Source organism: Micromys minutus, assembly GCF_963924665.1.
Source record: "Micromys minutus genome assembly, chromosome: X".
Classification (NCBI taxonomy): Eukaryota; Metazoa; Chordata; class Mammalia; order Rodentia; family Muridae; genus Micromys; species Micromys minutus.
This window is the reverse complement of record NC_137970.1, coordinates 13,196,508-13,340,686: the sequence shown is the minus strand read 5'-3', so window position 1 is coordinate 13,340,686 and position 144,179 is coordinate 13,196,508. Positions and strand designations below refer to the sequence as shown.

Below are 144,179 nucleotides of genomic sequence, written 5' to 3'. Positions count from 1 at the left end.
AGCCATTCGATATTCCTCAATTGAGAAATTTTGTTTAAGTCTGTACCCCATTTTTTAATCGGGTTGTTTGATTCTCTTGTATCTTGCTTTTTGAGTTCTTTGTATACCTTGGATATTAGGCCTCTGATGTGGGGTTGGTAAAAATCTTTTCCCAATCTGTTGGCTGCCGTTTTGTTTTCTTGACAGTGTCCTTAGCCTTACAGAAACTTTGCAATCTCATTAAGTCCCATTTGTCTATATTTGACCTTAGAGCACAAGCCACTGGTGTTCTGTTCATGAAAATTTCTCCTGTGCCTATGTGTTCTAAGGTTTTTCCCTACTTTCTCTTCTGATAATTTCAGTGTACCTGGTTTAATGTGGAGATCTTTGATCCACTTGCACTTGAGCTTTGTACAAGGAGATAAGAAAGGTCTATTTTCATTCTTCTGCATGCTGAGTGCCAGTTGGACCAACACCATTTGTGGAAGAGGCTGTCCTTTTTTCACTGAATATTTACAGCTCCTTTGTCAAAAATCAAGTGACAATGTATGTGAGGGCTCATTTCTGGATCTTCTATTCTATTTCATTGATCCATGCACCTATCTCTATACCAGTACCATGCAGTTTTTAACACATTTGCCTTGTAATATAGCTTGAGGTCAGGGATGGTGATTGCTGAAGATATTTTCTTGTTGTTGAGGATGGATTTTGGTATTCTAGGTCTTTTGTTATTCCAAATGAAATTGCACATTGCTCTTTCCAACTCTATGAAAAATTGGGTTGGAATTTTGATGGGGATTGCATTGAATCTGTAGATTTCTTTTGGTAAGATGGCCGTTTTTACAATGTTGATCCTTCCAATCCATGATCATGGGAGATCTTTTTATTTTCTGAGATCTTCCTCGATTTCCTTCTTTAGAGGTTTGAAGTTCTTGTCATACAGGTCCTTTACTTGCTTAGTTAGAGACAGAACAAGGTATTTCATATTTTTTGTGACTATTGTGAAGGGTATCTTTTTCCTAATTTTTTTCTCCACATGTTTGTTCTTTGAGTAGAGGAAGGCTACTTATTTGTTTGAGTTAATTTTATATCCAGCCACTTTGCTGAACTTGTTTATCAGCTGTAAGAGTTCTCTGGTAGAATTTTTGGGGTCATTTAAGTACACTATCATGTCATCTGCAAATAGTGATGTTTTTACTTCTTCCTTTCCAATTTGTATCCCTTTGATTTCCTTTTGCTGTCTAATTGCTCTGGCCAGGACTTCCAGTACTATGTTGAATAGGTAAGGCAAGAGTGGGCAGCTTTGTCTACTCCTTGATTTTAGTGGGATTGCTTCAAGTTTCTCACTGTTAAGTTTGATGTTGGCTATTGGTTTGCTGTCTATTGCTTTTATTATGTTTAGGTATTGGCCTTGGATTCCTGTTCTTTCCAAGATTTTTAACGTGAAGGGGTGTTGAATTTTGTCAAATGCTTTCTCAGCATCTAGTGAGATGACAATGTGGTTTTTTTCTTTGAGTTTGTTTATATGGTGGATTACGTTGATGGATTTCCACATATTAAACCATCCCAGCATCCCAGGGATGAAGTCTACATGATCATGGTGAATGATCATTTTTATGTGTTCTTGGATTCGGTTTGCAAGGATTTTGTTGAGTATTTTTTACATCAATGTTCATAAGTGAGATTGGTCTGAAGTTCTCTTTCCTTGTAGTGTCTTTGTGTGGTTTAGGAATGAGGGATATTTTGGCCTCGAAAAATGAGTTAAGTAGTTTTCCATCTGACTCTATTTTGTGGAACAGTTTGGAAAGTATTGGTATAAGGTCGTCAATAAATGTCCGATAAAATTCTGTACTGAACCCATCTGGACCTGGGCTTTTTTTGGTTGGGAGGCTTTTGATGACTGCTTCTATTTCTTTAGGTGTTCTGGGATTATTTAGATGGTTTACCTGGTCCTGGTTTAATTTTAGTGTCTGGTATCTGTCTAGGAATTCATCCATTTCCTCCAGATTTTCTAGCCTTGTTGAGTATAACCTTTTTGTTGTAGGATCTGATGATTTCTTGAATTTTCTGAATTTCAGTTGTTATGTCTCCACTTTCCTTTCTGATTTTGTTCACTTGGATACTCTCTCTTTGCTCTCTAGTTAGTCTGGCTAAGGGTTTATCAATATTGTTATTTTTCTCAAAGAACCACCTCTTGGTTTTGTTGATTCTTTCAATGGTTCTTTTTGTTTCTATTTGGTCAATTTCTGCTCTGAGTTTGAGTATTTCTTGCTCCTCTTGTGTGTATCTGCTTCCTTTTGTTCTAGAGCTTTCAACTGTGCTGTCAAGTTGCTATTGTATGCTCTCTACAGTTTCTTTTTGGAAGCACTCAGAGCTATGAGTTTTCCTCTCAGTGCTGCTTTCATTGCATCCCTAAGGTTTAGGTATGTTGTGTTATTCATTTTCATTAAATTCTAGAAAATCCTTAATTTCTTTCTTTATTTCTTCTTTTTCCATGCTATCGTTTAATAAAGCATTGTTTAGTTTGCATGTGTATATGGTCTTTTTGTTGTCTTTGTTGTTATTAAAGACCAGCCTTAGACCATGGTGATGTGATATGATGTAGGGGAGTATTTCAATCTTCTTATATCTATTGAGGCTTGTTTTGTGACTGGTTATATGGTCAATTTTGGAGAAGGTACCATAAGATGCTGAGAAGTAAGTGTATTCTTTTGTTTTAGGATGAAATGTACTGTAGATGTCCATTAATTCTAATCGGTTCATAACCTCTGCTACTTTCACTGTTTCTTTGTTCAGTTTCTGTTTCCATGATCTGTCCATCGATGTGAGTGGGGTGTTGAGGTCTCCGACTATTATTGTATGGGGGTGTAATGTATTTTTTGAGCTTTAGTAGGGTTTCTTTTATAAAAATGGGTGCTCTTGTATTTGGAGCATACATATTAAAGATTGAGAGTTTCTCCTAACAAATTTTCCCTGTAAAGAGTAAAAAGTGTCCTTCCTTATCTTTTTTGATAACTTTAGGTTGAAAATCTACTTTATTCAATATTACAATGGCTACTCCAGCTTGTTTCTTGGGGACATTTGCTTGGAACGTTTTTTCCCAAACTTTTACTCTTAGATTGTGTTTGTCTTTGTCTCTGAGATGAGTTTCCTCCATGCAGCAAATAAAAAAAATGCTGGATTTTGTTTATGTATCCAGTCTGATAGCCTATTTCTTTTTATTGGGGAATTGAGTCCATTTATGTTAATAGATATTAAGGAATTGTGGTTGCTATTTCCTGCTGTTTTTGCTTTTCGAGGTAGAATTGTGCCTGTGTGTCTTTCTTCTTTTGGTTTTCTTGCTTATATATTTTCTTTCTTTTTTTTTTTTTAATTAGGATGTAGTTTTCCTCCTTGTATTGGGTTTTCCACCTATAGTTCATTGTAGTCCTGGGTTTTGGGTCAGATATTGTGTAAATTTAGTTTCGTCCAGGAATATCTTGGTCTCCTCATCTATGGTGATTGAGTTTTGCTGGGTATAGCAGCTTGAGCTGACACTTGTGTTCTCTTAGGGTCTGCATGATGTCTGTCCAGGATCTTCCAGCTTTCATAGTCTCTGTTGAGAAGTCGGGTGTGATTCTGATTGGTCTGCCTTTATATGTTACATGACCTTTTTCCCTTACTGCTTTTAGTATTCTTTCTTTGCTTTGGGCACTTGGTGTTTTGACTATTTTGTGTCGGGAGGAATTTCTTTTCTGTTCCACTCTATTTGGAGTTCTGAAGGCTTCTTTTATCCTCATGGTCATATCATTCTTAAGTGTAGGGAAGTTTTCTTCTACGATTTTGTTGAAGATATTTATGGTGCCTCTTAGTTGATATTCTTCACCCTCTTCTATTCCTGTTATCCTTATGCTTGGTCTTCTCATTGTGTCCTGGATCTCCTGGACATTTTGTGTTAAGAGATTTTTAGCTTTTGCATCTTCTCTAACTATTTAGTCTACGTTTTCAATGTTGTCTTCAGCCCCTGAGATTATCTCTTCCATTACTTGTAGTCTGTTGGAGATGCTTGCATCTGTGACTTCTGATTTCTTTTTTAGCTTTTCTACCTCCAGGGTTGTCTATTTTAGTGTTTTCTTTATTGTTTCCATTTCCATTTTAAATTCAATCTTCATTTCCTTCATCTCTTTGGTTCTGTTTTACTCTAGTTCTTTGATTTCTTAGAGTATTTTTCTTGTTTCCTCTTTAAAAGCTCCTATTTCTTTATGCTTTTTTCTCCCATTTTTGTTTAAAGATCTCCATCATCATCTTGATGTATGATTTCAGGTCTGAGTCTTCTTTTTCTGGAGTGTTTGGCATTCTGCTGTTTGCTGTGATAGGAGAGCTTGGTTTTGATGTTGCCAGGTTGTCTTGGTTTCCATTGGGTAAGTTCCTTTGCTTTCCTCTTGCTGTCTTGTTGTCTGTGATTATACCTGTTCTTGTTGTCAGTGATTGGTTCCCATCTCTCCTGTGTACCTGGCTTGCATCCCTGGATCTTCACTGTTCCCAGGTGGCAAATGGCCTGAGCATTTGGTCCACAAGCAAGGGCCTTCCAGGTGGAAACTGAATCCCTATGGCAGAGTTCCTGCTCCCCTGAACCAACAGGGGGTGGGGGCACTCTTTCCGAGTGACAGGCCTAGCCCTCTTTGTGCCCTGGCTACTGGCAGCGCAGTCTCACCAGGCCTGTGTCCCTTGTGGTGAAATTTTTTAATCCAATGTGTACCATCTCAGGAAGGTTACCTGCTAGTTATTAACTTATCTTATGATGGCTCCTGATATAAAATAAGTTTTATACAAATTTTGTACTATATTTTCACCCTTCATAACATTATACATTTATACTGTTGACCTAGCTTTTTATGTAAATGAAGGTTTCTGTTTGGACCAATTTGATCATCAAGTTTTGTATGAGGTACAAGCTTCTCATGCATATGAAGACTTATGTTTTCAGCAATCAAGGCCATTATCTTTATACTTGTAAGAAAAATCTCCTATGCAAATAAAGGATGGTGTTTTTACCAATCATAATATCATTTTTAACAGCAGTAGTTAGTAAGATTTTCCCCCCCTAGTTCCAAACACCAAGGAAAGTAAAAACAAACTGGTCATGGAATCACAGAAGGTCTTAGGATTGCATTGCTGACAAGTAATTTAAAAAGGTGAGGGTATATATAGCACACCAGAGGACCCATGGGGAGGCAAAGGAAAGAGCTAGCAGCCTCTGAAGTTTCAATCAAAATAGCTAGGACTATACCAATAAATAAGGAAGTGTGTGTCAAAATACACACACAAAGATTCTTAAAATGGACAACTGGGGATCCTAACTTGTTTGATAATTTGTTTTTTTTTTTGTTGTTGTTGTTGTTTCTGTTTTTGTTTGCATTGTTTGTTTGGGTTTTTTTTTTTTTTTTGCCTTTTTTTCTGGAAACTAACAAAAAAGATTACAGGACTTCTAGTTGTTTTACCTGAAGAAAATATTAAAAGATGATAGAGTTAATAATACCATTTCTTAAGAGACTATTCCAAAGCAAATGCTTCCAATATGACTGTACTTTCACTTTTTTTATCTTTGCAACATTAGGCGGAACTGTGTAGAGACCTGAGAAATCCTTGTGTACATTGATATGGCTGTTTGATATGTTGGTTTTATTTCCTTTGGCTATATAACCAAAAGGAGGATTGTTGAATCATATAATAGTACCTATTTTTACATTTATGATAAGCACTCATGCTACCTGTATCACAGCTGTATTAATTTGCATTTGTATGAACAACTTGCAATTATTCCCTTTTCTGTACATCTCCTTTAACGGCTGCATGTCATCTTTATATGAGAGCTATTCCAACAGTTATGAGAATTAACTTCATGTGAATTTAATTCGTTTTTACCTAAAACTGATAATTTTGAATACTATTCATAAGCCTGTTGAAAATTTGCAGGTCTTTAGAAAATGTTGCCAATGGTTAACAAGGTTATCTGCTTTACCAGTGAGTTGAGTTTCCTGTGTGTCTTGGTTACTTTAACTCTTATTAAATGGAGATATTTTCTCCCATAACCTAGATTGTCACCTTACTTTGCTGATTGTTCCTTTGTCTGGGCAGAGTATTGAAACTTTTGTGATACCAGCTTATAATATCTGGTTCCATTTGTCTATTTTGGCTTTTGTTCCCTTCACTCTTGAGGTCATATTCCCTCCCTGTAAAATGTGGTTAATAAAATCAACACCATTGAACCATTCCTCTATATTTACCAAATTATTCACTAGTTATCTTACCATTTTAAGACTTTACAGTTAAGTATATAATACACTTTGTGTTTTATTTTATATATTTTATATGATGTTTATATAGGTTCAGTATTTAATTTTATTCTTCTGTCTGTAAACATCCAATCTTTTCAACACTACTTATGGAAGATATTGTCCTTTGTCCATGTTTGTTATTTGTACCTGTCTTAGTCACTGTCCTTTTTGCTGTGAAAAGACACTATGACCAAGTCAACTTTTATAAGTCAATACATTGAACTGAGGGCTTGCTTATAGTTTCATAGGTTTAGTCCACTCTCATCAAAGCAGGGAACATGGTAACACACTGACAAACATGGTGCTAGAGAGCTAGAGAAGTAGTTGAGACTGAGCCTGAAGTGGACATTCAAATCCTCAAAGCCAGTGACACATCCAACAAGAACACATCTACTCCAACAAGGTCATATCTCCTAATCCTTCAGAAATAGTGCTACTCCTGATGATTAAGGTTTCAAATATGTGAACCTTTGGGCTATTTATTATTATTATTATTATTATTATTATTATTATTATTATTATTATTATTATTATTATTATTTTCTCATACATTACATCCTGACCTCAGTTTCCCCCCCCCACTCCTCTCTCCCAGATCTATTTCTCCTCCATTTTCTGTCAGTCAAACAGAGAAGACTTCCCAGGGATATCAACTGAACATAGCATACAATTTTATATTAAGACTAGGCACAAATGTTCATATCAAAGCTGAATAAAGCAACACATTAGGTGTCCCAAACTCCAGCAAATGAGTCAAACTGTATTCACCCCTCATCACATTGTTGGGAGTCCCACAAGAAAAACAAGGTATACAATAATACATATATGCAGAGGACCTAGGTCAGTCAGTCCCACACAGACCATATGTCTATGGCTGCAGTGTCTGTGTGAAGCTTTCTGAGTCCTTTATACTTGATTCTGTGAGCTGTTTTCCCCATGCTGTCTTTGAACCCTCTGGCTCCTATAATTCTTTCTCCTCTTCTGCAGGGTTCTCCTGGATCCACCTAGTGCTTAGCTATGGGTTTCTGTATCTGCTCACATCAGTTGCTGGATGACGTGATATCTCTGATGACAATTGGGCTAGACACTGATCTACGAGTATGGAAGAATATCATTAGAAATAATTTCATTGATAGATTTTCCTAATTATCAACATTTTAATTAAAATAAGCAGATAAATTTGATTGGTGATTTAAAACCTTGACTATTCATTTTATGTAAAAATTGTTCTTTTTTGGTTCCATGTTCAAATTTTGCTTATATAATTTTAGCTTTTGGACTATAATTATTGTATTTTTTTTCCTCAGCTAGCATTGAGTGATTTGCAATTTAAAAGTCTGTTCTAGCATAATATTAGTATAATAGATTGTCAATATTTTACCTTTCCCAGTACTGGCCCTTATTTTTATGATATCACATATTTTATATTTACCAATAATCCTCAAATTTTATCATAAGTTAGAATCATTACTGGTCACCCTCCACATTCCCACCTCACACAGTCCCTCCCTAATTTCCACATCTTCTCCTCTGAGAGTGGAGCCTGCACTGGGCATCCCTCTACCGTGACACATCACATCTCTGCAGGCCTGCACATCCTCTTCCACTGAGGCCAGAATAGGGGAACACATTCCACAGTTATACAACAGCTTTATAGACAGCCCCTACTCCAGTTATTGGGGAACCCACCTGGAGATTGAGCTGCTTATCTGCTACAGATGTGTGTATAGGGGTGCAGGTCTGGCCCATGTAAGCTCTTTGGTTGGTAATGCACTCTCTGAGAGTGTCATGGGCCCAACTCAGTTGACTCTGTTTATTTTCCTATGGAATTTCTATCCCATTAGGGGCCCTCAATACTTCCCCCAACTCTTCTGTAATAGTCCCTAAGTTCCATTCAATGTTAGGCTGTGGGTTTCTGCATCTGTTTCCGTCAGTTGCTGGGTGGAGCCTCTCAGAGAACAAAATGCTAATCTCCTGCCTGCTAGCATAACAGAGAATCATTATAGTGTCAGAAATTGGTACTGACCCATGAAATGGGTTTCAAGGTGGCTGGCTGATGCTTGGCTATTCCTTTAGTCTCTGTTTTGTTCCTGCATTTCTTTTAGACAGAATAAATCTGGGGTCAAAATTTTATGAGTGGGATGCTATTCTTATCCCTCCATTGAGTTTACTGCCTGGCTACAGGAAATGGTGTTTTCGGGTTCAATATTCCAACCACAGTGAGTCTCAACTAACTTCAACTCTATTTACCCCTGTGAGCCTCTCTGATCCAAGATCTCTGGCACATCCTTGATATCTCCCACCACCACTTGACACCCCAAACATCTGCAGATTTCCAATCATTCGTCTGGCCCTCTGGCTGAAGTTTGTTTTTGTACCAATCCAAGAGGGCTTTGTACCAGTTAAAATAAAGGATCATGTGCAATGAAGGCTTATGTGTAAACAAATCAAAGCACCTTTTTTTTAGTGCTTTGCCTTACTATGCAAATGAAGAACTATGTTTGCACCAGTCAGAGCATTCTCCATTTTATCTCTAACAAAAGTGAGCAATTTATGCAAAGTCCAATCACAGCACTTACTTTTAATGCACTCAAAGATCCCTACTATGCAAATGTAGTACTGAGATTGCACAAACCACAGCATTGCCCATTATACCACTATCTGAAGTATGCATTTTTACAAATGGAGGCTTGTGTTTGGATCATTAACACTACTCATTTTTTAAATTGGATATTCTCTGTATTTACATTTCAGGTGTTACTGCCTTCCACCAATCCTATCCCCCTCCCCCTCCCATTTCCCCCATGAATTAGATCACTCTCCCAACCACCCTCTCCCACCTCAGCACCTTGGCATTCCCCTACACTGGGAAAATGAGCCTTCAGTGTACCAAAGGCCTCTCCTCCCACTGATGCCAAAAATGCTATCCTCTGCTGCATGTGTACCTGGGGCCATGGGTCTATCCATGCAAACTCATTGGTTGGTGTTTTAGTCCCTGGGAGCTGTGATGGGTTTAGTTACTTGATCATTTTGTTCTTCCCATGGGGTTGCAGACTCTTTCAGCTCTTTCAGTCCTTTCTCTAGCTCTTTTATTGGGGTCCCCGTGTTCAGTCTGATCATTAGCTGCAAGAATACTCCTCTGTATCAGTGTGGCTATGGCAGAGCCTCTGAGGAGGCATCCATACCAGGTTCTTGCCAGTAACCATTTCTTAGCATCAGCAATAGGTCTTGGGTTTATTGGGCACATATGGGGTGTATACCCAGAAGAGGCGGGCTCTGGATGATTATTTTTTCCTATTCCTGCTCCTCTATTTGTCCTTTTATTTCTTGTGAACATTTGATTCTCCCTTCTAAAAAGGACCGAGGCATCCACCTTTGGTCCTTCCTTCTCTTTGAGTTTCATAAGTTCTATGAATTGCTTCTTGTGTAATCTGAGCTTTTTGGGCTAGTATCCGATTATCAGTGAGTACATACCATGAGTGTTCTTTTGTGATTGAGTTAACTCACTCAGGATAAAAACTTCAAGTTCCATCCATTTGTCTAGGAATTTCATGAAGTCATTGTTTTTAATAGCTGAGTAGTACTCCACTGTGTATATGTACCACAATTTCTGTATCTATTCCTCTGTTGAAGGACACCTGAGTTCTTTCCAGCTTCTTGGTATTATAAATAAGGCTTCTATGAACATGGCGAAGCATGTGTCCTTGTTAGATGTTGGACCTTCTTTTGTGTATATGCCTAGGAGTGGTATAGCTGGGTCTTCAGGAAGTACTATGTCCAATTTTCTAAAGAAATGCCAGACTGATTTCCAGAGGGATTGTACCAGTTTACAATCTCACCAACAACGGAGGAGTGTCCCTCTCTCTTTACATCCTCTGCAGCATCTGCTGTCACTTGAGTTTTTATCTTAGCCATTCTGATTGGTGTAAGGTAGAATTTAGGGTTGTTTTGATTTGCATTTCCCTGATGACTGGGGATATTGAACATTTCTTTAGGTGCTTCTAGACAAGGGATATTTCTCAGTTGAGAATTCTTTGTTTAGCTCTTGTGAAGGTTTGCATTTGCTTAGCCCAGGGAGTGGCACTATTAGAATATGTGGCCTTGTTGGAGGAAGTGTGTCACTCTTGGGGTGGGCTTGGAGACACTCCTCCTAGCTGCCTGAGGTTGCTCAGTCTGCTCCTGGCTTACTTTGGATGAAGATGTAGAACTCTCAGCTCCTCCAGCACCATGCCTGCCTGGATGCTGCCATGCTCCCACCTTGATGATAATGGACTAAACCTCTGAACCTGTAAGCCAGCCTCAATTAAATGTTTTTACTTATAAGACTTGCCTTGGTCATGGTGTCTGTTCACAGCAATAAAACCCAAACATTTCAATGGAATTATTTGATTCTCTGGAGTCTAATTTCTTGAGTTCTATGGATACCAGAGCCTCTATCAGATATAGGATTGGTAAAGATCTTTTCCCAATCTGTTGGATGCCGTTTTGTCTTCTTCAATTTCCTTCTTCAGAGACTTGAAGTTCTTGTCATAAAGATTCTTCACTTGCTTGTGATCACCTCAAGGTAGATTCTTTGTGACTATTGTGATGGGTGTCGAATCTCTAATTTCTTTCTCAGCCTGTTTATCATTTCAGTAGAGGAAGGCTACTGATTTGTTTGAGTTATTTTATATCCAGCCACTTTGTTGAAGTTTTTTACTTTGCTGAAGTTCTCTGGTGGAATTTTTGAGGTCACTTAACTATACTATGATATCATCTGCAAATGGTGATATTTTGACTATTTCCTCTTCAATTTGAATCCTTTTCACCCCATTTTGCTCTGATTGTTCTGGCTAGTATTTCCAGTACTATATTTCATAGAAAGAGGGAAAGTCAGTAGCTTTGTCTAGTCCCTGATTTTTGTGGGATTGCTTCAAGTTTCTTATCATTTAATTTGATGTTGGCCACTGGTTTGTTGTATATTGCTTTTACTATGTTTAAGTATGAGCCTTGAATTCCTGATCTTTCTAAGACTTTTAGCCTGAAGGGGTGTTGAATTTTTTCAAATGCTTTCTCAGCATCTAAAGAGAAGATCATGTGTTTTTTTTTTCCTTTGAATTTGTTGATATAGTGGATGACATTGATGGATTTCTGTATATTGAACTATCCTTGAATCACTCGGATGAAGCTTATGCGATCATTAGATTGATAGTTTTAATGTGTTCTTGGATTCAGTTTGCAAGAAGTTTATTGAGTATTTTTGCATCAGTGTTCATGAGGGAAATTGGTCTAAAGTTCTATTTCTTTGTAGTATCATTATGTGGTTTAGGTATGAGTGCAATTGTGGCTTCAAAGAATGAGTTGGGTACTGTTCCCTCTGTTTCTATCTTGTGGAATAATTTGGAGACTGTTGGTATTAGGTCTTCTGTGAAGGTCTGATAGAATTCTGCACTAAACCCATCACGTCCTGGGCTTTTTTTTTGGGGGGGGGGAGTCTTTTGATGACTGCATCTATTTCTTTGGGTATTATTGGACTGTTTAGTTGATATATCTGATCCTGATTTAACTTTGGTACCTGTCTAGAAAATTGCCCATTTCTTCTAGATTTTTTAGTTTTGTTGAGTACAGGTTTCGGTAGTAGGATCTGATGACTTCTGGAATTTCCTAAGTTTCTCTTGTTATTTCTCCCATTTCTTTCCCGATTTTGTTAATTTGGATACTCTCTCTGTGCACTCTAGTTAGTCTAGCTAAGGGTTTATTAATCTTGTTGATTTTCTCAAAGCACCACCTCTTGATTTTGTTGATTCCTGGCATAGTTCTTTTTGTTTCTATTTGGTTGATTTCTCCTCTGAGTTTGATTATTTCCTGCGGTCTACTCCTCTTGGGTGTATCTGCTTCTTTTTGTTCTAGAGCTTCCAGCTGTGCTGTCAAGCTGCTGGTGTATGCTCTCTCCAGTTTCTTTTTGGAGGCGATCAGAGCTATGAGTTTTCCTCTTAGCACTGCTTTCATTTTATCCCATAAGTTTGGCTATGTTGTTCCTTCATTTTTATTAAATTCTGCAAAGTCTTTCATTTCTTTCTTTCTTTCTTTCTTCCTTGACTAAGCTATCATTGAGTAGAGCATTATTTAGATTCCATGTGTATGTGAACTTTTGTTGTTTTTGTTGTTATTGAAGACCAGCCTTAGTCCATAGTGATCTGATCAGATGGAGGAGATTATTTTGATGCTCTTTGATGATCTGTTGAAATCTGTTTTATGACTAACTATATAGTTAATTTTGGAGAACGTGCTGTGAGGTGCTGAGAAGAAGGTATATTCTTTTGGTTTAGGATGAAATATTCTATAGATATCTGTTAAATCCATTTGGTTTATAACTTCTGTTAGTTTCACTGTGTCTCTGTTCAGTTTCTGCTTTCATGTTCTGTCCATTGATGACAGTGGGATGTTTATGTCTCCCACTATTATTGTGTGTGGTTCCATATATGCTTTGAGCTTTAGTAGGGTTTATTTTATGAATGTGGGTGCCTTTGTATTTGGAGCATAGATATTCAGAATTAAGAATTCCTCTTGATAGATTTTTCCTTTGATGAGTAAAAAGTGTCCTTCCTTATCTTTTTTGATGACTTTTGGTTGAAAATCTATTTTATTTGATATTAGAATGGCTACTCCAGCTTATTTTTTGGGACTTTTGCTTTGAAATTTTTTTACCAACCTTTTACTCTGAGGTAGTGCCTATCTTTGTGGCTGAGTTTCTTGTATGCAGCCAGATGCTGGATCCTGTTTAAGTATTTTCCATTTGATCACTGTCAGAAGTAAACATTTTATACAAATGAAGGTTTTTTTTGGGGGGAGGGGACCAATCATGGCACTTATTTGAAGCAATCACAGAGTTCCTTTTGTGCAAATGAGATATCCTATGTTTACCAATCATAGAACTCTTGGATTTTAACAAGGAGACAGGCATCTTATGCAAAAGAAGAATTGTGACTGTACCAATCAAAAAAATGTAATTTGTACTACCTGCAACTACCAAGCTCTCATGTTAATGGATAGTATTTGCAGTGGTCATGATAATCACTTTTTTTTCTGTCCCAAAATACCTACTATGCAAAGTCACAATTGTCTTACTATATCAATGAGAGACTGTGTATGAGTAATCAAACTAGTCTTGATTTAATAACTGTCACAATTGGACATTTTATGAAGACAAATACTTGTATTGGGACCACTTATAGTTCTTACTTTTAAACTATTCATAAAAAAACCCTTTATGCAAATGAAGGACTGTGTTTAGCACTAACATAAGATCTTATCCAAATGAGGTTTGTGTTTGGATCAAAGAGAAGAGTATAAGTTTTATACCAATTGCAAACAAACTTCTTATGAAAATTAAGGCTTTTGTTTGAACCAATTCAAGCACTATCTTTTAGAGCAGCTGCAATAACCTAGTATGCAAATGAAGAACTGCATTTGTACCAATCACTACATTTTCCTTGAAGTGTCTGGCTGAGTGAGCATTATATGCAAATGAAGTCTTGAGTGTGGTCCAATCATAACACTCACTATTATACCACTCACAAAGAACTACTATGTAGATGAAGTAACATGTTTTCACCAACCATTGTATTATCTGCTTTCTATTGTTGACATAAACATCTAATGCAAATGAAAGTTTCTGTTTGTAAAAATCAGAAGAGTGTGAGTTTTGAATCAGTTACAGTAAGCCTCTCCTGCATGTGAAGGCTTATGTCTGAACCCATCAGAACCATTACCTTTATACTAGTAACAATAGTATTTTTATACAAATAAAGAACTGTGTTTGTAACAATCACAGCATTACACAATTTGCACCTGTAACAATCACAGCATTACACAATTTGCACCTGTTATATGCACCTTAGACAAATTTAATTTCTGTTTGGAACAATGACAGCACTGTATCTTTTTTTAAACAGTCTTATTTAGATCTATTACAGCATATATTTGGTGCCAATGAAGATTTGTATTTTAAAAAGTTACAGCACTATCACTTTCTTTGCCACTTTTCTATCAATTGTTGAAAATTCTTATGTAAATAAGAGCTTCTGTTCTAACCAATAATATCAATTTCTATGATAGCAATCACAACAGCTCTCCTATGCATAAAATGTACTGCATTTATACTGATTATAGTATTATTCATTTTTAAAACTAACTTAGGAAACTCATCCAAATGAAAATTTGTGTTTGTACAAAGCACAACATTGAAAGTTTTGAATTATCTGTTTTGCACCATTGGTATAAACTTCTTATACAAATGAAGATTTGTACTTGTACCAGTCCCAATAGTTTCCCTTCTCTACCAGTCAAAGAAATCCTTTTATGTAAATGAAGGTTATCTTTTCTACACAAATATATGCGTTTTCCTTTTTGAGTTAATCACAGAAAATCATTCATGTACAGGAAGGTTTCTGTTTGTACAAATTATGGCATTTTCCATTTTGGTCAGCCATATGAGTCCTTTTTCTAAGCATACAGGAGATGTGTTCTCCCTCTGTTACCTAAGCAGAAGTACTCTAAGCTTACATAGAATTTGCTGGGTCTTGAGATAATACAGATTCCAGTACTGACTGGGCTGCATGATCACCATCTGAGCCCTGCAAGACTGGAGTGGCTGGTTCAAGCTGGATGGACATATAAGCTACCTTGGCATCAATTAACTTTGGTTCTGCCTCCTCAAGATCCTGTGTGTATATCTTAACCCGTCAGAGACAGTGAACTATAAGTGGTCATTTCCATCAGAGGCAACTGAAAGTTTCCTGTCAAAAGAAATATGATTGGTAACACCACATTTATACCAAGTTAAAAGACTTGAAATCATCTCCTCTCCTCCCTGCTTTTGTTCAGACTTTGTTCAGATTGTGCATTGAAAGGATCTAGGAAATAGCAGCCAATGATATTTTTAACTGTGATTGTTCTTCTACCAGGAGATAGCTTGTACTGGACAGATTCCTACTTCTCAGATGAGCATATGTCTACTGATAAAAAGATCAGAGAAAGCAAGGTATGTCACCAAATAGAGATCCATAAGCCCACATTTTACAATATCCACAAAAAAGAATAATGTAATAAGGGAGGACTATGCTGGCTACTTGTAAGTTGGTCACTTATGTCATAATAATAAAGAGTGAGGGTCAACTAAACTTGTCTAAAACCTAAGAGACTTTGTGTCTGTAACAATACAATGAGGTGTTTGCAATGTCACATATATTGTTAAGTCCTCTACCATCATCCAACCTGCATGACCTAACATGCCACAAGTATAGAATGTGTGAATTATTAGCAAGTAGTAACAAGCATCTCGTTACTAAGATAAATGGTTTCATAATGAATCTCACTTGTGCATTGTTTTAATAGCTGGAGGATTCAAAGAAGGGATTTTTCTGCCATCTTGTAACTGCTCCATGTGCTAGAAGGTCTCCTAATGTGCAGTGAAGGCTGAGCCCTGAATCTCTCCAACTTTCAGCAGGAACTAATATAAGGGTACCTGGTCAGCTGTTGTTATGGCTTGAAGGTCCTCCACTTGGTTTTCAGCTGGTGGGTGATTATGAAACCAGGAGGTAGGGCTCAATGTGAAAAAAAGGTTGGCCTGAGTGGAGGAATCTCTGGATGACCTTTCCTCCAACCTCTGCTCCAAAGTTTGTCTCTGTATTTCCTCCTGTGGATATTTTGTTCCCCCTTTTGAGAAGTACTGAAGCATCCCCTCTTTTGTCTTCCAACTTCTTGAGCTGCTTTCACCAAACCCAGACAATACTGTGGATGCCAAAAAGTGCATGCTGACAGGTGCCTGATATACTTGTCTCCTGAGAGGCTCTGCCAAAACCTGAGAAATACAGAGTCAGATGCTGTCAACAAATCATTGGACTGAGAATGGGGTCCCCAATGGAGGAGCTAGAAAAAGGACTGAATGAGCTGAAAGGGTTTTCAATTCCATAGGAAGAACAACAATATCAATCCACCAGCCCCCCCAGAGCTCCCAGAGACTAAACCACCAACCAGAGAGTATACATGTAAGGACCCATGGCTCCAGCAACATATGTAGCAGAGGATGGCTTATCAGGTATTAATGAGAAGTCCTTGATCCTGTGAAGGCTCAATACCCCCATCGAAGAGGACAGCCAGGGCAGGGAGATGGAATAAATTGGGTGGGTGGGGGAACATTCTAATAGAGACAGGGGAAAGGGGATGGGATGGAGGGCTCCAGAAGGGAAACCGGGAAAGGGAATAACATTTGAAATGTAAGTAAAGAAAATGTCCAATTAAAAAAAATTAACATGTAACCAATATATCCTATAAAGTGACAAAATTACAACTTTGGGGGAGTGCCTCATGCTATTAGTAGTGCTCTTTATATGGTTACTAAGTAGGAGAAAACTTCGGTTCTTAATTTCAGAGCAACATGTCTAAAATTTTATTCTAGTCCTCTTCACTTTGGGTTTGACATGCAAGGGTGCAACAGTTTCTTCGATGCTGACCCACTGTAAACATTTGTCAATTTTTAGAATGGTTTGAAATTGTCATCAGTATAACAAAATCATCATGAAGGGAGAAAAATGGAGAAGAGACTGAGGGGAAGGAAGTCCAGTGACCAACACACATTGTGACCTATCTCAAAAGGGGGCTCCAAGGCCTGACACTATCACTGATGCTCTGATGTACTTACAGACAGGAGCCTAGCATGGCTGCCCTTTGAGAGGCCCAACAAGCAGCTGACTGACACAAAAGCAGGTACTTACAACCAACCAATGGTTGGAAGTTGGGGACCCCTGTGGTTGAATTAGAGAAAAGCTGGAAGAAACTGAGGAAGAGGGAAACCTCATGGGAAGACCAGCAGTCTTAACAAACCTGGACCGCTGAGATCTCTCAGACACTGAGCCACCAACCAGGTAGCATACACCAGATAATATGAGGCCCCAAACACATATACAGCAGAGGACTGCCTGGTCTGGCCTCAATGACAAAAGACACAGCGAACCCTTGAGAGACTTGAGGCTCCAGGGAATAGGGAGGCCAGGCAGGATGTGGGGGTATGGTAACATCCTCTTGGAGTTAGGGACAGAAGAATGGGATGAGGATCTATTGGAGGGCAGAATGAGAAGAGGATAACTGGACTGTAAAAATAATATTAAAGATAATTTAAAATTTGAAACAAAAGAAAAATAGGTTGTTATGAGGTTGATGTTTGAGGGCTATAGTCTCACTTCAGTTTGATCAAAATTCTCTCTCTCTGCTTCCTTACATAAGGAGATATATGAAGTCTGCTTCTTCTGCCTCTATGAAAATAGCTGAAGTAAATTTCTCTCCTACATTGTTTATATCAGGCATTTGGTCACAGTAAGACAAGAGACAATGCAAATGAACAACAACAGCAATGACATCACTTAAGGGGTGATGCCAACTTCTTGCTATGCATATAACTTAAAAATTAAGGAACAATATTTGTTTTAAAATCAAATGCATTAGTGTTGACATTCCCTAAATTTTATTTTTTCATTACATGTTTGTGTGTGTGTGTGTGTGTGTGTGTGTGTGTGAGTGAGTGAGTGTGTGCGTGTACATGAGTGCCTGTACAGAGCATGTGTGAAGAACAGAGAACAACTAACAAGACTCTACACTTTCCCGCTATATGGATGCTGGGAATCAAGCTGAGGTACCCATGCTTGCGGGCAAGCTCTTATGCACTAAGCCATCTTGCTGATCTCATAGTTCCCACATTTTAAAGATGCAGGAAGCTGTATGAAACACTAGCTGGTGAGATGGCTCATTTGGTAAAGGCACTTACAATGTGGGTCTGGTAACTTGAGTTTGATCCCTAGAACTGAGGAAAGGTGTAAAAAGAGAATCTACTCTACAGTGTTACCATGACATGTGTGCTGTAAACAGATACAAACACAGACACAAACATACACACACACACACCATATACATGCACCACAGAATTCATCAACCTTTATATATTTAGGAAGTAGTAGTTGATAAATGCAAAGGAGTTAGAGGTATAAAATGTTAAATATCTGTAGTTTTAATATGTCTAATGTAATCTCTGTTTAAGGCAAAAAAGTACGAGTGATTAAATGTGAGAAATGGCAGTTGAGACGCTGATCATTTTTATTTCTCTCGGCTATTGTTTTTGAGAATGTGTCTTTCTATATAGCACTGGCTGCCCTGTAAATCACAGATCAGGTTGGTTTCAAATTCACAGAAAACTGCTTGTCCTTCAAACCTTAATTCTGGGATTAGAGGCATGTACCACCATACCCAAAAGGCACTACTAATTAATTCTGTTTATAAATCTTTCTCTTATGTATTGTACAGTCTATTTCATTTTTATACTTTTCCTGCAAATAAAATAAAGGCAATAAAATACCTCAAGAAAAATTCCAATGCAAACTGTTTGAAACAGTCTCCTTTATCAGTCATTTCAGCACAGTTGATTAGCTGTTTCTAGCTTCCTGCAAACAAGCCTGGGGACATGTCATTTTTAATCTATTACCCAGCTCAGTTGGAGTGTGAGCTATCAGGACTGATTACAAACAAAAGCTCAGAATTAGTATTCCATAATATTTCAGAAATACCAACTTCCTTCTGCACTGGAAATAACGGAGCAGTATTGATTGTGTTCTTAACAATCTCTCAGTACTGAGAGATTTGTTTGGGTTAGGTATTACAACAGAAGCCAGTGAGGAGACTGGTGCCAAGAGAAAAAGGATTCAAGATGTCATCTTGAATAAGTAGCTTCACAGTGTAACTTCCATTCTACTCTATGACATGGGAAACTTTATTGCCTAGAACTCATTATTCCTCTGTATGTCATATTCTCCAGTTAGACAAGAAGTGTTTGTCAGTATAAATTGCCATTCAAATCTTCCCAGGAGGACTGTTATAAAAACAAGAACCTCTGAAATCCAAGAGCAAGCTTAAGTGGTTTTCCAAGGAAACTTTCTCTTATTTTGCCTTCAAGCAGAGAGTAAATGTTCACTTTTTTGGTGGCGTTATTACCTAGCTAAAAGCTGCTCTTTACTTGGCAATATTTCCACTTTAGTCTGTAATATATTTCCCCACATCTCACCTGAAAATACACTGGGAAGTCTGTTTTTTTTAATCCTGCACAAAGAGTGAATCTATCTTTTCAGACAACAAAAAATAGTGTCATTATTTCCCACACCTACTCTGGGGTTTCAATCATTTCTAACTGCTTCATGGTATAGTTTTAATCAATGCAGCCTCTTTTCCTGGCAATACATTGCTTACGTGATATGCCCCAGTTTTGTTTGCAGCCCAGCATGCCATACCTTTATTTCCAAGTAAATATAGCTCCTCATAGTTTTCACACCTACCTTCCATGACCTCCAATCTTAAAGATAGAGAATCCTCATACTAATGGAGAAAGCTTTGTCTGTCAACATATAAACACATACTACCATAGCAGGGGACATTTCCTAGGGCTGTTGCAGATTCTTCAATCAGTTATTGATGAGTTATTTAACATAAACACTCCCTCTCTTGTATTTAGGACTGTCCTATGGCACATTTCCAGTGCTACCTCAAGGTTCTGGTTAAGTTCTTGCTATTGCAGTTATCCCAACAAAAAGCAACAGAAATAGGCTTACTTGGCTTACAATTCCAGGTTACTGTCCATCATTTCAGGGTAGACAAGGCAGCATACCAATTTAGGAATGTCACATTCCTAAAGTCAAGAGCAAAGTGAGAAAGAATGCATCCTGGATCTTTGACTGCGTGTCTTTATCTAGCTTTCTCAATTCTTACATGATTCAGGATCCAGTGCTTATGTAATGCAGCTGGCCATGGTAGATTAGGTCTTTCTATATAAACCAACTAGTATGCTGGTTTTGCTTTATTTTAGTTTTTTGTTATCTTTTTTGGTATTTGTTTTGATTTTGTCAAGGTAATACAAGCTGGGATGTTGGTAGAGGGAATCTCAATTAAGAAAATCCTAGCATCACTTTGACCTGTAAACAAATCTATGAGGCAGTCTCTTGATTAATTCTTGGTGTAGAAAGGTTTAATCCACTGTGGTTGATGGCACTCTGGGGTGTGCCACAGATGATGCTGGTTTGTATAGGACAGCAAGCTAAGTAAGACACAGTTTCAAACAGGAAGCAATCTTCCTTTATGGTGTCAGCTTCAGCTCCTTCCCTGGCTTCCCTTCATGCTGGACTGTGAGCTACGAGGGAAAAATGAACCCTTTCTTTTGGCTTTTGTGTTTGTAAAACAGCAGTAGAAACCAAACTAGGACAACAATCAAAACAGTTTCCTACGAACATGCAAACAGGCCAATCTAGATAATTCCTTGTTCGAAATTCTTAGATGATTCTAGATAGTATCAATTTGACAGTTCAAACCAATTATCATTCTGGGACTGAGGGAAAGTTGCCCCCCTCATTGAACCTGTTATACATTTAAAAAAAATATTTTCTCTTCCATATACTTAGGGAAGACATTTACATATTCTCTGTTATCACTTCCCTATAGAGTCATAGTTACACTTTCCTAATCAAATTCTACAGTCCCTGTCATAGTCATATTTTGGTCACACTGCTTTCTCAATCTATTTAAACACAAATAACAAAGATTTTTTCCATTGTGCATATAAAATACGTATGCACTACTCATTCACCCATTGATATACACATGGGCTGCTTAGAATTTTTAGCTATTGTGAAGAGTATAGAAATGAACATAAGAGTACAAATGTCTGTTTGACATGCTGATTTAATTTCCTTTTGCCATACAACCAATAGGAGTATTATTGGATCATGTAATAGTCTAATTTTTATATTTTTAATAAATGTCCATGCTACTTTGAATGACAGCTGTATTAATTTACATTCCTAGTAACCATGTGCAACTATTCCTTTTCTGTACATCTCCTTTAACAGCTGTATATCTCATTTTTTTGTAGAAAGAGCTATTCCAACAATTCTGAGCATTAATTTTATGTGAAATTAATTTGTTCTTACCTAAATATTAATAATAGTTAACCCTATTAAAAGGCTGGTTGAACATCTGCATGATTTCTTTGGAAAGCTTTGCCAATGATTAACAAGATTATCTTCTTTACTATTGATTTGAGTTTCTTATGTGGCTTGGTTACTTACCTCCTATTAGATAGAGATATTTTTTCTCATTACCTAGGTTGTCTTCTTACTTTGTTGTTTGTTTCCTTTGCTATACGGTTTATTGGTATTTTTATAATCCCAAGTTATAAGATATGATCCCACATGTCTGTCTTGGCTTTTGTTTCCTATACTATTGAGGTCATATTCTCTACCCCAAAATATAGTTAATAAATCAAGACCATTTAACTTTACTATGGAAATGACAGGCTAAGTATACACCAATCATTGTATTCCCCCTTTAATCACAGACAGAAATAAGCATTTTATTTAAAGGAAAGCTTGTATTTGGACCAATCAGAGCACACAATTTTAATGATTCACAATAGCATTAATTTACCAAGGAAGGATAATGTTTTCATCAGTCACAGCTATATTTACTGTTACTGATAACAAAGGCATCATGTTCAAATAAAGGTTTTTTTTTTTTTGAACCAATACAAAAAGTGTTTTGTATCAGTTTACACAAATACTCTTGTGCAAATGTTGGCTTGTGGTTAAGCCAATCACAGCACTTATTTTTAGCTAAGTCATAACTTTGCAATACTATGTAAATGAAGGACTGTATGCACCAGAGTATTCTGCATTTGATCAGTGTCAGAACTCTGCATTTTATTCAAATAAAGGCTTGTATTTGGAACAATCATACCACTCACATTTAGACCAGTCACAAGAGAGAATTCTGTACCACTAACTGCATTCTTCATTTGCTCACTGACAGATGTCAGCAATTTATGTAAACGAAGACTTATATTTGAACCAATCACATCAGTCATTTGTAAACCAGTCAGAATAGCCTAACTATGTCAATGAAGGACTAAGTTTTCACCAATGAAACAAATCTCCATTTTATCATTGACTGAAATAAGCATTTCATACAAATGAATCCTTGTGTTTGAACCAATATTACTATTCATTTATACCAATCACAAAATGCCTCCTATGCAAATGAAAGATCATATTTTCACCAGTCAACACATTGTTTATTTTTGCTGATGACATGGGCAATTTCATTTAAATGAAGTGATGGGTTTGGACCAATCCAAAGAATACCAGTTAACATCAAGCCCCTTATGCAAATTTAGGGTTGTGTTTAAGCCTATCAAAGCACTAATATTTAGCCAAGTCAGATACCTTTCTTTGCTTACTCTGGCGAATTTGACTGTATTTTATTTCTCTAAGATACACCTGACAATTCACTGGAAAGTCTGGTTTTGTTTTTGTTTCTGGTTTTGTTTTGGTCAATGGAGAGTGGACCTGTCTTTTCAGACAGCAGAAGATGGTGTCGTCTTCTTTCCCACTCCTGTACTGAGGGCTCCACTCATTTCTTCATGCTTGGTGGCATATTTTTAATCAACGCTGCCTTGTTTCCTGGCAATAAATTGCTTCATTCAATAAATTTACCCTGCTTTGGTTGCAGCCAAGCATGGCATACCTTTATTTCCTATTAATTATGGCTCCTCATAGTTTTCACACCCACTTTCCATGACCTCCAGTCTTACAGATGGAGAACGCTCATACTAATGGGGAAAGCTTTTTCTGTGAACATAGGAAACAATAATACTATAGGACGGGAAGTTTCCTGGGGCTAATGCAGATCTTTAATCAGATATTGATTAGTACAGGAGCACAAGCATTCCCTCTCTTGTACATAGGTCCATCCTTTACTGACATGTTTCCAGTGCTATCCCTGGATTACGGTGTAGTTTCTATCGCTGTTGCAGTTATCCGAACAAAAAGAAACAGGAAAAATGTTTATGTGTCCTACAACTTCAGGTTACTGCCCATGTCACTTAGAAGGGGGAAAGAAATACTCATATGAGGCAGATGGAGGGAGGGTACTGTGTGGGAGAAAGAATGGGGAGACAAACAGGGGTAGAGATTCTGGATCATGTGTTGGGAGTGACAGGGGAGAAGAACAGAAGGCCAGAAGAATGGTTGGAAACCTGCAGCTTGTTAGGTTGGAGATGGAGGCTAGGGGTGCATCTTGAGGTTGTACCAGAAATCTAGGATGGGGAAAGACTTCCAGGAGTCAATAGGGGTGACCTTAGCTGAGACTCATTTCAGTGTGGATATTGAACCTAAGAGGCCACCTTCTGTAGCCCAGCAGGAACCCCATTGGAGAGATGAGGACAGCAACCTACCCACAATGCTTTCAAACCAAAGTTTATCTTGTCTCCAAGAAACGCAAGGGACAAAGGTAGACCAGAGACTGAGAGAATGTCCAGCCATCAACTGCCCCAACTTGAGACCCATCCCATGGGCAAGCACCAATTCTGACATGATTAATAATACTCTTTCCTACTGCAAACATAACTGTCCTCTGAGAAGCTCTATCCAGCATCTGACTGAAACAGATGCAGAGACTCATGGCCAAGTATTGGATGGATCTCAGGGACTCTTATGGGAGAGTTGGAATAAGAATTGAGGGCCCTGAAGTGGATTGGAACACAAAGGAAAATACACAGAGTGAACTTACCTGGGTCCATGGTGGCTCTCAGACAATGAACCAACAACCAAAGAGCTTACATGGGCTTGAGCAACTTATTCTCCATGTGGGTCCCCCAACAAATGGAGTGGGTGCTGTCCATAAAGCTGTTGCCTCTCTGTGGAATATCTTTCCCTAATTGGGCTGCCTTGTCTGGCCTCAGTGGGAAATGATCTGCTTAGCCATGCAGAGACTTGATGTGCCAGCGTGAGGGATACCCAGTGAGGGGAAATCCACCCTGTCAGAGGAAAAGAGGATGGGGGAATGCAGGTATGAACTGTGTGAGGTAGGAACTATTGGGGGGGATCAGCGATTAGGATATAAAGTGAATTTTTAAAATTTCCTCTGAGTTAGATTTGAGAACCATTGTTGAATGTAAAATATGTTTCATCCAGTACTGGAAAAGATAAAATATTGACAATCTATTATAGCAATGTTATGCTAGAATAGACTTTCAAATGCAAATAAAAATTTGCTAGTTGAGAAAATACTTACAGCCATTATAGTCCAAAAGCTGAAATTGTACAAGCATAATTTGAACTTAGAACCAAAACAGAACAGTTTTCACACGAAAGAAATAGACAAGCTATTAAATTATCAGGCAAACTTATCTGTTTATTTTAATTAAAATATTACTAATTAGAAAAAGCTTTCAATGAAATGGTTCCTAGTGATATTCTCCAGTACTCATAGATTAGTGTCTAGCCTAATTGACATTAGAGAGGCATCATCCAGGAACTGATGGGAGCAGATGCCAAAGCCAAGCACTAGGTGGAGCCAGGGCAACCCAGCAATACAGGGAGAGGAAGAACTATGAGAGCCAGAGGGAGAACACAACCCAAAGAGTCAAGTATGAAGGGCTCATAAGTCTTCACAGAGAGTGAAGCCCCAAACATGAGGCTTGTATGGGTCTAACCTAGGTCCGCTGTGTATATGTACGATTGTGTAACTTCATGCTTATGTGGGATTCTCAAACAGTGTGAATGTCAAATAACATCCTGACTTTTTCCTGAGCTTTGAACTCTTTTTTTCCTACTGCATTGCTTTATCCAGCTTTGATATTAGAATTTGTATCTAGTCTTATTATAGCTTATTGTGTCATATTCAGTTGATTTCCCTGGGAGGCCTTCTCAGCTTTATTGAAAGTAAATGGAGGAATCTGAGGGAAGGGAATAGAGGGAGGGGAATCTGATGTAAGGATTTAAGAGAAAATAATAATAACAATAATAAAAAATAACCCATAGGCTCTTGTACTACAATGCTTAGTCACTAGGGTGTGGCACTATTTGTGGAGGATTAGGAGGTGTCCTTTCTTTCAAATGTTAAAGCCTCTGAGTTGAAAGTTAATAGCAAGCCTGTCCCAGTTTTTCATAATCCCTTGTAATTTGTAATTCTTTTCTTGTTTATGAAAAGTCTCCCTCTATTTTGATCTCTCCACTCTGGTCATTTTCACTAGAAGAATCCACCTGTCATGCTCTGAGAATAACACACCACTTTGTAATGAAGTCACCTTGGGTAAGAACAGAGGTACCTTCCAAAAACCAGTCATGTGATAGCCACCATGAAGTTGATCCCCGAGCCCAGCCATTAAATGACTGCCATCCCAGACGAAGTGACTGCAACCTCATCAGAGACTTTGATAAGGACATGGCAAGCTAAGTCTCCCCCCCAGAACTCTAGCCCACAGAAATTGTGAGATAACCAAACAATTGTTGCTTCAGGCCACTAAATTTAGGAGTAATGTAATTGCAATAATAAAAGGCCAATATGGATGACCACACCCTTGACTTTGTCCAACATGCTTTGAATGACTTTACTGTTTTTCCTCTCCATCATCCAGCAGTCTATGTTCAAATCTAGTAGCTGAGGCTTGTAGTGGTCAAAACTATAGTTCTGTGGCAATTACTGAGTTTCTCCATCTCTTAGTTTATGGTTCACTAACTTTCTGATAAGAGTCAAGAAACTCCTTTTTAACTAATCTATAGAAAATTCTCTATATTTGGTTATATATATATATATATATATATATATATATATATATATATATATATATATATATATATACACACACACACACACACACACCTTCTTAAAAGATTAGGTATAATCAAATGATAGGCAAACTAGAAAATAGGCATCACTTTTATAAGAAATCAAATAAAATTCAGATTTGATATCTTTAGTTAAGGAAAAATTATAATGCATAGCTGCGTGGGGTCAGAGGTGAGAGGTAAATGAAAGATGAAGAAGTCAGAAAAATCATAGCAACTGAAAAGTGATGAGGTAAGTCTCAAAAAGAGCCAGACTGGGTGACCGAGATTCTGTAAATAAACTGTTTGCATTTCTAATTGTTTGCTGAAACAGGCAGGTGTGGTCTGAGAGTAATGACAGTTTCTAAGCAGGCCTACTAACTTTAAGGAATTGAACTGGGATTTCAACCGTCATCTACTGAGCACACCCTGTTTTCTCTTTGACCAGCTTGTTCAGTGGTCTAGTTCTTTCCTATATACATGCACCCAAGAGTGTATCCGTGTGTCTTTAGTTCTCTCTCTCTCTCTCTCTCTCTCTCTCTCTCTCTCTCTCTCTCTGTGTGTGTGTGTGTGTGTGTGTGCGTGTGTGTGTGTCTGTGTGTATGTGTGTGTGTATTTGTAGAATCATACTGTACATTATTGTATACATGTCTATATGTATCCTTGCATGTGGAGACCAGAGGTTAATATTTGTGACTCTCTACATGTATGCTGGAAATTTAACTCAGGTCCCAAGTTTACTGAACAAGCACTTTACCAATTGATTTGATCTAACTCCCTAGTTCTATTTCTTTTTAAGAGTTGAAGTTGTGTATTAAAAAAAAAAAAAAAAAAAAAAAAAAAAAAAAAAAAAAAAAAAAAACAACCTGTAAACTGTTCATGGGAAACTTGTATTCTAGAGATAGCAACTGATAATTTTGAAGTGTTTCCCATGCATTTTTTAAATAAAGTATTTAATTTTGAAGCATCATAGGTCACTCATGCATTCATTCATTTTCAAATAATCTGTGTTTATGGGTGGGGGTTCAAAGTGCTACAATAATTCAAAGTGACCAGAAAGAGTGCTTTGAATAAATCAGGTGAGTTCCTTTCCTGCTATCATCCCATGGGCATTATCATTTGATATTCCTCCTCTGTCTGTGCTTTTCCTTTAATCTGATACATATGAATGATGCGGTAGTTAAAGAGTAGTTGTTACTATAAAAGAGGAAAACAGTAAATTTCTCTATATAGAATTTCTCTTTCTATCACTTCACTATTTTGTTTAAGAATAGATTATGGGCCAAACTTATACCAGAAATATTTAGAAATATATATATCTAGGAGTATAATCTAATTCTTATTTTAATGCCAAGGTGTGGTTTTCTAAACTCAACCATTTACAAATACAAATGCAGGCCCCACAAGTAAAGCTGAGCTCTCTGAAAAGTGATCTGATGTACCATCGGTGAATTGCGACCTCTCTGAGTGGGTGCAGTCAGGAATTCAGCACTGCTGGCCCATCATGCTTTTTTATTTACAAACTCAGGAATGATTGGTTCCAGGGCCCCAAAGTCACTCAAGTTGTGATATAAAATGGCACAGTACTTACCTGTAATCTCTGTGCATCCCTTGTATACTTTAAACCTCTCTGAATTACCTCATATGAGGGAAGTGATTTGTGAATAGTTTTTATAACTGCATTGGTTGAAGAACAATATGGGAAAAAATGTCTACACAATTTCAGTATGGACATCATGTAGCTTTGACTGAATATTTTCAATTTCTTATTCTCCCACTTGAGAAGTAGCTCTCTCTCTCTCTCACCTTCGTTTATCCCTTGACAGGACTATAGTTTCTTTTTCTTAAGTTAAAGAATTGCAGTTTTCAAACTACTGATCGTGCCAAGCAAATAAGCCCGGTGCTTGATTATTTTTTAAAGGTGAGTTCTGGCAAGTTTGCTTCAAAACATTTTATTAACAAAAGACTTGTGTAAACAATAAAAGAAAAGGGAAATAAGTTTCACACTGAATACTATTCTGAGAGCATGGGCATGGCTGTAGCTTCTAATTTCATAAGCCACCATGGACTAAAGGGAGAGTTAGAATATATTCATATGTAGTTTTTAACATTTCAAAGTTTAAAAAAGCAATGTGCCAACGCTTAAGAGCAAAGAAAGCACATAATAAAATAGACTTTAAAAATTACAAATGAAAATCTGTACATCAAAGGTATTTTAAGGCCTTCCCATGGGCACTGTAGTATATAATAAGAGATAAAAAACCACCAAGAATGTAACAGCACGTTAGGTATTGCAAGTCTGGCCCATCTCAGCCTGCAGGATCATCTCTTCTTTTCTCAGGGGAAAAGTGTCAATGAGGTTGAAGAGAGCCATGGGTGTCACTAGGGAGACATAACGTTCTTTATCCATGCCATGTTTATCCACTAGAACCATGCTGAAGGAGTAGAGTGGGATTCGAAGCAACAGCCTGGAAGAAACAAAAATACGTGTCTGTGTTCAACCCCAAGTCCCAAGACTTTAAGGGACCAACCATAGCCCTCTGAAAATACTGTGCACAGAAATACTTGATGCCATGAAGGCTTGAGTCATTTTTATGTCCTACTACTCCAGCTAGTCAAAGTGTGAACCTTAGACCCATAGCATCACATGAGAAATTGCTCAGAAAAACACTCACTCGTGTCTGACTTCATTACATAACAAATCGGAATGTGTATTTGAGTCAGGACTTGTCTACAGAGATAGTTCTAGGACAGTTATGTATATAGAGATCCTGTCTCGAAAAACAAAGGTGGGGGAAGATAGAAAGAAAGAGAGAGAAAGAGAGGGAGGGAGGGAGGGAGGGAGGGAGGGAGAGAGAGAGAGAGAGAAAGAGAGAGAGAGAGAGAGAGAGAGAGAGAGAGAGAGAGAGAGAGAGAGAGAGAGAATAGAGTAGTGTAGAATAGAATAGAATAAAATAGAATAGAATAGAATAGAATAGAATAGGAGAAAGGAAAGAAGGAAGAAAGAAAGAAAACAGGAAAGAAGGAAAGAAAGAAGGAAGGAAAGATAAAGAAAGGAACAAGCGTGGTGAGATGGGTGGGCCAGTGAGAGACAGGGGATGAATTAGAAGAATATATAATAACATACATGTATGAAAATGCCATAATGAAACCCACTCATTTTCATGCTAACTTGAAAAACTAATAAAAATTTCATAAAATATAAACCAGCTATACATATCAAAAAGCAGTTCTGTGAAAGGAAGGAATAGTTAATACTTTTCCCAGTTGGAAAACTGACTTGTCTAGTGACCAGAAGATGGTTATACTGCCTCCACGAGGTAACCACTGCCTATGTGCTGGAGGTAAGTTCAACCTCAAGGGCCATCCTGAAAAGTAGAGGAGTGAGAAACTAAGGAGGGCAGGAAGGAGAAAGGAGGCAAGGGATGCTATGACTGGAGCTTGTAGGTAGGATAACTAGATGAGACAATGCAACATATGGATCTATAACCCTGATGAGACCAGAATGATAATACCCTGGAAGCTATTCTACACATTCTTTGTGACTGTTATACATTAGCTAACATAGGATATTAAAAAGGACAACCACCATGGGAAATGAAAAATGGTCACACCAGCAATAGCAGCCTGAATGGAGCTGAGAGTCTACAGACGTCTCAGAGACAAGTGACACGGCACCTCACAGATTGTGCTATTGACATGAGTGATAAGAGTGGCAGGATTTCTGAACTATACTATGACTGCCATCATACTGCAGTTCTTCCTCGGTCACCTTCTTGGGAAGTCTGAAAATAATATAATTATTAACGTGATGTTTCTCTTGGTCCCTGTCATCCCTAAAATGGAAAATCATTCTAAGTAGGGCATGACTTAACTTACACAGTCAAGTAGAAAAGAAGTGGGAGCAAGAAGAAGGTGGGTGGTGACCTGGCAACATTGAGGACCCAGTTTATCATTTCTGTTGGTTCTTTTCAATATCATCTCCATGGCCTAACAAGTATTCAAATTTGGTACTCTAACCAGACTAGAGAATTTTCAGACTATCCAGGCATACTGATTCCCTTTTTCTTTCTTCCTGTTTTCTATTTGTCGGATAAATCATGGCCCTTCCTTTTTGTTGTAGTTCAAACAGAAAGATAGTACAATGTCCATCTGCCAAGTTTTTTGTGCCCCTCTGGAATGTCTTATGAAGATAACTGCATCCAGATGTGAAATTCACTAGGTGATGCTTGGCAGCTGCTCAGTAAACTTTTCTTACAAAACTGACACCTTGATAAAACACTAAGCAAGTAATTTGCCAGTCATACAAATTCTTAGACCTACCAAATCCAAAACCATAGGGAGCAAGCAGAAGAACAAAATTTTCACTCTGCAGAAAATTATGATGCAGGCCAAAATTTGAGAACCACTACAAAATTCATTTAATCAACTCATTTGTAACAAATCATTATCAGGCTACAGAGTTCTGTATTAGTCCCAATGTACAGGCTATAAAATAATAGATCTTTTCCCTAATGTAAATTCCTCTGTTCTTCATTTTTAAACAGTTCAAATTTTCATCAAGATTTTATTAATATTGTATGTGTATGTATAATATGTATGTATCTGTGCCTATTATCTCTTACCTTAAGAAAGCAATTTTACAAATTCTGAAACAAGTTTTATTTTTATGTATAAGTGTGCATGTGATATATGTGTGTCTGTATTTGCATTTGCGTATATAAACTGAATTTGTTCAGGTACATGTGCGTATGTATTGATGTGGTAGCCCAAGGTTGACATAAGGATTTTGCCTCGATGACTCTCCATCTTATTCATCATATTAGAACCTCTTAATTCAACTCAGAGCTCACTGAGTCAGTTCCAAGGCTGGAGTTACAGATAGGCCCATCATGCCTTCTTAGCCTTTATTTGGATTCTGAGCATCTGCTCTTATTTTCACATTTATGAGCTGAGCGTTTTAACTACTGAACCATCTCCTCAGTCCCTTGCAATAACATTTGTCTAAGTAGTTGATCTCTCTCAATCTCTGTGTGTGTGTGTGTGGGGGGGGGGGGCTAGATCCAAGCTAGAGTCATCTTGAAAAAAGGTAACCTCAATAGAGAAAATGCATCCATCAGATTGACTCCACTATAGGTTCTACATTATTTTCGGTCTCCAGGTTTCATCTTGCCAAATGATGCCAGCTTGTAGCAAGGCACAAATCTAACTGGGGCATCACTCTCTAGAGCATCACCCTTAGAAAATTTTTGTAAACTTTTTTGAACATACTTGGTAGATTTCACCAAATACTGTTTCATTCTTTTCATAAAGATATAAGTCACTGCATTGCACAAACTCCTTTGAAATTTAATTGTAATTATGTGATTAGTTCAGGTCAGGGGACTGGGGGGTATAAGTGATATGTAACATTTCCAAGGATAAACACAAAAGATTAAGCCCTAATTTATGTGTAAACGCCCTCCATGGTCCCAGGTGCTCAAACTTACTTCTTAGGTGGCACTCCTGGGAGATGAGAAATGAGGTCTACCATGAGGCTTTTAGGCCCTTTGGAGACATCTCCTGAAAAGGGATTATGAAACCTTGAGTCCAAGTGGATCAAGAACCTCCACATAAAACCAGGTACACTGAAACTAATAGAAGATAAAGTGGGGAAGAGTATCAAACACATGAGCACAGGAGAAAGTTTCCTGAACAGAAGACCAATGGCTTATGCTCTAAGATCAAGAATGAACAAATGGGACCTCATAAAATTGCAAAGCTTCTGTAAGGCAAAGGACACTGTCATTAGGATAAAAGGGCAACTAACAGATTTGGAAAAGATCTTTGCCAATCTTAGATCTGATAGAGGGCTAGTACACAATAAATACAAAGAACTCAAGAAGTTAGACTCCAGAGCATCAAATAACACTATTAAAAATGGGGTACAGAGCTAAACAAAGAATTCTCAACTGAGGAATGTTGAATGGCTGAGAAACACCTAAAGAAATGTTCAACATCCTTAGTCATCAGGGAAATACAAACCAAAAAGACTCTGAAATTCTACCTCACACCAGTCAGAATGGCTAAGATCAAAAACTCAGGCGACACCAGATGCTGGTGAAGATGTGGAAAAAGAGGAACACTTCTCCACTGTTAGTGCTATTGCAAGTTGGTACCTCTGTAAATCAGTCTAGCTGTTCCTTAGAAAATTGGACATAGTACTACCTGAGGACCCAGTTATACCACTCTTGAGCTTATACCCAAAAGATGATCCAACATATAACAAGGACACATGCTCCACTATGTTCATAGCAGCCTTAATTATATAGTCAGAAGCTGGAAAGAACCCAGATGTCCTTCAACAGAGGAATGGATACAGAAAGTTTACATTTATACAATGGAGTACTACTCAGCTATTAGAAACAATGAATTCATGAAATTCTTAGGCAAATAGATGGAGCTAGAAAATATCATCCTGAGTGAGGTAACCCAGTCACAAAAGAACACTCATTGTATGTACTCACTGATAAGTGGAGATTAGCCCAAAAGCTCTGAATACCCAGGATACAATTCACTGACCACATGAAGCTCAAGAAGAATAAAGACCAAAAGTGTGGATGCTTCAGTCCTTTTTGAAGTGGGAACAAAATATTCACAGGAGGAAATACAGAGACAAAGTGTGGAACAGAGACTGAAGGAAAGGCCATCCAGAGAATGCCCCCTTGGGGATCCATTGCATATACAGCTACCAAACCCAGAAAATATTGTGGATGCCAAGACATGTTTACTGACAGGAGCCTGATATAGCTGTCTCCTAAGAGGCTCTGCCAGATCATGACAAATACAGAGGTGGATGCTTTCAGCCAACCACTGAACTGAGAGCTGGGTCCCCAGTGGAGAAGTTAGAGAAAGAACTGAAGAAACTGAATGGGTTTGCAACCCAGAGGAAGAACAACAATATTAACCAAGCAGACCGTCCCAGAGCTCCCAGGGACTAAAACAGTAATCCAAGGGTACACATGGAGGGACCCATGGCTCCAGGTGCATACATAGTAGAGGTTGACATTGTTGGGCATAAATGGGAGGAAAGTCTCTTGGTCCTGTCAAGGCTTGGTGCTCCAGTGTAGGGGAATGCCAGGGCAGGGAGGTGGGAGGGAGTAACCTCATAGAAGCAGGGGTAGGGGGAATGGAATAGAGATTTTCTGGAGAGGAAATTGGGAAAAGGGATACATTTGTAATGTAAATAAAAAATATCCAATGAAAGAAAGAAAGAAAGAAAGAAAGAAAGAAAGAAAGAAAGAAAGAAAGAAAGAAATACCCTGGTCTTTGATTCTTTGTCTCCTGGCTCTTGATATAAGCAATTTATGTGACTATATGCTCCCTCCATGATGAATGACCTTTACTAGAAACTTGAAGCAAGTGGAATGGAGTTGCCCCATTTCCAAATTATAGGCTTTAGAATCATTTGTATGAGTTACTTTTCTTGGGTATTCTGATAAAATAGCAAGAAGCAGACGAATACCATTGATTTCTTGTACTCTCTTTCTTTTTCAGTTTCAGAATACTGAAACGGCTTGGGTGTCTCAATGTTAATGTACAAGATGGGAGTCTAAAGCATAAGGAGATGTCTGGAACCTTGAAACCGGAGACATGCTCTGTCCCCTGCAGTGTACAAAAGAACAAAGTTATGCAGGAAAGGGAGATTTTAAGGAGTGTTGGTTTGACCTAATTACCCATGTCTCAGTGGTCAAGAGATACAAGTAGAAAATGTTATTTGGAAACTGCCCTTTGGCTATTGAATCTCACTTCTATACATTACTCAAGATCTGACTATTGGGGCTCTAGCGTTAGAAGTATGATAGAAAAGAGATATAACTGTTAAGACAGGGGTATGAACAAGTTCTCGGGATAGAAGGAGAAAAAAGACATCAAGCCCTCAAAGGGCTGATTAGTATCTGTCCTAATGCTTGCAGCAACTGATGCTAAGTCATTTTATTTTCAGATCCTCCTCTCCTACTAAGCTACACACACACACACACACACACACACACACACACACACACTACACACAAACACCATACACATGCATGTACACGCATGCCACATCACATACACATACAGACACAATATACCACATATACACCACACACATACACAGATACATGCACACATAAGAATACAGACACACACACACATGAATACATGCATATACACACATACACACACATACCACCCACCATACACACAGATACACACACATACCACACCACACACACACACATGCAGACAGACACACATACATGTACACAAATACACACATATATATGCACACATGCAAACACACATATACATACCTGCACAAACCATACACCACACACATACACACACATAAATACACATAAACACATACCACACACATACACACATATATACACACACACATACATGCAAATACATATGCACACATACAAACACACATACACACATCTAAACATATGCATACACATACATATGTCACACACATATACATATGTGTACACACTGAGAGAAACACATACATATGCACAAATATAAGCATACACACATACCATACCACACCACACACACACACATACACACTAACACACACATCCACATATACCCCATCACACACATGCACACAAATATACCGCACAACAGAGAGAAAGAGAAAAGGAGAGTGTGAGGGAGAAGAAGAGGGAGAGGGAGAGAGTGAGGGAGAGGAAGAGTGTGAGGGAGAGGGAGGGGGTATGAGAGAGAGAGGAGAATAAACTTGTTGGAGGGGGAAGAAGAAAAACCTAGCAATTTCCCACTGCCTAATTCAGTCAGACATGCAGGAACAGGCCAATTAGCATGATTATAATACTCCCAGAATAAAAGCAATTAAGTGTTGAAGGTTGCCTGAACTAAATACTGAATAGAAAAAAATCAGGGCCACTGACCAGATATAAGAGCACCCATGGGAGATTCAAGTGTATTTGCAGGGAATGATGTTTCAGGACAGAACACTCCCTACCTGAGCTGCAGAGCTAGGGCCGGAGGCATAATCTTTGCTCTGATCCTGCCGATGAGAGTTGGGAAGACTCCTACCAGCTCCACCACAGTGACATGTCGGAGATCCAGGCCACACTGTGCTTGCTGAAACAAGAGCCAACGGGGAGGTATGAGTGTAACCAAGGAACTGCAGAGACAACCCAGCAATGGGCTTCTTGTGGGTGCTTCTTTGCCCACTCCAAATTGTTCTGAAAACAGTTGAGAAACTAAGGCTAGAAAACCTAACTATCATCCGAGAGAAATGATACAAAATTGCATGGCAACGGGAGAGAATGCAATTATTCCTGTGGTGACTTTATGTGTGTATGTGTGTGGGGGCAGGGGGATGATACCCTGGGAGGGCTCCCCCTTCTCAGAAAAGAAGAGGGAAGGATCTGCATGAAAGGGGTCTGGGGGAAGAGGGAGTGCTGATATTGGAATGGAAAGTGAATGAAGAAATATATTTAAAGAAAAAAATATAGATCCAAAATACCATAGCCAATCAGATAATCAGCAATTTGGCAAGATCCTGAGGGAACAGGGACGGTCTAAGGCTGAGGGCTACAAAAACTTCTCCAAAAGAGGCAGATAGTAAATTGTCCTGTTCACAGTGACTCAATGGCTTTTTACCTTCTTAATTCAATTCTAGCACGACAATCTAAAAGCAGTCATAACCAAATGTACAGATGAATAACTGTGTCTGTGCCTATTAAAATTTAACTTGAAGAATACAGCAACAGTGGGCCCATTTTTGTAGAGATAAGAACTCAAGGAATGTATGGCCATGCCATGCTGCTCAGTCAAGGCCCATAAAACCAGGTAAATATATAAATTTGCATTTTATGAGGAGCAAAGCAGTTGAGCTGGGTAGTTTCATGTCACCTTCATATAAGCTAAAGTCATCAAAGAGGAGGGAACTTCAACTGAGAAAATGCCTCCTAGATCCAACTGTAGCATATTTTTTTAATTAGTTACTAATGTGGGAGGGCCCAGTCCATTGTAGGTGATGTCATCACTGGCCTGGTTTTCTTGGATTCTATAAGGAAGCAGGCTGAGCAAACCATGATGAGCAAGCCAATAAGCAGCATCCCCCATGGCCTCTGCCTCAGCTCCTGCCTCCAAGTCCCAGCCCTGCTTGAGTTCCTGTCCTGACATCCTTCAGTAATGAACTTAGTAAGATAGTGCACTAACTAAGACATAGGTATACAAAGGCAGGTAGAGTGATGGGCATTTAGTAAACATATTTAGTAAATTTAGTTCTTATCCAGGTAGCCCATGCATTTCATATGATTCTTCTGAGTTCATGGGCACCCTGTTCATATGACAAAGAAGAGTGAAAGAAAGACTCATTATTTATTGCATTTATCCTGATGTGTGTAGTAAATTGCTGCCTTTTTGATTAAACAGGAATATTCTAACAGGAATAAAGGGGAGATTCCATAAAATGCGTAAATATAGCACATCCTGCTTCTTTAGTATTCAGTAACATTGAACACTCATTGCTAAGCAACTTCAAGACTAATAGGGCAACTTATAGTGTAATGCTTACAGTTTCTCCCTTTCCCCAACATGTCTCCTTTAGTAGCAACAAATATCACCTTCATTGGAGTTGGGGATAGTCCCAAGGACAGATATGGTGCCTAGAGACCCTTGGATGCCTTATATCTCCTTGTCCAGTGTACTGGGAAGATACCTGATAGATTACCTCCAGTTTAAAAATGTGCTGGACAGGATCAGCAAAAACAATTATTCTTTGGCTGGGCCTGGACAACATGTCAATTAAGCTTATTAGCAAAGACAGAGAAAGCTCACTGGTTGGAAGATTATTGGGTTAGCTCAGGGAAGTCAATGTTAATAAGATTGTGCACCAGCACCAGAAATGAATGACTACCTGCAAAGTGCTGGTCCCTTAAACTCACCCTAAATGGATTAGGCATTGAGTCAGGCCTTTGCTTTTAGTGGGGTGCCTGTCTTCTTTTGGTCAGAGGTCTCCCTCCCAACTTAGCTCTGCCTCAGGGCCTCACCTGTAGCATTCCCAGCTGCAGTCTGTAGAGGAGGTTTCGAGCTGTGGGTGTAGACACAATGAGGAGTCGTCTTTTCTCATAAAACTGATCCAAGAGTGCAGCTGCTGTTCGCACACCAACATTGACATTCATCGCTGTAATCAGAAATGGTCGCATGAGTTCTGAAGCTCTCTCTAAGTTTTGCTTTGACCTAGCTAATCACATACAAAACCAAATATACCCTAAGATGAGACTTCAAAGGTAAGCAGTTGACTTGAATAGTGAATCTGTGAAGCACCAATAGTGGGCAAATGACACACACTACTTTTCTCTTGCTGCTATAACAAATTGTACTGAACTTAGTGGCTTAACCTAACACAAATTCATTGTGCTTTCAATATGGTCATGGCAAACATTAGCTAAGGTGGTTTAAATGTACTGACATATAAACTTATGATAAATGACAAAGAGCCCCACATGACTGGCTCAGGACACAGAACATCAGTCTGGCCCTGAAGAAGAAATGATATTAAAAAAAAACATAAATGAGAACAAAACATGTACATTTTATGAAGTTGTTGCTAATATTTCAAATTTTAGGTTTGCTTTAAAATTATTGTTCATTTACATTTTCATTTGGTCAACTACATTGAGTGACTGCTATGTGCCAACTTCTAGGCCATTGCTATGGATGAGAGTTCTTTTCCCCAAAGTTTTTTTTTTTTTTTGGGGGGGGGGATTCACAGCCTAGAACAGCCTTAGTCAATATAATAGAATTTAACTGACTATATGATTTGTTTTTTCCTTTAGCTTCATTATAACTGTACAAATATGTGACAATAGGTTTATATGTCAACCCAATATATCCAAATATTTCAACATGAAGTCAATTCATAAAAGTAGGAGTGCTTTATATTCACTCTTTATTGTGCTAGGACCTTGAAATTGGTGTTTATTTTATACAGACAATATACATGAACTTGGATTTATTTCAAGTGCTTTGTAACCATTTATGGTTTGTGGATAGCACATGGACATATAGACATGAGATTCATTTAATAAGATACTCCAAGCCTCACTGTCACAAAAATGGATCTTAAGCCAAGGAGTCTGATATGTTATGTGACCTTTCTGCTTTAATATATAAAATTGAAGACCTTCATCCACCTGCTCTGAATGGTAGAGTTAAAGTGGGGGAAAGGAAGAGATACCTGTGATTGAGAAAAAAAAAAGCATATAAATAAAAAATTTGTCAGGAGTGTCCTAGGTAGGCTAGATTTTACACTCTCGGCTACAGCTAGCCCAATTGCTACTCATTATAAGAACATCTGAAATATGTTCAAGGCTTATCCAGTACACGGCACTGCTCTATTCCAGCAGTCAGGAGATGACCAGTTAGGGGAGGTATTGTTTCCTCATTTTACAAAGGAGGAAGGATTCCAAATGCCCAAGATATGTATGACATTCAAGCCAATGACACAAGATAAGAATTGCGCGGTTTAAAACAGCAGTTCTTTAGCATTGAAAGCTAGATCCGCTACCTATAAAATAGAGGGATAAAGATAGGTAAACAGTCCGTTGGCTTATAATACCACCATAGGCTATCCCTGAGTCCTGGCCTCCCAATTGTTTTTTCGAAGACATAGAAGAGCAACAGGAAGGCAAGGAAGCAGGTGAGTTGAGCTGCATCACCATCTTAGCACCTTTGTTCATCCACTCAGGTGAGCAGAGATGGTGCTGTACTTTATAAGGTATAGGATTTAAAGCTGATTTTTACCTGCCCTGATATCAGGGGCTTTCAGATTCTTCTGCTAGCTAGAGAAAGAACTACACACTTACCTGCACAGCTGGGCTCTGTGCCAGACCAAGCCAGATTAGATTGGCATACTCGGGCAGGACTACCCTGAAGCTCATAGCCACCAACACAGGAGAACTCACAGGTGGCTCCATAATTGTCACCATCACTGGAACATTTCATGTAACCATTCTCTGGGGCATTGAGCTTGCCACAACGTCTGACTGTAGGAGACACAAAGCCAGAGTAACCTTAGCCCTGAGCATGCTTCCATAAAGCGATTAGAGAAGGTGAAGTCCCAGCTTTGTTATAAAGTTATAAAGTTATTATTTAAATGAGTTCCAGACAGTGATCTCTATTTTCTAATGCCCCATAATGGTTGCCACCCATACCAATGAGACCTTTGAGATAGCAGCATTAGTCCCCTCATGATGTAGATGACTGGGCTCTGACTACTAAATGATTCTGACAAGCTGCCTAAACCATGAAAACAAACTTTTTTAAAAAAATATTCTTCTCATGTAGACCAAAGGTTTGAGAGGACAAAGAGCATGATCTTTTAGTGGCCTAAAAGAGGGGACATCTTACCACTCTGGTCATTGCCAATAATTGAGACATTAGCTCAGTGACAGAAAAATTATTCTTCTTGAATAGCTATCTATGGGCTCCTGTAAAACTAGTCCAATTCCTTACATAACCTACTCATATCAAAATGCAGACTTTAAGATGGAATGCTTTGCTCAGCTTCATGGAAACCTAATCTATAGCAGGAAGTAATCCTACCACCAGGGATATTCAGAGCTCTCTGCTTGGGGATCTGTTTCCTCTCTCTTTGACTTTCCAGAAATTGGACAAGCATCAGGAAGCAGTAGTCTCACCTCTTACTTTAACTCGAAACTTGCAAGTTCCCTTGTTCTCGGCTCTGTCATAGACTGTGTACTCAATCTTGTGGTCTCCTTCTGGAAAATTTGAGCCTGGAGGAAGGCCTTTCAGAATAACACTTAAGGGAGAAAGCAGAAATATCCAGGATTATACTTGGGTTTCTAAAAAGCAAGCTTTAAGTTCTGAGTCTATGCAGGACAGAGGAAAGTACCGCTAAAGGGCAGCCTCTGACATCTTTAACCAGAACAGGGGTTCTTCAGGAACAGGGTCCCTTGAGCGTCCCTGTCTCATAAGAACAAATTGATTCCAGAAAAATAGAAGTCCCCAGCTGAGGGGAAATTGAGTTAGTTGGTTAGTTAGTTTGTTTGTTGCTGAATGACAGAACAGGGGCTGGGGGCCCCTATTTCAGGCTGAGCCTGTGTGTCTTCATGTGCTACATAAGGAAAATGACTTTGGAGCACAATTTAGTTGGCCATTTGGCAATTTTTGGCCTGCATCAGGTACTAGAGTGTTCTTTGCTTTACTTCACTGGTGTCAGTGATGACCTTTCTGAGAAACTGGTAAAGTCTCTGTGAATCCTTAACTATCCTATTACTGCAATGGTAATAGCAAAATCCGTTATTTGATTTATATAAATCTTATGTATATTAGGCATAGTGTATTATTTATTGTTTAATTTGATCATCTTATCTACTGGGTAGGTAAAAGCATCCATCTCACAAGTAAGGAAACCAAGGCAATGGAAGGCTAAGGGACTTGGCGATATTGCACAAGGGCTGACTATAGCCTCAATCTTGGCTATTTGACAATACTCCCAGCAGATATAATATGATAAAATGACAGCTTTTGGTTAATTTTTAATACATAATAAATTCCCATTTTCATTACAGATCCTAGGAATGGTGGTATTTGATAACATTTGGCATGTGAAATTCTCATGTCATCATTAACAAAAACTACACACATTAATGTGGCATGAGTACAAGGTATATGGACTCAGAAGTACCACGCCTTTGGCTTTAACTGCCTAAAGAGCCTTAGATAGCAAACGTAATTGCAGTTAAAGCCGGAAAGAGTAATCACTCAAGTATGAGTGACTGCCAATTTCCCTAAGACTCCATTTCATTATGAAAATAAGAGAAGTCACCAAGGGGACTGAAAAAGAAACACCAATATAAGTGCTGGCCAGTACAGCCTTCCCCTTGGATCAGACTACAGAAAGTAGCTTGAACAAGATGCAGGGAAGGAGAGTCCCAGGACCTGTGCTATGAAAGCAAGGAGCCCAAGCATGAGTTGAATTGAGAACAAGTCAGCTTTCCCTGGAAACAGGCAACCACAGACTACATCTAAGCTGCTGAATAGAGGGTTAGGGGCCACTATGGTACTATTGTTAAATGTCATCATTTGAACCCTAATAACAGGTTATCTATAAAACTGAAAAGCTTTTAGACAAATGAGGGGTCATATGGTACCCTGACATTTTATGTTTTAAATTATACTTCAACTGTTGCAGAAGTATAAGAACTGATTATATTCTGGGAACTGAGTCAGGCTATGTATAAGACTATCACAAGTTAAGGGTAAATAGTGACTAAACCCTAATTATGCCAACTCTGACTAGATTTTTCTACATTTATGTACATACACACATATGTGTGTATACTGGATATATTGTATATGAATATTCATGTGTGTATAATGAGTTGCTTTATTCATATGGCTTACCTTTAAACTCAATTCCATAAAGTTTCTCCTAGGGGGTTTATTATCTGCATATGTAGGATGAGTAAATAATTTTAATGATCAAATATTATCTTTGAGAAATCACAGTTGAAAAATCCTAATGCTGTTATTTAAAGTAGGTGATATGCTGGGGGAGGATTATTAGAATGTGGGAATAAAATGTGAATAAAATACTTAACCTCTTTTACTAGCAAAAGTTACAGTATTGCTAATAATCATGTACAAAAAACATTTGTCTTGAGGCCCACAGGGTTAATAAGATTCTAGAAACTCTGCCCCTGCCTCATGGCCCAAAATGACATAAGTCAGAAGTTTATTGTTCAAGTGTGTGACCTGTTTCAGAAGATCTAAGTGTGCCATGAACGTTAATTGATACATGAATATACTGACATGAGGTTGGGGTCTCTTGGGAAATACCATTAGAGTACAGGTCCAAATGGTGTATTAGAACAACATGTGACTGACTTTCAGTAACTACCCATTACTCAGCTGGACATTAAACTATAAATGCAGTGGGTCGGGAAAACAAGCTTGGGGCAGGGAAGAAGTCAAAGGACACCTTCACTGAGATAACAAGTGTTTTTTAAGTATTTGATGTGCTCAAAAGGTTAGAAACAAAAATGAAAAGTTTTGAAGCAGGAATAGACAATTTACAAGGAATAGAAAAGTTTTGCATCAAACCAGAGTAACGAGAGGCACAACATTTGGCTTTGCATGGAATACACAGAAGCCTCATCAATGTGTTTGAGGGCTTAGGAAAGAAGCCTTAAGAGATAAGAAGGAGCCCTTTTAAAAAGCAACAGGAGAGAGTAAATCCCTGAATTAACCAGTTACATTCTTTCTCATGTGCTTCTTTTCTTCCTTCCCTCTACCCTTCTTCTTTTCTTTCCATCTTCCATTAATAATTATTGATATATGCTAGGTACAGTTCTTGCTTTTGGGGATGAGGTACTGAATGTATTGTAATAAAGACAGACAGTAAATAAACTCTACAGTATTTTAGATGGTGACCAGAAGGAACCAAGTCTGAAACATAAATATATTGACATAGATATATCCTACTCCTGGTAGTAAGCATTTCATATTCAGAAAATGTTCTGACATTTCTGAAGAGACAACATAAGCTGGTGATGTTGCTCATCACCGGTGCTTACCTAAAATGTATATAATTTCAAGGAGGGAGGGATAGAGGGAGAGGGGAAGAAATACACAGAGAGGAAATGAATGGTGGAGAAGGAGGAGGAAAAGAAGGGGAAGGAGAGAGAGAGTGAGGAGAGAGAGAGGGACTATGGAAGAGGGAGAGGAAGCATTCCAGCTGCCAGATTTCACATTTAACTTACTCAGTAAGAATCCCATCTGCTGTATCTCTTCCCTCTGGGGTTTCCCAGGACACCCGGACTGTCAGCTTATTGGGCTCAGCTATACGTTCTTTCACACTTGGGCACTTGATTCTAGGAGGTTCCATATCTTGAAAACATAACCCAATCAAAAAATAATATGTTAAACTGGTAGCCAACACTCCCAGTCTGACAAACCAAGACCTCTGGATACTTGCCCTTTCTGAAGAGACCACTCACTCTGGATTCCTCTTCAATCCTTTCATCCTGCCCTTTCTAGTCTGTTGAGTTTTAATGACCAATTAGGACTCACCTGCAAAAACCAGATCTTCTACCCTTGCTACATGTACTGTGTGTACACTTCCTAATTCTGCACATTGACGTGGCAATCGCACAGTTACTCAGCTAAAACCAGAAGCCATTCAGCTTTAGGGACTGATTTAAAGATACTGGTGTGGAATATCAAGCAAAGGCATCATCTCCTGCTTAGAATCAATTGGATGCAAAAAAATAAATCTTTCATGAATGACAACTTTATCCAAGGGTGACATTCCAAATGCTGGCCTTGGAGGTGGAAGTGAATTTGATGTTAAACATTTTTATCAGTTTATAGTGTATTGTGGTGCTTATTCCATCACAAATCACACATAATAGGAGACAGAGAACAGCACTGTCCTGGATAAGGCAGGCAGACTTGAACGCCATGGATGTATAATGAAGCCCACTTCTCTCAGTTTACATATACTCACACTGAGGCTCATGAGGTTTAGGTGCAGTACTTGAGTTACTCCACCCTCTGCCTAACAAGATGGGTTGATAATGAGGGCTGGAAATGAATGAGATGTTAATTCTACATTGGGTTGTTGCCTGTAATCAAAGCTGAAGTAAAATCACAGGAGGAAATCATAAAGTTTGCCAGTACTTGGTGCCAAGAAGGTAGGGAATGTATTTAAAGACAGTATACAGCAGTCAGCTTTTCATTCACCCAATAATTATCTGGATGCTATTACAACCTGGGTGAAAGTTAAATGTCCCTCTGATACTGAATCACATCTCCCAGAGACTAAAGGTGTTAAGTAAATGTCTTCACAAACTTTCCCCAGTATCTTATCTAAGGATATCTTATTTTATATAATGTAAAAAAAATCTTATGAATATTAAATTTTCTCAATCAGTTTTACCTTTAGCTATCCAAATTTGCTTTCACCCTATGTCATGCTTCAATGGAATATGAATTTGCAGCCTTATTACATTAATCTGAAATTGAATAACTATCATATTTCATTGAATTTAAGTCATGACCAAGTTTAAAAAGAATCTCAGCTCCAATGACACTAAAATGTGAAGGCTATGCCTTAATAAAATAATTAATTATGTATATGCTGAAATCTATCTGAAGTATCCATTTGCAGTTACTAGTGTCTTTAAAAATAATCTTTCTTTTTTTTATTGTGCTAGGTAATACAAAACATGCTTTCATAATTGAGGTGAATGTTCCAAAGTCTTGGGTAAGCCAGAAAGACAAGTGTTGGATGTCTGCTGTCCACCGGTCAGAGAGAGCTGACAACTTCTTTCTAGAAAATATGCTTATATAAAAGGTAAAACAGAGACAGAGGGGCTGAGAACAGGTTACTGATTTCCAAGGGGAAATTGTGTTAGCATTTTTAAGAGTGAAGAGAGATTCTTGCTCTCTGGAGCAGGTAAAGTAAATGTGACTGATACACTGTCTCTTTTTCTTGTGTCAACTAGGTAAAATGACAGTATAAACAAACACACTCCAAGTAGGTTATCTGGGGGAAGAGTCTCAGAGATTTCCAAAGGCAGCTTGTGTCTGTCTAACAATGACCAATCTAAAGGGGCCTAGTTGTCCAGGAAGAGAGCTTCTCCAAACACAAAATGAATAAAAGCCACACCATACAGGAAGTAATTTTTCTGAACCCTATGTGCCCAATACATGCATTCTAAGTGCCCTTTTTATATCTGTTCATTGAATTTTCACAGCTAATGTTAGGTTCTAAGTAAACTACTAAATATTATTATTAGGATTCCCATTTATACACTGGAAAACAGGCTTTCTTATTTGGATTTCCTTGGGGTTTGGTGTTTAAATACACTATTCTACATCTTAAATGAATTTTAAAAACTCAAATTCTCCTCTCTCTCTCTCTCTCCATTTCTCTTCCTTCCTTTCTCCCTTCCTCCCCCCTCTCTGTGTATATGATGTGTTGTTGTTGTTGTTGTTGATGATGATAATGATGGCTTAATGTTTTCGTCCAACCTTTATGTGTTTATTCTTTTGAGATTGTTTACCACAGTTTCTCTATAAATGTTCAAAGAGCGCCAGAAAGACTGTATTCTAAGTTCTCCTTAAACCACTGCTTTCTCTCTCAATTAATAGGACCAGCCCATGGATCAGTTGGTGCTCCAGAGAGCTAAGCTTTTTATTCCCCAGTTAGCCATGGCCACCATAGCTTCTTTTAAGTTGGGATATATTTCTGTGCATGAAATGGAGAAAGTTACTATAGAAATGTAATTACTATTCCCCTTGAAGTCCAGATGCCTGCAAAGCCAGTTATCCTGTGGCTATCCTGAAGCCCCTGTGAAACTCATATTCTCTGTTCTATGCCTCACTCATTGGAGATATTTGATAAATGATGCCACTGCTCTATTCCCCTTTCCTTTCTGAGTTAGAGAGTACAATAATCAAATATATTATACTGCATCAACTTTGGTAACAGCACTATTTACCCAGGAATCTTCACCATGTTTAACCAGGCAGGTGCTTGCAATAAGGAAGAGCTTCATGGGAACAATGTCTTGGTCAAGAACTAACAATAAACTCAAAGAACCTCTGTCAGCCTCAGACCTAGGTTATTGTTGCAGAATCTGGCACCTTTATATTTCACAAATTTGGAGGTGGCTGCCATGAAAAACAACTCAAATGGTGTTAGTTCATGGTGGGAGATAAGAAAACAGAGAGTTGTTTCGAGAGAAGAGGGAAAGGTTGAGATTTAGTCAGACTCTAGTCAACTCAGCTTTCCTTAGTCAAAGTGCTTTATATGTTCAGGAAGTCTTTCCAGCATGCCCCAGTCCCTTAATCATTGTCTCCTAAGCCATTATTGTAGCTAGCAGAGGGTAGCCACCCCCACAGAATGCTACCCAAATTTCTACCTCACAGCATCTCTTTGACCAATAAGTTAGCTGTTTGAAACCCCTTAGTTCTGGTCTGTTGCACACCAGCAGATGAAGGAGACAAACATAAGAATTTGAGAGTCAGAGGGAAGGTATCTGAGAGAGGCTGGAAGGAGGAAAAGGAGAAGAAAATAATGCAATTCCTTTTTAAATAGAAGTATATTTTTAAGAGAGGATTTGAAAGTGATGATGGAGGCCAGATGAAGATGGCCGCCATAGACAGAACAAAGGTTCTCTTTGAAAACTTGCCCAATTGTTTTCCTTTCTCCAGCCAAAGGACAATCTCTGTGGATACCTCTGGGAAATGGCTCCATTTCTTTGGTACTACTTGACTTCAAGGAACTTTCCAGAAACAACAAAAGAAACAAGAAGGGAAAGTAATGAACAAGCACCACAACTAAAGATGCCTAACCACAAACTAATTTATATTAGGGTTGGTCACTAAAAGTCTGACTGTTCAGCTATACTGGTAAATTATGAGAGGCAGAAATGTGACCAGTATTTCCATCAACTAAATGGTTTTAAAACTGAAATTAGATCCTTGATGGTATGTGTATTTGCAAGCCCAGAGAAAATTTACATACGATCATATGTAACAATGCACTGGTGCATTTATTCTTAACTGTACTAGTATTTGTAACAATGAAAAAATGATTTGTAGCCTAACAAAAATCCCCATGAGTCACTGGTTGAACCAAGACATCAGACAACAAAATGTCTGCCATAAATTGCCATATCCTATCTTTCAAATATTTTTTTATTCCTGGATTTAACTTGTGTTGCTGAATTCCTGTCTCCTTTACTCTGTAGAAAATATATTTTAAAAGAGAGAAATTTTAACAACCAAACTGATTCATACATTGCCCTTGGTTAAAGAAACAAAATAAATATTCTCTTCATGCCAAAAGGCATTTGTTAATTTTTTACTTTAGTCTGAATAAAAAATTAATTGACTTGTTCCTCTTACAAATTAGCCTGACCTCAGAACTGACTCTATTGGACTCAAAGAAAGCCCAGTTTTACTACTCCCTGGAAGACACCATATCTTGAGGCATCCCAGAAGATCCCCTGCACTCATGCTAATAAAAAAAAATTCACCAAGAGAAAGTCTCAATTCTGAACATCTATGCCCCAAATGCAGGGGCACCCACATTCATAAAAGAAACTTTACTAAAGCACAAAACACACTTTGATCCTCATACAATAGTGGGAGGCTTCAACACAGTACTCTCACCAATGAACAAGTCATTGAAACAGAAACTAAACAGAGAAAATGAAACTAACAGAAGTTATGAACCAAATGGGTTTAACAGATATCTACAGAACATTTCACCCTAAAATGGAAGAATGCACCTTCTTCTCATCACCTCATGATACCTTCTCAAAAATTGACTATATAATTGGTCACAAAATAACTCTCAACTGATACAAAAGGATTGATATAATCTCATACACCCTATCAGACCACCCTGGCCTAAGGCTGGTCTTCAATAACAGCAAAAACAGCAGAAAGTCCACATACACGTGAATACCGAACAACCCTCTACTCAATGATAATTTGGTCAGGAAAGAAATAAAGAAAGAAATTAAAGACTTCTTGCAATTTCATGAAAATGCTAACACATCATAACCAAATGGGACTCAGTGACAGCAGCTAAGGAAAAACTCATAGTATTAAGTGCCTTGGAAAAGAAACTGGAGAGATCTTACACTAGCGACTTAATAGCACACCTGAGAGCTCTAGAACAAAAAGAAACAGATACACCTAAGAGGAGTAGACAGGAAATAGTCAAACTCAGCCCTGAATCAACCGAAGAGAACAATACAAAGAATGAACAAAACCAAAAGCTTGTTCTTTGAGAGAATCAACAAGATAGATAAATGCCCAGCCAAACTAAATAAAGGGCCCAGAGGCAGTATCCAAATTAATAAAATTAGAAATGAAAAGGGAGACATAACAACAGAAACAGAGTAAATTCAAAAAATTCTCAGATTCTACTACAAAAACCTATACTCAACAAAACTGGAAAATCTAGATGAAATGGATGGTTTTCTAGACAGGTACTGCATGTCAAGGTTAAATCAAGAGCAGGTAAACTAAACAGGCCCATATCCTATGAGGAAATAAAAAATGTCATTTAATAACTTCCAATCAAAAAAAGTCCAGGGCTAGAGAGATTTGGTGCAGAATTCTGCCAGACCTTCAAAGAAAACCTGATACCAACATTCCTCAAACTATCTCATAAATAGAAACAACAGAAACACTAATTCACTCTATGAAGTCACAATTACTCTGATATGTAAACCATACAATTACCCAACCAAAAAGAAAAAAAAGAAAACTTTAGACCAATCTCACTTATGAATATTGATGCAAAAATATTCAATAAAATTATTTCAAACTGAATTCAAGAACACTTCAAAACTATCATTCACCATGATCAAGTAGGCTTCATTCCAGGTTGGTCCAATATATGAAAATCTATTAAGGAAATATACTATATAAACAAACTCAAAGAAAAAAATCACATGATCATCTCCTTAGATGTAGAAAAAACATTTGACAAAATACAACACCCCCTCATGTTAAAAGTATTGGAGAGATCAGGAATTCAATGCCCATATTTAAACATAATAAAAGCAATTTACTGCAAAGCAGCAGCCAGTATCAAATTAAATGGAGAAATACTTGAAGCAATCCGACTAAAATCGGGGACAAAACAAGGCTGCCCACTCTCCCCATATCTATTCACTATAGTACTTGAATTGCTAGCTAGAACAATAAAAAAGAAAAAGATCAAGGGGATACAAATTGGCAAAGAAGAAATAAAGGCATTACTATTTACAGATGATATGATAGTATATATAAGTGACCCCAAATTTTTCTACAGAGAATTTTGCTAGCTGATAAACAACTTCAGCAAAGTGGCTGGATATAAAATTAATTCAAATAAATCAGTAGCTTTCCTTTATTCAAATGATAAACTGGCTGAGAAAGAAGTTAGGGACACAGCTCCTTTCACAATAGTCACAAAGAATATAAAATATCTTGGGGTAATTCTAAACAAATAAGTGAAAGATCTGTATAACAATAACTCCAAGTCTCTGAAGAAAGAAGTGAAAGAAGATCTCAGAAAATGGAGAGATCTCCCATGCTCATGGACTGGCAGAATTAACATAGTGAAATTGGCCATCCTACCAAAGGCAATCTACAGATCCAGTGCAATCCTCATCAAAATCCCAATACAATTCTTCAAAGACATGTAAAGGTGAAAAAAAACAAAAAACAAAAAAACAAACAAAAAAACAGAATAGTGAAAACAATTCTTAACAGTAGAAGGAGGGATGGGGAAATCATTATCCTTGACCTCAAGCTCTGCTACAGAGCAATAGTGATAGAAAGAACTTCTTGGTATTGGTATAGAGACAGACAGGTTAGCCAATGGACTAGAATTGAAGACCCTAAAATAAAACCATACAATTACCCACAGTTGATCTTTGACAAAGAAACCAAAAATATACAATGGAAAAAAAAAAGCATTTTCAATAAATGGTGCTGTTCTAACTGGCTGTCTGTCTGTAGAAAAATGAAAATAGACCCATATTTGTCACCTTGCACAAAGCTCAAGTCAGAGTAGATCAAGGACCTCAACACAAACCAGATACACTGAATCTAACAGAAGAGAAAATGGGAAAGAGCCTTGAACTAGGACAGGAAGAAATTTCCTAAACATAAATCCAATGGCCATGCTCTAAGATCAAGAATTGATAAAGGGGACTTCATGAAACTGGAAAGCTTCTGTAAGGCAAAGAACAGTGAATAAGAGAAATCAGCAACCTACAGATTGGCAAAAAAAAATCATCACTAACTCCACATCTAATAGAGGGCTAATTTCCAAAATATATAAAGAACTCAAGAAGCTATCTACCAAAAAACTAAACAACCCAATCAAAAAAAAAAAAAATGGGTATGGAACTAAACTGAGAATTCACAACAGAAGAATCTCAAATGACCAAGAAGAACCTTAAGACATGTTCAAAGTTCTTAGTGATCAGACAAATGCACATCAAAACAACTCTGAGTTTTTACCTCACACCAATCAGAATGGCTAAGATCAAAACCTTGGGTGACAACACTTGTTGGTGAGGATGTGGAGAAAGAGGTACACTCCTCCATTGATGGTGGGATTGCAAACTGGTACAACTACTCTAGAAATCAATTTGGAGGTTCCTCAGAAAATTGGAAATAGATCTACCTGAAGACCCAGCAATACCACTCTTGGGAATATACTCAAAAAATGCCCCATCATGTCACAGGGGCACATGTTTCACTATGTTCATAGCGGCCTTATTTGTAAAACCAGAAGCTAGAAAAAACCTAAATGTCCCACAATGGAAGAAGGGATACAAAAATGTAGTTCATTTATACAATGGAATATTACTCAGCTATTAAGAAGGAGGACATCATGAGTTTTGCAGGCAAAGGGGTGGAACTAGAAAATATGATCCTAGTGAGGTAGCACAGACCCAAAGGTACATGCGTGTTATGTACTCACTAATACATGGATATTAGCCCCAAAAAAGTACAGAATAGCCAGGACACAACCCACAGAACTTATAAAAGTTAGCAAGCAGAAGGACCCAAGTGAGGATGCCTCAGTACCACTTGAGAGGAAGAAGAAAGTAATCACAAGGGGGTAGGAAGGGAATGATTGGGAGGAAAAGACAGGTAGGGGGGAAGGGGGACATGATCTGGTATTGGGTGGGGGAAAAGACTGAAGCCCTGAGGGTCAGTAAAAAGAATGGAAACAGGCAACCTCAGGAGGTATAAGGTTTGGTGGACCCTCCAGAATGTACCAGAGATCTGAGAGGTGAGATTCTCGGGACTCAAATGGAGGGACCCTCTATGATGTGCCCTATAGTGGGGAGAGGGAACTTGTAGAGCCAACCTCGAGGAGAAAGACAGAGCATCAAGTGAGGGATGGGGTTGTCATCCCACAGTCAAAACTCTGACCCATTATTATTCCTGTCTGAAAGAACTGCAAGGATGGAAATGGAGAAGAGGCCGAGGAAGATGGTCCAGAGATGGGCCTAAAGTGGGATCCAGCTCAAAGGAAGGCCCCAAGGCCGGACACTATTCCTGAGGCTATGGAGCACTCGCCAAAAAAAAGGAACCATGGTGACTGCCCTCTAAAAGACCCAACAAGCAGCTGAAAGAGTCAGATGCAGATATTTGCATCCAACCAATGGACAGAAGCTGCTGACCCCTGTGGTTGAATTAGGGAAAAGCTGGAAGAAACTGAGGAGGAGGGCGACCCTGTAGGAGGACCAGCAGTTTCAATTAACCTGGAACCCCGAGACCTCTCAGACACTGGAGAACCAACCAAGCAGCACACACCAGCTGATATGAGGCCCCCAACACACATACAGAAGAGGTCTTGGTTCAGTCAGAAAATCTGCACCTAACCCTCAAGAGATTAGAGACCCCATGGAGTTTAGAGGTTTGGTGGGGTAGGTGTGGAAGGGACATCTTCGTGTAGACAGGGGAGTGGTTGGGGAGGACGTATGGGATGTGGAACAGTCAGAGGGTAAGCAGGGAGGAAAATAAAATCTGGACTGTAACAAAAAAGAAAAAAGGAGTAATAATAATAATAATAATATCTGGAAGAATGGGTTCTTTATATATAATAACTATAAAACAGCTTGAAAATTCTCTAAGATAAAAAAATAGTGTCTTGACTTTTTAATTATAAAAACAATTCCTACTTGTAGATATGTGTTCTTAACCTTAAGATTTTTATCTTATAGTTAGCTCTTTGACAGTATATACTAAATACCCAGTGAATACAACCTTACATTGTTCTAACAGGCCTTCAGAACTTAACACTGTCAATGATAATTTAGAGATCCTATTATTACTGTAAGGCTGGCATACAGGTCCCAAAACCTACCATGATGGTAAGAAGACCTAGCCTGTATTTTCTAAAATAACCCAAACTAATATGTCCCTAAGTGTAATGAAGTCTTGTTTTGTGGCAAGGAAAAGAGAAAATAGAAAGAAAGCCTAGTCTCCTCATTCCTTCCCAGTTTGGAAGAGAACTGGGTTAACTTTCTCAGCACTCAGCACAGTTCTGGCCAAAATATGCTGTTTAAGGTTATGTGGAAACCTGGGAACAACTCAAGCACCATGTGTCAGCTCCTAAAATAGGCAAGCCTCTAAGTTATGCTCAAAGAAACTGTGTTTCTGCCAGCACACAAGCAAACTTATTAATAAAGCCAAAGGGGTAAATGATAGCTTTGGAGTAAAATTCACCGGGGACAAACTCCAGCTTGTCTGTCACCAAAGTCACACTGCCAGCTTACTTTGCCTATGCTTGTCATTTGTCATGGAGCTCTAAACACTTGGGTACCCTGCACCCACTTTCCATTCCCACCTAGTTGTCTACCCAAATCCCATTCCTCCCATATACTTGAGCCTTGTCTCAGCAAATGGGAAGATGAATTGCCTGAAACTGGGGTTCATTTCTTACTTTCTTCCCTCTCCCTCTGGGCAAGTTCCAGGGCCATCTGGTCTGGTTTTGGACATGCTTGCTGCTTTTTGAGAACAATCAGCATTTTATTTCCATTGTTGTGCACAATCTGGAAATCTGAACAGTATGTCCCTAGAGTGCCCTGCCAAAGCTTGCTTAGCAGAAAGAGTTTTGAGCTTCTCCTCTCCAGCACCATAATCTCTGCTCCTTCCATCATGAGGACACTGAGATTTGACTGGTTTCTCTTGGTTTGTTTTCAAGAGCTAGTTCGCACACAGCAAAGCACGGGAAGATACCAGAGGTAGCATCTGTGAGGTGCCCTTCTTCTCTGAACACATGGACTTAGAGATGGGCATGTCTAGATCTCACCCCTTCAGCATATTCTATCTGTCCTCCCTGAGCAGGTCACTCCAGAGAGGCACAGTAGGATTCAGGAGACACTGCCTATTCAGAGAAAAGGGATTCTGCCAAACATTTTTGTTGGCACTCAGCTCTGCCATATCATTCCCTTTAGGGTCTGCACAGTGTCTTAATACAATGCACACAAATATGTGTATATTCCTTTGTCAGCTGGGTGCCATTCTGGTCTCCCTGACCTGAGAAAGAGGGAAGAAAGACAGTAGAAGCCACTGTATTTCTATAAGGACCATCAATGAATATTTTCTGAGCTCTTCCTTCCCATCCATCATGATGTTAAATTACTAGGCTGTGAAGAGCTGTGGCCGACTCTACCACCTCACTGTTGCTCCTCTAGCCTGTTCTAAATAGTGGATTCTGCCTGTAAAGAGTTGTCAATAATGATATTGCAGTGGTCAGTCTTGGCTGCCAAATTGATTAATTTGAGAAATGACTAAGGTGCTGATGAGACACTCCACTGCTTATGTGTATTTCTGATGGTGGCTAACTACAAGAAAGAGACTCCCTCATTATAGGTGGCCACATCCCATACTCTGGAGCCTTGATGAAAAAAAAAAAAACATGGAAAATGGGAAATCTAACAAACATGCGCATTTCACCTTCCTCTTTCTCTCCTTCACTCTCCTCTGTCTTAGACTCTCTCCTAGATGCCCCCTCTTCTGGACACCATGAGGTGACTGGCTCTGCCCTTTCCCAGCATGATGAACTGAAGAAACCCATGAGCCAAAATACATCTTCCTGGGAGTTGTCAAAGTCAACATTTTTATTGCAATAATGAAAAAACTGACAAAGAATACATTTGTGGTTTTACTCTTTCATTTTTTTCCTGTGCACCCACTTTGGGTTTTTTAATGATCTTTTATTTGTGTGTATATATTAAGTATGTATAGGTCATGTGTATGTGGTTGCCATCAGAGGACAGATAAGGACATCAGATCACCCTGGAGCAGTTACAAGCACCTCAGCATACCAACTTGGGTGCTGAGAACTAAATTCAAGTCTATTTGAGAACAGTGCCCATACACTCACAATCACTGAAGCGTCTCTGTAGCCTTTCTTACACTTTTGTAATCAGGTCCCTTAGCTACATTTTCCTGTGCTTGAAAAACTTAAAATGATTTTTGTCCTGGTCACTGCCCAATAAAAAAAATAAAAAAATAAAAATTTGGGGTCCATTGTTTTCAAACAGATTAAAGCTGTGGTATAGTCTATAACTGTTCAAGCAGGGTATTGATTACATCTTCAACTCATCTCTTGCCATAAAGTTGGAGTAATAACAACAGGTTACCAGTAAAGACAATGGACAGCGCTGCTATCTAAACCTCCCAAGACCCAGCTAGAGATGCTGTCTCATACTGGTCCCAAGAAGACATCAGATTCAATTCTTGGTCTTGAAGTAATTACCTCTGCCTCCCAGGACATGGAGCAATCAAGAGATCCCAATGTTATAACATAGGAGTCTGAAGTAAGCAGTTTTCTACAGAATGGGCAGACACAGGCAGGGCAGGACCCAGGTTCCTATGTCAACCTAGGACCAAATCAACCTCCTTGATTTAGCAACTTCAGCACAGACAGCCTGGGGACATAATCTAAGGCATGGCTCTGTGCAACCTTAAGCAAGTCAAGTGAGGTCTCAGCTTTCATCCATAGAAAAGGGGGATGGGGAGTATACTGGTTGGTTGTGTGTCAACTTGAGACAAGCTGAACTTATCACAGAGAAAGGAGCCTCAGTTGAGAAAATGCCTCCTTGAGATCCAGCTGTAACGCATTTTCTCAACTAGTGATCAAGGGGGGAGGGCCCAGCCCATTGTGGGTGGTTCCATCCCTGGGCTGGTAGACCTGGGTTATATAAGAAAGCAGGCTGAGCAAGCCACGGAAGCAAGCCAGCAAGGAACATCCCTCCATGGTCTCTGCATCAGCTCCTGCCTCCTGACATGCTTGAGTTCCAGTCCTGCTTCCTTTGGTGATGAATAGCAATATGGAAGTGTGAGCTGAATAAACCCTTTCCTCCCCAAGTTGCTTCTTGGTCGTGATGTTTGTGCAGGAATAGAAACCCTGACTAAGACAGGGAGGAATTAGGGAAAGGAGTGAGTGGTGAGTATGATGAAAATGCATCCTGTGACAATTCAAAGAATAAATACAATTCTATTTTTAAACAATGTGGGGTCGGATTTTAATGTTCCTTAAGAGCAGGACCTGAAAGCTCTCATAGTTTAAGAGTAAATGAACCACTGTAACAGTGGTGGTCAAGCACTTGCAAAGGGACTTCAGAACAATATCAGTGCTTCAGAGATTCAGGCTCCAGTGGCAGTCAGTGTGGAAAACCCTGTCTTGCGGATAGGTGCCCAATGTCTGAAGAGACAGCAGAATTTAAAGGTGCCATTTGGTTTTATGTCTGCAAGATCTCATTCTTCTACCTTCTAAGTGTCTTCCTCCTAGTGTTGATGATTCTGATCTGAGGACAGTGGTTTTGAGTATAAAGACACTCAATGTCTTCCCATGTTTTAACTCCTGAAGCAGGTTTTTCATCTTCAGCTCACTCCAGAATTACCTTCACTGGCTTTTATAGAAGTAAATTGTTGGGCTCCACTCTGGAGTTTCTAAGATTTCCAGTCTCAGACTGGGCAGGAAATTTGCAATTTTGCTAATGCTGCTTCCAAACAGTAAGCATGGATCTCCAGCAGGAAAATCATCTGAGATGCTTTTAGAATTCTGTTGGCCTCCTCCAGATGCCCTTTTCAGGCTATCTGAATCAGAATCTCTAAGGTAGGATACTGAAAGGTACCCAGGTGACAATTACACGTAGCTACAGTGGTCATCATCAGAAAGGTTAATTTTCTTCCCTAGGGCCACTGAAAAATATCTAAAGACATTTCTTATAGCTACAACTAGGCTGGGGCCAGGGTTCAAGGATAGTGTCACTTAGTGGGTAAAATCCAAGAACACTGTTAAATATTGCAAAGGGTAAAGGACCACAACAAAAATTGGCACCAAATGTCTGTTGTTCCAATGTTAGGAAACTTTCTTTTACAGGATCAACCCCAGACCTAAATCTCAAGACCTGCTGAGTTCAAGTCTGTATTTTCCTCAAGGTCCCAGAGAATTTGAGAAAATTTGAGAAACAGTACCTGAGGTTAGTAGCCCTCTATGTGAAGCTTTTAAAATCCCTGGAGGGCCTATGAAAATGCAAAATACCGGGCCCTAATTCCAGGATTTTGAATTCAGGAAGCAGAGGGGGTATGAGAGTTTACAGTTCAAGTAAGCTCCCAGGAGTGGCAGCTGCCAGTCTAAAAATTGACCACAGTCTGCTAGCTGTAAGCTGGTTGCATTGAAGTCAGCTAAGACAAAGACTGAGGTATAAGGGTTTGGGGCTTAGGACCCGAGGGACTAGTGAATGCAATGCTGTCTGTTTCGGTTGTGAACATAGTACACTGTTGATTGCTTTAATGTGTGTTATACTAACAAAGACCCATATATTCTCTCCAAAGACAGGACCCCCGAGGGCTGGGATACTTTCTTACCTACACAGGAGGCTGGTCGGCCACTCCACGCCTTGTTGTCCATGCATGTGACTGTCCTTTCTCCTTTCAGTGTATATCCTGGTGAGCAATAGTACTCACACCGAGAGTTAAAGTAGGCACCATCCACACACTTAAACCCTCCATTTGCTGGCATGGCCAGGGTAGGACATCGCTTTTCTGTAAAGGATAGAATCAGATATCCAGGATTTCTTAGTTTTTGTCCAGAAGTTCAGAAGTCTTGTCCAAATGTTTGGAAAACATGCAGTGAACAGTTTGCTACCATAAAACATGTGGCATTAAAAAAATATAACATGTGGCACTAATCAATACAACATGCGGCATCTGCCTACGTGTCACACAGAAGACATGATGCTTCAGATCACAATAGGTTACAATCCAGCCACAACATTGTTCTAGACTGAATTGCCCAGAAGCAAACCCTGAGAGAAGGAAGGAAGTGCTGCCAGAGGAAGACCAGTGGATAAATAAGGGAGAGAGAGGAGAATGGTAACCAGGGCACTCGCAAGGGATGAGGGAGAACAGAGTCAGCTCCAGCTTGCTCCTTTAAGAGCACCCTGGAGGGAAGATGGCAGTTCCCACTCAAACGCCACACCCGGAAATACCCTTTAGCCAGCCATCCATTGGACAGAACAGCCTGATGAGAAAGCTTGTCTCTTCTATAGAAAAAAAAATGTTGGGCAGATGATTCACACTTGTAATTCTAAGATGCTGGGCACTGAGATGGTGATGATAAACAATCAAACAAGGAGACAAAAGTGGGTAGAGAAGCAGCATCAGGACAGTTTTCTGAAAGAGGTTTCTTCTTTCTCTGAAGAAAGCTGACGCGGGCAAGTGTGACCATGTCTGGTGACACTGCTGGCAATCCCAGCTTCTTAGAAGACTGAGGCAGGAAGATGACAAGGTCAAAACCAGCATGGGCTACAAACTGTGTTTCCATCAGCCTTATGTTAAGGCAGAGTCTCACCAAGTCAAGAGACTGTCTTTTGTTTTGTTTTTGTTCTTAAAGCTAGAAATACAACAGATTTGCCCTCAGAAGATACCAGGAGCCATGAACAAGTCACGTGGAAATGTGGTAAAACATTGCTAAGTGTGTATTACAAAGATCTAGTTATATCATCTACATATTTTGGACCACATGTCTACAGTCCTGAGCAGTGGTTTCCCCCAACCATATCTACCATGTACTGTGCAAAACTTGAATGTAGGTTGAAGGCTTGGAAAGCATTGGGTGACCAGTAAGACATGGCAACTTTGTGTATAATAAAGGCATCCAAAGTAGTCTTCACTAATGCTATACCATCTACAGTCTTAATACAGAAGAACTTGTCATGAAGGAGACCATGTCATTAGTCTACCGGCCTCTGGAGTTAGCCAGCAAGCAAGGAATCTACAGATGAGCTTTGAGACATTGCCCCTGAAATGCAACATCAACTTCCTCCCAGGCCCACTCCATTGCACAGACAGGATCACTTCATTAGTGACTCTCCCTTGCACACCTAAATCCTACTCTTCAGGACCTTTGCTTTTCATGATTTTCTTTTTCTTTAATCTCTCACTGAGGAGTCCCTAGTTTAAAACCCTTCCTGTATCCATCCCATGTCTTTCACCTCTACCTAGTTACCTATACAAGCCCTGGAAGTTTATTTACTACTAAATCACCAGCAACTCTTTGCAACCTTGTATTTACTGAACAAATATCACTGGTGTCCTGGAAAATATATCTATTCTTTCCCCAAACAGTATACCACATCCCTTTTTGGAAAAGAAGCACACACCCACTCTGCTATACTATAGAAATCAACTAGCTTTAAATCACCACTTGGTGAAAAGCTTCATCTCATAGCAAAGCCGTTTTGTTCCTGAAGACTCAGCACAGTTGTAGTCTACTTACGTTTGCAGATGACCTTATCCGACCAGCGCTTGTTTGACTGGCAGATGAGCTGGGAAGATCCATGAAGCTCATAGCCTTTCCTGCATCGAATGTCACACCTGGTCCCCAAGGCTGTTTTGTAGTATCCCCCAGGAGGGGCCCTGCAGTACACATCCCCATACTTCACCTTGATGGGAGAGCACCATGGGGTGTCTACAGGCAGAAACAAGCAAAGGGAGAAATAAGAAGTGACAGGTTTAGACCATGCAGCCCTTCATTCTGCACTCTCATATTGACTACAGTCCAGATTCTGAACCCCCAATGGTGTCCTGTGCCTTATGTACCTCTAGATAAGAAGGCTATAGCTGTGAGACTGAGAACCAGACACAATTAGCTATGAATCCAAATTCCTTTAAATAGTTCTTTGATACGGGAAAGCTACCTCAACTCTCTGAGTCCAAGCTATGGCAATAACAGGCAAATGTTAGAAGGGATAAAGACTGTATGTCTATCTATCACCAAGCACAATGCAAGAGCAAAGCAAGTGTTCAATAAACTTTAGTTCTTTCTAGTATTTCCCTTAATGTGATATCCCAGTGTCTTGAGATTAATTGGTGGCGCAGTAAATTTTCACCCTAGCTATCTATACACAGTCAAATAACTGTCGTTTCCTCCCAGCTGTATGCATTTTTCTCTATAAAGAAAAACACCAGTGCTCTTGTTTACTAATTTGAACTAAGCTATAGCAGTGTTTGCAATGGAGTGTCATGATGGCTTACACTCGTGGAACAAGTGCTCCAAGTAAGGAAACGATCGCCCTTTTCAGATGTCTGCAGCTATACCCTATTTAGATGAGAGTGACACCCCCTCCGATGAAAAATTTGATCTTGAGTTCATAGTTGCTGTGTTGGCTAGTGTTTGTGAACTTGACACAAACTGGAGTCACCCAGAAAGGTGAAACTTTGACTGAGGAATTGTCTCCATTAGATTGGCCTATTGACATGTCTATAGGAAACTTTCTTGAATATTTATTGATGGCCCAAATAATGGGTGCAGGTGGTGCCAACTCTGAGCCGGTGATCCTGGATGTTACGCATAAGAAAGCAAGCTGAGCAAGCTATATGAAGAACAAACCAGTTAGCAGCTTTCCTGCAGAGGCTCTGCTTCAGTTCCTGCTTTGGCTTTCCCTACTGGTAGACTATATAACCTATAGGCTCTCCCAAAGAAACCTTTCCTACCCTAGTTGCTTTGGTCAGTGTTTTATCATGGCAACAGAGAAGCAAACTAGGACAACTGCCCAAAGCATACATAGGGTGTCATCATAAAGCTGAACCTCTCCCCTGTCTTTGGAACGTACTCTCTTGAGAACCATGTGAAGGAACCTTCCATGCAAAGGAAGATTATCTTCTTAGTGGGAGAGTTCCTGAAGCAGACAGTCCATGCATCTTTGCACTATCTGGGGGTCAGGGACAAGTCCCTTCGAGTCTGGAGGTAGGTGTAGAGTCAATGCACTGAACCAGAACTACTTTCCTACAGCTGCCTGGCTCTTCATTCCCCACCAGAACCTGTGCTACTTTATATGGTGTAAGTTCGCCATCATGTGGCCATAAAGGTACACAGGCCTCCTTCTACTTCCCAGGAAGGCTCTCCTAAGAATGTGCTGTAAAGGATCCTGTCCAGGTCTTGACAGCAGAACATCCTTTTTACTCTGATGTTTCCAGGTTTCCCTTGGCTAATGCTTTTATCTTATAATGGTTGTCAGAAAGTTGTGAGGCGATTGGAAATTTAAGACCCAAGTAACATTCCCTAGATGTCCTTGATAGAGATGATAAGGACTTACCCTAGAATTCATTTATTCAGGTCCACCATGTGGATTCAGATGTGCAGAGCACACATCAGGCCTACAGACCTTCCTGGAACAATTCCTTACTGGAAAATTTTATAATCAGTCTACACATACTGTGTATATTTATGATCTATGTAAGATCTATGTGTGTTTTCATATATAGCAAATATACATTTGAATGCAGCATGCAATTAGCAGATTTGTCTCCCTTATTCAGACTCTTCAAATTCTTCTGTTGTGGCTGACTACATATCCAAAAGCTGTGCTGTTGTCACCATGGGGAGGAAAAGTAATCTTGTATTCATTTAATTGCAAAAGGCATTTTATTTTTTGTTATCTTCCTAAACATCTCTTTGGAAGGTATTTAAATAGTTTGTCAGTTCTTTAGTAACATTGATGGGAATGTAAGTGTGCATGATTTGAATGAAAGGGCAGACAAGCACCATGAGTTAGTCAAAGTGAATTAACACAGTGTTTAACATCGAGGCTTGGAAGAAAAAAAGACCTTGTACCCTTGCAGTTAAGACAAGGTTTATCGAGGAGACATCTAAACTGATTAATCAGGAAAGCCTTTGCATCTCCCGGGGCCAATGTGATAAGCACTGTAATTAAATGGAGTCCGTAGAGCTGGCCGCACACTGCAGCAGGCTAATGAGGAACTACGAGTGCACTGTGGATATGAGCCAAAACACCTGTTCAGATTCAAGTGCAGCCCGAGGGAGGGACAAGGGACTTTCTCCCTCCTCTAACCTTTGATACCTTCTTCTATAAACACTCTATTAACTCGGGGTAATTCTGATACATCTCATGCGCCTTCCCCTTTCCTCAAGTAGTATGAATATGCTCTGGTACCCCAAGTGCATCAATCCTTATTCTGTCCCCAGCCCTCAAATAAGTAAATAAATAAATACAATCAAATAAGTAAATAAGATGTCACATACTGGGAACCTGCTATATGCTATTTAATCTTTCTTCTTTTAAATCTGACTTGATTCAAATCACTTATTGATTATGTACTCTGTGCTAGATGATGGGAGGAGCTTTATATTCCATAGCTAAGGTCGCAGTTAGTCATGGTTGACCTCTAAATCTTAAAATAAATGACACTTAAAGATGAATAGAGCACCTTCTTGCATGAATAAGGTCTTAGGTCCAATCTTTATCATAACAACAATAACAACAAGAAAAAGTCCTTTAACTCTCTGTATTACAAAATTTTAAGATATATAGCATGTTTTGATATGTGTGTGTATATACATATAAAATATATAGTGTCATTCCTACAGGCAAGCCATCTAACTGACAACAGAAATGATTTATCATGCAAACATTTATTTTTAGACATTCAGGTCAGATTCTGGAATAGGCATATTTTTGGATACATTATTTGCTTTCTATCTCGAAAGGCTATGAGGTGAGGCTAGCACACCAAGCACAATGAACTCAGGACACACTGCTTCCCATTGGATGTATGTCTCTTCACACTGCATGTGTGCTAGGACTCTTCTTAAACTAAGGACTCGCAAAGAACTTAAAAACAAAAACAAACAAAAAAAAAAAAAAAAAAACAAAAAAAACAAAAAAAAACTTTCAGGAAGTCTTATGAATCAGAGCATCTCCTTACCCCAAACATCAGACTAGAAATTTGTGATTGGTTGAATTGCTTAATGTTTATGACAATGACGGTAGGAACTGTTGTAGTCAGAAATCAAAGCAAATGTGGGAACACACCAAGGCACAGGCACCAGCCATTGTTTAGAAAGACTTTCCCCTTCAAAGGCTGTTTCAAGTCTCCGATAGCTCAGAAGTGTCACAACAGTCTAGGGTAGTGTTTGCCTGCTAGAGTATGAATGCATTTCTTGAACCAAATGTCAAAATGAAACTTTAGCAGACTGTTTCCTTGACAGTTTTCCTCTGCAGTATGAGGAAGCTGTTCCGGACAGAAAGCGATTAAATGTACCTTCATTTCTGCCCTGAGCTCTCTGGCTTCGGGGAAACTGCAGCAGAAGTTGCAGATAGACTTACCTGAGCCAGTACAGAAGCTTCTTCCTTAGGCTTTAGATACCTGCTGGGAGTGGATACTGGGGGGAACTGTGTAGAGCTGGATTTCCTATTGTTAAGATTCATTTCAGCAACAGCACATTTTACTTATCATTTTAGGAGCCATGCTTGGCTCAGAAAGAGCATGAAATAAGCTCATGAAAATCAAGGATTCCCCTTCTCCGTGCACTCAGTACATTAGCAGCAGTGAGCTTAGCATTCACCTTGGGTGGTTTGCTCTGCACAGTACTGGCTGTAATGTATGAACCAGGCTTGATTTTCACTATCATCAGCTACAGCTTGCCTTGGCAGAAGTGAAAACAGTAAAGAGATTTAGGAGAATAAAATGACCACGGGGTGCTGAAAGGCAGCGCTCCCAAGATTTCGTTCTTTCTTTTTTTTTTTTTCTTCCTTCTTTCTGGTTTCCTATTGGAAGAACCAGTGTCTATGCACATTGCTTTTTAAGTATTTATTTTCCTGGACAGGCAATTAGAATGCCAATGTGTTGTCTGGTCACTTTATTACAGTCTGCTCTGTGAAGTCGTAGAGAAAAAATCTCCTGGCATCAGCAGGTACTTGTCAGCACATAAGCAAAGCATTCACCTTTATAGAGAGAGTGTGAGTACCAGACTCCATCGTCTTCTAGTGGTGAGTCTCCAGATCCTACAATAAAAAAAGAACAGAAACTGCAGCAAGAAAAGCCACACAGTATGGGCGCATATTTCAAAGCATCGCGTTGGCATCGTCCATGCAAGGGATGCTATTAGGTTGCAGAGCCAAGAGCAGAAGCTTCTGTGACCACTGGCGAAGGGACAGGGACCTCTCAGAGTGAACCTGGCTCGGCTATGGTGGCTAGAGCCAATCAAAATGAGCCTCCGACTGTTTTTGGAATTAGCACAGGGCCATATGAAATTCTGGAATCTGGAAAGAAACAGAAAGTCAACTTCACTCTGAGACGATGCCAAGGTATATGAAGCTCATGCCAGAGCAGACACTATAAAATGTGTGCGACTCAGACCCAACCCATAGTTCTTCCAGTAGACAAAGATAACCCAGTAGAACCTTGTATTTGTAGTACCTTTAAAAAGTTCACCTTTTTAATGAATTTGGATGGATACCATGAAGGGAAATCAAATCATGTATATATATACATATATAATATCTGTGTTAGGAAATCTGTATTGAAACTGAGGATTTGGTTTATTCAGAGTTGCTTGTCTAGATAAGACTAAAGTGAAATTTCTCAAGCAGTCTTACTACCCTCAAATCCCATAGGCTGGGCAAGGAGGAGAGACAGTATGATTTGAAATGAACTCATTTGGAAGTTAAGTCATTTTGTGAATCTTAGATATGCATTCCCATGGAGAGCGGATCTTTAACCATCGAAGTCGTCAGCAAGTCTCAGGCTTCAACATGGCAATCCTAAATGTAGGTATTTTATTCTGACCACCAACCCTTACATCAGCACCATTTTAGCCACAAATTTACTTCCCACTGAAATTGAAAAGAAAAGCCTCTCCAAGGAGCTTATTCAAACCTCCATCAGGGTGAGCTCATAATCAATAGCCCCCATTTCATTGGTGTTCTTTAGGAGAGATGGAGGACAAAGAAACAAAAAGCAAGACAAAGAGGGCAGCTGCAATGTGACCATTTGGAGAAATTCCCCCAACCAGAAGAAATCATTCCTGTGTTCTGCTTAGTGAAAGATTTCTGTACCTGAGCCCTTGGCTACACAGGCTATACAAAGTTACAGACTTTTCATTGCTCCATGTCAAATAGTAAACATGTGGACATGAAACCTAGGAATGCAACCTAGGAACATGAATCAAAAGCCTGGTATCAAATCCCTGCTGGAAGTCTAGCCCAAGGAAATAGCAGAATTCCAAGTGAGTCTTGAATCATACAAATTTAAAAAAAAAAACAACATCATGAATAGTGATCTCTCTCTGTCTCTCGCTGTCTCTCTCTCTGTGTCTCTCTCTGTCTCTGTCTCTCTCTCTCTCTCTCTCTCTCTCTCTCTCTCTCTCTCTCTCTCTCTCTCTCTCTCTCTCTCTCTCTCTCACACACACACACACACACACACACACAATCTGTACCTCAGTTAAATGGTCCTGAGGATTCAGCATAAACTGTCACCCACCCATTCCACAAACTTTTGGTCCAAACTGACTTCCTTAGGTTTTTTTTTCCAGTTCTGAACAATCTCTGGGCACAGCTTCTCCATTAGTCTGCCATTTAGACATAAGTGTTTCTTGGAGCTACAGATTACGTCCTTTTCTCCACAATTTTCCCCAGTCCAATCATATTTATGTACCTCACTTTAACCATCCCCTTGTGCTTATGAAAAATTCATTATTTCCAGCCTCAAACTTTCAAAGGCTAGAGCTTTAACAGTGCATATGGCTCCAATACACAATGAGAATGTAGTCCCCAAAGCACGGATTCTGACATTCTTAGAACGGGTTATATTTCCTATGAGGAGCAATTCCTTTAATTTCACACACCCAAGTTTCTGAACCAAGCCTGAAGTTAATCACTTGCACAAATTCTGAGACTATATGGGTGTCTGGCATGTAATTGACAATTGTCCTCAACAACCACAAAGTGTACATCTTGATTGGTCTATAGGGTTGTTCTTTTCTACAATAAAACATGTCAACAGTCAAGCCAATATTCTCAGTTCTTACTATTCTGTAGGTCCTGAGACAAGAAACACCAACTCTCCACAACTCCATATTTTATGAGCCCTATAACACCCTTTCTCACAGTACTCAACACTAATTGTCTGGTGCAATGGTTACATTTCTTGGTGCCTAGGTCTAATCTCTTAGCTGGACTGGATTTGCAAATCCTTTATTGAAGGAACTTTTGCTGTGTATATCATAATAATATAACCAATTATTCGAGACTTAGAGAACCAGGAACCACAAAGAGGTACTTCATAGTGGCCTGTTTTAAACCACAAATGCATTGTGTATTAAGTGAGCACACTGTAAATATCTGAGAATAGATGAGCCACACCAAACATTGTTTAGGGGCTCCCATTTACAGGTCTTGTTTCACTGTTTCTTAGTCCTTTGGAAATAGGAAGTTTACAAAGCATAATAGTTCCTAGATTCTCTTACACATAGACTGTGAACAAGTCGCATTTTAGAGATTTGAAAGATGAAAGGGAAGGGACATTATTCTTTGTAATTATTGGTAGTTTTTAATTATTTGAGAATTTTAAATATGCAATTTTGGTAAGGTCCACTCCATCCATTTTGTTCCAATCCATTCTATATTTTCTCTACCATTTTCTCTTCCAACTTCAAGTGATCCCTCCCTCTTCCTCCTCTTCCTCTACCTCCACCTCCTCCTCTTCCTGGGGCTGCATCCCTGAAGAAAACTGTCTCTCACACACAGACAAGTCATTGGTTGCAATAACATTGCAGCTAGGAGTGGGTCTTGCCTCACCAGTGGTGGAATTTTGTCTGGCTTGACCTTGTGCATGTAGACCCAATTGTAGTTAATTCATGTGTGTAGAGCACTTTTCTTTTTTACATGTCCTCCTTTACTGTAGACATCAGCTGCCTCGGGCTCTTCAGCCTTTCTGCTCCTCTTCTTGGATGATCCCTGAGCCTTGCAGGGGTATGTGATATATATGTCCCATTTATGTCTAACCACTCCACAGCATCTTATTCTCTGCATGTGGACCAGTAGTGGGTCTATGTGTTCATCACCACCTACTGCAGAAAGAAGCTTCTTAGATGAATGTTGAAAGATGCACTATGAGTATAAAGATGAGACTTAGGAGGAGTTGATTTATTTAGCACAATAACAATATTAGACTCTCCCCCACAAAAACCTAGCCATGGATTTTGGCCCAACTAATGGTAAGTAAGTATCTGGTTACTGCCGTAACATTTGTGACACTACTTTGTCCAGTGGGCAGATCTTGACAAACCAGTCATTATAGCTCACAGGTTTGTCAGATGAGTGAAACTGTGGATTAAGCCCACCCCCGGGGTGTGCATTAGACCCTCCAGTGGTGTGCCTGCCATCCAGTAAAGATGAAATACCCACATCAATACCAGGTTGTGTTCTCCATGCCCTGTGAGTCAAATATCTGGTGTCTCCAACAATAGAGTCCTATCAATTTCCAGACAATAACAAAGAGCAATAGCAATGCTTGTATTATTTAGAGTTTTATAGGTTCACACCGGCTAATAAGTCCAAAAGAGGTAACTCATTCCTGTGGTATTGTGGAGGCATTGCCAACCTTGTGTACCAGCTAGTTTTATGACAACTTAACACAAACTAGAGTCATCAGAGAGGAGGGATCCTCAATTGAGAAAATAGCTCCATAAGACCCGGCTGTAGGCAAATCTGTAGGCATTTTTCTTAATTATTGACCAGTGTGGAGGGCTCAGACTATAACCCTCTGTCAGATGTAAAGATTTTTTTTTCTCCATTCTCTAGTCTGCTTTTGTAGGCTCCTTTGCTATTAGAAGCTTTTAAGTTTTATGAAATTGTGTTAGTAATTGTTGGTCTTAGGGAAGGTCTTATTAATTTCCTTAGTTATGTGTACAGGAAATATGCTCTAGTGGCTGTGTTGGCAGCAATGAGGTGCCATGCCCACAGTCCCTTCTCTAGCATTGTAGGGTAGACAGAATGTGACATTGATAGTGATGGGAATAAAATAAAAAAAAACCCAGCACTGTGATAACCTTGGTGCGACAGCAATGATATTGACCCGTGATGCAGACTTCCCCACTTCCCTGATGAGTTCAACTGATTTTGTGAGCTTTTTATTCCTTCCATTCATTTCCTTTGGCCCCAAGTGGTTAGTGATGGTTATTTTTCCTACCTTCAACCCTAGCAAAGATTCAAGCAAACCAACTCAGAGATGAGCATGTGTTTTCTTTTGCTACAGTTAGGTTCTAAAATGTTCCCCCAAGGTTTGTGTGTCATAAACTTGGTCCTCAGGGCGACAATATTGGATATCATGAAATGAGCAGCGTTTTGTGGCCCATGTACTTCAATAATGCTCTGCCTTATTGTGTGTCCCCAAACAATCAATACAACTAGCCATGAACTGAAACTGTGAGCCAAGAGAATTATTTCATTCTTTAAACTGATTTTTTTCTCTAGTATTTTATCAGATTGAGAGAAAAATCGAGCAGTTTTTCTCTTCATAACTTCAACTACCTACAAATCTTTTTGACCTTGTGAAAGAGCACTTTTATGTGGCTTGGTGAATGGGGACCTTAAAGGTACTACAGTTAAACTTTTCTTGCATTTCCTAATTAGTTTATCCTTTCACTTAACAACAAGATGTTTGCTAAACAGGCAGATCTACTTGGGAAGAGAAAGAGCACACGCTGCTAACCTGCTTTTTAAAGTTTTACAGTTAATAAATGGTAAAGTGGGGGAGGGAGTCAAGTTTAGTTCTTCTTACCTCCAAACCCATAATGTGACTTTCCTTAAGCCTTATTGCCCCCTGCTCCTTCATATGCACCCATGGGATTACAGGCTTTGGGATCATTGACAGGAAAATGGCCCCTTGAGTAGTACTAGAGCAAGTATGCATAGCCAGGGTGAAGTACATAGTATAGCAGAATCTGCCAGTTCAATGTCCAGTAGCCACCATCTCCTTGTTTCTGTTTTGTGAAGTTCTGAGGACCAAATCCAAAAGATATTGCTCACTAGTTGATTCATCCATCCATCCATTCATTATGCATTCATTTTAATATTGGCGACTGAGCCCAGGACTGTGTGTATGCCAGGGAAACACTCTAACAGTGAGCTGCACTTCCAACGCTTTACTTTTTTTATTCTGAGACAGTGCCTCATTAAATTGCCTAGGTTAGCCTTGAACTTGTTCTTTAGACTGCACAGGCCTTGAGCTTCCAGTCTTCTTGCTTCTGCTGCTTATCAAGCTGCTGGAGTTAGAGGCTGGCATCACCAGATCTGGCTAGTCATTTTTTAACAACAGGTTAGAGGATGGGTTAGCCCTTGTTACAGGGAAGAAATCATGACTCCGTGTTCAAAGAGACTGGCCTTTCCAATGACTTCAGGAATAGTCATGGAAGCTAGCATTAGGCAGATGGAAGGATCCCTGTTTATGGAGGATCATACTGTAAAGGAATTGTTGACTAAGAGAAAAAAAATGCACATTCAGAAGGACAAGATTTTTCCCTTTTTCTCCCCTGATGCTTTGGAGGGTATTGTATATGTATAATGATTAAGATCCGCTTTGTTAGCATGAGGTACATATTCTTAGGATTGATTATTTCAGCTGAGGATGGTAGAATGGATAAATTTAAAATTAACCCTGGGGTCTTTGATGCTCGCATTTGGCAGCTAAATAATCTTTAGATTTATCTTCAAAATGTCCTTTCAGTTTAAGCTACTGTGTATAATACTGTTTGTTGCTTGAAGTTGAATACATCCAAGCTGATATAAACATGAATGGAGACATCCTTTCTGTTATTAATTTTTTAAAAAAATCTTTCAAAGAAAATAAATGGGCATTAGTTGCTACTCTAAGAACATTTCCAGTTTATATTCAACCTGGATATATAGATCAACCCTTATAACACATCTGGTGACTAGTTTACAAGGGAGACAATAAAGTAAAAGGCAGATTCAATGTGTTCAGGAAGTTGGGCTTTGTGATGCAAAGAAGAATCATACATATTAGCTAAAAGTTTTCCACCAAATAAGAGAACGGTAAGGGAGGGGGTGAATCAGGCAGGGGGCAGAGAGAAAGGGGGCTTTTCTTATATGGTCTCTCTACAAAAGGTGATCCCGATCCCGTTAGAAGTCTCTTGCTTGAGGGTTAATGTGACACAATCACTTCAGCCTGCATATGGTTCTGATTACCACTCTTTGGAGAGAATCCTTCTTCCACACAAAGGCAACTGCTACTTTGGCTCAGAAATCAGGCATTCTAAGCCATGGGCGACTCTGTCCCTTAGCTAAACCTAAAGCCAATACCATTTGTAATTCTGCTTTCCTCAGAAGAAGTTTTCATTTCAAAGATGTTTTTAAAATAACCACTCACAACTTCCCCAGCCTTCAAAGAAGGGTTTTCTTGTGCTCTCTCCTTTTCACTTGGAATCTCTACACAGATAAAATCACCACTGAGGCCTCAAAGTAATGTGCATTCTTTGTATTGAAATTTCGTGAGGGTTCTAGAATTTAGAAGGTAACTGCTCCTTTTTTTATAACTATTTTTAGGATTCAGTGGGGAATAGAGAGAGATTTGAGACCCATGGAAAAACTAGTTGGCTAAATGAGCTACTCATTCAACATGATACATAATCTGAACTGACAGATGTATTGGTTCTGTGTTGTGTCATCAACCACAAGGATTGCTTTGGTTTTACTTGTTTTGTTATTGTTATTGTTTTGTTTTGTTTTGAGGGATTTTTGTGCTTAGTTCTGCATTCTTAGTATTTTGTCAGAAACTTTCCCCTCATAACCTTTATTCTAAATATAATTGGACAGCATCAGATGTCAATATATTTAATTAAAAGGCATAACATCAGTTTTATACTAAAGTTCCATGAGACAGTAGATAGAACTCACTCTGGATGCCCCTTCTGAGTGCTATCGTCTATTCCATAATCCACCTGAACACATATTTACTGTATGAACTCACATTCCTGAAAGAAAGGATGCTAGCATTAAGTAGTTTTTAATAAGGCTCTGTGAAAAAAAATTAGGAGTCCTGCTTTTATAGCATGCTTTACCACATCTCATGCTAGCATATTTTGTAAATAAGTATGTAATAATGCCACATTAATGCTGGACTCTATTTAGTTTACTGTGGGATAAGAGAGAAAACACATTTAAAGCAAGAAGCTGGACATTGTGACCTCCTGAATTCAAGCATCTGGGAGGCTGAGACAAGACAGCACCTATAAGTTTACGGCCAGCCTAGACAATACAGTGAGACCATGTGTCAAGAACCAACAACCTAAACAAACAATAAAAGCAAAAGAAATATGTACCTACAGTAGATTAGATTTTTTTTTTCTAGAGTAATCATATCCAGGACACATTCTACAGTGATGGGAAATGACCTGTACCTGCCGGATCTAGTAAGCAATAGCCTCCTGTGAATACTGACCACTTTAAATGTGATTATTATGACCAAGGAAAAGAATATTTTACCTTCTGCAGTTTGTCGCCCATGCATACTGAGGTGTGAAAATATTAAATGGAAAATCCAAGAACCTTTAACCCACTGCATTCACAATACATATCTTCCGAAATAGCATGATGAAATGACACGTTCTGACCTAGGACCTGGATCATCTTTATCCAGAGTATGAAAGTTGAGTATAATGTTCACCCATGTATCATTTGGGAGCTATTTGCTTTGAGATAAATTATTATGATATCATAGTATTTGTGTTCATGTAACCTTATTTTACTCAACGATGGCTTCAAAGCACAAGAGCTGGCAGGTCGAATGTTCCAGAGAGGAACTGTAAGGTTTTTCTTTTCTTTTTTTTTTTTTTTTTTTTTTTTGTTTATTTTTATTTTTATTGGATATTTTAATTACTTACATTTCAAATGTTATTTGCTTTCCCAGTTTCTCTCCAGAAACCCCCATCCCATCCTCCCTTCCCTTGCCTCTATGAGAGTGCTCCCCCACCCACCTACTCCCTCCTGCCTACTCACCCTGGCATTCCCCTACATTAAGCCTCCACTGTATCAAGGGCCTTCTCTCCCACTGATGTCACATAAGGCCATCCTCTGCTACATATGCGTCTGAAGCCATGGTTCTCTCCATGTGTACTATGTGGTTGGTGGTTTAGTCCCTGGGAGCTCTGTGGGGTCTGGTTGATTGATATTGATATTGTTGTTCTTATGGGGTTGCAATAACCTACAGCTCCTACAGTCCTTTCTCTAACTTTTCCATTGGGGTCCCTGTGCTCAATACGATGGTTGGCTGCAAGCATCTGCCTCTGTATTTGTCAGGCCTCTTAGAAAACAGCTATATCAGGCTCCTCCTGACATTGAATTAAAAGAAAGTCAAAATTCCCAAGGTAGAAAAGAAAAAAGCTCATATGCTGAGGTTGCTGTGATCTATACCAGACTTAAATCTTCTATCTATAAAATTCTAATGTCTGACCTATCTTCAAATGTAGAAGCAAAACTGTAGCATGAGTGCTTAATCATTCGTCTTATTTCATCTCATCATGTAGGCAGAGGATTGCCACACATCTCTCTCTAGAAGGAGGAACATCATATTAAATGTGTGTTTACAAGAGACCGTATTTTCATAACTAATTATAATATAGTGATTACTTTCACAACTTATAATAGAGTAGTGATTATTTTCATAACTTATTGTACTTATGATTATTCAATTATAAAATTTTCAATCTTTTTGCATAATTTATAAATTAAAAATTTATCCCAGACATGGATATACATGTAAAAACAGTATATATAGAGTTTGGTATAATTCAAAGATTCAGGCAACCCCTGGAAGCATGCCCTCTGCTGATTAAGGGTAAAGATGTTTGGTTAGCTTCAGAACAAAAATGAGATTCAGGGCACTGACAAGGAAATATTATCCAAAGATGTGGCTGTAAAATTCTTTATAAACTAAGAAGGTAACCTAGTGTATCTTCTGTCATACAAAAGTCCCTTAAGGGGATTAAAGGCGGCCTCAGAGTCCTCTAAAAAGCATCATATTTTGTGACATTTTCCTCGGAATCTCTCCTTCCAAGAAACCAAATAAGATAGACATGGAATCTGTCTAAACCTCAGCTACTAAAACAATATTCCATTGTGTAATATGTACTTAAAATGCTGTATTAAAATCAGAGAAGATATTTTGTCTTTGGTTTGTTTAAAAACCTCTAATTTGATAATTCATACTCACATTTTATACTTAATTCAGTGAACATATATTAAAGGCTTCTATTACCTTGTACTTATGAAGGAGCTTCTGGGGAAATAGGAAAATATGGTGATCATACATTTATGGTCATGAAATTTAAGTATTACATATAGCATAAGAATCTCAGCACTATCAAACTTTTCCATGTATTTTCAAAGTTTTCCATCTAAACCATCTTATATGATTTATGATTCAGAAAATCATCTGTATTTACTCAATTTAAGAGCCACCAGGAAAAGCCATAAACTCAATCTTCTCTAGTGAAATAAATTGCTGTCAAGTTTAGTCTCTAAATTCAATAATAAAATTTGTGTTAGGGGAAAATGTCTTTCTGGCTCAAGGCATTATAACAGTTTATGTTTGAGACAGTGGTTTGCTATATGATTTCATAACCCAAAATTTCTTATAAAATGGGAGCCAGTAGAAAATGTTTACAATGGAACGCTATTGTTGCTTACGTCCTTGAATTCTTCTGGCTGTCTATAATGCCTGTGAGCATAAAAACATGTGTAGTAACATCAATCAAAAGCAAATCTATAAGCTATGTGGACAGAGGGAAGAGCAGTAACCTCTCTTTCCTGCATGAGTAGAACTTCAGGAGAGTCTAATGCATGGGGTCAGAGCTCTGAGTCCCACATAGCAAACCATTACTCTGTTACCTTTTTGGCAATGTTTTCTCACAGGAGAGGAACCAGTGTTTACATTCTGTCCTTCTTCCATCCAAAAATACTACTTTTGAGAGCATACTACTTTGGTTGATGCTATTGTTCACACAATAGGAGTCTGGGGTGGTAGCAACTGATAATGGTCGTACATCAATCAAGGGCCAATCTGTAAGATGGGTGGAAAGAGGGCAGGAAAGTTATTGGAAGAGCAATGCTTGAAAGAAACAAACTTTACAGAGTGTTTGCTTCACTCTCAAGAAGCAGGCCCTGGAAAAATGTTCAAAGCAGCAGAAACTCTAAAGAAGACACCCTTCTTTGTACAGCTTGTTTTTCAAAATCCATGGCAAGTAACAAAACCGTGAAGGTAAGGAAACAGAAGGATGCATACGGAGGAGAGGAAGATCCTTGTTATATATAAAACAAAAGCATCCATAAAAAGGCATCCAGAGAACCTTCTGCTGAGCAGAAGGCATAGGTGAAGAAAGCTTTTACTGATAATGTTTCCATTGAGGGTAGAAGACTCACAAGAACGTTCTAGTGAAACAAACTGATATGCCCCCTTTGTCATCTGTGACCATGCCAGGTTCCTTTCACATGACAGCATCAACCACAGTAGTATGCACTCAGTAGCATTTTTGGAGAGAAGAAAAATAGAATTGAATATGTCAAGGTACCATTAGGCACAACTAGAAAAAAATACTGACTCTTGCATTTTGGGTTGATTGGTCTGTTTGCATGTCACTGTTGTCTTAGGCCTTTAGTTGCAACATTATTTTTTCTAGATTTGCCAAGTTAAAGATCAATACAAATGTATCTATTCAGGGTGGACATATTGTGAAAGTATCACCACAATGGAGTTCAAATGTCTCTATTCATGGTGGACATATTGTGAAAATGTCACCACAATGGAGTTCAAATTTGTCTATTTATGGTGGATATATTGTGAAAATGTCACCACAATGGAGTTCAAATGTGTCTATTCATGGTGGATATATTGTGAAAATATCACCACAATGGAGTTCAAATTTGTCTATTCATGGTGGATATATTGTGAAAATGTCACCACAATGGATTTCAAATGTGTCTATTCATGGTGGATATATTGTGAAAATGTCACCACAGTGTTTTAATTAACATGTCCATCAGCCTATCTGGTTGTCATTCAGCATTATGACTAAAGCCACACAATTTTTTTATTCAGAACTTTTCTCACTTGAACTACTAATAATGTGTTCAACCTAAAAAAGACTCACAACAGCAATTTCTCTTTTCTCTGTGTCTGGGTGAAGTGAACTACCAAGATGGTGATTTCCAAGACTTTGAAACCTACAGATTTGTCTAAGTAATTCTTTGTTTCTTTGTTCAGAATGGAAGACTAAAGACTTGAAGCCTTCAGGGGGTGACTGGGGATGTCTTTGTCCCCCTGACTGAGTCTGGACCACCAAGATGTTATGTTCCATGCAACATACAGCCTATGCTTTCATGTCTATCCTTGTCAGTCTCTCAAGTAGGAAGCAATGTAAGTCATGGTATTAAGTTATTATGCCTGAGTAAATGTGTGTCCCAGACTGAAAAGGCTTTCCATTTATGAGATTCAATTCTCTCCTGACAAAAAAATGCAATGCAATATACAGGCTGGATGTAGGCCCCTACAGATGTGTAGCAGATGTGCAGCTTGGTCTTCATATAGGTCCACTAACAACGGGAGCAGGAACTTACCCTGACTCTGTTATCTGCCTATAAATCCTGTTCTCCTAATTGGGCAGCCTTGTTTGGTCTCAGTGGGAAAGGATGTGTCAAGATAGGTTTGTTCCCATGAGGGACCTCCCCCTTCTCAGAGGAGAAGAGAAGGGGAAGGGGTTGTGGGGGGTACTAGGAGAAGAGGAGGGGCACAATGGGGATGTAAAGTGAGTACATAAAGTAATGGGAACAATGCAATGCGGGAGCAGGTAGAAGAGTGTAGTATATATTTCAAATTATATTCTTTCAAAACACACTTACCCTCAGCCTTTGTATTTAGGATAACTTCAGCCAAATGAATCAACTTGAGACCCCCTCTTACCTAATATGCAATAAACAACTAGCATGGTGTGAAATTTTCAAATTCACAATGTTCTTTTATTTCTTTTGCCTCTAAGACTTAGGTGAAACCTCGATCAGTGATTTGGATGCCATCCAGGGAGAGCAATGCCTCTTGGCTACCTTGTTCATAAAAATATTCTCAGTTCAGAGAATGATCTCAACATCAATTAGATGGATTTATTTTATTTATGATATTTTTCAAGTATAAGTGGGTTCATCATTATGCAATGCTATCACACATCAAGGAGTGACTGGCCTTGTTTCTTTGTTCCCACTTGAAAGCCATCATCCTCCCCTTAGATTCCTTGTGTGTGTGTGTGTGTGTGTGTGTGTGTGTGTGTGTGTGTGTGTGTGTGTGTGTGTGATTGTTTTCTCTGTATGCCTGCATTTATATAAACCATATGCATGCCTAGTGCCAATATAGGTCAGAGAGGGCATCATATCTTTTGGAACTGGAATTATGGGCAATCATAAGTCATCATGTGGGTACTGGGAATCATATCTGCAAGAGCAACAAGTATTCTTAGCACTGAGCCATTTCTCCAAGTCTATCTTCTTTATTGTAAAGAAAATTTTAAAACCTAGTTCCTCTACTTTGTCTGTTTAAATAATAATTAATATCATTTAAAGCATGGATTCCCTAAATGCTTAAGCATGTTTTTACTTACTATGTAGCTCAGGCTGGCCTCAAATTCATGATCCCCTGTCTACAGCCTTTCAAGTGCTGGGATTACAGGTGTGGGTCCCCATGCCCTCTTCTCTTATCAGTGTTTAAAATCCAATTCTTCTGATTTTTCATTCCCTTGAGGTTCTCTGTTTACAGTTTTACACCAGCACCGTTTTTATGTTGTTTTGGATTTTCAGAACTCATTTTAAAAGTACATAGGTTCTGCCTCCACAGGTAAGCAACACTTCATGGAATAAGACAGGAAATTCCTTTCTCTTACTGCCCTGCTGTAATGATTTAAGATGCCAAATCTATTCAATTCAGACTACATTTTAGAGAATGTGACCTAAGTTTGAACTCAGGTCAACTAATAGGCTGGTACCTAGCATTAGTTTCCAAGTTGCTTCCCCAACAAAATCCAGTCTTTAGGCTAATCCCCAACAAGACCAGCATTTCCAGATTACATCCTCAACAAAACCAGTGTCTCCAGGTTATTTCCCGAACAAACCTGCACCCCCTGGTTACAATCCCACCCCTTGCCTAATGACCATCAATGCAGAAGGAAGCGGAAATTAAGTTTGTGACATGACTCCTAGCACCAGCCAATTAATTATGTTAAAGGCCACAGTAGCTTTCCAATTAGATGCTTGCACAAGTACTCCCTGCTTACTACTTCCTATAAAGCCTTGCCCTGATAGACATTTGGGGCACCACCACCACCAAAACCATCCTGGGTGATGGAGGTACATTGGAGGGGGCAAAGCTAGTTTAAATAGAATAAAGACCCTGCTATGAGTTGCATCAGATTGGCTCCTGTCTGTTTGGGGGAAATCACTAACATTTCCCTGGCACAACAGAATGAGGTGTCCCTCTCTATAAGACCCCTTTAAAACGGTTCTTCCTCTTAACATATTAGTGGACACACTCCTAATTTGTTCAAACCATTAGCCCAGTATCTGGGAGAGGGAGAGGGAGAGGGAGAGGGAGAGGGAGGGAGAGGGAGGGAGGGAGGGAGGGAGAGAGAGAGAGAGAGAGAGAGAGAGAGAGAGAGAGAGAGAGAGAGAGAGAGAGAGAGAGAGTTGCCTCTTTCATGAAGGTTGTACTTACAGAAACAGATACTGTATTTAAGGTTCAAAAACACTGTCCAAATAGAGCTGTGATGGGTACATAGTTCTTGGCAGTCAATCAGTGCTATAATTTACAAAATTCTGGCAGATCATGGCAAAACCAAGAATAACTGGATTCAAGAGACGAAAGGTACTAAGAAAGTAAAACAAAATCGCTGCACTGTGTGCAGAGAGTGGCAGGGCAGCAATCCTTAATTGCCAGCTCCAGAGTGATGTTTTAATGCAGTGGATGAAATGGTACAGAGAAAGAGAAGGGACTGTGTGGAAAATGTTTCCACCAAATCCCTAAAACGAGCATTATGAAATGCCTGTAAGTGACAGATTACAACCTCCTCAGCCAAAAGACATCTAAGATTTTTTTCTATTCTGAAATATTTTCTGCTTTCCACAACAGAGGTCCTAAGAACACCTAAACTTCACTTGAAGTCTTGTAGTGAGAGGCTGATGGTTTCTTTTCTGGAAAGCTTCTCTCTTGTGAAAGCATCCAGTTTTTCATTCCATGTTCTCAAACTGACAGTCACATACTGCCCGATGCCTGTCCCTGGCAGGCTGTTAGACTCTGTTACAAGATCTGTCAAGTGAGATGGAAACACAGTGTACAGTGCCTGGGGCTTCTGTTTCTAGGTATGATGGACATCTGTTGTATTTTCCCAAGGAAACAAAGTCTCTTCTTTTGGAGAACTGGGTTTACTCCCATATCATATACATAGCTTTTGTAAGAGATATTTTTCTAAATAGCCTCACCATAGGGATGACCACATGAGCCCAGATGAAACAATCAGATCCTTCAGAAGATATCTCTTGAGCTATAAAATAAGGACAATGCAAAAGCCATGACAATGGCCAAGGCCAAGTCTCAGAGGAAACATAATCTGAGAAAATAAAACAATCAGAGAGAAACAAAACAGAAAATGTAGGAGAGGAGGAAGGGGAGAAACAGAAAGGGGGTGAGCAAATCCACAATCTTTGAACAGTTGAGTTCAGTAACCCTTGACTCTGTCAACATTATCCAGACAGAACAATAAATCTGTCCCCTTCTCAAACTTAGTTCAACACCATGTGCCATCAAGAGTTGTGTCTTAAATACCATGCTATTAATTGGAATGATACAATTATCTTAAAAAATACAGCATTGCCATTTGATTTGGGATTAGAAATTGTTCTTAGTGGTTACTTTCAACACTTTATTTTCAAACTAACAATACTGAGCCTCAAATTTAAAACACTTATACTAAGTTCCATAATTTAGTGGGCTAGCTTTCTTCAGTTTATTCAGGTCATGGGGGAGTTAAGAGGGTAGTAGAGGCAGAGAGAGAGGGGGGGGATATTTCTTTCATTTTTACAATTAATCTATTAATTAATTATGGTTTGGGTTGTTTTAGTTGGAGTAGCTACGTAGCCTTGGCTGCACTGGGGCTCACTATGTAGAAATCTATTGACCTGACTAGGCCTCCTAAGTGCCACGTTTAAACACATGCACCACTATACCCACCAACTAGTCTTATTCTTGATAAAATTTATAATTTTAGAATTATAAAAGTACATTAAGTACTTATAACCCCCTGAAAATAGTAAAATTTACAACAGACTTTCTACATAGTAAAAGAGCATGCGTGTTGTTTCATAAAACTTCTGTTTCACACACATGCACACAAACACACACAAACACACACATCACAATTCATATACTATAAAAGCACTTTTATATATTAGTTACTTTGAACTCTGTATGAAGTCTACAGTAAGCAGCAGAGTATAATTTAATTATTAATTATTATTTCTTATCTGAAATAATGGTCTTTATGTTGGTAAATTAAGAGCTTGCTTGCCAGCCTGAAGCTTTATTGATTAGTAGGATTGTGGTCCCCATTATCTGTCTGTCTGTCTGTCTGTCTGTCTGTCTGCCTGCCTGCCTGCCTGCCTGTCTGTCTGCCTGCCTGCCTGTCTATCCGTCCATCTATCATATATATTATATATATATATATATATATATATATATATATATATATATATATATATTATATATTTCTTATATGTGTGTGTATCTGTCTCTCATCCTCCACATACCATTCTCTCCCTCTTTGCCTCCCTTCTTGTCCACTGTATGATAAAAGTGAAAACACCCTCTGCCCACTGTAATATATTGCATCATCCCATGCTCAGAGAAACGGCCAAGTCAACACACACTGACTTCTCAAACTATTACTCCAAATAATCTTTTCCTCCTGGTAGTTTTTTAGCTAAGACATTTGTCACACTAGCACAGATGGACACACCTTAGAGTCAATATTATCAATGCACTCGGGTCTGCTGTATACTCCACCAGAGCTGGTTTTAGCCAGAATACAGTTGAACTCCAGATGTACCTTGGATGTGTGTGTGACCCTTTAACATGAGGGATGCTCTCCTAACTCCTACATGTGTAAGCCCCTGCCCTGGGACACAACATTCAAGCTCATTTTATCCCTAGTAATGTCATCCCACTAGTTACCAATTTCATTCTTCAAAGATTTCACCAAAGACCTGACTAGGGTGATGGATGCTTCTACACGTGTCCTTCCTGTTGTTTTGTTTTGTTTTTGTTTTGTTTTGTTTTGTTTTTCCTACTGAGAATCCCATGAGCAAAGTATTCAAAGTATAGAAACACCAGATGTAAACATAAATCACCACTTTTGTTTTTAACTGCTCCCCAGGCAACTTGTCAATACAAAAACCCCATGGCCCAGTTGGCCCTTCTCAGACCCTTGCTGGAAAAGGGCCTAGAGTGCCAAGTATACCTTGTCCTTTAGCCAGCACCTTAGATCATCAGTGAGCACCAAATTCAAGACAAGATTGTGTACGGAAGAGTCTGGTGGGGCTGCTGAAGTGCTCGTTTGCAGGAATGAGATCTGTTGTCAGAAAACATGAGCCAGTGAAAAAGGAAGCATTTACTTTTCAGGTGATTTGTCCAAAAGGGAGTCTTTCTAAGAAAATTACCCAATATCCTTGTGAACAGATACTAGGGAAAGTAAGAGAGAATCGAGAAGTGGAGTGAAATGAAAGGTGTTGCTCCAGCCTACCACCAAGAAGTGGCGGCTTCATGCAGCACCACCTGATTCAGATTTGTTCACCAAGATAAACTCCAGTGGCCAGGAATGGTGGTACACGCCTATGTATACATCAGCATTTATACAACACATTCACACACACACACACACACACACACACACACACACACACACACACAAATAACTCCAAATGTCCCCAGCTGATATTCTTTCAGAAAATATTGAAAACTTGAGTATGTATAGCCTGCTGAAATAGATTATTCAAGGCATAGCTTTGAAGGCTGTAAATGGCCTGCAGTCTTTTCCTTCTCTTGTCTATTTCCTGCCTACCATAAAGTGAACATCTTCAGCCACAGAATTCTACCATCATGACAGCTGGCCTCACTACAGGCCCAACCAAACACATGTAGCCAACCTATCTCAGACTGAACCATCTGAAACTATGAGCTAATGCAACTCCTTTTAAATTGTTCTTTCAGACATGTTAATACAGCAGTGACAAAGGTAAATCACAGAGTCCATTCAGAAGGTCATTTCATTTAATCACTGTAGTCAATGAAAGTTAAAAGGAAAAGAGATGCACATGGAATGATTTTATTCCTCACAAAATTTGTCAATATCACTTTGTATGTATGACTTGTAAAATGATTTTCTAGTGTACAGTATATAATGGTCATGCCATATTTAAATCTTACAGAGTCAAATGGGATATCTGAGCTTTTTTGTTATTAAGAAAAGTTATAATGCCTTGGCAGGGCATTTTCAGAGTATGAACGTTTCCTAGACCCACTTTCACTTCAATTAAATCCTGAGCAGGGAATTACGAGTAAGAAATGAAAGTCAGAACTGAATGGTAACTACTGTAAGCAGGACTTTTCTCTACTAATGACTTATACACAAAAATTCTCAACTATTAACAAAATAGCAACTTGCATTTTATTTTGATTAATTAATTTATTTATGTATTTGCATCCCTAATTATGTCCCCTCCTGGTTCTTCCCTCACAGAGCTCCTACACCCATCCCCCATTCCCTTCACCTTTGAGAGGGTGGCCCTGCCTTAGAAATCCCCACTCTGGCACATCAAGTTTCCACAGGACAAGAAAGCCCTCTCCTACATATTTGCCTGGAATGGGGCGGGGGGGGTGTGGTGGTGAGGCTGTATTCTAAGAGAAATTCAGGGACACAAATGAGGCATTTTATTATAAATTCTTGATGAAATGGTGGATTAGCCACCTCCACTGATAAATTTCCATCCTGTAAATCAGAGGGAGGCAGTTACAGGAGGTAATGTGCCATTCAGCACAGCAAACTACTAGAGTACCTTCAACTCTTCCATGAAATACAATAAAAAACAGAACTGTAAGCTAAAAAGAAAATCAAGACTTAGAAGTCTATTTCGGGTAGTATAATCAACCATTTGGCCTGTCCTTTCAGGAAAAGCCACTAAACATCCTGGATGAAAAAAAATACAAAGGCTTTTTAATTTTAACTTTGAGCTTGCAATAATACAGAGGACACACAAGGCCCAAAACTTCTAAAGCAGGAGGCATCTGGCGGAGCAGCCAGTATTTCTCAGTACAACTCACAAAATAGTGTTAATTCCCATGCACTGGGAAACTCTGGATTATAGAAGACGAACTCCAGAGACTACTCAAGTCAGCAGATTAAAGATGTCCCTCCTTCTTTGGCCTCCCCCCAGATTCCCATAGTATTTCACACTTATTGACTCAGAAAGCGTTAAAATCTTGCCAAGTGTCAACAAAAAGGGTGTCAAGCACAGAAACCACATACTGGTAACACAAATGCTAGTTAATATGGCATGACTAGAAAAAAAAATCCAAGATGGGCATGCACTATGGTCCAGGAAATCCACTCCTGCATATTGGGGAAATTCCTGTGTATTTTACCAAGGAAATAGACTTTTTCCAACCAGCAGCACTGTTTATAAGTTTTTAAAACCAGCAACAATCCAAATGCATGCAAGGAGTAGCATAGATAAATTATGACATATTTACACAACGAGATCTCTCCAAGTAAAGTGAATACTGTTTTTTTCTAAGTCATAACCTCATTCAACAAGTTGAGCAAATTCCAAGAATGTGATAAGTGAAAATCAAAGTAAATTATAAAAGACATACACTCAGTATGAGTCCAATTATACTAAGGCCAAAGATATTTTTAATCATATCATTAGAAATACAAGTATATTCTATAATACTATAAAGAAAATAAAAAGAATGATAAGGGTAGAATTTAGGATATTGGTTATACCTGAGGAGGCAGTAAAAAGCATAGCTTCTGGCCAGGACTAACAAGCACTACACACTTTATGTTCTTTGGGAGACTATGCTCTTATTAAATTGGCAAATAGACATAGCAATGGTTGCTGTATTTTTTATATATTATCCATATTATATAAATAATCTATAGTTAAGAACATAGGTCAAATGTAGTATACTTGCCTAGCAAGTGGGAGGTCCTTGGCCAAATCTGTGTTGCCACAAACAAACAAAATAGGGAAAGACATATTATATAAATATTCTTCTGTTCTGCCTCATGTTTAATTTAAAAACTTAAACCACGGGCCATTAAAATTCCTTTGATTCAAAGAGCTTGTTTGTTAGGTTTGTTATCATTTGTTTGCAATTAACAGCATGTGTTTCTTCCAGAAGTACTTAAGAACAACCATTCAGGCTTCCAACCAACAGTCATGCTTGCCAGTGAACTTAGAGTCTTAGCTCTGGAAATGCTTTGGGGGAATCATCTGATACAGGCTTCTACATCAAGGGCTGAGAGCGTCCTGATGCAAACTCAAAGTTTGGAAACATAGCCAATACTGACCATTCCCAAGCTGTTATCAACAGTTTTCCTCTGGGACAATCAAAAGTTCTTCCTCAAAAAGCACTAAATTGTCTTGTTTTAATATATGTTCTAGAAAAAGGCAAAAGTCAAGGAGAAGTCAATAGCACTTGAGACCACAGATGCTTACTTTACATGAACTCAGAGCTTTAGGTCCAGGAGAAATATGTTTGTAGGCCTGAACATATAGAGAGTGAACTGTAAACTACTTCCTCACAATCACATAAAAATTAAGGGTATTCAAGGAAACATCAAAGACTATGAGTGGATTCTACCCAAAACTGTTAAAACATGAGGTATGAAATCTATAGACATAAGCAACATGTCACTTGTTCCCTTGGACATAACCTGAGAATATCTTACTAACCCCAAAATTGAAATATATATATATATATATTTATAGAGAGAGAGAGAGAGAGAGAGAGAGAGAGAGAGAGAGAGAGAAAGAGAGAGAGAGAGAGCAGGTTGCAATTATGTATTTAGGAATATATATAAACATAAACATATATGAATATAACAAAAAATGAATTTGAAAGAGAGTAAGGAAGGTATATTGGAGGGTGTAGAGAGAATATATAATTATATTATAATCCCAAAATAAGAAATAAAAACAGAAAAGTACACATCTCACTAATGTCATTTTATTGATTTGGTTTACTCAACAGAATGCTATGTTTGCTACAGTATATGCAACAAGTATCAGTGTAGACTGGTCTTTTAAAGAAGTACCAATTGCTGAATTATATTAGCAGAGAACAATGATTTACTTTTAGCTTTTTATTGTATAAATCACAGTGATAAATATGTTTTATCCTGTGACCCCAAATGCATATAGATTTATTCAACTGAAATTTTTACAGAAACACTATATTAAGTATCATGCACTTTTAAGCTTTCTACTATAGTCTACTTTATTTTGACAAAGTACTGATATTACTGACTGAGCAAAACCCACAACCCATGAATATATTCTGTAGATCTCTGTGTAGTTTTATGAATGGAAGAATCATAACTAAGAAAAGAAAATTAAATTAAGTAAACTTGACTAGAAACTTTTGTGGTTTTTATTTCTCCCAAAGTAGACCCTACAAGAGATAAGAAATTGAATGCTGGTAGTCCCTTGTGAGGTGACTCTTGGAAACAGAACAATAAAGTAGGGAGTGGGCTAAAAGAAAATGGAGGAAGCTCATGAAAGTAGTCTTCGGAGCATGATACTTCCAGATCTAACCTTGACTCCTCTCCACTGAGGCAATGCGGGAGACACAACCCATGTAGAGTCACGGAAGCTGAGGGATCTGTCTGATGACTCCATCTCCTTCTTGTCTGAGGTATATTAATCACCTGTTATTCCAGAACTTGGTGCTGAACCAGATCTCAAGGTACTGACAAGAGCCTGGAATGAAAGCCTCGGAGACTAGACTTGCAGACACGTGAGAGGGAGAACCATGTGCATGTGTGGGAACTGTGCATCTCAGCTGAGGGATGATAGTGGAGGGCCTTCTCGGTGCTGGCTACAGATGCTCCAAACTGACATACAAACAAATCATCAATGTCAGGACTTCCTTTTAAATATGCAGGAAGGAGTTTCATAGAAAAACAAGCCTGAAGCCTTGTGTCTTCTCATGCTTACCTATGCACATAGCTTAACAGAGAGAGTTAACCTTCATAGACCTTGGAAAGAGCTACCATCGAGCTAACCACATCATGCAGCTTCCGGGGGGGAGGTGGTCAACAAACAGTAATCTTCAAGAGGACAGAGGCTAAACTACATAAGTCTTACTTTTCCTGAGCAGAAGTATAAGACTATGTAAGCAAGTTTTTGGAGCCAGGCCGTAAGAACGACAGAGACACCATGAAAGATGTTGTAGAGAAAGCAAGAACAAACAAGAGCAACCAAAGCAAAGGTACCCAACCTCACAGCAGGCACTTATACCCCCAGTTTCTTGGAAGGTGGAGGTAAAAAAATGATCAGGAGTTTGAGATAGCCAAAACAGGATACCAAGAGTTTGTCCAAACTCAACAAGTAAATGAAAACAACTATTTAAAAAACAAAACAAAAATCGATGGACTAGATTATGTATGTAGTAAGTAAAAAAAAAATAAACACCTTATTAAATGTTGAGAAAAGTTTAGATTTATACCTTGTAAAAAGTTAAACAAAAGAGAAATATAATCAGTGTGTTCTGGCCACTGACTGGCCATGCCATGAATAAAATAAAAGGAAAATGATGTTCATTTTGTACAGCTTGAAGAGAGAAGAGAGGGAGATGCATGGCTTTCAATCGGCTGTGAAGACAGGGAGAGAAGAGAGTAGAGAGCATCAGAGGATGCTCATTTCATGTGTCATAGAATTATTCTCTCTTTCTCTCCCTTCCCCTCCCTCCCTCCCTCCCTCCCTTCCTCCCTTCCTCCCTCCCTCACTCCCTCCCTCCCTCCCTTCCCCCCCCTCATGTGTGTCAGATGGAGACAGAGAGACAGAGAGAACTAAGAGTTCTGGGAGCTATCATATCATCTGGAAAATTAGCTTCAAGCTCTTTGTTGCATATGTTATTTGGGAGCCTGGAGTACAGACATACAGGAATGATACAGCTACAGATGTGCCCTTGCTTGTGGAAGCACAGATAGTGAATACTAAACAAACTAAAGCAAGCATCCTGGGGTGGTGGCCAAAATCACCACATGATTAGGGCTGTGTCTCTGCTCCGTGACAGACGCCTCCCCTTAAGACCCTGTACTCATGGCACAAACATCATGTAGGCACCAGGAATAGTGCTGTGGAGAGCAGAATAAAAGGCTCCAGGAGGAAAGTGAGTCTTTATAATGAAGGAGAGATATTACTTGTTGCACAGTACAGGGCACTGGCAAATATTTCAAAGAAGACTGAGTAAAAATTAGGGGTCAGGATCATAAAGCACTAATCTCCCAGTTTCCCCGACACATCCACTGCTGAAATGACTCATTTTATGTATGCTTTTTCTTTATCCTTCATCCTTCACAGGGTCTTTCAATATAGCTTGGACCTCTCGATATAAGGGCTGGTCACAAAGCTACAATCCCCCTGCCTCGGCCTCTGGAGTGCTGGTGTTATAGATGTGACCCACCATGCCCAGTTGATACACTTTTAAACACCTTTTGTTGGTGTGTTGGAGGGAGAATCCAGGGCTTTTCACAATTCAGGTGTTTTACTTACTTTTCTCCTTGTGATAGAACACTTGACAGACAACTTAAGGAAAGAGGTATATTTTGACTCACAATTCCACAAGGATCGATCCATTATGGCAGTAAAGTTAATGTACCTTTGGTGGCAGTGGCTCCACTGTGCTGGAAGCATGTTAGTACTGCTTCTCAGATTATAGCTGATTAGGAAGCAGAGATAAAAAAGGAACAAAGTTTGGGGTATAATTTCTAAATGTCCACCAATTTCATTCCACTCCCATCTTACTCTTAAAGGTCTCTTGACCTAAAGCCATACTATCAGCTGAGGAGCAAGCGCTCCCCATAAGCTCCTCATTAATAGGATACATCAATGAATGAGGCAGAGAACATGCATGTGTACATAATGGACATTTTATATTCAAATATCATAACACTATGCAAGAACTCTACAGCTGAAACTTACCCAGTTCTTAATATTCTATTTTTTATCAACACACAAGTTGATAAACAAATGTCTATAAACTGAACATACCCATGCAACATCACTGAAACCAATAAATATAACACTGACCAGATCCAACTAGCATCCTGATCTTTAGCATAAGACATTGGTTTTCTTGCACATACTTGTGAGGTATGGAAAGAAAGTTATGAGTAAAACAAACGTTTATTAAGCAGTTGTGAAATGGCTCAGTAATTACAGGGCTTGCTGTGTGAGCAGGAAGCATAAAGCTTAGATCCCCAGAACTCAGGTTAATGCCAGGTTGCTGTGGTGACCTTCCTGTAATTCCAGGAAGCAGACAGAGTTATCTCTGGAGGGAGCTGACTAGCCAGACTAGGCTTATCAGCAAGCTCTTGGTTCAGCCGATAGGTTTCATCAATGAATAAATCAGAGAACTACATGCACATGCTTATACACTCATAAACAACATACACAACACACACACACACAGAGAGAGAGAGAGAGTGAAGAAATAATACTTCACATGTTAGCCTCTGAAGTAAGATTCTGAGAATTCCACACACTTTCTATACAAATCGGGAAAGTGGAATCTACCCTATCACCTGGCTATATGATTTTGGCCAACCCCACTAGCTTTTAGAAAGCTTAATTTCTACCTATTAGCATAGAGAATTGGTCTATAGTATTGACTATCTTTGCAGTTAACACACAGACATTGCAATAGAGTATGATGAGGAAACAGATTAGAAAGATGAGAAAATGTCTTAGATCTGAGGTTAGATGCTGACTTAGTTCATGCTCTATTTCTGTGGAGAGACACCATGACCAAGGCAACATTTAAAAGAAAGCACTATCAGGTGTTCATGGTGGCAGGCATGTGCTTGCATCCTTACTCACACAGGCAGCAGGCAAAGAGAGAGGCCACTGGGAATGGCATGGTCTTTGGAAACCTCAAAGGCCACCCCCAGTGACACACTTTCTCCAATAAGCCCACTCTTCCTAATAATCCCTAAATACTTCACCAACAGGAAATCAAACACTCAAATATGTTCACTTATGGAGATTGTTCTCACTCAAATCGCCACAGATACTGTACTTGAAGCATCATAACACAATTTTAAGCTTCAATGGTGATTTCTATATAAGAACTGTTTTTACACGCAAACAATGAAGCACCTGGCAGCATAGTTAGTTTAAAGGAAAACACTGTGAAGGAGCCATGATATTGGAGGCTATGACTTTTACCGGTGTTTTGAATAAAACCTAGATATTAATGTGAACTTGTTTTCTAAAACTCAACTATCATTGGAAGTAAGCTAAAGCCACTTTCAAACTGTTGTCTGTTTAACAAAAAGGTATAAGGTTGGGGCCTGGATAGGTGGTTTTGCAGTTGAGAGTTCCTCTGCTATTGCAAAAGACTCAGCACCCACTTGGTGTCACAGAACCATTGCAATTCCAGGACCATGGGATTAGAGGCTCTTTTGTGGAACCCATGGGTATGGCATCCATGTGGTGTATTTACACATATGAAGTCAAAACACTCAGACATGTGCTATATAAATAGATAGATAGATATAATTTTAAAGAAAATAACATGACTGATGAATTCCTGATTAAAAATGGCTTAGACTGAATAAGAAGTTCAGTTGAATACCTGAGGTAACACCACTTAGCTTGGGAGCTGCATGGTCTAGGGCAGACAGTGCCATTACGTGGCTGCACTTCACAAGGAAGCTGCCTTGTTCTTCACAGATGACTATTTTATAAATAAGTAAAGCATTTCAGTTGCATTGAGAAGCTGTCTAATGTGTGATGGTACCAATACAGAGGCCCAATCAATTGAATGGTTTAATTTAAAAAATAACCACTGGCATGAAAGATTTTGCAAAATTTCTTATCGAATTTTCCCAACTCCCTAATTTCCTTTCCATAGACTATAGGTAAGATTGCTTGTCCACTACTCAGACGAGCTATTTAATGGATTAGAAGCTGTATGTTCTCTAAATAGTCATTAACCATTTTATGTTTCTTTCATTATTCAAATATATTGACATTGTCTTATGAGAAAAAATGTTTTGGTTGGAACCATGTTTACTTTTAAAGGCATTTATTTAATGTGTGTGTGTGTGTGTGTGTGTGTGTGTGTGTGTGTGTGTGTGTGTGTGTGTGTCCGTTGTGTGCATCAAGTGACCAGGAAGACCAGAAGTGGGATGGAATCTCTTGAAGCTGGAATTACAGATGTCTGAAACCTGCCATATGTGAGTTCTGGGAACTGAACCTATGTCCCCTGTAAGAGCAGTAAAAGGACTCTTCACTAATGAGTGCCCTCTCCTGCCTCCAAGACTATATTTTAAGGACAAAATTTAGTTTATGTCTATGCTAGGGACAGATATATCATCCTGTGGAACCGTGATTCCAGAAAACCATCATTTCCCACTTTTTGAACATTTTTTCACCTCTCACCCCAATAAATATCTTTTAAAATAGCAGTTTTCTGACGATGAGCATTCCCGTCATCACTCTACATAATGACATGTATTAAACTTCAAGATAAAGACTTTGCCATCTGAAACGTAAGACACGAGTTACTTCTCAAAGGCTAATTCTCTTTCCTAAGAAGTGATTCCAGAATGGCAGTAGAAACCTGGTCCATTGCTAGGAAGGTCACAGACCTGGTAAGGAACCTACTACTGTTGTTTTACTAAGTGGAAATGCTGTCAGATACTTCCTCCCAAAGATGATATTTAGACCCTTGGATTAGCACTGCTTTCAACGTTGACCAGAGAAGCTTCTTCTGCACTGGACAACAGTTAACGTGGAGACTCACAACTGGTTCAAAGGGCTGAGACTAAGAGACGGTTGAGTGTTTAGCCCTAAACAAGACGTCTATAGCAGCACTTCCAAGGGGTAGAGCCTGAGGATAAGAAGGAACACTATAAGATGCTATCTTCTGGGTTGGTGCTGGGGCCCGAGGAGGGTACGCGCGCCGGAACGCGCGCCGGAACGCGCGCCGGAACGCGGCCGTCCGGATCAAGCGAGCGACTGAAGCGCAGCCCGCCGACGCCGCACCCGCTGAGGGCCCGCACGGACCTTCTGCCTCTGTATAGAATGAGCCAAGGAGACTCGAACCCAGCAGCTATTCCACATGCAGCAGAAGATATTCAAGGAGATGACAGGTGGATGTCTCAGCATAATAGGTTTGTTCTGGACTGTAAAGACAAAGAGCCGGATGTGCTGTTTGTGGGAGACTCCATGGTACAGTTAATGCAGCAGTACGAGATTTGGCGAAAGCTGTTTTCCCCACTACATGCTCTTAATTTTGGAATTGGGGGAGACACAACACGACATGTTTTATGGAGACTAAAGAATGGAGAACTGGAGAACATTAAGCCTAAGGTCATTGTTGTTTGGGTAGGAACAAACAACCATGAAAATACAGCAGAAGAAGTGGCAGGTGGGATTGAGGCTATTGTACAGTTTATAAACACGAGGCAGCCACAGGCCAAGGTCATTGTACTGGGTCTATTACCTCGAGGTGAGAAGCCCAACCCTTTAAGACAAAAGAATGCCAAGGTGAACCAGCTTCTCAAGGTTTCCCTGCCGAAGCTTGCCAATGTGCAATGTGTGATGGGGGCTTCGTGCACTCGGACGGTGCCATCTCCTGCCACGACATGTTTGATTTTCTTCATCTCACAGGAGGGGGCTATGCAAAGATCTGCAAACCCCTCCATGAACTGATCATGCAGTTGCTGGAGGAAACACCGGAGGAGAAGCAAACCACCATTGCTTGACGGGCCCCATCAGTGTTAACAGCATCCCAGCTTCCTCAGATCAGTCAGACCACTGGCACTACAGAATCCTTTCTTAAGGCACTTTGCATTGTACAATGTTCCTGGATGCTGGTATGTTTAAAGGGGAGGAGGGATTTAAATTGGTCCTGTATATAAAGGTTTGTTTGAGAGAGGAGAAAAATTAGCCAAGGAAGATTCATTTGAAACCAGAAGGGGATTTTTAGTTGTTTATGACACATTTGTAGAATTATCACTGTTTTTCCTAGGACAACATCAAGCAAGAGTACAGTATGAAGATTCTTTTCTTGGCCCTTTTTTCTATGGATTATGTCATGTGTGATACTTATCACATCTTCTTGGCTTTAAACTTATTTTTGGTCCAGTTTTAAGGTTCATGAGTTAGTATGTTATGTTGTTTTTGCTTGATACATGTATCCTCAGTATTTTTATTAACATATAGCATCAGATTAAACATCCTGGTCACTCCAATATGGGGGATGCTATAGTTATAAGTGAGTTTGTTCCTCTCAATCTGAAGCAGTGAAAACAAGGTCTGGGGACTGTGGGACATTGTTTTTATTGCTGCTGAATATCATGTCTGTAATAGACCCGTGCATGCAGCCTTTCCTCAACTTCCCCTTCATCTCTTCACAGGTGGGTTATTTACATTACAAACCTTTAACTCATTTTTGATCTAGAACTTGCACTGCCGTCAGAATGATCTTACTAGTGTATAACTCACCTGTGTGGCGTTCTGTGATGTAGGGTCTGTGTAATGTTAATCTCCAGAGTTCTGCTTGTCATCCCCCCAGCCTGTTGTTTTTCTTTGTTTTGGGTGTAAAAGGTGGGGGGTTCTGTCAGAATTGTTTCCCATTCCATAATGCCTGATGTTATTTCAAGTTTTATATTATCTTAAGGTGTATATGTTTGTTTTCATTTTATATATATTATATATAAATAGATATATTTTACAGTACTGGAATCAAACCCAGGGCCTAGCACAAACTAAGCAAGTGCTCTGCCACTGAGGTAATGCCTAGACATGTTGTTTGCTTGTTTGTTTGTTTGTTTGTTTTTTTAATTGGTTTAATTCTTAAATTCTATTAGTAAAGTTTTTTTCCCCCATGGGAAACAGTGAAGCTGCTCTCACATTAGATGTGCTATCTTTATCATTTTTTTTCTTTGTTTTTTGAAACAGGGTTTCTCTGTATAGTCCAGGCTGTCCTGAAGCTCTGTAGACCAGGCTGGCCTTGAACTCAGATCACTTGCCTCTGCTTCCAAGCTCCAGAATTAAAGGTGTGCACCATTACACCTGGCTTTAGATGTGCTATCTTTATTTTACCATTTTAGTAAAGATAAACTAGGTTCCTTTTTTGGTTTTTGAGACAGGGTCTCATAGTGTAGCTCTGCCTAGCCTGGAATTTGCTGTGTAGACCAGACTAGTGTTGAACTCACAGAGATCTGCCTGCCTCTGGACTCCTAAGGACTGAGAGTAAAGGCATGCACCACCATGGAAATGGTTCATTGATCCTTTAAGGCTCCTTATGTAATTTAGTGTCTTCATCGAGATTTCAGGAGATCTCTTTACATTCCTACTGGTTTGCATGAGTGATACAAACTGCCACCTGAGAGAATACATTACTAGTGTCCAATAGGCCTATGGACCCGTATAAACTGAATCTACAAACATTTAAACTGGACCAGGTCGGGGATTGAAATAGCTCATTAACCGTGATCTGCTTTGCTTAATGGTCACCTTGAGTAGCTATGAGCTAGGTTTATGTTCTGCTTTCAGAGCAACCATCAGGGCTGGGAGAGGAACTCTTGGTTTGTGCTGAGACCTACACCTGACTGAGAAAATTAGAAGTTGAGGTGTTTTTTTCCTGGTGACCATCTGTGTAGGAATTTAATGCATAGTGTTGTGAATGTATCATGTCCTCATTAGCAACAGGAAAATACACATGGTGTTTACTAAAATTGTTTACTTCAGTAAAATTCCCTTTTATTTTTTTAGTAAAACAATTTTTAGTTCTTGAGTTTTTCAAGACATTGTTTTCTGAAATGAGGTATAATTTTAGGAAGGAGAGTTAATCAAGCCAATCTTTTGTGTGTGTAAAAAGAACATTTTCTTCCCAGGTGTTTGTGTTCCTCGGAGAGTAGGAGTGTGGTGCAAATAAGGTCATTGTGTCACTCCTGCAGCATGCGCTTGTAGTTTCTCTTGACCAAGGATGACTAGTCCTGTGAGCTGGCCATCAGCGCCCGCATCTGTGTATAAACCTCAGAAGTTACTACCTTTTATACCTGCCAGAGCTCCTCAAGCAATAGTACTGAACCACTAGCCTTTGAAATAAAGCTCTGACCTACTGCTAACATGTAAAAAAAAAAAAAAAAAAAAAAAAAAAAAAAAAAAAAAAAAAAAAAAAAAGATGCTATCTTCTGGACGCAAAATGTTTGGTGCACTATTTAACACACAACTGTAGTACCTGCATAATACTCGACCTAAACAGGATCAAGCCAGAAAGATAAGTCAGCATCCTAACAGATAACACTAAATGGACTCAATTGGAGGAGAGAGAGAGAGAAAGGGGGGAGGGGGGGTGAAGGGAGGGGAGGGGATGGGAAGGGGGAGGGACAAGGAGAGGGAGATGGAAGGACAGAGACAGGAACAGGGACAGGGAGGAAAGAGAGAGATCATGGAATGAGGCAAGGGGGTGTGTCAGAGAGCTCAGGAAGAGTCATGGGGAAGAGTTGGGGTGGATATGATCAAAGACAAATTGTAGACATATATAAAATTGTCAGTAACTAAGTAAAAGACATTCAAAAAAAGAAAAATTAAGAAACACAAATTTAAAATGAAACACTTACAAATCCAATAACATATGTGGGTTTTCTCTCCTTACTGAAAACAACAAGAGTATACCAAGTCAAATAAGACCAAAGTCAGTGGAGAGTTGAACTGTGTGCTCATGGGTTGGAAACTTCAAATAGAAAAAAGAAAACATTACTTTGCTCCCCAACTTTATCAGTAGAATTAAAGTAATGCCAATAATAACCTGAGCAAGTATGTCTAAAGTGATTTCATAAAATCAGAGTCAATTTGGAGGAATCACATTGCAAAACCTCCGGTAATCAAGATGTTACAGTCAACACTGCAGGCATAGGCAGACAACACGTCAGGTGAAAGAACACAGAGCTGTTCTGAACTGTAAGTCATCTTTTGAAAGAGTTGCTGAGATAATAGATAAAACAAAGCCATGAAGTCCATAGGAATGTGGATGAATCTGGAAAAGGCTTTATCTGTACGTTCATCCAGACTCAGGCAGGTGAAGGTTACATGGTATCTCTCATATGCGAATCTTAATGGAAATTTGGATGCTCATATGTGGGGGGTGGTCATGGGTCTTAAAGCCAGCAACAGGAACATGAGAGGAGAAGTAGAGGGCTTAAAGCAGAGGGTGGTACAAATGACACTGAAGTGGAAAGGGGAATAATCGAATGCAGAAGACAGATAGGCAGAGGTGGATCTGGAAGAGAAGTAGGGGATAAATAAAGACCAACCAAAACGAAGGATGGACAAAGATGCCATAATTAAATGAAACCTATTATTTGTGTGTGCTTATTAAAAAATAACAATAGACAGATAGACAGACAGAAATATTGAAACAAAACCAAACCTCTTCATGTTCTCCTTTTATTTTTATTCTAGGAATTTCTGGAATGTTAAGTGCGTGAAGAGGAGCCTTTCGGATTACAGAAATGGAAAAAAGAATATGTTTGGGACTTTGCAGCTGTTCATCCAAGATTCTTATTCCAAATTTAGAAACTAGATGAAAAATGTTGTTTATTACTTGTCATAAAAATCAGGTTTCTTTTACCGAACACTGGGTATTTAATTTTAGCATTTGTTCTTAGAAAAAAAAAGAAAGTAAAATAATATATTTCAGACTTTAACACCTCGTAAAATGAATTCAAAGAAAAAAATCAAGGTGATTTAAATCTCCTATGTACTAGTAGTACTAAGGACACTAAAACCCTGCATCATGAGGCCAAAATGATGCCAGTTCCTTGAAATGGGAGGATATTATGTACTTGAGGACAGAAGTAGATGAAGGAGGGGTTAGAGAACCCTGGCAACCTAAACGGGCTTGGGAAAGCCCAATGGAAGACACCCACATCCTTTTGAGCTTACAGTAAATGATCTGCTTCAAATTGCTGGTGGCCAGTGGTTTCTTAAAGTTCCTGGCTAGCAATTTGTGGATGTGTGTCACATAAATTCTAGTAAGTGAAATATAAAATAGCCAGTCAGCTCTCTTCAGGGATCATAAATGTGCATACATACCTTTTTGATAGGAATAGCAATACGTTATATCTGCACTATACAGTGAAAGTCAGTTTCCCAAAAGAGAAGGTGACTTTGTTCCCGTTTTTGGCAGATGAAAGCAACAGTTATGTCAGCCATGTTCTTCCAGTTGTTACTAGGTGAATGAGGATGTTAAGCCTCTTCTCATATATCCTTCTTTTGTGTCTGTGCAAACATTTCAACTTCTTTATAATGGGATTGCTTATTTTCTTGTTATTGAAGTCAGAGTGTTCTTTATATATTTGGAATAATAGCCCTTTAATCAAACATGTCATTTAAAAATAATTTCTCCTTTCCTTATTTTTTTCTTTTCATTTCTTTATTAGTATGTTCTAAAGAGTAAATCATTTTAATTTGGATAATTCAATCCCTGTACCCTTTGTAGACCATGCTTTAGATGTTATATCCAGCATATCTTTTAATTTATTCAACCTTACAAATGCTTTCTCTGATGTTATTATCAAGAATTCTCACAGGCTTCATATTTAGGTCTATGGTTCATTTTTAGATAGTGTCCACATAATAATGTTTTGGCATTGACAGAGGAAGGGAGAAAATTTTAAGGGAAGGTAGGTGGTGCCAATACCAGTAACCAATGGGAAATGAGTTTTAAACATTTCTAGAGATGTCAGCTGATTCAATTACATGAACTATCCATGCATATATTCTGTGTCTGCGTGTTGTAATCTACCTACTGAGTCAAATACCATTGTGACAAAATGTGTTGGGATAAATGATATAAAATTTTATTTTGGCTCATGGTCCCAGAAGTTTCAATCCGTGACTATTTGGCCACACAGTATATGCCAGTAGTAAGGCAGAGAGTATCCTGGCAGAAAGAGTACAGGCACACAGCCAACAGTATGTGGATGAGAAATTAGCTATCTACACTGAGCCCTGAGCCAACTTTAAAATCATGAACAAGTAATTGCTTTCTATTGATCTGAACCGCCAAATTTCAGGTTGTTTTATGACCTACCTAAACAACCTCAAGCTCCAATCTCACAACCCCTCACTACGCATCTCTATCTAACAGCTATCAATGTATCCGTTAAAATAAATAACTTCAGGAGGGAGCCCAAAACCCTGGGTTAAATTCCATTATAGCCAATGTTTGTCATCTCCCAAAGAAGGCCTTAAGAAAGGGCTCAATAGTTTATCTGGGGGAGGCAACCCAAAAAATATAATAAAGAACAGACAGAGAGAGTCAAAGAAGGAAGGATAGGCAAAAATGATGCTGCTTACTGTGCAATTTCAAGGAGTCACTACTGTGGGTGACTGGAGTTACATCTTACTGAAGAATTTTACCTCTTGTAACCAACTACAGTCCTATGCTAAATTTTTTTTCTGTCAAGAATGTTCCTATATGCCCATTGTAACTTTATTTCATCAAGAAAAAAAATGGCAGTATAGTGGCTGGAGGGTGAGAAAATAAACTTTGTGAAGCATGAACTCTTACAGTTAGCTGCTTCATCTAGGACAGCATCCCACCCTCAGTTCAAACACTTCTGCAGAAGATCCCCAGAGGAAAGTTCTAGGCAGAGAAGATGGCACCCTTAGTCTCCATGCACTCTGCTTTTAATTAGCAGAGACAATGAAGACAGCATGTGGCTTGTGAAATTTTAATTGTGGCCATATTTTAGGTCTTAAACAAAAGGAAAGCTGAAAGGATAACTTTGTAAATGAATGCATCACTCTAGTCCAAAGGAAAAGTACACTCTTTTTTCCAGGATAGCCTCCTATTGCTTAATAGTTTGAAGAATCAAGCCCATTTTTTAAAGACAGCGGAACAGAAAAAATACAGGTACCTAAAACCGAGGTCATCAGCACAAAGCAAGGAGTTTTTAACTACTGCCAACTCCTGTTTCCACTGAGGACCATTTCCAAACATCTGAAACCTAACTGTTCCCACTCAATACAGACAGAAGGAAGAAGGCCACCATTTAAAGTGAAACCAGATGATGGAACAAAAGCAATTTGTGGTGTGTCATATGGCCCTCCACAAAATTTAATTGTCCACATAGATTGCCTGGGACACAATGAAAACTGAAGAAAAGAAAGGAAACTGCTGCCAGGCTTTGAACAAGGCTACAGACTAGGGCACTGTCTGAGGATGGATGGTATCTGACACTATCGAGCATGGGAAAGAGCCACAAAGAAATGTCTTGGACCACACTCTAAGGCCATCTAGCTCATGGGCCTCTCTTTTCTGGTGAGGGAGATAATTCCATGTATTTACCGCCATTGTTGCTCCAGGGGTTAATGAATTCTTTTTTGACAGCAACTTGTGTTTTTATAAAAATTCACACAGAGAGTAAGTTTTCTAGGCATTTATACTATAAGTGCTTTCACAATAAATGTGATTTACTTTTAGACTTTGTTTTTTTTTTTTTTGTTTTGTTTTTTTTTTTTTTTTTTTTTTTTCCTGTACTGGGGCCTTGCAGCTGCTTACATCCCGACTCCTTTTTTGAAATCATATTTAAAAGCATCATGAGAGTTTGGTCAGCAGAGCTGCATCTTATAAATCTGCATCAGGTGGCCCATTTTAAAGATAAGCACACCTTTTCAGGTTGCAGGGCAGACAAAGGTAAGCTACTGCATGGGATTTTTCTTTTAAATTTTCTCTCCCAAAAGAAGTATAAAAATCAAAGTTGTCATTGGTCTCATCCACTCTCGCTGAAAATCAAGGTCCAAGTAGGTCCTGAACTCCTTTCGCCTGTTTGCCCCCAGCAGTCAGCTCTCGGAGGGAGTGGAATCGCTTATTGTGGCTCCTTCAACTTCACCCAGTCTCCCAAATGACTTAGTGTCACTGGGACTCTGAGACTCAGTGACAAAGTAGCAGATACAAAGCTACCAGGAGCAAAGAAGAAAGAACGTTTACATGAAGGTCTAAGGCTGTAATACTTCTCATAGAGACCCCCGAGGGAGACGTTCTGAAATGAGAAGAAATAGCCTGAGATGTAAAACTCAGGGACAGCCACCTGTACTGAGAGTCAGTGCCTGCAGTCTCCTGCAGATTCGTATTCTGAAAGGATGAATCATGCATAGGAGAAGAAATAACCCAAGGGCTGTTCCCAAGCCTTCCACACATTTTAATATACAGAAATACACTGTAAAGAATGTGTTTGCATCAGCCAACTGCAGCTGCCTTTTGACATGGAGAAATTTTTCTCAAACCAAGTGTGCATACAAACTGCTTCTTTGGGAGACAGATCTCCAAGAGATGGTTTCACCTCAGGGGTTATTTCTGAAGCTGGCTGTGTTCCTTTCTACTCAGTAAGTTCAGTGTGGTGTTTCCCAAGGTCCTGATCTTGGGAAAAGCTTAAAACAAGTAAATGGCTCTCACTAAAACTGACACATGAAACTCTAGTTTCTTTTGCTAGATGTCCCGAAAATTGATTTGAAATTGTCCACAGGAATGGTCCTCATACAAGACTGTGTGGGAAGAACTTGGAGTGTCTGTTACTACACAAATTGCTGGGCTCAACTTTCCCAGGACCCTGTTTCTGGTTTATTAGTCCTAGGGTGGGGTCTGAGAATTGATTTACCTCACATTGTCTTCAGTGATCCCGTTATTGGTACTAGTCTAGGGCTCATGAGTCGAGATTATTCTTCCCAGTCCTCTATCAGAGGGTTACATATTGATAATCCTGAGCATCCCCTACACTTACACACACACGCAATCTTGTGTTTGGGGCCACTTTCTGTTACTACAAGCAAACAACCATGACTGCAAGATTGAAACCAAACTTATTTTGGTTGGCAGTTCTAGAGGCTTGGAAGTTCATGGTAGAAAAGTTACATATAGCGGCACAACCTCTTATTACAACTCCTAATGAAAAAGAGGACAAGTCCATGTATATAGATAGATGACAAGCAGGAGAGGTGACCTTGCTTTGTAATAACCCATGATCGCCATAGCTGATCCTGTCCTATGAAAGGCATTAAGCCTTCCTGGTGTTCCAATAATCTCTTCAAAGACTCAGATTCCACACCAGCACAATGGTAATCACATTTCATGCTGAGTTTTTTTTTTTGGGGGGGGGGGGAAGCAAACTGTTTTCAAACCTTAGTACCCAGGATGTCTCAACTTAATGACAATGCAACCTACATAAACAGGGGACAACTGTACACCTCTGGGTAGCAGTGTTCAAAGAAGTGTGTAGCAGACATTGGAGGGATTTGAGCTATATCAATGTCGTGAGATCCTGACAGGGCAAGGGAACCAGAGAAGCCAGAGCCTTTAGCCTCCAAACCCTGGCAACATCAAATAAATATGTCATCAGGTAGCAAAGGCCAGACCATTTCAAGCATGGGTTAGAGCACTAAGATTTATCTAAGAACTGGAAAGACTAAAATGAGAACCTAGTCTCTAGAGAGTTTGAGATGTCTGGGGGGAGGGTATTACAGTCCCCAAACCTAAAAGACTAGATATACAGTTGTGTGCCATATAAATTAAGAATGGTGAATACAGTGTCAGTTATAGTATAGTATGCTGGCCTAGACCTCCAAGTTGTTGGGTCAACTGTTGCGAAAGACGAAATTCCAAATACCTACACATCTCCCATTAAAAGGCAGGCTGCAACTTCATGGATCTAGAGTGTTGTTCGAAATCTAAAATTTCTCTAAAGCTACCAGAAAAAGTTGAGCCTCGAGTTACACTTTAGAAGCAAGACCTTGCATTAGGGATTGGCAGAATTTTTAGGCAAATTGTTTTTAGTTTCTTCAGCCCTATGATCTCCAAGGAAATGAATCAATATTATCTTTCTATCACCACACAGGCACATACTGTACTTAAATAAATTAACATAGCTGTGTTCCAGTGATAGGAAAGCAATTATTAATCTCCTTTGGAATATTTTTACCACTTAAAACTTTAAACCTTTTAATCAACTGACGATATGAAAACAGGAAGGGGCCAAATATAGCATTTCTGGCCTAATTTGCAGACTGTACCCAAATTAACGATTCCCTACTCCAAATCTATCCAATTAAAATTCATCAAACTCTTCAAATGATCCTAATTCTGATTTCCTAAAAAAAAATCTGTCTGGGTTTATAACTACATGCCCACTCCAACATAACCTCAAAATAACCCTTTTAGATGCCATTAAACAACTCAATCATCCTAGTCTTTCCAATTTGTAGAACTTCTGGGACCTAATGTGAGACATTGGTGTGTTTTTCTGACCTCCCCACTGGCTTATTTTCATTATTCTCCAAGCTCCCATCTGCTCTCTAACCACTTTGATATTGGTTTCTAGTATGAAGACAGATAATCCCCTTTCCTCTTTCTCCTCTTTCTCTTTGTCCTTTTTTCTTCATTTATTTTTTATTGGATATATTTTATTTACATTTCAAAGTTATCCCCTTTCCCAGGTTTTCCCCCCACCCCTATCCTCCTCCCCCTTTCCCTGATTCTATGAGGGTGTTCACCCACCCACTCATCCATCCCCTCTCCCCACCCTGACATTCCCCTGCACTGAGGCATCAAGCCTTGGCAGAACCGAGGGCCTCTCCTCCCATTGATGCCCAACAAGGCCATCCTCGGCTACATATGCAGCTGGAGCCATGGGTCTGTCCATGTGTACTCTTTGGATAGTGGTTTAGTCCCTCGGAGCTCTGGTTGGTTGGTACTGTTGTTCTTATGGTGTTGCAAACCCCTTCAACTCCTTCAGTTCTTTCTCTAACTCCTCCATTGGAGACCCCATTCTCAGTTCAATGGTTGGCTGTGAGCATTCACCTCTGTATTTCTCAGGCTCTGGCAGAGCCTCTCAGGAGACAGCTATATCAGGCTCCTGTCAGCATGCACTTCTAGGCATCAGAAATATTGTCTGGGTTTGGTTTTTTCCTTTTGTAAAAATTTGTTTCCTTTTTTTCTTTTTGTTTTTTGAAATGGGGTTTCTCTGTGTAACCCTAGCTGTCCTAGAACTCACTCCGGAGAGCAGGCTGGCCTTGAATAGAAATGTGCCTGCTTCTTCCTCTAAGGTGCTGGGCTCAAAGGTGAGCACCACCACCACCCAGGTAGTCTTTGTTCTTTTCAATCCTAGGGGTTAAACTTAGGACATTGCATGTGATGAGAAAGAACTCTTCTCCTGAGCCACATCTCCAACTTCTTTTTTGTTTTTTGAGCCAGGATCTCTCACTAAGTTATTTTTGGATTCACTCTGTATTTCAGGCAGATCTTGAATTAGGTAATAATCTCTCCTTGGCTTTCCAGGTAGCTGGGGATACACAGCTGTTCCATTAAACTCAACATGATCTTCTCCTTCTCCTCCTAACTAGCTACAACTATTCAACTAAAATTATTAGCTGCAAGAAAAACTACAGGAAGCCCCTGTTACTAGTCGTTCTGAAGATATGCTTTGCTGTTATTCTGGGTTTAGTCAGACAGGAGCTGTAATACTGCTCAGCAGACTTTTAAAAAATAGTTGAGGGCAAGAAAGGAAGAAAGAAAGAAAGAGAGAGAGGGTGGAGGGAGGGAGGGAAGAAGGAAGGAAAGAAGGAAGGAAGGAAGGGAGAGGGAGGAAGGGAGGGAGGAAGAAAAGAATGAAAGGAAGACAGACAGGAAGAAAGGAAGGAAGAAAAAAAGAAAGAAAGTGAGTTTAGGGTGTGAAGTTTTGCGTTTTGAGTTAGATAAGGGGCTAGGAACCTAAAGGTGCACATGTTTATCTGAGGAATATAAGGGACTAAATGGAAATCCAGAAATTTCATTCAGTGATAAAGTCAAAACTAACCACAAAAGGGAGAGGAGGAGAAATAAGCCATTGTGTGGCAATTCTAAAAAGACAAGCCACTCTGTTTTGGCAAAGGGCTGCACTCATTCATCAAACCAGTGCACAAATATCCTTATCTACAGTTCCTCAGCAGGATCTTGGTAAAATGTATATGCTGATTCAGCAAGTCTTAGGCGGAGTCTACCCATCTGAATTTTTGACTTGGTTCCAGATGATCCAAGACTGCAGGAATCATGTAGAAATGCAAGCACGGCTTGTTTTGTTTTGTTTTGTTTTCCTTTTAAATACTCACAGGTTTTAAAAGAATACCAGATCCACAGCTTTGTCTTATTTGAGGCTAAGCCACTATCATTCAGCATTGCTTACATGCCTATCCAGGGAGTTTCCCACACCATAACACCCACCAAAAGAGCAACCAGGCTCACCACACTAGCCAGCCCTTCCTTTCCTAGTTTTGAATCTTGGGCCTGCCCTTATTTCTAAATTAGCTCAAAATATGTCTCCAGATAGAATTCTACGTCTGTGTAACTAAACGTGTAGAAACTAGGCATTTTTTTTTCCCATTGAGAAGTATATTGAGGGCTGTACTCCTCCATCCAACAAGGAAAGAGCAGATACCATTGACTTTCTCTGGCATATCCCTTCATTCTTTGCAGAAAAGACACAGTTCGGTCACTCAATACTTGAGGGTAAACTATGAGTGAGTGGGGAGCCTATGATTGAACGTAAAAGAAAAGACAATCAATGTAAGGGTTGCTGATGCTGAGGCTGCACAAATGTTATGACATGTTACTTGTGGGAATGTAAAAAAATGTAGTCTTTCTGGGAAGCAAGTTTGGTAGTTTCCTAGATATTTCATCTGAGAGTGAGCATATGACCTGGGAGTTCCATTCCTAAGTATATGGACAAGAGAAACAAGAGTATATGTCCCCACAAAATATTCCTAAGAGACTTAAAGTGGAAGCAACCCATATGTATAGCAACCGATCAACAGGTAAGTATAATGGAACACATCTATAGAATGGAATGATTACAGGATGAAACTGACCACGAGGGTGACCATTGAAAACCTTGGACTAAATGAGAGACATAAATCACAAAAAGACAACTTTCATGTATGCAGAGAATATAAAGAACAGGCAAATCTATAGAGGAAAAGAATAAGCTAGTGGTTGGGAAAAGGGATTGGGCAGTGACAGCCAAAGGGCATAAGTTTCATTGGAAGATAATAAAAGTGTCCTAAAAGTGATTATACTGATGGATACAGAACTCTATGAATATACGACAACCACTAAAGTGCACAGTTTCAATGGGCAAATGCTGGAGTGGGTGAATTATGTCTCAATAAAGCTGTTAAACTGTCACCACAAATCAGGTGTGCAACTCCCAATGAGCAGTGTAGAGACAAAGCTTATGGGACTTTAAAGAGATCCAGAGCTGGTCTTGGGTCAGGATCTTCTCAAAACCACTGAGAAATGCCCCATGTAGCCCAGACCTAAGATGAATGAGAATACACCCAAGGATTCATATAAATAGTGATGCTATAGCATAGTTTATCCTAATTTGTCTAGCTCTTGAACCCAGGAAAGAACTTAATATGTAGTAGTCACTGCAGAGGTAAATTCCAACACAGGCCCACAGGAGTGAAGGGGATTCACTTTACTTAGCTCGACTTGTAACTCCCTATCTGACTCCAAGCATCCAAACTGGCAAGGCATGAGAGGCTCCTCCCTAAAAATGCACGAAAAGGTCATGTCTGAGGCATCCCTTCTGTCCGAGATTCCTCAGCATAATTAGGCTGCCTGCTCAGGGGAACCTCGGTTGAAAGACAGAAACTCCCACAGCAGTCTAGATAGAGCCTGAGACACCTATCCAGGTGTGTGGGTTGAAGCTGGCTAGAAGCATCTCCTCCTGGTATGTTATTATCCTTTAGAAGTCAGGTTCCCTGTTAAGTTTTGGGAATAGAAAAATTTTAAAAGACCCTATAATTGGCTCCCATAGGTGAGGAAAATTAGATCTATGCATAACTAATACTAAAAGTGTATGATTCTACTACCAAAAAAGCTGAGTGAGATAAAATCTAAGTAGAAACAGCATTTTACCATTGGCCATTAAGAGGAACAGGAGCCTTGGTCAGGTAAATGAGTCAGAGACAATGTGTCTGGAGAGTTCCTATAAGGAATGCCCATGTGGGAGCTGAGTTTCAGAAAATAGGGGCCATGAACACCACCACTGCTTCTGCAACATTCCATTGTGGGCCAAAAAACCGTTGGCTTAATTCTTTCCCCGTGGCTTCAATTTAACTAATGTGCTTGAATATTCTTGGAAGCCTGTACCAGGCAGTGTTATTCAGCCCAGCCACCCACACAAGACACAAACCAAGACAAATCGTTAGAGAATGCTAGGGTTCAACTGCATTGAAGATGTGCCCATTAAACACAACTGGAGGGACATTGGTATGGTGGCAGCAGAAAACAAATTGCTGGTACATGGGGCTAATCACCCTACAGGTCCCTATAAGAGCATGACAGGAAAACTATTGCAAAAAAAAAAAAAAGTTTTGAAAGTCAAGCGAAAACTCTGCCAGTCTAATTCATTGAAAGGGTTTTAAAACAAATATACGCAATGTATAACTCCAAGTTTCTGCAATAATCTGAACCAGTGGATCCAAACCCATTTATCTTCTTCCTGAAGAACAATGCACAGAGAGAAACATCCATTAGGAGCATCCTTTCTCTAAGGAATGCATACTCAGGAGCTTTCTAAAGCCAGACTGTTCCATGCACTCATAAGATCCAGGTGTAACCAATTATTACCTTGGGAACTTGGCGGCTTAGCAGCACTGCTAAGAACATTTGGTGCAAGCCTTCCTCTTAAATCTTTATCTGCAATCCTTACCTCAGAATGTGAAAACTTCCCAGAGTCTCTAAATCACTTACAATAATGTCCTAGGGCAATTTGATAGCCAAAGGTCTCATCAGCTAAATATGCCCTGACTTGCTTCCTGTCCAATTGGCTCTTTTATTCAGAGGATCATAAATATTCACTGACATTTTATCTTCCATTTCTTTGTCTCTGGGAAGTAATCTTGGAAATTCTGTTACATGTTATTTGAATTGAATAGTTTGGGTCTTATTCACAACTGTTTCGGACAATGAATACCCTGAATATTGATTGACTCAATATCCTCCCCCTAGATCCCAGCCTTTGTGTAAACCCAGAGCAGGAACAATTTCAATCTATGTTTATATCTACTTTGTTTAAGGGATTTTTTCTTTTTATATTTTGTTGTATTTTATTTTTTATATTGTGTTTTTAAAATTAACATTTAAAATGTTATACCCTTACCCAGTTTCTCCTCCAGAAACCTCCTATCCCATCTCCCCTCCTGCTTCTATAAGGGTGCTCCCCCACCCATACACTCCTTCCTGCCTCCCCACCCTGACATTCTCCTACACTGAGGCATTGAGCCTTGGCAAGACTAAGGGTTTCTCCTCCCATTGATGCCCAGCAAGGCCATCCTCTGCTACATTTGTGGCTGGATCCATGGGTCCCTCTAAGTGTACCCATTGGTTGGTGTTTTAGTCCCTGGGAGCACTGGGGCTCTGGTTGGTTGATATTGTTGTTCTTCCTACGAAGTTGCAAACCCCTTCAGCTCCTTCAGTCCTTTCTGTAACCCCTCCATTGGGGGCCCCATTCTCAGTCTGATGATTAGCTGCAAGTATCTTTATCTGTATCAGTAAGGCTCTGGCAGAGTCCGGCATCTATATCAGGCTCCTGAGAGCTTGCACTTCTTGGCATCAGCAATAGTGACTGGGTTTGGTGGCTGCATATGGGCTGGATCCCCAGGTGGGATTACTTTCTCTCTTCTTTTCCTCCGAGGAGGCACTGAGTACAGAACTGATGGCAGAAAATGTGGTCCACCTTCTTGAGCTACATTCATGCAGTTGCTTTTTTATGAGGAGAATTGAAAATTCTATAGCTGCTGGTAACTAGAGAGGGCACCTCCACCGACTCATTGGTTGAATCAAAGTTGAAGTTCTATTCCCTCAATTTTGTTTTTTGAGTACTTCTGTTTGTTTGTTTATTTATTTAGCTTGTTATGTGGGCTTTTTTGTTTTCAAAATGTTTAGGAAGACAGGAAAACCAACTAGTGAATAGTGGATTTATATTTGGATAGGGACATTTCCCCTAGGGAAGAACTAGCTGCCCAGAATTCTGTTTCCAAGTCCAAAACATTCTTAGCGAAGCCCAAAGGCATTCTAATGTAACATTGGATCTTCAGCATCACCATCTTGGCAGCAGCATGTCCAAGCATCAGCCTTCATCACGCAGGTCAAGTACCTGCACTGACTCCCTCAGAGTCTACAGGGTCCACTTACATCACAGCATCGGCCACTGGAGGAAACAATGTCTAGTTCCTCAGCAGACAGGAAACTACTAAAAAGAAGGAACTGCATACCTTGCTCACTCCTCCTTTTCCAAGCACAGAACCTCTTCACTATCCATGACCAGTTGATAAAGTAAGTCTCTGGGTAAAGCTCAGTTGTCATTAGAGAAGGCAGAAACCAGTTTTATGTTGGAGCAGAATGTAAACAGACCAGGAAAAGAGCAGCCCCTCTTAGAGCAAAAGACCCCCTAAAGCTGTCAGTTCCAAAAATCTTATAGTTAAACATGGTGAGACTCACGGGAAGATCTCCCAACAAATCATATCTTGAGAGACAATTATTCCTACTGTTATTCTGTATGAGAATCTTCAACCTGAATGTTAATCATAGCTTGACTGCTACAGACTCCATCCTATGTTATAACTTGGCAACAGCAAACCTATATTGAAACTCTTTGCTTTCAATTGCTACTCTTGGTTGTGTTCACCGAAAGGGAATTGTCACAGTACATCTATATGTTTAGCAAGGAAACCATTCAAGTGCTTTGGAAGGACATGAAATAAAGTGGCCAACAAAAATAAATGCAAGCTCCAGCTTGTGGCTGCACCCAGTCTCTCATCTTACAGCCCCCAGCAGAGACAGTTATTGCTGAAACAGGGGGTACTCGTGGATTGAAAATGAACCTTTGTGGCCAGCAAACCATAGTTTCTATGTATGTAGTAGACTCATGGTGGCACAAAATCCTATTCATTCATGCACCTTTCTTCCAGATCACCAAAGTTTCAGGGTAAATTGAATGCCATAAGCACCAGGTATTCTGCTGAGCATCCTCAGAAATACACATAAGGGTAAAACGCGGTACAATCATAGATTTGAAGGACTCAGAATCTCAAAGAGGAGTGTATAACTTATAGTGCATGAAATCCAAGACCAAAATCCAAGTGTACAAAACACCAAGAGAGCTGTGCTTGTTTAAAGAGAGACATGAGGTTTCCCTTTCAGTGATCCAGAAACAATGTCAAGAGATGGAGCATATGTATAGCACGCACAAGGCCATGTTTCCCATTCCCATAACTGGGGAGGAAGAAAGGGAGGGGATGAGGAAGGGAGGGAGGGTCAGGCAGTTGATGTTGTTAGAGAATGGGGAGAATTTTGAACAGTTAGATGGCTCAGTGAGTCACTCCAAGGTGCAGGCAACAGCATTTACAAAGAAGGAAAGTGTATGACCTAGGTTTTAGGAAGCCATGGGTGAAGCACTTGAGAATCGTGCTGAAACAATCTAACCCCTGAATGTAAGGGAGAGCCTTCCACAAGAGAGTGGATTTGGGGGCTGCTCTAAATTTTTGAACAGAGAAATATGGGATGCAAATTAGTCCACATTAGAGTATGGAAAGAGTGCTCAATCAGTAAAGTGCTTGCCACATACACGGAAGATTTTGAATTCAGATCTCCAGCATCCACATGAAAAATCCGGGTATGGTGGCATACATTTGTGATCCCAGAACTGAACAAGAGGAGACAGGAGGATTTCTCTGACTCTCCAGCCAGCTAGTTTTGTTCAATTGATGAGCCTCCAATTTAGTAAGAGATCCTGCCTCAGAAATGAAGGTAGAAAGAAACAAAAGAAGACACCTTACACTGACTTCTAGCTCCTACATGAATGCATACATATGCACTTGCATGATCACACGTATGTACATACCAGTACATGCACATATACACAAGTTCGTACGTGTGTGCGCTCGAACACACACACAGGCACATGTCCACTTAAAAAACTTGTATTTGGCTTTTAAAAGAGACAGTCATCATCTAGAAGGGAAGGGATGAACTTTTATTATAGTGCAAGGACTGAGGAGGCAGAAAGGTCTGAAATTGCTGCCTCACTGATGGTTTCTAGCACCATGTCCAACTCACAAATCTGTAAAATGAGAAGTGGTACCAATTTACTGACTGGAAGTGTTCTCAACAAAGACAATGCCAGACAAAAATGCCCTCTTCTCTCTACCAGATCCTCTTTTATATTGCAGAGTAATTTTGTCAGCTGATTATATGTCTTAAACACAAATAGAAATTTCTAGCCAGGTTCTGCTGAGACCTTAATTGTAGAGCCTGAGCCAGGTGCTCTGCTCCTAATACGTATCTCCAAATGTGGCAGTTCCAAAGCCTGCTTGACAGCCATGGTCTGATTCAGCTTTAAGGTTTCCCTAACGAACAAAACCGCACCACTTTTCCTGTTTTCTCTCCAGTACTAGGAGGATTCACAAAGACTTTGTCCATGGCCACAGCATTCATCCTCCACCTTTAGCTTTGTTTGCAGGGGGTAGAGTGAACTTCCAAAGTCACAGACATAAAGAAGCTTGTGAGAATTCATTTAAGAATAGAATTAATGATCAGGCTCATTTCTTTAAAAGGATCCAATCACAGACACAGGCCACATTGCTAGGAGTACTCCATATACTTCCTGTGGGCTTCTGTAGACACACAGTCTTTGATAGGCTGGGAATAAATGAATCAGAAGCCCAGAAAAACTGTATCAAGTTCAGGTTTAGAAGAACCACAGAGAGTATCTCCATGTGGAAATAGAGCTCAGAAGTTTACATAATTAGAATGCTGATGGGGTCCTAAATCCCTAGCTTCCTCTTTCTGAACTTCCAGATCCAAATCTTCTTTCATGGGCTCTTCCTGAAGACATGATGTCCACAGACTAGAAGGGGTGCCTCTGAGACAACCTTTAAAACATGTCACCCAACAACTAATAGTAAACTCAGCTGACGCCATATGCCTCCAGATGCACAAGTCTAGAGCATTTTCCCTTCCCAGACTTTTACAATTTCTGGCTCAGACTAAAATTTCCTCTGTTGGATTCAACAGCCCCAGCAGAGCTCACTTCCCAAGATACTCCATTGATATGTGCCAAGAGAGGACTCCAATTGGAATAATATTCTGTAGTCTAGAAAGCAAGGGGTTGGGGTATACGGGAGGACCTGGAGGGAAGAAAGGGAAGGGAAAATGGTATAATTATAATATCAAAAAGTAAAACAAATATTTCTTAAAGAAACAGTCTAGAAATAGAGTAGAAAAATGGGAGTGGGGCCTCTAAGGACATGCTTCTGCAAAGCTTCATTTTATCTGAGTGAAGTCGGATAGCAGGTGAGAAATCAGCAGGCATGGTGGCAAAGAGGAACCTGGTGGCTGCCCAGATGAGGAGGAGGGACCTGCAGGCTAGTAGACTGAGCCAAGAAACCCAAGGGCAAGTCCCAAAACATAAGCAGTAGTAAGTGACTGAGCTGGCAAATCTCGGATTCTGTGGGTGTCTGAGGCTTGGCAGCAAGCTATGCTATATAAGGGTAGAGACAGGGAGAAAGCAGCAGGGAGGGAGGGCAAATAAAAAGGGAGCTTCCCTGGGACAGGCTAGATCAGGGCTTGAGGTTCTTTAATTTAGATTGTCTCTCCTTCCCTTTTAAGCTCCCTTTAACACAATTATTGCCAAGGGGGTGAGTGGGGACATCAACATCATAAAGTGACATTTCTCTAGCAACTAAAATAAAAACCTCCTCTGCACTTTGTCCCTAGTCAGTTCATGCAAAACTTCAAACCTGTAAGCATCAGCACAATACACAAATGTTCCTGTCTTTTAATTCACATGTCACTCATCCATCCATCCATCTATCCACTCATTTGGAACACTCAAAGGCCAAAAGCCATCCCTTTATCTACCCAGCTTACTCCCTGGATATTTCTTCTCAGGCCCCAGACTTAAACTGCCCACAGGGATGTGTAACACATAGGCAATTATTTGATTACGTTATATAACTTATGGCACCGCTTTTCTATTAACAGTAATCTAAAACTACCGCATCAACTGGCTCTTCCTTTCAAGGCCACAGAGGTGCATAGCATGTAGTCCTGCCCCTCTGACACTCTCTGTTAGTCTAAGATTTCCTTGTGAGGATGCTAACTAGATATTTTTAAAAGAGGCATTTCCAAGGAGAATTTTCCTTGTACTGTGAAAACCCAGTAAATGCCAGGGTCCCCTTAGATGTCAGAGACCACGCCCTCCAGCACAATCCTGCACTTTTCTTGCTTTCCCTCGTGCTAACCAAGTACATGCCACATGTCACCACTCTCAGCTGGCACTTCTCCCTTAGAGAAGCAAACTTTCTTGGAATCCCAGAATTTGGCCTCCCCCCGGGGGGGGGAGGGGGCGAACTGGACAGGAGGACTGGACAAAGGATGCACGAAAGCTCTTCGTTCAGGCTAGTAAAGTCCACAAGAGTTTTGGAGTTGGGGGGGGGGCTGGGCAAGATTTGGGGCTTTCTCCTAAACTAAGCTGCCAGGCCCAGTGCGCTGACAGACATCAAAACCCTGTGAGGGGGTTGGAGGAGCAAAAGAAGCTATGCAGTGTGGTGAGAAAGAAGCAAAAGAGTCCGTGGCCAAACTTTCTCTTTTTTAGCCTTCTATGCCAAGAGGGTTTGACTTAAACCTTGGAGCCCTGGGAGCAAAAGGTGCTCAGGCTCCAGCTCCAGGCACTGCGCGATAGAACTAGGTTCCTTGTACCTAATCAGGAGCCACACTCCCCCTTCAGACCCGCTTCCTGGGACTGTTCAGAGTAAACAAAGGGAGACCCCCCACCTCCGTTGTTTCAAGCGAAGGGTTTCAGCAAACGGTTCCAAGGTTCCTAGATGCCTAACTAGGGAAACCGTCGCCCCCCTACCCCCATCCCTAGCTCCTACCTGGGAAGCCCTGGCTGGGCGGGACGTGCAGCAGCGCCAGCAGCAGCAAAAGTACTTGAGGCGGCAGCAGCCCGGGCCTGAGTCCCGGGCTCCCCATGGCGAGCCGGCTTTTCCCTCGCCCGGCAGGCTGCGCGGCGCACTTAAGGGGCTGGAGGAGGCCAAGAGACCGAGGGGATGTGTAGTGAGCCAGAGCCTCTAAAGCCAGGCTGGAAAACTCCTCCTTGGTGGCTTCCTTCTTTCCCTCCCTCCTCCAGTGTGGGGCCTGCCCTCCTTCCTCCTCCTCCCTGGAAGGCAGAGCAGTTCAGGGCTCTCCGCCCCACCATTTGCCCACCCCCTCTTTTTTTGTGCCACCCCCTCTTTCTGGAAACCGGGATGCCCCCCCCCCGGAGGTCTCCAGCTAGAGACCCTAGAAACCCATTACATCAAAAGTACCGTTTGCTTCATTGGCACCCCTCCTCAGCCCCAAGACACAAATTAGTGCCTCCAGGACTTGAGGGATCCTGGGCCATTGGAAAGAATCCATGCATGCTGAAGGCAGAAGCCCTTGTGTGTCACATAAAAAAGAGGCAAGCCTGGAGTTCAGAGTTTAGGGCCCCATTTGCAGGTTTGATACTCAAGACTATGCTCAAAATTTATTGTTATTCTGCCCATTGTAATAGGAAAAAAAGTCAGTCAGGAACTTGATTTGGACAGAGCTGGGATTTGGAAGCAAGATAGATAGATGTAAGATTACACCAGCGCCAAAGCCCATGCTACAAGTTTTTTGTTTGTTTGTTTGCTTGCTTGCTTCTCTTTTGCATGCCTGCTGTGCTGCGGGTTAGAATAGGATTTAACAAAGAATCAAGTGTAAGGCAATATGATATGCATTTACTGAACAGGTAATGAAAGAATACAAGATTAGGGTGAGTTTGGGTTTCTTATTGGTTTCTACTAAAAAAGGTAACTCTGAGAAGTCCAACATCAAGTACAAAGTAACTAAGGACAGTCCAAGAGTAAGATGTGCTGACAATCTTTTGGTTTAGAGACTTCTCTTCCTATGCTATTTAGAGTGACTCAACACAAGAAATAGAGAGTTCATACACTGTGAAGATGCAAAGGAAAACAGATGTGCAATATAAAAATTATACTACAGAAAAGCAGAAACAATTTCAGCAACAGTTGATTTGATTTATGTAGTGAAGATTCAAGAAAAGGTGTTTTTAATGAAAAATGAAGAGAAAGTATAAGAAAAATATAGAAATGCCAGAAGGTAAATTTTAAAGAAACAAAACACCTTGTGATAGCTCTTTTGCTTAGAAGCCTTTGTAGTTACCCTTACAACAAAAGGGGGCTGAATACCCTGAAAAAGGAAACCTTTCTTTCTACCACAAAGAGAACTGAGTTTTCAGGGCAAATTGCCATCCTCCAACATCTGGAAAGACAGCCAAGTCTGTGAATCCCAGATGAGATCTGAATCAGAAGATACATTGTGGTTATAAGTTAAATAACGAATTTAAAACTTGCTGGAAGTTTACTGAAATAATGTGGGAATGAAGAGCTCTTAGTGAGTGACCAGAGTCATAGTAATTGACGCTCACACTGCTGTGGGCTTTACCTTCGAGAGTCCTGTCAAAGTTTCAAAATGAAGGGCTAAGAAAGACCCTTTTAGCTCTGGCAGGGAGAAAAGAAGACTGGTCATTTGAAACATTCAGAGATGACTTTATATAAAAGGAGGAAGACTCAGTCAATCAACTTGAGTTTTATTCCACCTAAAGAACTGCACGTTCCTGCTTTCAGGTCTCTTGACCATATCTTATAGTATCTATGAGAAGACTTTTAAAAAACAGATTCATGTTTATTCTTTAATCCCTTTTCACAGTCCAGACTCCACCCTCCCTCCCAGTCTCCCCCCCCCAACTGCTCCCATTCTGTACCTCCTCTCCCACCCCTGTCTCCAAGAGGATGTCCCCAACCCCTACTCCACACCCCACCCTACCAGACCTCCCCCTTCCCTGGGCCCTCAAGTCTCTCTCGAGGGTTAGGTGCATCTTCTCTCATTGAAACCAGACCAAGCAATATTCTGCTGTATATGGGATATCAGCGGGTGTATGCTGCCTGGTTAGTGGCTCAGTGTCTGAGAGATCTCTGGGGTCCAGGACAGTTGAGACTGCTGGTCTTCCCATGGGGTCACCCACCTCCTCAGATTCTTCCAGATTTTCCCCAATTCAACCACAGGGGTCAGCAGCTTCTGTCCACTGGTTGGGTGTAAGTATCTGCATCTGACTCTTCCAGCTTCTTGTTGGATCTCTCAAAGGGCCATACTAGGCCCCTGTCTGAAAGCACACCACAGCATCAGGAACAGTGTCAAGACCTTGGACCTCCCCTTGAGCTAGATCGCAATTTGGACCTGTCACTGGACCTCTTTTTTTCTCATCTTCTCCATTTTTGTCTCTGCAATTACTTCTGACAGAAACAATTTTGGGTCAAAGCCTTTGACTGTGAGATGGAAACCCCATCCCTCACTTGATGTCCTGTCCCTCTACTGGGTTAGGGGTAGGGTTAGGGTTAGGGTTAGGGTTAGGGTTAGGGTTAGGGTTAGGGTTAGGGTTAGGGTTAGGGTTAGGGTTAGGGTTAAGGTTAGGGTAGGTGGGCTCTACAAGTTTCCCCTCCCCATTGTAGAGCACTTCATCCAAGCTTCCTCTCTTTGTGTCCTGAGAGTCTCTTGCCTCCCAGTTATCTGGTACATTCTAGAGGGTCTCACCCCCCACTTCTTACATCCCAAGGTTGCCTGTTTGCATTCTTTCTGCTGGCCCTCAGGGCTTCAGTCCCTGTTATGTCCTCCCCTCCCCAATACTGATCATGTTCCCCAGTTCCCCTAGTGGTCCCTTTCCCCACCCAGGTGTCTACCTCTCTTTGTCCACCCCCAATGACTGCTTTCTTCTCCCTTCCAAGTGGGATTGAGGCATCCTCATTTGGGTCCTTCTGCTTGTTAACTTTCTTTGAGTCCTTTGGGTTGTGTCCTGGATATTCTGCACTTTTTTTTCCTCTGGTTTTGTTAATATCCACTTATTAGTGAGTACACACCATGTCCTTTTGGGTCTGAGTTACCTCACTTAAGATGACATTTTCTAGTTCCACCCATCCGCCTGCAAAACTCATGATGTCTTTGTAGTTAATAGCTGAGTAATATTCCATTGTGTAAATGAACTACATTTTCTATATCCATTCTTTCATTGTGGGACATTTGAGTTGTTCCAGCTTCTGGCTATCACAAATAAAGCCGCTATGAACATAGGGGAACATGTGTCCCTGTGGCATGGTGGGGCATCTTTTGGGTATACTTCCAAGAGTGGTATTGCTTGGTCTTCAGGTTTCTGAGAAACAGCCAGAATGATTTCCAGGGTGGTTGTACCAGTTTGCATCCCACCAGCAATGGAGGAGTGTTCCTCTTTCTCCATATCGTAGCCAACATGTGTTGTTACCTGAGTTTTTGATCTTAGCCATTCTGACTGGTGTGAGGTGGAATCTCAGGGTCATTTTGATTTGTATTTATCTGATCACTAAGAACTTTAAATAATTCTTTAAGTGCTTCTTAGCCTTTCAGGAATTCTCTATTGTGAATTTTCTGTTTAGTTCTATACCCTATTTTTTGATTGGGTTGTTTCTTTTCTTTTCTTTCTTTCTTTCTTTCTTTCTTTTTTTATGTATTTTGGATATTAGCCCTCTATTGCATGTGGGGTTAGTGAAGTTTTATTTTTTTCTCAGTCTGTAAGTTGCTGGTTTGTTCTATTGACTATGCCCTTTGCCTTAAAGAAGCCTTCCAGTTTCATGAGGTCCCATTTATCAATTCTTGATCTTAGAGCTTAAGTCATTTGGAGTTCTGTTTAGGAATTTTGCTCTGTGACAATGAGTTTGAGTCTCCTTTGAAACTCTTTCTCACTTTCTCTTCTACTAGATTCAGTGTGTCTAGTTTTATGTTTTATGTTGAGGTCTTTGGTTCACTTGAGATTTGTGCAAGATGACAAATATGGATCTAATTTCATTTTTCTACATACAGACTTCCAGTTAGACCCGCACCATTTATTGAAGATTCCTTTTTTCCATTGTATATTTTTGACTATTTGTCAAAAATCAAGTATGGGTAAGAGTGTGGTTTTATTTCTGGGTCTTCAGTTCTATTCCATTGATCAACTGTCTCTGTCTCTGTACTAATGCCATGCAGTTTTTATGACTAAAAACTCTGCAGTATAGCTTGAGGTCAGGGGTGGTGATTCCCCCAGAGGTTCTCTTATTGTGAAGAATTAAAAACAAAAAGAGAAACACCCAAGAAGGTCACAGACCATAACTTAAAAACAGCAGCACGAAATCTACGGATTTTGCCTGAGCTGAGAAAACAGCCAATGAGAAGGCCTTGGGAAACACAAAGTCAAGAAAGGAGACAGAAAATAGAAGTTCAAAGAAAAAAGCATTCAGAACCAGTGGATACAGCAAATGCTGATTATGACCCATGTTCTAGCAGTCAGGTCTTTTCCATTTAAAGACTAACATTGGGACCTCTCTTAGTAAGGAGACTCCACCCACACCACTCTGTCCTATAGACTGCTTCTTATCTGCAGCAGAGAATTTGCTTCATAATCTTAATTATATATGATTGGTTTTCTACCATCCTATAAGATAACATAGTCATGGGAGTAGCTTCAAAAAGAAATGGTAAAGGTATCCACTTCAGAGTTCTGTCAACCACAATCAGTTTGGTAAGTTATACAAGTTGAAAATAAATGCTGACTCATAGTTTTATTATGTAACCAATCTATATATTCTTCCATTTATAGCTAAGAGACTTAGAGGAAGACTTAAAGAAATAGACACATTGTTCCTATGAAGGAAGAGTAAAATGAAAAGGAGCTTATTCCAGGCAGGAGTAGGCTTTGATTTATTTTCCAAGACAATGTCATTTGTAAACTTCTTTAACCAAAGATCCCTCAAACCCTTCCTTTTCTTAAGTGTGGACACATTAATTACTATAGATAGATAATAGAACTTGGATTCCAGGTCGTTGTTTTTTAGTGGATTTTTTTATTGGATATTCTCTGCATTTATATTTCAGATGTTATCCCTTCCTACCAATCCCATCCTCCTCTGCCCATTGCTTCCATGAAGATACATTCCCAAAATCCCTCTCCCACCTCAGCACCTTGGCATTCCCCTACACTGGGAAAATAAGTCTTCACTGGACCAAAGGCCTCTATTCCCACTGATGCCAGAGAATACTGCCCTCTGCTGCATATGCACCTGGAGTCATGGGTCTCTCCATGAGAACTCATTGGTTGGTGTTTTTGTTTCTCAGAGCTGTGATGTGTTTGGATAGTTGATAATTTTGTTCTTCCCATATGGTTGCAGACCCCTTTGGCTCTTTCAGTTCTTTCTCTAGCTCCTTCATTTGGGGTCTTTGTGCTCAGTCCGATGGGTAGCTGCAAACATCCTTCTTCCTCTGTATAAGTATGGCTCTGGCAGAGCCTCTAAGAAGGCATTCATATAAGATCTCTGCCAGCAAGAACTTCTTGGCATTAGCAATAGTGTTTAGGATTGGTGGCTGCATATGGGGTATATCCCCAGGTGAGGCGGTCTCTGGATGATCTTTTCTCCAATCCCTGCTCCTCTCTTTGTCCCTTATTATCCTCCCTTGAGCATTTTGCTCTCCCTTTTAAGAAGGACTGAGCTATCCACCTTCTGGCCTTCCTTCTATTTCAGCTTCATAAGTTCTGCAAATTGTTTCTTGGGTATTCCAAGATTTTTGATCTAGTATCCACTTATCAGTAAGTATATACCATGAGTGTTCTTTTGTGACTAGATTACCCCACTCAGGATGATAGCTTCAAGTTCCATCCATGCCTATTTTGTGAACTCATTGTTTTTAATAGCTGAGTAGTACTCCATTGTGAATATGTATCACAATTTCTGCATTCATTCCTCTGTTGAAGGACATCTGGGTTCTTTCCAACTTCTGGCTATTACAAATAAGGCTGCTATCAACATGATGGAAAATGTGTCCTTGTTAGATGTTGGAGCTTCTTTTGGGTATATGCCCAGGAATGGCTCAGCTAGGTCCTCATGTCCAATTTTCTGAGGAATCACCAGACTGATTTTCAGAGTGGTTGTAGCAGTTTAGTATCCCACCAACAGAGAAGGAGTGATCCTCTTTCTCCACATCCATGCCAGCATCTGCTGTCACCTGAGATTTTGATCTTAGCCACTCTGACTGGTATGAGGTGGAATATTTGGGTGGTTTTGATTTGCATTTCCTCGATGACAAGGGATGTTGAACATTTTTAGGTGCTTCTTATCCATTCGATATTCCTCAGTTGAGAATTCTTTCTTTAGATCTGTACTCCATTTTAATAGGATTATTCGATTATCTAGAGGTTAACTTTTTGAGTTCTCTGTATGTATTAGATACTAGTCCTCTATCAGATATAGGATAGATAAAGGTCTTTTCCCAATCTGTGGGTTGCCAGTTAGTCCTTTTCACAGTGTCCTTTGCCTTACAGAAGCTTTGCAATTTAATGAGGTCCCATTTATCCATTGTTGATCTTAGAGCATAAGCCATTGGTGTTTTGTTCAGGAAAATTTCCCCTGTGCATATGTCTTCTAAGTTCTTCCCCACTTTCTGTTCTATTAGTTTCTGTGTACCTGGGTTTATGTGAAGGTCTTTCTTCCACTTGGACTTGAGCTTTGTACAAGGAGATAAGAAAGGATCAATTTGCATTCTTCTTCATGCTGACTGCCAGTTGAACAAGCACCATTTGTTGAATGATTTTAGCTCCTTTGTCAAAGATCTAGTGACCATAGGTGTTTAGGTTCATTTCTTGGTTTTCAATTTGTTCCATTGATCTACCTGCCTGTCTCTGTACCAATACCATGCAGTTGTTATCACAATTGATCTGTAATACATCTTGAAGTCAGGGATGGATTCCCCTGGAAATTTTTATTGTTGTGAATAGTTTTTGCTATCCTGGGATTTTTATTATTCCAAATGAATTTGCAAATTGCTCTTTCTGATTCTATAAAGAATTGAGTTGGAATTTTGATGGGGATTGTATTGAATTTGGAAATTGCCTTAAGCAAGATGGCCATATTTACTATGTTAATGCTTCCAGTCCATGAGCATGGGAGGTCTTTCCACCTTCTGAGGTCTTCTTGAACTTCCTTCTTCAGAGACTTGAAGTTATTGTCATACAGATCTTTCACATGCTTGGTTAGGATCACACCAAGGTATTTTATATTCTTTGTGACTATTGTGAATGGTATTGATTCTCTAATTTCTTTCTCAGGCTATATATCTACTCAGTAGAGGAAGGCTCCTGATTTGTTTGAGAAACTTTTATATCCAGCCATTTTACTGAAGTTGTTTATCAGCTGTAAAATTCTCTGTAGAAATTTTAGGGTCAGTTAAATATACTACCATATCATCTGCAAATAGTGATATTTTGACTATTTCCTATTTAGTTTGGATCCTTTTGACCTCTTTTTTGCTGTATGATTGCTCTGGCCAGGACTTCCACTACTATATTGAATAGGTAATTAGAGAGTGAGCAGCCTTGTCTAGTCCCTGATTTTAGTCGGATTGCTTCAAGTTCCTCACCATTTAGTTTGATGTTGGCTACTGGTTTACTATATATTGCTTTTACTATGTTTAAGTATTAACCTTGAATTGCTGATCTTTCCAAGACTTTTAACATGAAGGGTGTTGATTTTTTTCAAATGCTTTCTCAGCATCTAAAGAGATGATCATATGGTTTTTATCTTTGAGTTTGTTTATATAGTGGATTATGTTAATTGATTTCTGTATATTGAACCATCCTTTTATCCATGGGATAAAGCCTACTTGGTCATGGTGAATAATTGTTTTGATGTGTTCTTGGATTCAGTTTGCAAGAATTTTATTGAGTATTTTTGCATCAGTCTTCATGAGGGAAATTGGTTTAAAGTTCTCTTTCTTTGTAGGGTCTTTGTGTATTTTAGAAATGAGTGTAATTGTGGCTTCAAAGAATGAGTTGGGTAATATTCCCTTTGTTTATATTTTGTGGAATAGTTTGGAAAGTATTGGTATTAGGTCTTCTATGAAGGTCTGATAGAATTCTGCACTAAACTCATCAGGTCCTGGGATTTTTTGATTGGGAGGCTTTTGATGACTACTTCTATTTCTTTAGGGGCTGGTTAGATGGTTTATATGTTCTTGATTTAACTTTGGTACCTGATATCTGCATAGAAATTTTTCCATTTCCTCTAGATTTTCCAGTTTTGTTGAGTATAGGCTTTTGTAGTAGGATCTGATAATTTCTTGAATTTTCTCAGTTTCTGTTATGTCTCTCCTTTCATTTCTGATTTTGTTAATTTGGATACTCTCTCTGTGCCCTCTCATTAGTATATCTAGGGGTTTATCAATCTTGTTGATGTTTTCAAAGAACCAGCTCTTGGTTTTGTTGATTCTTTGAATGGTTCTTTTTGTCTCTATTTGGTTATTTTCTTCACTGAGTTTGATTATTTCTTGCCATCAACTCCTCTTGGGTGTATCTGCTTCTTTTTGTTCTAGAGCTTTCTACTGTGCTGTCAAGTTGCTAGTGTATGCTCTCTCCAGTTTCTTTTTGGAGGCACTCAGAACTATAAGTTTTCCTCTTACTACTGATTTAATTATATCCCATAGCTTTTGGTATATTGTGCCTTCATTTTTGTTAAATTCTCAAAAGACTTTAATTTCTTAATTTCTTCCTTGACCAATCTATCATCGAGTAGAGAATTGCTCAGCTTCTATGTGTATGTTGCCTTTTGTTGTTGTTGTTGTTGTTGTTTTGTTATGGAAGACCAGCCTTAGTCCATAGTAATCTGATAGAATTCATGGGATTATTTCGATCTCCTTATATCTGTTGAGGCCTATTTTGTGACCAACTATGTGGTCAATTTTGGAGAAGGTGCTATGAGGTGCTGAGAAGAAGGTACATTCTTTTGTCTTAGGATGAAATGTTCTACAGATATCTGTTAAATCTAGTTGGTTCATAACTTCTGTTAATTTCATTCTGTCTCTGTTCAGTTTCTGCTTCCATGATCTGTCCATTGATGAGAGTGGGATGTTGAAGTCTCCCACTATTATTGTGTTTGGTGCAATATATGCTTTGAGCTTTAGTAGAGTTTCTTTTATGAATGCGGGTGCCCTTGTATTTGAAGCATAGATGATCAGGATTGAGAGTTCCTCTTGATGGATTTTTTTCCTTTGATGAGTAAAAAGTGTCCTTCCTTATATTTTTGATGACTTCTGGTTGAAAATCTATTATAATCAATATTAGTATGGCTACTCAAGCTTGTTTCTTGGGACCATTTGCTTGGAAATGTTTTCCCCAGACTTTTACTCTGAGTTAGTGCCTGTCATTGTTGCTGAGATGTTTCCTATATGCAGCAAAATGCTGAATCCTGTTTACATATCCAGTCTGATAGTTTATGTTTTTTTTTAAATTGGGGAATTGGGTCCATTGATGTTAAGAGATATTAAGAAAGAGTGATTGTTGTTTCCTGCTATTTTTGTTGTTAGAGGTAGAATTATGTTTGTGTACTTTTCTTCTTTGGGTTTTGTTGCAAGAAGATTAATTTCTTGCTTTTCCTATGGTGAAGTTTCTGTCTTTGTAGTGGAGTTTTCCATTTATTATCCTTTGAAAGGCTGAATTTGTGGACAGATATTGTGTAAATTTGCTGGAATATTTTGGTTTCTCCACCTATGGTAATTAAGAGTTTTGCTGGATATAGTAACCTGGGCTGGGATTTATGTTTTCTTATGGTCTATATGACATCAGTCCAGGATCATAATCTCTGTTGAAAAGTCTGGTGTAATTCTGATCAGTCTGCCTTTATAAGTTACCTGTCCTTTTTCCCTTACTGCTTTTAGTATTCTTTCTTTGTTTTGAACATTTGCTGTTTTGACTATTATGTGTCAGCAAGAATTTCTTTCCTCATCCAATATATTTGGGGTTTTGTAGGCTTCTTGTATGTTTGTATTATCTCTTTTTTTAGGTTAAGAAAGTTTTCTTCTATAATTTTGTTGAAGACATTTATTGGGCCTTTCAGTTGGGAGTCTTCGCTCACTTCTAAACTTATTGTCCTTAGGTTTTGTCTTCTCGTTGTGTCCTGGATATCCTAGATATTTTGAGTTAGAAGATTTTTGATTTTTGTATTTTTTTCTGACTTTTGTGTCAATGTTTTCTATGGTGTCTTCTGCCCCCGAGATTCTCTCTTCCATCTCTTGTATTCTGTTGGTGATGCTTGCATTTATGACTCTGGATTTTTTCCTAGGTTTTCCAACTTCAGGGTTTTCTCTTTTGTGATTTTTTTCATTGTTTCTATTTCTGTTTTCAATTACTTCACCTGTTTGATTGCACTTTTCTCTAGCTCTTTAAGTGATTTTTGTGTTTTTTGTGTTTCCACTTTAATTGTTTCAACTTGTTTGTGTGTGTTCTCCTGGCTTTCCTGTACTTCTTTAAGTGTGTTATTTATGCACTTCTCAAGGATCTTCATCATCATCATAAAATATGATTTTAAGTCTAAATTTTATTTTTCTGATGAGTTGGGATATCCACTATTTGCTGTGGTGGGAGAACTGGCTCTGATGTTGCCAGGATGTTTTGGTTTCCGTTTCTTAGAATCTTGTGCTTGCCTCTATTAGCAAAATGTAGCTATTCCTGTATCTGTTGATCAACAGGTTGTGATACTAAGGCGACCCAACCCAGATTCTACTTAGTGAAACTGTTGCCTGGATAATCTAGGTACAGCAAATCATAGAGTTAACAAGAAGAAAGGGATTGCTTTCTAAATGGAACATTTAAAGCTGCCAGAAATATATTAGATTGCAAGTATAACATAATAGGTATATAACATAGCATGCCTGGAATATATGAAATTCTCAAGTGTGTCGCTTAACAGACATGTCATATAATAAAATCAATAGAAAATTATAATTAAACTTGGCCAAGACTGTTAATATGCCCAGAGTTTTCAGGAATGATGTTTTGTGTTGATCTATCAAAGAAAGAACAATTAACAGCTGAGGTGCTTGGTGAAGTAAAAAAAAGAATAGTAGCAAGTGGAATATTGAGGAAAAAGCACTTATTAATATCATCTATGATCATATGAGCATTATAAAAATTAGGAGTATTATACTTAGGTTTTTTTTATTTTAATGCAAATATTTACTTATACACCAGCTAGATACTTTTATTTTCTTCCATTTCTCATCACCCTATAATCTAGCACAAACTTAAAATCTCAGTACATTTACTTAAGACATCACATCTTGGGCCAGGCATGGTGGGACATGCCTTTAGTCCCAACACCCAAGAGGCAGAGATGAATAGATCTCTATGAGTTTGAAGCCAGCCTGGTCTACAAAGTGAGTTCCAAGACAGTCACGGTTCTATTACACAGAGAAACACTGTTTCAAAAAAAAAAAAAAAAAAACAAAGCAGGCATCACAACTTAAATATGCAACTGACAAGATATCAATGGAAGAGTGTGGATCAGCTCGGAAAAATAAATGAACATGACTCAAACATAAAAATGAACTTTGTAATCTCTTTTGGGGAAAGAACATTTTTCTCAGTTGTACCTGGCAGCAGAAGGCCTTAATATGTCTTTATTCGGAGACTAAGTATGTGTTTAGGAGATGTGTATGGACCCCAGATTGGATGGGATGGACTTTAATAGTTTTCTAACCTTCCAACTTGCCTAGACTGAGGTACATTTCCCAGAATTTATTCTCTTGTTTGTTCTCAGTTAGGATCAGTCATGAGGGAGATTTGGGGGGATTTTTGAGACTGGAAGGGAAGCAATGGACCTTCTCAAACACACATGTTTCTGCTTTGCTGAGTCACCTCATTGGTGTGAAACAACAGAGCTTGCAAATGGCCTGCCTTCCCCAGACAGACAGACCTGCCTTCCCTAGATTCTCCCCATTCTTAAGCCATGCTGTGCTTAGTGGTGACTAAGGTCAGAATTGAGAAATCACATGATTTCCTGTTCTTCCTTGTGGGGTTTTAGCTCATTCTTGTTGGCTTCTTGCCTGTTCTTGATTTTCTCTACTCCTTTATATCTCTCTCCTCTCCTATTGTTTATCCCAAGTTCTTCAAGCACCAGCAGCAAACACTCAGAGACAACGACCATGGAGATCCTGCTCAACCAGTTCCTATAGTTCCAAGAAAGTAGTTGCCTTTACCTTGTCTATGATAGAGTAGTATCAGGTAATTCTTACACATTTTGTTTTTCTGCTTATTCTTGACCTGCAGCTGTTGAAGAAGCAGCATGATGGAAAAGATGCATTCAATTTTGAGCATGTCAAGATTACAATGTAAGTTGAACAATTGTGTGGGTTTATCTAGAAATCAGAGCAACTGAAATTCAGTAGGAAAATCATGGACGGTGTTAGATTTGAAATGTTAGATATGAAGATGGCAGCCGTCGTCACCACAGTGCACAAAATTCTTGAAAATATTAGAGAAAAAGAAAGAGTAGGAGAGCCAAACAGGGAAGCATAGTGAGCATTAACATCTATATGTCAATGGTATTGGGGCTTTGAGTCCCATACCAGTTTGGCTCCAGTTTTGAGCTGAAGAAATATATAGAAGAGAACATAACTTAGGACAAAGAATATATGGGAGTATGATCTGGGGCCAGGAAGGAAAAAACGAAAATAAAACTAGGTGAAGAAATTTGGGTTAGATTTTAAAAAAAGGGTTTGTTTTATTTTTAATTGTATGTATGTGTATGTCTGTGTGAGGGTGTCTGATCCCCTAGCGCTAGAGTGAACAGACAGCTGTGAGCTGCCATGTGGGCGCTTGGAATTGAACTCAGGACTTCTGGAAGAGCAGCCAGTGCTCTTAACCATTGAGCCATCTTTCCAACACCTTCTTTAAGGTTTTATTTAATTTATATATGTGGATGTTTTATCTGCATGTTCATCTATTTGTACACTAGAAAAAGTCATCTGATCCCATGAGACTACAGTTACAGATGGCTGAGAGCTATAGATGCTGCTGGGAATTGAATTCAGGACCTCCAAAAGAGCATAGATAGTCCTCTTAACCACTGAGATATCTTCCCAGCCCATTTCAAAAACATTTTAAATGAATTATTTATTCTTATTTTATGTGCATTGGTGTTTTCCCATTTACATATATCTGGGTGAAAATGTCCAATCACCTGGAACTGGGGTTACAGACAGTTGTGAACTGTCATGTTGGTGCTAGGAATGGAACCAGGGTCCTCTAGAAGAGCAGTCAATGCTCTTAGTCACTAAGCCAACTCTCTATCTCTGTTTGTTTTTAATATTAACTATTTATTGATTCTTTGTGAGATTCACATCACATCATGCACCCCAATCCTGTTTATCTCCTCATCCCCTCATATCTGCCCTTTGCCCTTGCATCCTCATCCTTCACCTTAGTAATACACACACACACACACACACACACACACACACAGGCATAGAAAACATCACATCATGGAAGTTGTAGTATGTTACAGTGTGCCCGTGTCCCTCTCTTTGCTTGCAAATGTTCATTGCAATGAGCCATTAGTCTGGTTCAAGATCGCTGGCTTCTGTGATACCATCAATATCGGATCCTCACTTGGATATTTCCTAGTTACCTCATTGCTGCCCAGTGTCATGAAGATCCTGCAGCTTTGGATCAGCAGGACCGGCCCCTTCACACATCTCAACCAGTTTTAGATGATACAAATTTTGGGATGGGCCAACTGAAAACCGTGGATCTGGGGCTGGTGGTAGCTTCGCCGGTCAGCGAGTTTGCTCTCTGACATGCACCACCAGGGTGAGCTTTAACAGCACTGCCCCAGCTAGGCCATCCAATGCCACCATCAGTAGGAGGCTGTCATGTTCCTGGGCCAGTTTCTTAATTAATGATTGAGCCCCATAACTTAAAGACTTCATTCCACCTACCTTGTAATTTGGTTTATAGCATATATGGTGGGTTGAACATGCTTGGTACAGGGAGTGGAACTATTAAGAGGTGGGGTCTTGTTGGACTAGGTGTGGCCTTGTAAGAAGTGTGTCATTATGGGGGCGGGCCTTAAGACCTCATCCTAGCTGCCTAGAAGTCAGTATTCTGCTAGCCACCACCAGATGAAGATGTAGAACTTTTACCTCCTCCTGCACCATGTCTGCCTGCATGCTGCCATGCTTCCATCTTCATGATAGTGGACTGAAACTCTGCACCTGCAAGACAGCTTCAATTAAAGGTTGTCCTTATAAGAGTTGCCTAGGTCATGGTGTCTGTTCACAGCACTAAAACCTAAGACAGAAGATGATACCAGAGATTAGGGTATTGCTATGATAGGCCCTGACCACACTTTTGTCTGGAAGAATATGGATGTTGGGACTTTGGATTTGCAAAGCCGTGAAATGCTTTAAATGGGGCTTAATGGGCTATTCTGGAAGGAATATGGAAGACTTTGTTGCTGAGTATGATTTGAACTGTGCAAACCTGGCGCAAGAGGTTTCAGTAGAGAAAATTTTCAGTATGTGGCCTAAAGACAGTTTTTGTGGTATTTTGGTGAAGCAGGGGCTGCCTTTTGCCATTATCTGAAGGATCTTCCTGAGGCTCAGGTGAAGAGATTTAGATTAATTGCTTTAATAAAGGATGTTCCAAAACAAATTGGTGTAAATTCTGTTCTTTGGTTACTAAAGCTCACTCTTATGAAAAGTGTCTTAAGGAAAAGGAAGAAGCTGAAAAAAGAGAAAAATATAAAATGTATAGTTCAGTAATAAAGGGGCACCAGGAAGTGAAATTGAGCTGAATCCTGTGTTCAAGAATGTTAAATTAAATTAAGGGAGTGGTGACCTTGGGGCAAGATTCCACCCATGTTTAAGTCCAGGCATGGTAGTACAAACTTTTGATCTCAGATGGTAAAGGCAAACAGATCTCTGAGTTCAAGGCCAGCCTTGAACAAAGCAAGTTTTAGGTGAAGAAAAGCTTAAGTCTAGGCTTGGTGGTACACTAATCCCAGCATTACAGGAGGTAGAGCTATGCAGATATTTGAGATAGTTCAAGGTCAATCTACAAAGCAAGTTCAATGACAGCCAATCTTAGGCAGTGAGGGAGCTGGAAAACCGAAAGAATGGGGGGCAGGGGATGTTCCAGCCCCAGCAAGCAGTGGAACTCGGCAGCTTCAGCCATGTGGCTCTGGTTTTAGAGTACAGAATAGAAGGGTCTACTGGGACTATTGATGCTGGTTAGCTGGAGCTAAGAAATTAGTGATGATTAAGAAGAGACCAGCATCACTGAGGTGAAATCTTCTGGGAAGTGATTTCTGAGAGCACAAAGAAGCTGTGTTCCTGAGATAGCCAAGGTTGTACCTCGTGCTGAGGCTGGACTTGATAATATGTAAGAGTCACCCAGGTGGTGCTGGTTTTGAAGGCATGAAGAGGTCATGAAGAGCAGCTGAGGCTTGGCACTGTGAGAGGCCATGAAAGGCCATTGGTGAAGGTGCAGCCTCAGTTGCAATTAATGCCCCAGGACTGAAGGGGTCATGCAAAGTTGAAACTTGACACCATGAAGAGAGCCTATGAGAGGCTATTAGTGAAGCATTGTTGCAGCTGAAGACCCCAGTGTATTGGAGATGTCAGTACCATGGGATGATCACCAAGAACAGCAGCAGCAGTGGAGTCGATTAACCTGATCTTACAGTGCTAAAGAGGGCAGAGCTAGAAATGATGTCAGCCCTTTGGAGGAGCCCAGAACATCATGTGTGGATCCCAAACACTGAAATAAAAAGTTCTAACATTGAAGTTGCCTTGGAGACCCCACAATATTTGAGATGCCAGAGCCGTGGTCTATCTGCTGAGGATAGCTGCTAACAGGGGATGGAAGTGGCCCAGAAAAAAAGAAGTTTGTTGCAATCAACAAAAAATGAAAAAGGAGTTGAAGATCTGAAGCCCACTTTGACATCAGACATGGAGATGAAGAGTTTGGGGTTTGCCCAGCTGGTTTCCTGTCTTGCTTTGGGGATTACAGTTAACTGATTGGATGAATCTCAGAAGAGACATTAGACTTTTAACATTGGTGAGGCTGCTATAGACTATGGGTACTTTTGAACTCCATATTTAGGTATGGCCCCCATACACTCTTATGTTTGAAGAAACCTATGGGGCCAGAGAGTAGAATGTGATGGTTTTAATATGCTTGGCCAAGGGAGTGGCACTATTAGAAAGTGTAGTCAGGTTGGAGTAGGTGTGTCACTGTGGGTGTGGGCATTAAGACCCAAGTCCTAGCTTCCTAGGAGCCAGTCTTCTGCTAACGGCCTTCAAATAAAGATGTAGAACTCTCAGCTCCTCCTGCACCATGCTTGCTTCGGTGCTGTCATGCTCCCACCTTGATGGTAATGGACTGAAGCTCTGAACCTGTAAGCCAGCCCCAGTTAAATGTTGTCCTTATAAGAGTTGACTTGCGCATGGTGTCTGTTCATAGCCATAGAACCCTGAAGATAGCATAGTTACACTTCTTTCCTATCGGGCAAGTAGAGATACAGGTCAGAACACTTCAAAGGTTAAAAAAATATAGCTTAATATGGCAATGAGAAAATAATTTGTGTCCTTCAGGCTATGAATTTGAAAAGAACTTTTTTGGCATACAGACTGTTATCAGATGTATGTCTCAACACCATATCATTATATTGATTTGCACAGCTCCCAACACACACACACACACACACACACACACACACACACACACACACGCACACTTATACACACACACACACATACACACACGCGCGCACACACATGCTCCTGAATCCCTTGTCTGGGTCTAATAGAATTGGCTCAGGTTTCTCCGGAGTTAGTTCTGGCCCCGCTGTTCTTTATTTACAAGGTTATCAGGCTGCCAACTGAATGGTGGAGCTGACTTCCTGCAGATGGAAATATACTCTGAGCTCTCTCCCTGCTCTTTCTAATCCTCGTTAATTCTGGTGATGCTTTGGTATATCCCTGGAGGCTTAGCATTTTTGAATGGTGCTTCATCCAGAAGGGATTTGCTAGAAATGACAGCCTTATGACGTAGTTCAAGTCAAAGAAAGATGGCTGGGAGTAGGTGGGAGGATCTGATGTACCCCTGTATAATCAATCCAAAAGTCAGCATCACTACTGAGTCTTATTCTAGGAAGTTTGTTCTAGATGCAGAAAAGTGCTTCCAGCTGCAACAGCAAGCAACACACATTATGGTTTTACTCCATCCTTCCTTCTTCCTCTGTATGTATGCTTACAGGCTACCACTCATGGTTGTACCCATGACCTTTCTCCTCCTTTTCCTAAAGATTTTCCTTGGATGTGGAATACTTCTGACTCATTGGGAGGTCCGCAGGGAGAACAGAGGACTCACAGAAACCCTGATGTTTGGCCAGAGCTTCGAGAGCTGAAGCCAAGTACAGAACCAAAGCCAAGTTTAAAAAGAAGGAGTCCTTCCTGGCTTGCATCATCTTGTTAATGATAACTAATCAAATGCTTCATTTAGCCAAATCCGATGGAACTTTTTGTTCCAAGTGTTTTCCAAGGATCAGTCTTTCTCTGATCCTAGTAAATAGCCAACACAAAATTGATCCATGGGACTGTTACATGATCTGTACAAGAGGTGAGCACATTCAAGCCAGAAAAAGATTTTGAGCTATAGAATGTTTTTCATATAGTTGTCTAAAGCTTCCCTGATTTACTCTGTATCTAGCCTCTGCCCAGGGCAAAACAGTGAGTCCAAATTGTGTTTGTCTATATCACATAAGATATATGAAGTTCCTCATTTGCCTCAAGCTCCCTTCTTTTAAAAAGAAACACTGTGATGTCTTTAGGGCATACGATCTAGTACTGAGAAATCTAGTGTTCAATATATTGTATTCTCAGTAGATTAGATTTCATGATAACCTCATTGCTTGGTTCATCTTCAACTATCCCCAAAGCTGTCTAAACTCTTGCTTCAAGGCTGACTACTTCTAAAATATGATATGGCCATTGCTCTCTTGAATTCTCAGCAGCTTTGAATACCCACACAAAACTGCATTAATTAACATGCCCTCACAGAGGAGAAGGGGACACACAAGGCCTTGTCCCTCTCTAAAGGTCTCCAAGCAGCTAACCAGTTGCCAGGGAAGGAACAGGACTTTTAAGTGGTATAGCCATTCCCAAATTTACCAGGCTCTTGCAAAATAATGTCTTATCCATGCTCTTTAAATAGTCTCAATTAAATTCATTTGTTCACTAAGCGGGACTTGAGTGTAATTATTTCTTTGTTTTGTTATTAGTGCCTGGTCTGAGATGAATACACATCTGTTTATTTCTTCAGGAAAAGTAGCACAGTAACTTCCAGCATCATACTCCTGAGAAAAGCAACTCCTGCCACAATGACATGACCTGCATGCACTCTGTTGACCTCACTAGACAAAGTTTACTGTTACTCTTCTATTCCCCTAGAGAGCATTCACCACTGATAACAACTTACTACTTCTAGCAATATGACTAGCTATAAGCTGGCAGTAAATTAGTGTGTACTACTAATCATCTTAATTTTGATCGTTTAAGCTTACCTCCCACTCCACATGTCCTGGGCCTCAACTTTTCAAATCTATGTTTCTGTCTTTGTTTTTCTGCATCTCTGTGCTTGGCACCACAATCTGCCCTTGGTTCATGCCTTCTACGACATCCCATTCTCCAACCCATCTGTAAGTCTCATTGACTTTTCTTCCTTAAAGTGTTTGAGTCTAGCTATGTTTCTCCATCTTCCTTGCAACTCAGTTTAGCCAGTGTTCTCTCCAGTCTTATCTCACCAGAAGTGCTGTCCATGGCCACCTAAGTAATTCTCTGCACCCATTCCTGTTCCTTCTGCAACCTCGGTATACTCTTCATTTAGTATAATCAGAGTCAACTGCCACCTGCCTGATTAGGACGCTGGCATGTTTATGGACTAAAGAACAAAACCCTGAACATAGACAAGAAAGTTCTGTTTAATCTGGACCCTGCATCCCTACTACACAACATCAACCTGCCTCGGCTACCCTTTCTGTCCTGAGGGCTGTTCTGTTTTTTCTTGGGTCTTTTTACATGTTTTTGTTTGCTTCTGTTTCTTATTCCTTTTTTTGCAAAGCATCTTGTTTTCAGATCTTATATTAATCTTCTTCAGAAAACTACCCCTGATCCTAGCAGCTCATTCTTATATGCCATATGCTATGGATTTTCCAAAATGGCTGTGGCCATCACTAATGTTCCTTATGCTCGTCTTACTATGTGACATTGCTATTCTTCCTACATAGGATTTCTATAGTCTTTTTCTCAGTATTAAGACATGGAAATAGGGAAACGCTCAAGATTACCTTGACTCCAATCACTGTTCCACAGCAGAGGCATGAAAGGCTGTGTGAGAAAACTGTCCAACAAGCCAAAGTGACAAGGCAAGAAATGACCTGATCAGTGTTTATTCAATTTTGACTTGATTCATTACATAGCACCATAAAATGAAATTTCCTGCTTAATAGTATCAATTTATTTGTACAAAGTATTTGAACCCATGCTAGAATTTGTTTCTTTGCATTTCTCAATGGATGCAAATGGAGACAGTGACCCATTTGCTAATCACTGTCCTTGTACTCAGAATCAGTAATGAGAACATGGTTAATAATCAGCCTATTTTACTTAATTACTTATTAATTCTATTGTTTATATAAGTTTTAAAAAAATCTTCCATGAGGAAGTTTGAAATAACAGTCTAAAAGTATCCAATGCAAAAAATGCTTAAAATCTGTACATATATCTTTGTTTTTTTTAAATAAAGTTGTTCAATTTATTTATAAAAGAAAGATCCTGTTGCCTCATAAAATGTGATCTGCTTGTATTCCTCCCCATTCTGTGAATACATACATATGCTTTAAATAAAGTATTTACTTAAATATAAAAAAAGAAATTTTCAATAAATATTTGAGATGACATTTCTCACAAAAATGTTAATGACTTAAAGCGCAGTGTGCAATGATTTTAATGTTCATTCACCAGTTTGTGAATACCAAACACTACACCATAGCAATATTTCACGTTGGTGGTTCATCTGTGGAATGTTTAAATAATTCACCATAAACCATTGATATCCACACATTCTAAAGTTCCTGTTGCTATGCTCTGAAAGTTTGTGTTCCTCTATAATTCATCTGTTGAAACTATAACCACCAAGGTTATATTTTCATATTTTGATATTAGGAGATAAAACCTAGAGAGATAATGTGGGTGATCAGAGTGCTCAGGAATGGGATGCGTCTGTTGCCTTGTGAAAGAACTGAGGGAACATGTTTGCCCCTTCTAACAGGAAATGCACTGCGTAGGCATCATCTACAAATAATCGCTCAATCGCTCAACAGAAAAAGTTTCATTGTACCTTCACCTCAGATTTCCCAGCACCTAGAATTGTGAAGGGTAAATTTATTTAATGTATACATTGCTTAGTTTACGACCTTTTGCCATATAATCTTAAATGAATTAAGATATCTGTCCAGTTTTGAAGTTGAAAATTAATGAATTAAGTGCTTGAATGTATCCTAAAGATTTTAAAGTTTAGCTGTTGTCCAGACTGTCTTAATAACTCTCTAGTGGTTAAATGTTCTTAAAGCGACCATGCAGCTTTGTCTTTGTGGTTAAATGCAAGAATCACTTAACTGTATAAAAATGTGATTAGAGAAAAAAAAAGAGGAAGATGTATATATATATATATATATATATATTGTGTAGAATACATAATATAAAATATATATTTAATGTCTTATAATCTTTGCATTTTTGTCAATGCTGAATTATAAATGTTTTGTTTGAACTATTTCTATAGGCTCATATATTGGAGACTTAGTTGTTTTACAAGGTAGTATAAAGCAGGAAATACAGCCTAGCTGGTTAAAAAAATTCACTGGAAGAATGCCCTGAGTACTTAAATGGTGGTCCTAGTGAAGGGCTGGAGTAGTTGAAGAAAGTCATCATGAGTCTCTGGTTGGGCTGATTCTTGCTTGGCCATTCTGTCATTCTCTGCTCCATCTCCCGTTCCTGCATTTCTTATAGGTAGGATAAAGAGGAATGGGACTCCACAGGAAGACCAACAGAGTCAAATATCTTGAACCTTGTGGCTCTCAGAGACTGAACCACCAACCAAAGAGTATACACGTGCTGGACCTACCCCTACCCCCACAAATTGTAGCAGTTACATAGCTTAGTCTTCCTGAACAGCAGGGGCTCTCACTAAAGCTGTTGTCTGTCTGTGGACTCTGTTCCCCTAACTCTGCTGTCTTGTTTAGGCTCAGTGGGAGAAGCAGCATCTAGTCCTGCAGGGTAAGGGGATATCCAGGGGCAGGGTCCACTCTCTCAGAGAAGAAGAGGGGGTGAGATGGGGAAGGGACTCTTAGAGAAAGGAACAGGAGGGGGGAAAGCGATTGGGTCGTAAAGTGAATGAGTGAATAAATAAATAAATAAATAAATAAATAAATAAATAAATAAATAAGTAAAAGTCACAAAGTATTTGAGGCTTAGCTTCAGTTTTGAAGTATGGAAGCAGAGACAGAAATGTGACAAGAAATGGAGAGGTGTGCTGTGTAGCACAGTAAGACCACAATTAATTTTGCAGAGCTGTGATCAAGATACCCAAAGAACAATACAAAGGAGGAAAGGTCAATTCTGTACAGTTTCAAAGATGCCAGTCCTTATTCCTTAGCTCTGCTGCTTCTTGGCTTAAGGTGAAACAGAACATGGTGGTGATGGAAAAGTGTGTAGGGGCAGGAGGATGTTCACTTTGTGGTAGACAGGAAACAGAAAGGTGTGGCTAGAGGCCATGTTTAACCTTCAGAAGCACACTTCCAGTGGCCTACATCTTCTGTTCTCTTAAGGTTTTTTCAGAACCTCACCAAGAGTGTTCCAACACTTGAGGACCAAATGGTCAACATATGAACCTGTGGAATGACAGTTCTCTCATATTTAAACAGTAAGGGCATGGAACAGAGTTATCACGGGCTGGTGCAGTGGGAAAGGGGGGTAAAAGGATAAACTGGAGCCTGGAATACGTGGCTCTTTATAGAGGACAATGCAACCTGTTTGACCTTAGGGCCCAGAATTACAGGTGAGTGCTTCTCAGGGGAAATGTAAAACAGATTCCTAAGGGGTCAAACATGTTTCTGAAAAACCTGACTTATACCCTTTCTGTGTTCCTTCTGTGATTTTTTTTTTTCCATTTTGTTTCGGTGTGTGTGTGTGTGTGTGTGTGTGTGTGTGTGTGTGTGTGAATAATAGCCTAATAGCATGTTCTGCTTTTGTATGTGAGTTGAAACAAGAAGAAACTAGAAAGTGAAAATTACAATGATCCATAACATGATCTATGAATATTCACTGAAGGCTTTTTAGGTTTATACCACTTTCTGATACATATGTAAACAATATGTGTAATTGTTATCCGCTGCATGAATAAAACAGTGTCTGATGGGTTAGCTGTGTCAGTGAGTATAATGAATAATAAGAAAAGTCTTGAAGCAGGAAGCCGATGCTTCAGATACTGCTGGTTGCCAACATGGCATTCCTTGCGTTCACTGCTGCCAGAGCCCCAGTTTGCATCAGTTCTAATGTCTTCATTATTAGACTTAGGTAGGAGACATTGATTTCAATCCAGCTTAGAGGGCAAATCCACTTGTAATCCATTTATGACAGCACCGTTCCCCCTAACAGGAATCCATTTGTTACAGGTGTGTACTTGTTACAGAAGGACGACAAAGTAGGAGAGGAGACCTGTGAAAGGTCTCTTCACTTCTCATTGCAAACAAAGTTCCCCAAAATGTGGACTCTGAGACAGCAATGAGCATGCAGGGAGTTCACAAAGGAATGCACCTAGACAGTTGTAGGATTAATGTCAAGGCTGTGATGTAGTGTCAGGGAACACCCCAGGTAACATGGCAAGAAACTTTGAAGGCAGAACTATGCATTTGTTTTGAGTTTCAAAGGGGAGACTTGAACTGATACACTTGGGGCAAAGAGTTATTAGCCATTGACTACTCCCAAGAAGGGAATAGCAACTTGGATGTGGCAGGTCTCTCCTGCAAAAGGAATTTACATAAAGCATCAACAACTGTAGGTATTCTGCTGAAAATACTCCCAGCATATATGGGATAATAACTCCACTAAGTCATAAAAATAGTTATATGCTAAATATTATAGTTCCCACTATAATTCTAAAACTATCATACAGCCAAGGAAAAATGCTTTTCCCCTCTGATGATCTGAATGAGTATGGCAACTGAAATGTTATAGCTGTTTCTCTGCATGCTCAGGTTAGAGCTGACCCAGGAAGAGGAGAATTAAGATAGTAGAAAGTAAACAGAAGCAGAGGGCCATGCACATGGTGCCTGAAAGCCTCACTAGGGCCCTGGACACCTTCACAGAGGTAGCTGTGTTTTACATAGATCTGTAGAGTTAAGCTTTATTCTCTTAGTTGTCTTTCAACAGCGTAGGCAGGGCATCAGCCAAATATGGTATGGCTTAGGAAACATACAAATATTGAGGAGAAGAAAGGGAAGATTCGAAAATCATTTCAGTGACCTCAGGCAAATCTAGTGGGTGGCAGGATATGGGGTACAATGGCAGTGCCTTTGTCCCAACCCTACTTGTGTTTGGAACTGTGAAAAGAAGTGAATAATAGATTCATTCTTCTGAAAACTATTTGAAGAGATATAGTGAAATGGGTGCTGAAATTTCTTTCTCTCCAAATTGTAGCCCCAAGGATTAAGGATTTGCAGAAAGATGGTGACCATCTGACTTTTCTTTTTTCTCCTACACAGTGTAAGACACCTATCATTTTCTTGGCTATTAGACATAGACTTTATGCCCATAAGCAAGTAATGGCATGTGGTTATGACTTCAACTTATATAGCAGCATCCCAATTATCCTCATAGCACACAAACCAGTCCTATGCTCCTCCCCACAGTGTCCCCTTTTTGTTTGGACCAATGCCCCTGCTCTCTTGCCAACACAGTGCTCTTCCCATCTCCCTTTCTTTAGTAATATAACTAACTCCCTTATTTTAGCCAGGTACTAGGTCTCTCAACTCAGGGTGATATTTTATATTTCTTTGAAATTTGATGTGCTCATGAGACTGAATTTTGCTCACTGCAGGTAAGCAAAAATATGCTACTTCTAAGGTATCTCTCCACAAAGGAAGTCCATGTGTGTTTCTGAGAATTTCCCTATATTCTAGGCTGGGGCACAATGGTGATAATCAGTTGTCCTGAAAACAGAACAAGATGCCATACTTTGAGGATCTCAGAGTAGCTTGACTAGGCTCATAGTGTCATGATTTGATAGAGAAAACAGAACATCTTCAATAAGCAACTACACAGAGTATGTGATTAGTATTTTGTCAACCTGACACAAGTTAGTCACTTGGGATGAGTTTCCATTGAGACAATGCCTCCATAAGATTGGCTGGTAGACAAGCCTGTAGGGCATTTTCTTGATTCATGACTGAAGTAGGCGAGTCCAGCTCATTGTGGGTGGTGCTACCTCTGGACACTTGCTCTTCCTGGGTGTATATGTAAGCAAACTATCAAGTGAAGGGGAGAAATCCAGTAAGTAGTATCCCTCCACAGTCTCTGCATCCATGCCTGCTTCTAGATTCGTGCCCTGAGTCCCTGCCCTGACTTCCCTGAATGATGAAGTACAAGCTAGGAATTCCAAGACAAAATAAAAACTTTCCTCCCTGAGTTGCTTTTTGCCATGGTGTTTATCATAGCAACAGAAACCTAATCAAGACACAGTGGATCCTGTTTTCTCCACATGCCATATACCTGAGTATATGCACTAAGAAGACAGTTTCTGAGAAAAACTTCAGTTGTGAACAAATAAAGTCATCTGGCATGTGTGATACATTAACATTAATAACAAAATATTAATAAAATTTAAACATCTCTAGGCCTTTTGTGGGTCAAATACTGGTGGTTAGAAAACATTTAAACAGTTCTGTATGTAGCCAAGAGAAGCTGCCACAGACCCTGGGATATTTATAGTGGAAGACGGGAAGAATTATAGTATTTGTGTTTCCATAAGATGAAGGACCCAGTTCCATCTTGGATCCATCTAGAGTACTTTCCCTGCCCAAGCCAAACTTGGATAAAGTTCTTTACAAATGTCAAGTAGAAGCCATAGGAGTAGAAATTTAAGTTTCCATTGAACAGAGAACAGAGCCATAGCTCTAGCAATGGGATAATATTTTCAGATTTGCATGATAAAAGTGGTCGCCTTTTGGCAGTGCCCAGAAGGGGGACAAATGAACATAGTAATGTAACTGCTAAGCCATCAGAGCTTAAAGCAAGCTTCCAAGAGTTTTTAATGTGCGTACAACTTTCTATTCATTTTCAGAAAGACCTTGTGTTCCTTTAAAAAAATTCTTTAAATTGTTCATGTATGCATGAGTGTGGTGCATTCACACATATGTATACTATACAGGTATGTTTGAATCTAACATTCCTATAAAGGACAGAACGGGACACTGGGCATCAAATTCCATTATTCCCAGCCTTAATAGTTTAAGACAGGGTCATTCTCTCAGTGATGATACTCATGTCTCTGTCTTCCACTGTGTTTGTGTTGTAGGCATGTACAACTGTACATGCACGGCTTTTCACATTGATGATTTAGATTTGAATTCATGTATTCATTTGTATCATACGTAGTCTTACCTGCTGACTCAGATACGTATGAATCTCACTCTCTCTCTCTCTCTCTCTCTCTCTCTCTCTCTCTCTCTCTCTCTCTCTCTCTCTCTCTCTCTCTGTGTGTGTGTGTGTGTGTGTGTGTGTATCTATATATATATAGATAGATAGATAGATATATTCCTGGATCTTCTTGCCATTAAACAGAACCACACAAACGGTACTAATGGTAAAGGACTTTCCATAAAAAAATCCAGACCCAACTGGAATTATACCTATTATTGAAGCAAGAGTTTGTATTTTCACCAACTTCCAGAAAAAAATGAAGAGGGAAGTGTAAGTCTCTGTTCACTGTATGAGAACTGAATAACTTTAATAAAAAAAAAGACATTACTAAAGAGAAAACCATGACCAATTTCCCTCATAAAATAAATATAAATTTTCTTTTTTCTTTTTTTATTAGATATTTTCTATAATTACATTTCAAATGTTATCCCCTTTCCCCTATTCCCATCCCTTGTCCCCCACCCCTTGTTTCCATGAAGGTGCTCCCTCTCTCTACACCCTCTCCCACCTCAGCACCTTGGTGTTTCCTACACTCAGAAAAGGAGCCTTCACTGGACCAAAGGCCTCTCCTCCCATAGATGCCAGACAGTGCTACCCTCTGCTACATATACACCTGGAGCCATGGGTCTCTTTATGTGTACTCATTGGTTGATTTAGTCCATGGGAGCTCTGAAGGGTTTGGTTGGTTTGTAATGTTGTTCTTCCCATGGGGTTGAAAATCCTTTTAGCTACTTCAGTCTCTAGCCCTTCCATTGGGGTCCTAGTGTTTAGTCCAATGGTTAGCTGAAAACATCCTCATCTGTATCTCTATGGCTCTGGCAGAGCCTCTGAGGAGGCATCCATATCAGGTTCTTGTCAGTAAGCACTACTTGGCATCAGCAATAGTGCTTGGGTATATTGAGTGCATATGGGGTGTATCCCAGGTGAGGTAGTCTCTGGATGATCTTTTCTCCAATCCCTGTTCCTCTATTTGTCCATTTTTACCTCCCATGATCATTCCGTTCTTCCTTCTAAGAAGGACTGAGGCATCTATCTTCTGGCCTTCTTCTCTTTGAGCTTCATAAGTTCTATGGATGGTTTCTTGGGTATTCCAAGCTTTTGTACTTATCAGTGAGTGCATACCATGAGTGTTCTTTTGTGACTGAGTTACCTCACTGAGGATGATAGCTTCAAGTTCCATCCGTTTGCCTAGAAATTTCATGAAGTCATTGTTTCTGATAGTTGAGTAGTACTCCATTGTGTAAATGTACCCCAATTTCTGTAACCATTCATCTACTGAAGGACATCTGGGTTCTTTTCAGTTTCTGGCTATTATAAACAAGGCTGCTATGAACATGGTTGTGCGTGTGTCCTTGTTAGATGTTGGAGCTTCTTTTGGGTATGAGCCCAAGAGTGGTATGGCTGGGTCCTCAGTTATTAGTCTGTCCAATTTTCTGAGGCACCACCAGACTAGAGTAGCTGTACCAGTTTACAGTCCCACCAGCAGTGATGGAGCTCCTCTTTCCTCGCCAGCATCTGCTGTCACCCCAGTTTTTTTTTTTTTTTTTTTTTTTCTTAGCCTTTCTGATTGGTATGAGGTGAAATCTCAGGGCTATTTTGATTTGTAGTTTCCTGATGACTAGGGATGTTGAGCATTTCTTTAGGTGCTTCTCAGCCATGAATGACCATTTTGATGTGTTTTTTAGTCGGTTTGCAAAAATTTTATTGAGTATTTTTGCATTGATGTTCATGAGGGATTCTTTGAAAGTCTCCAGGTGCTAATTTTGTTACTTTCTGTAGTTTGCGTTCGAATAAGTGCTTGCAATTGTATTAAAATCACAAGCTGAGTTTTAAGGTATACATGATCAATAGCACCACTCTTATTTTTGCCAATAATTTAAAGATTGATATGCTATAAATAAACAATTTGCACATCACTAAAGCATGAGCTAATTTCATCTAAACCTGTAAAAAATTCATATTTTTCTCACTGGGAAGAAATCCTCCTGGATAAAATTACAAATATGTGTAGATTGCATTTAATAAAAAAGACATAATAAAATATCTAACTGTAGATGGCAAATGTAGATTGATGTGTAGCATATAGAGCAGTATTCCATATCAACAACTTTATCCAGCCTTTTAAAAGATGAAGTTGCAGACTGTGTCGTGTTCTGTATTTAATGAGGGTTCTTGGCCCTCGGCAGCATTCAGTGTAAACGGTCTCTATGGTCATCGTTGTTTGAATGCAATCAGGTTCCTGATTCATGGTTAATGCTTTGATGAAAAGGCTTGATATGCAGTAGATCAACAAAACTATTGTTTGTCCTGATCATAATTAAATTTTTATAGAGCAGAGTTTTCAAATGCAATGTATGAATGTAAATAGCACTAAACTTTTTCTTCCTGCAGCCTGTACTTAATAGATTTCTTCTGTAAGCTAAGTAAAAATGTAGTGCATTTTGTTGGTGATTTAAAGGTCAGTAATTGTTTAAAAAAATATAATGTTTACTCCAGCTTGTTTCTCAGGACCATTTGCTTGGAAGGTTTTTTCCCAACCTTTTACTCTGAGGTAGTGTCTGTCTTTCTCCCGGAGATGAGTTTCCTGTATGCACCAAAATGCTGAATTCTGTTTACATATCCAGTCTGATAGCCTATGTCTTTTTATTGGGGAATTGAGTCCATTTATGTTAACAGATATTAAGGAATAGTGTTTGCTGTTTCCTGCTATTTTTGTTGTTAGAGTTAGAATTATGTTTGTGTGGTTTTCTTCTTTTGAATTTGTTGCAAGATTATTTTCGTGCTTTTTCTAGGGTGTAGTTTCCCTTCTTGTGTTGGTGTTTTTCATCTATTATCCTTTGTAGGGCGGGATTTGTGGACAGATATTGTGTAAATTTGCTTTTGTCCTGAAATATCTTGGTTTCTTCATCTATGGTAATTGAGAGTTATACTGGATATAGTAGCCTGGGATGACATTTGTGTTCTCTTATGATCTTCTAGCTTTTATTGTCTCTGTTGAGAAGTCTAGTGTAATTTTGATCAGTCTGCCTTTATATGTTACCTGTTCGTTTCCCCTTACTACTTTTAATATTCTTTCTTTGTTTTGCACATTTGTTGTTTTCACTATTATGTGTCGGGAAGAATTTCTTTTCTGGTCCAATCTATTTGGAGTTCTGCAGGCTTCTTTATGCTCATGGTCAACTCTTTCTTTAGGTTGGGGAAGTTTTCTTCTATAGTTTTGTTGAAGATATTTACTGGGCCTTTTAGTTGGGAGTCTTCACTCTTTTCTATACCTATTATCCTTAGGTTTGGTCTTCTCAATGTGTCCTGGATTTCCTGGATGTTTTGGGTTAGGAGCTTTTTGATTTTTGCATTTTCTCTGACTTGAAGTGTCAATGTTTTCTATGGTATCTTCTGCCCCTGAGATTCTCTCTTCCATCTCTGGTATTCTGTTGCTGTTGTTTGTGTCTATGACTCCTGATATTATTCCTAGGTTTTCTATCTCCAAGGCTCTTTTTGTGATTCTTTATTGTTTCTATTTCTGTTATTAGATCCTGTATGATTTTGTTTAATTCATTCACCTGTTTGGTTTTGTTTTCCTCTAGCTCTTTAAGTGATTTCTTTCTGTTTCCCATTTAAGCGCTTCTACTTGTTTACCTGTGTTCTTTTTTCTGTATTTCTTTATGGAAGTTATTCATGTGCTTCTTGAGGTCCTCCATCATCAACATGAGGTATGATTTTAAGTCTAAATCTTGTTTTTATGGTGTGAGCCTGTGGGCTTAGGACAGAGATTGCTCCTGGGTGTTCAGCTCTCTGCATGCAGACTGAGTTCTGATGGCAGTGGGCTCTGTGCACAGATGGAGTCTGGAAGGGTCCGATCCCAGGCAGCACCATGATACTTGTGCCCTGAGAGTTCCTACAGGCTCACCCCAATAGTCAGTGAGAGAAAGTGAGGACTCGCCTGTGGGCTCAGGTGGGAGAGCATTCCTGGGGCTCCTGGATGCTCAGCTCTCTGTGGGTAGGCCGTGAGTGGTGATGGCAGCAGGCCAGATCTAGCTCTGGGCACAGATGGAGACCTGAACCAGATATAAAATTTCTTACATTTTTGGAAATTAAATAAAAATATTTAATATAAAATTTAATCATATCCAGTTGGGGTTTATCCTAGGAACAGACACCAGGCATCTAAAAACAAAACACAAAACCACAACAACAAAAGTGTACCTTCACTTCCAAGTAATCTGCTATTTCTGGCATTTGAAAGCACCTGGATTTGTGTGTGTGTGTGTGTGTGTGTGTGTGTGTGTGTGTGTGTGTGTGTGCACGCGCGCGCGAGAGCGCTCGAGTATGCATGCACACGGACATGCACACAAAAAAAATTAACATAATAAAAATAAACGTTATTGTACATGTCCTTTGTGCTTGTCCTTTCAGAAATAAACAGAACTATACAATCTTAGAATGATGGCATTTGATTTCAGTCACTTAACATAATGTTTCTCAGCATTACCCACCCTGTAGCAGGTGTTACACTTTCACTCTTTTGGATGAATAATCTTCTATTACAAGGATATGCTGGCTTTTATTTATTGATGTTCACTAGTGTGCTTCATAAATGCTATTCTTATTTTATGTGCATGAGAGTTTGGCTTATATATATATTTGTATCCCTTGAGGGGTGAACTAATGGAATTCCATTAGTGACAGAATGACATGGGGTTCTTTAAGTCATCTCCTTTGCTGTAAAGTTCAGACAACTAATCCAGAATTATTATACATTCCAAAATGAAGTTATTCTGTGTAACACCACATTTTTCCATTGAAATCTTCCTGAGTGATAATCACTCTTTAAATTCCTTTAAATCGGGGAAAAGGACTCTCAGCAAATTAATTTCTAAAAATGACATTAGGTGCTACTTCCAGAAAACCCGATCTGAAAAATCACCACATATAAATTGCCTAAGAGAGTACACTAAGTACCATCTACTCAATGAGTCTAGCTCATATTTTTTTTTAAATCTCTAGATGATGCATGAATGTCTTTACAGAAGAACCATTCCTTGTTTTTTTCCTGGTTCATCTGAAAGGAGAAAAAGAAATTATCTGGCCTTCCTCTCCATCTCAGACTTGATTATCCACTGACCTTTATGGTCCTTGGATCTTCTTTTCAGCACTTCTTTCTTTTCTATTTTGCTCTTTGTCATGCCTAGGTAAGTTATTGAAGGACATATATATCCTCTTTCTATATGTGTAGCTTTTATGCTTTCTTTTTGACAATTGATTTTTATATGCATAAATATTTAAAAGAAAAATTACACAGCTTCAAGATGGTTATTAAGTCTTAAATAGTCAAAAAATTCTTTTTACTGTTTCATTTGCTTTACTTAGAATCATGACTAATCTTTTGGTGTGCAACTCTTGAGTAGCTAGTAGTAGGGTGGGACAAACGGCTCAGCAGTTGTGAGTACTTGATCCTGTTGCTGAGGACCTATATTTGGTCCCCAGTACCTGTAGAGCAGCTTATAGCTGTCTGTCACTCCAGATCCAGGGGCTCTGTCACCCTCTTTTTCTGATCTCCATGGGCACAGTACACACACACACACACACACACACACACACACACACACATCTTCTATTCACTCAGTCCTTCACTTTGGCCAATGGCAACATTCCATAAGCAGGGTCTTCTCTGGACCACTTCTCAATACTTAATGTGGCTAAGAATTGTGTACACCTGTTCAATGAAAGGCATGAAGACAGACCACAAATAGCATATATTACAGGGAAAGGGGAAGCCTGGGAGAATTACAGACTGCAACAAAGACATTCTTCAATGAATATTCATGTTCCCCTATGTTCCAAGTACTTACTCTTTATAGGCAACTGCTCAAAGAATTTGAAGAAGTAATGTCATTTTTCCTTTGGAGGAGCAGTCTTTTGTGTCTATATTCATGCTGCAATGTGTGTGGTGTACACATTGTTTGTATGCTGGTACCCAGCCCACATATAGGAGGTCAAGGGACTATCTCAGTGTCCTGTGCTGTCACACTCTGTTCTTATTCCCTTGACACAGGACCTATCACTGAATCTCAAACTAGGCTGCGTGTCTTCCAAGACTTGGTGAGTCTTCATTTCTATGTCCTTACTGTTCTAGGGCTATAATCATATGTAAACAATACCTGAGTATTTTTGTGGATTCTTAAGATTTGAATTTGGTTTCTTACGCTTACTCAGCAAGTCATCTGAGCCATCTTTCTAATCCTCAACCAACTTTTTATTTATTTCATTTTTTGATGTTTTGAGACAGGGTCCCACTATGTAGCCCTGACTGGCTTGAATTTGTGTAGACAGACCATGCTGACCTCAAACTCACCAAGGGAAGCCTCTGGCCTTTGCTTCTCCAATGTTGGAATTAAAGGCATGTGCCATCATGTGCCCCACCCTCTTATTTTGAGAAAGTAAAATGTTGTGTGACCCAGGATGGCTTGGAACTCATTATGTAGCTCAGGCAAGCCTCAAACTTGCAATTCTCTTTCTTCAGCCTCCCAATTACCATGATTAAAAGGCCTGTGCCAATATGATTAGATGCATTTGTCTTTGTCAAGTATTTCAGAGCCCCATGGTCATTCCATTTCCCTGCTTTAGGAGTAATGAAGCCCGAGTGTCAAGATGCTAACATTTTTTCATCCTGTGCTGTGTCTCTCCGCAATCCTTAATACCATCCTGATGGTCTACATATTTGCTTATGGTGGCTGCATATGGTGACAACTCTGAGGTTCCTCTAGATAATGGGGCCCAGCAATTAGGCAAGTTAGAGATGAAATAGGAGAGAACAAGAAAAAGGTGTAACCTATCAGGACAACCTATCAGGACAAATAGGAACCTGTGTTTTAGACATCATCACCAGCTTCAATGATATTCAATGATCACCCACAGACACTGGTAGACTGAAGATCTGGAACTGGCCATGTCTAACTCAGGACTTAAGGAAGCTGAAGGATGTTAGGAAGGAGTTGAGGAAATTGTGGGCCTAGCTGCTGTCTTGTATCAGCAAAGTAAGCTAGCATATCAGGAGTAATACAGCGTGAAGCATTCCTGGCACCTTATACTGATGTTTAGAAAATAGTGATGGTTTATATGTCTCTCTCTCTCTCTCTCTCTCTCTCTCTCTCTCTCTCTCTCTCTCTCTTTCTCTCTCCTCTCTTTCTCTCTCTCTATTTCTGCGTGTGTGTGTGTGTGTGTGTGTGTGTGTGTGTGTGTAGCAATATTAATTAAAGAATAAGAGGTGAATTTGAGGGGGAGTTGGAAGGACTTAGGGAGGAGTTGGAGGGAGGAGGAGGAGAAATGATGTAAATACAGTACTCATGTCAAATTCTCAAAAGAAAAAGAAATACATTTTTATATACTGGAAGCTAGATTGTTTGGAGACCTATGGTAGAATCAAAGATGACTGACCAAAAAAGGTCAGTGAAATGATGCCTAATGATACTCTGCTATACTCATACATTGGTGTCTAGCCCAATTGTCATTAGGAAGCTTCCTTGGGCAAGTGATGAAAGCATATGCAGAGACCCACAGCTTAACATTGGGTGAACTTAGGAGAACTCCTCAGAAAAGGGGAAAGGAACATTGTAGGAGCCGGGGGTAAAGGACACCAGGAGAATATGGCCTACAGGATGAACTCTGCAGAACTCACAGAGGCTCACAAAGACTGAAGTGACAATCACAGAGCCTATACTGGTCTTACCTAGGGCCCCTCACATATGATGGTTGTGTAGCTTGGTGTTTCTGTGGGACTCCTAACAGTGGGAGTTGGACTGTCTCTGACTCTTTTGCCTGCCCTTAGACCCTTTTCCTACTCCTGGATTGTCTTATCCAGCCTTGACATAAAGATTTGTGCCTATAGTTGAAGCATCTTGATATGCCAAGTTTGGTTGGTATCCATGGGAAGCCTGCTCTTTTCTAAAGGGTAATATGCGCAGTGGGAAAGTGGAGGTGTGGATAGAGGGAAGGCGGTGGTCAGGATGTACTGTATGATAGGAGAATAAATTTTAAAACAAAAGCAAAAAAAAGGGGGGAAGTAGAAGTCAGTTATTTGAAGATTTGTGATCAATTTCTTGTCTTAGATCACAGAACATTTCTAGACCCCAAGTTTCAGCCAATCACAAAATACTTGGCCAGTCTTTAGCAACCTAGGCCTGACTATCAGCTTGTGTCA

General features: G+C 39.6%; 1 protein-coding gene and 1 pseudogene across 3 annotated transcripts; one reads left to right on the top strand and one right to left on the bottom strand.

The window, feature by feature from the left end:
* Nucleotides 1-28,041: 28,041 nt before the first annotated feature.
* SRPX (sushi repeat containing protein X-linked) lies at nt 28,042-110,287 on the bottom strand (the record flags this gene model as incomplete). Of its 2 annotated transcripts, XM_080910501.1 has the most annotated exons (10): nt 28,042-28,437; nt 34,986-35,107; nt 37,027-37,160; nt 38,845-39,024; nt 39,679-39,800; nt 42,766-42,892; nt 56,423-56,599; nt 58,335-58,526; nt 62,803-62,862; nt 110,188-110,284. In XM_080910501.1, the coding sequence occupies 10 exons, from the start codon at nt 110,282-110,284 to the stop codon at nt 28,254-28,256; spliced, it is 1,395 nt and encodes a 464-aa protein (XP_080766627.1). In that variant the 3' UTR covers nt 28,042-28,253. The 2 variants fall into 2 exon arrangements, with proteins under 2 accessions (XP_080766627.1, XP_080766626.1); XM_080910500.1 differs by lacking the exon at nt 62,803-62,862 and having other exon boundaries at nt 110,188-110,287.
* LOC308414404 (platelet-activating factor acetylhydrolase IB subunit alpha2-like) lies at nt 89,182-89,966 on the top strand (annotated as a pseudogene). Its single transcript has one exon. The product of its transcript is annotated as a platelet-activating factor acetylhydrolase IB subunit alpha2-like (transcript).
* Nucleotides 110,288-144,179: the final 33,892 nt, after the last annotated feature.